This window comes from Loxodonta africana, chromosome 24, assembly GCF_030014295.1.
Source record: "Loxodonta africana isolate mLoxAfr1 chromosome 24, mLoxAfr1.hap2, whole genome shotgun sequence".
NCBI classification, from domain to species: Eukaryota; Metazoa; Chordata; class Mammalia; order Proboscidea; family Elephantidae; genus Loxodonta; species Loxodonta africana.
The window spans coordinates 48241579-48385236 of record NC_087365.1 but is presented as its reverse complement, the minus strand read 5'-3'; the positions used below and the strand labels follow the sequence as shown (position 1 = coordinate 48385236).

The following is a 143658-nucleotide window of genomic DNA, read 5'->3' as shown; positions in this document are numbered from 1 at the left end:
GTCGGGTCAGCTCCCGGCTCATGGCGACTCCATGCACAATGGAACGAAACACCGCCCAATCCTGCACCATCCCTGTGATCAGTTGTGGATCAAAGCACAGATCCACAGGGCTTTCATTAGCTGATTATTGGAAGTTGATCACTAGGCCTTTCTTCCTACTCTGTCTTAGTCTGGAGGCTCTGCTGAAACCTGCTCAGCATCATAGCAACGCACAAACGTCCACCAGCAGACAGGTGGTGGCTGGGAATGAGGTGCATCGAGCAGGAATCAAACCCAGGTCTCCTGCGTGGAAGGCAAGAATTCTACCACCAAACTACCATTGTCCCCATGCCTCTAGGGTAGGCACTTAAATACTTGTTGAGTCAAAAGGAAGGAAAGGAAAGAAGGAAAACAAACATGTATCGGGCACCTACTGGATACCCAACATAGCTTTACATGAGAGTCAACACTTATGAGGCACGCCCTGCATGTCAGGCCCTCTGTGTATTAATGCATTAAACTGCATGCCAGCACTCTAAGGTCATACTGTTATTAGTCCCTACCAAGCGGCTATCAGTTTGTCAAACTGTGGTGGCTTGCATGTTGCTGTGATGCTGGAAGCTTTGCCACCGGTATTTCAAATACCAGCAGGGTCACCCATGGTAGACAGGCTTCAGTGGAGCTTCCAGCCTAAGACGACAGACTAGGAAAAAGGAGCTGGCGGTCTACTTCTGGAAAAATTGGCCAGTGAAAAACCTTAGGAGTAACAGCGGAACACTGTCTGATATAGTGCAGAAAGATGAGCCCCTCGAGTTGGAAGGCACTCAAAATACGACTGGGGAAGGGCTGCCTCCTCAGAGTAGAGGCAACTTTAATGACGTGGACGGAGTCAGGCTTTTGGGACCTTCATTTGCTGGTGTAGCATGACTCAAAATGAGAAGTAACAGCTGCAAACATCCATTAATAATCGGAACGTGGAATGTATGAAGTATGAATCTAGGAAAATTGGAAGTCGTGAAAAATGAAATGGAACACATCAAGATCGGTATCGTACAGAGGAGGGAGAACAAACGGAAGGGAGGAAAAATAAGAAAGGGAGCAAAGCGGGAGGAAGAAAAGTCACCCTAGGCCTGTCTCCCAACCTGGGTTGCGCTCAGGTCTCTGCCAAGACCGTGTGGAATTTGGGGAGGCCTCTGCCTCCCAGAGAAGGGCCCATGGCATTTTGGAATCACGGTGCCATCCGCCCCGGCTTGGCTCCTCTCCGGCGATCCAATTACTAAATACAGCCGCATTCTTTAAAAATGTCTTTCCTCTTATGTAACGGCATGGTGACAAACGCCAGGCAGATGGTGCTGTGACAAGCTTTTTAGAAGTTGATTAGGAGTTCATCTTTCCAAATTAATGTATGGGCATTTAACCGAGCTGCGGCCGGCCACAAGGCCGGATCAAGAATCCAACCAGAGCAAATGGCTTGGCGGATTGGCCATGCTCCCTTTCTTCCCAGCCAGGGTTGGACGTGAAAGTTCTGGAATGCGAACTGCATAGGTCAGGCTGATTTGCGAGCAACAGCCAGGAGATGCTTGGTTTGGACAGAGGGAGAAGTGCCTCGGGCCTCCCAACAGCCCAAGAAGCTGGTACCTCCTCAATCTTTTTACCAAGACTTTTTTAAATCAGACTTTTACGTCATCGTCGAGAGAGGAGACGTCTCTCTCCCTCCTGGAGGGAAGCGGGTTAGTCACAAACTGTGTCAGATGCTGCCAGCGAGCTGCTTCAGCCCCCACCCTTCTTCCTTAGTGTTCAAGGATGAGATCATGGCATTTGGAGCCAATTATAGATGGAGAATGCTTAGGATGTGCAAAGAAACTGCCTCAGGGCCCGTCCCTCCCACCATCACAGGCTGTACCCTGAGGGGATGGGGTGGGACAGGAGGCTAGGAGTCCGGCCCCAAGTTTATCCCTGGGGTTTGTGAAGGCTCCACATTCCTAAGCCACAGCTTGCAACTGTCAAGCCAGGATGCTGGGCCGCTGCCTGAATGAAGTCAGTTAGCCTCAGAAGTTCAGAGCTGAATGAGCCCTTAGAGATCACCATTGTACAGATAGGGAAACTGAGGTTCAGAGGAGAAAGGGGGCTCGTTTAAGGTCACACAGTGATTTGGCAGTAAAGCCAGGCAGCTGGATGGTAGCTCCTTCACCTCCCATGAGGAGAATGCTGTGTCTGGGACCTGCCCAATCCTCGTTTCTGCTCTTCTGATACCAGTACCCTGAGTTTTCCTTGAGTGCCCCTTCCTGACTCTTGGCCCATGCGGTTCAAGTAGGACTGACCCTTCCCTTACTTCCAGGGATGAGTACCTGACCCAGCCCTGGCAATCAGAGCAGTCCACCCCTCACCCCTATCACAGTGATCAGTTTAGCGGTGAGCGTGTGAGATGACCCAGGCTGATAAGCAGCAGCCCCAGGTTTAGCTGAGACCACTGGAAAGGAGAAGTTCTCCTTCCCCTGGAGATGATCAACAGGGAGGAAGAAAGGCCAGTGCTGCTAACAGCCATCTATGCTACACAAGGTGCCTGCCTGAGAATGAAGCCAACAAAGAGGAAAACAGGGCCAATAGAAAGGGACCCAACAGCTTCAGCCTTTTAACCATACCTGAAGGCAGTTTCTCTTGGACATTTCAGTTACACGAGCCAAGAAATTTCCTTTGTTGCTCAAGTTGGTTGAGTTGGGTTCTGTCATTCATCCTCCAAAGGGCCCCGACTAATATAAAGATTTGGGGTCCTTAGATGTGGGGTGAGGCTCCAGGTCCATCACACTGTGTGCTCCCCGCCCCATCCCCAACACATTTCTGACCTTTTTTTAAGTATCGGCTGGATGGAAACACCCCTTCTTCCCCTCACTGGCATATTCCCTGACTCCTTGCACAAGCTCCAGCCACCTCTCCCCCAGCGGTAGTCCCCAAGGAATGTGTCCCATCTAGTGGTACCCAAGAGATGGCACTGTTTTCTGGGTACCAAACTGTTCCCATCACAGCCTCTGCCTTCCTGTTTCAAGAACCACAAGCAGTCGTCGTGGAGTCAGCTCTGACTCATGACAACCTCTATGCATATCAGGGTAGAACTGTGTTCCATGGGGTTTTCAACTGATTTTTTGGGCAGTAGATCGATCCCAGGCTTTTCTTCCAAGGCACCTCTGGGTGGACTTGAATCTCCAACCTGTCATTTAGCAGCTGAGCACGTTAACCGTTTACACCACCCAGAGACTCCGTTTCAGTTCAAATTCCAGCTCCACCGTGTCCTCACCAAGTGACCTTGGACAAGTCACTGACAAGACTTTCCTGAGCCTCACTTTCCTCTTTTGTAAATGGGGAAAAGATCTCCTACCCAACAGGATCACTGAAGGAATTAAAACAGGCACCGCTATTGAACAGGGGCTGAAAAAAAAGGAAGCTAAGAGGGACTCTAAGAGTATATAGGACCAAAAACCAAAAACTCAAACCTGTTGCCATCGAGTCAAATCCAACTCATAACAACCCTATAAGACAGAGTAAAACTGCCCTATAGGGTTTCCAAGGAGTGGATTTGAGCTGCCAACTTTTTGGTTAGCAGCCTTAGCTCTTAGCAGTATGCCACCAGGGTTTCTGTACATAGCACAGAGCCCAGCAATTCAGGTACTTACAATCCACTTGGGAAGACAGCGCCTACACTCATAAAATGATTTCCGAGTACGACGGCCTCCTGGGACCCACACGTTCGAGGGCAGCGCAGGAATGCTGCTCCCCCTTGCGGGCCTCCGGGTAGCCATGTATGCCTCTCTCCCCTCCTTCCAGCAACTCACCCAACCCAGCACACAGCAGGTGCTGCCCAAATGACCCTCTGAGTCATTCTCACTCCCAGAGAGCGGGAACAGACACTGATTCCCAGGAGCACCCAGAGGCCTGATTTAGGAAGGAGGATCAAGTAGCAGCAACATTTGGGCCAGTGCCTGCCCACTCCCAAGGACAACTGAAAGATAAGCCCCTCCTGCACCTCATTCTCAGAGTCCCTGCGTTTGAGGGGAAGCTGCGGATTGAGGTTCAAACCCACCCAGCAGCTCTACGGGAGAAAGACCTTTCGATTTGCTTCCATAAAGATTACAGCCAAGAAAACCCTCTGGAGTAGTTCTCCTGTGTCACATGGGGTCACCATGAGTTGGAATTGACTCAATGGCACCCAAAAACAACTTCTTAATTTCATGTTTGAACAAAGACACAGCAGGCTCTGCACTCAGCAACTTGGGTGGACACAAGACCTAGCCAAACTTGTTTGGCTTCCATTGTGTTTATTTTTCTGGTTGCCTTCTAATTATGGCAACTGGCCATTCACTTATTCATTCATTCACTCACTTATTCATTCAACAAATATTTATTAAGCATTATTGTGTGCCAGACACAGTCCTAGGTACTAGGAGCGCAGCAGGGAACAAGACAGACCAAAATCCCTGTCCTCGTGGAGCTGACGTTCTAGTTCAAATCCTGGCTCTGTCACTCACTAGCTGTGTGACTTTGGGCAAGTGACTTGACCTCTCTGTGCCTCGTTTCCTCACCTGTAAAATAGGGATAATAATTGTACCTAATCAGGATCCAGTGAGTCAATACATTTAAAGGGCCAGGACAGTGCTTGGCACACTGTTTACCAGGTGCCATCGAGTCAGTCCAACTCACGGCGACTCCCTGTGTGTCAGAGTAGAATAGTGCTCCACAGAGTTTCCAATGGCTGATTTTTCAGAAGTAGGTCACCAGGCCTTTCTTCTGAGGTGCCTTTGCAGTGCTTAATAAATGTTTGCTACTATTACTTGTTTTCATTTATAGCCATGATCAAACAGTCCCTTTTTAAACAAAGTATTTAAGTATATTCCTTTTAAAATATGTTTATCTAAGCTTTAAAAAGGGGGCGGGGTGGGGCGGGGGAGTGGAGAGTCAATTAAAAAAAGATTGTGTACAGGTAAGAAGGACCAGGCAGAAGCCATAAGGGTGTGTGTGTAGACAGGGAATTTAGGAAGTCCTGAACTAGAGGAAGATGTGGGTAAGGCTGCGACTCAGCTGGCACTATTTTTCACATAAGGACAAGGCTTGTTCCTTCAGTCTTGAAATTGCAGGCTTGTCCCCATCCCCCCATCCTGCGGGATCTCAAGCCCTGGAGGTTTCCCTGCCATCCAGGTGGCTTTGCAAGAGGGGTTCTGGGCAGTCTGAGGCCTGTGGTCGCTAGATGAAGACGAGGCTGTGGACGGCAGGGCAGGTGCAGTCCTGGAGCTGCCTGAGTCGCTCCCAGCTCCCTCTGCACTGGGCGTGGCCGGCTGCCTGCCACACCAACAGCTGGTTCCTGCAAGAGACAAGGCTGGCTCAGGTCACACAATTACTGTCCTGGGCTCCGGAGACATTTGTCCTCGTGAGCCCCTTCCTCCATGCAAAAAATACTTAAATTTATGTTTTACGACTGTATTGTATAAAGACAAAGGCTTGATTCATTATTATAACCAAACCGGCTGCTGTCAAGTCAATTCCAGCTCATAGTGACCCCATGTGTGTCAGAGTAGAACTGCACTTCATGGGATTGTCAAGGGCGATCTTTTGGAAATACATCACCAGGCCTTTCTTCCAAGGCTTTTCTCGGTGGACTCCAACCTCCAACCTTTTGGCTAGTAGCTGAGTACTTAACCATGTATACCACCCATGGACTCTGGATTCATTACTAAATAGTCGTTATGGTTATATCATTTTTCTTCTGATATAAAAAAGTTATAAAATATTTTTGTGAACCCTAGAACTGTGTGGGTACTGGGTCCTGTGCCTAATAGAGAAGGAGTCCCTGGACTGACCACAGGGCTGCCAACACTCAGAGGCCACCTGGGGCAATTCAGATGGCTCTCAGTGTCCCAGGGAAAGGGGGGTAGACAGCAAGGTGGTACTATCAACGCCCTTGCTGGGCAAACTCAGGCAAGTCGCTTGCCCTTTCTGTGCCCTCTTTTCCTCCCCTTTTGGGAGGAAACACAGTGGAGTGGTTAGAACCACAGGCTCTGGAATCAGCCAGGATTCGTGACCCAGCTCCTGGAAGCCTCAGTCTCCTGAGCTGGGAAACAGGGTTATCAATAGCCCTCACCTCTCTGAGGTGTTGGGAGGGTTATAGGGGATACTGTGTGCAAAGAAAATAAAAATAATAATGATGCTGGTGATGATGATGATGATAGCAACTAACCATTTCAGCCACAAGAAGGAGCCATCTACTGCTACAACACAACCACGTGGATGAAATTTGCAAACCTGATGTCAAGCAAAAGAAGCCAGATTCCAAAGGGCATATCCTGCATCATTTGGTTTATATAAAGTTGAAAAAAAAAAAAAAAAGCAAATGTATAGCATTTAGAGGTGCACACCGAGGTGAGCCAAGTTATAAGGAAAACTACAAAATAGATTGCTTTAAACATCGGTGGATCAAATTGACAACAGCACCTAGAAAGATTAGAAAGAAACCTCAGGGGGCAGTGAGTCTATGTTAATGGGAGAGGAAGACCTCAGAAAAGAAGGGTGAGAATGTTTGCACAACTCGAAGAATGTAATCAGTGTCACCGAATTGTACCTGTAGAAAGCGTCGAATTGGGATATGTTTTGCTGTATGTATCCTCAACAACAACAACAACCACATAAATATGATTTTTTTTTAAGTCAGTGGAAAAGGAGTGGCTGTAGTTAGAGGAGTACGTGTAAAGGGGCTGGGGGGCTGGCCAGGTTCTGTTTCTTAGAAGTAATGACTACCCAGGTGGGCCTCCTTTCCAAACACCTGTTAACCTGTTCATGTATGTTTTAGCCAGTTTTCTGTATGTAGAATTCAAATCTTTAAAAGATGTAAGATAATAACAATAATGAATACTGTGTGCCAGGTACCATTCTAAGCTTCTAAGCACCTGGCTCGTAATAGGTACTTCACAAACGACAGCTGTTCAGATCACTATTACTATTGCTATCATAGCATTTAAGTGGAGTGACTGTCTTTTGCCTCAGAAGGACTTGTGAGGCCTAGATAAATGAGAAACACACATATAAAGCACCTATTTGACACCCAGCACACAGTAGGTATGCAGCTAAAAGGCAGGTATTCTCTGCTCCTCCCCAAATCAGAGACACTTCTCCGACTAAATAACCCAAACCAAACCCATCGGTATCAAGTCGATTCTGACTTATAGCAATCCTATAGGACAGAGTAGAACTGCCCCATAGGGTTTCCAAGGAGCGGCTGCTGGATTCAAACTGCCAACATTTTAGTTAGCGGCCGAGCTCTTAACCACTGCACCGCCAGGGCTCCCTCAGGCTAAACAAACCCTCCTAAAATCCCCAACTGACAGGCTAATCCCTCTCCAGCCAGTGCCCTTTGCATGCCCACCCTTGCCAGCTGCCCACGGAAAGAATCCGGCTGCCAGCTCATCTTCCTCCTCTCTTTTATCCTCTGCTCTGCCCAGTCCTGCCTGGTGAGCTCATGCTCCAATTAGACCTTCTGGGAACCTGGCCCTGGGTGGGGTGGGAGCAGGGAGAGATGCTGCTCTCTGCTTTCCGCTCCTTTCCATCCTGGTGGAGGCAGGGATCTCCACAACTCCCATCTCAGCCTCACCACAGTGCCATATTTCTCATCCCAGGGTATTTCCATCCAAAAAGGAAAACTTCGGTTTAATCAGAGTCTTCGGGCAGGAAAGGCTCACCCAAAGATGGGTGGATAAACTTAGGCTCTAAGATGTGAACATCTAGCCCAAGGAATGAATATCTAATGGTGGGATCTCAGATCTAGGACGGGTAAGTGGGAGAGAGGTTGGAGGAGGGCAGGCAGAGATGACTTCCCTACAGTATAATAATATCTGTCATTTATTTGTTGGGCACCTACTATGTGCCATGTTCATCACATCTATTATGTCTCATTTTCACAAAGTAGGTACTGTATTATTGTACCTATTCTACAGCTTAGCCATGACAATAGGAGCACCCACTAAGCATCCAAGAAGGGCCAGGTGCTACGAAAGGGCTTGGAACCCTTCGTACAACTCTGTGCAGTGGGTCTACTAGGATCAGGTGGAGGGCTTACCCAGAGCACACAACTAGTAAGGAGAGGCAGGATTTGAACTCAAGCCTGTGTGGCCCCAATGCCTCTTGTCCCAGTACATCTGTCCCTAACACCCCACCTGGCATCTACATTCCCTGCATTAAGTTTGCAGTGAAAAGGGGCTGCTTAATTTTAAAAGAAAGGAAATTAACACCCTTGGAAATGGGAGAACTTCCTGGACAGACCCCAGAGACAGCCCTCGTTCCAACAATGTAATAATCCTTTGCACTACAAGCGCACTTTCGATGGGAGATAGTTTAAAATAGACTTAAGAGCTTGGCTCTGGCGTCTGAGTGGCTTAGGTTCAAATTCCATTTCTGCCACTTGCTAGATGCGTGACCTTGGGCTCCTCTTTGTACCTCATCTCATTCTCCTCATCTGAGAAGAGAGTATCCTAAAAGGACCCACTTTAGATTCTTGGAATAATTCAATGGTCTACTGTGTGTTAATGTGACCTCACTCCTGGCGCACTCTGCTCCAGCCGCAATGGTCTCCTTATTGTTCCTCAAATGGAGCAGGCACACTCCTACCTCAGGGCCTTTGCACTTACTGTTCCCACTGCCCAGAATGCCCTTCCCCCAGATACTCACATGGCACCTGCCCTCATTTCCTTCAGGATTCTGTTCAAATGTCACCTCCTTACTGTCACTTTCCTTGATCATGCTTTTAAAAATAACAATCCCCAGGACTGGCCCCTCACTCTGCTTTCTTTCCCTAGCACTAGTCTCCTGTCTGACAAATTATAGACTTACTTGTCTAAGGTCTGTCTTCTCACAGTAGAATGTTGGTCCCATAGGAGAAGGGACTACGTCTGCATTGTTCACTGCTGTATCTCCAGTACCCAAAACATAGCCCATACTCAGTAGTAAGTGCTCAGTAAGTATTTATCGAATGAATGATGAATAAATGGCTGTCAACAGCTTAGAATAATACCTGGCACATAGTAAGTACTCAATAAATGTTGTTGTTGTTGTGTACTGTCAAGTTGATTTTCGACTCCTAGTGACTCAATGTGACAGAAGAGAACTGCCCCATAGGGTTTTCTAGGCTGTAATCTTTACAGAAGCAGGTTGCCAGGTCTTTCTTTCATGGAGCCACTAGGTGGGTTCAAACCAGCCACCACCACTAGGTTAGCAGCCAAACTACTTAACTGTCGTGCCATTAGGCCACCTTCCATAAATGTTAACTGTTATTATAACTAGTACGCTAAGGGCTTTCAGTGACACCCTCCTCCTGTAAGACACAGTCTAGGGGGCTGATGTGATCCCAATCTGGGTTCAAATTCCATTGTGTGGCCTTGACTAAGTTGCACTATCTCTCTGAGCCTGTTTCCCCATCCATAAAATGAAGGTAACCAAACTTGGCTTTTAAGGGAATTTTGAAGATACATTGATAAACACCAGCTCCCTTTTTCGAGCACTTCCTGGCTGCCAGCACACTGTGCCAAGCCCTCAACTTGTACAATCACACTAACCCTTGCCTTACCCGCGGGAAGGTCCTCCTATTATCTGCATTTTCAGATGAGGAAACTGGAGTTCAGAGAGGTTAAGAGACTTGCCCAAGGTCACACAGCTGGAGGTGGCAGGAGCCGGCTCCTATCCCAGGCTAACTTCCTTGGGCATTGGGATCAGGACCCTGCTGACCCCACTCTGGCCAGGGAGCAGCAGCTGGCCCCTATGGCACCATCTCAGGCAGCAGAGAAGCCCCCAGGCTCAACAGTCACACTTCCCCACACCCAAGTCCCAATGCTCACCCTCCAGCCCCACCACCGTCCCCATAGCAGCGCTGGCTCCTGGTGTCCTGGGCTGGCCACTCGCACCTCACGCAGACCGTGTGGCCCTGGGTCAGATACCTCATCCACTGGGCGTGGGGTGCCCTCACCTGCCTGCAGCTCCCCGGGATGGGCCCCAACCGGAACTGGACACAGTACCTGCAGCCACACAGGGAGACACCACCCCAAGCACCATAAGCATTTATGAAGCACCTATGGTATACCCAGCCCTATGCAGGCTCAGGTTGGCAGAGTTTCCTCTTGATATAGAAACCTTCTGGGAGACCAGAACTAGTGCGTGGCTACCACTAACAGCCTTTCTGATCAGGGCCACAATAGATGGATCCCGATAAAACAGGAGAAAAATGTGGAACAGCACTCAAATTCTTAAAAAGTCCAGACTTACTGGACCGGTTGAGACTAGAGGACACACTGAGGCTATCACCCTGAGATACGCTTTAAACCTTAAACCAAAATTATTCCTTGAGGTCACCTTTTAGCTAAATAACAGATTGGCTCATAAAATAAAGAATATTACCCATAAGTAATCAGCTCCTTTAAAAAATCATCGATACGAGACCAAATGGTCAAAATTTACTCTAAAGCAAAGATGAGAAGGTAAGGAGGCAGGGAGACTAGAGTAATGGAAATGGTACAACCAGAATGGAGTATATGAGAATGATGACACATTGTGGATAATGCAACCAATACCAATGAATAATTTGTGTAGAAATTGTAAAATGGGAGCCTAATTTGCTGTGTAAACTATCACCTTAAACACAATAAAATATTATTTAAAAAAATAAAAAGAAACCTTTTGGGCAACCCAGTTCAGATCAATAGGTTGCATACAACACAAGACTCAGCTCCTGATTTTTAAGTCAACATGATTGAGGGCTTACTTAATCTACCAGGCCCTGTTCTAAGCACCTTATCCAACAGGCTATCTATTTGATTTCTCCTCTGTCTGCTCCACCAGAATGTCAACTCTACAAAGGCAGGAATTTTTGTTTATTTTGTTCACTGTTGCGTCCAACTCCTGGAGTAGTATTTGGCTCAACAAATATTTGTTGAATGAATCATTTTGGGCCAACGAAATAGGAAAACCCTGTGAGGCAGGTGTTGCCCTCAGTTTTCAGTTTAGAATACTGAGGATCAGAGAGATAACTTGCCCAAAGTCACACTAATAAGTTGTGGTGTCCAAACTGGAACCATCTAGACATACCAACAATCACGAAGGTGGTAAAGCACCGGGCAATGTTTCATTCTGAATACATAAGTTCGCTGTGAGTCAGTATCAATTCCACGGCAACAGCAACAACGCTGTGGTTGTTGGGTGCCATCAGGTTGATTCCAACACATAGCAACCCTATACGACAGAGTAGAACTGCCCCATAGGGTTTCCTAGGTTGTAATCTCTACAGGAGCAGATCTCCAGGTCTTTTCTCCCCCAGAGCAGATGATAGGTTTGAACTGCTGACCTTTTGATTAGCAGTTGAGCACTTAACCTTTGCATCACCAAGGCTCCTTCACAACAAAACTAGAAGAGCCTAAACTGACACTCATATCCACGTTGCCACATCTAACAAAAGATCTTCTTTTATAGAAAAGATCTACCGTGAGAATTACTGCAAAGGGAAGCTCCCCATTTCGGGTATCTGAAATAAGACTCAATTTACCAAAATTTTTACTCCTACCCAACTTTTTTCATGTGTAAAAACTTTTTCATGTGTAGCAATAAATGGCACCCCCTGCTGGAGAGGACACAGCTTGTCAAGGGCTCAGGGGTGACTGTGTAGGGCTGCTGCCCCCTGGTGGCTGAGGGCTCTAGGAGGCCGGAGGAGTAAACCCTTGCCTTCTGCCAGGGACAGCCCAAAGCCTGCTCCTAGCGCTTCCCTCTCTGAGATGCCCCCCAGAACTCTCAGGAATCTGGCTCTTACCAGACACCTGTGATAAATGGAAAGCATGTCTGCCCGACACACTTTCTCTCTCCCTCTTTGTGGTATCTTTGGTAAACTCTTGCCCTCACCCTATGCAGTCTTGAAGGGGCTGGTCACGTGCCAATCAGGGTGCCTCGTCTTGTACCACCACATCTGCCACAAGAGTGGATGGGTGATCAAAGTTAACCAATCCGAGTTCCCCACAGGGTCTCAGTGAGAATGATACACTGAGTCTGGGAGAGAAGATACCTTCTGCTGGAGTTGCTACCTGGGAGGAGGCAGGAGGGGCGGGGGCTGGTGACCATCTTGCCCACAGCAGGGAGAGAGCCTGCTTGAGAAGGAAGCCAATATATGAAGAGAGAGAGAGAGCGTGAGAGCAAGTCTGGACATAATTGGAGCTCTTGGATCCAGCCATGCTTAAAGTAATACTATTCCGAAACTTCCTTCCTAGTTATGTAAACCAATAAGCCTCCTTTTCACGTGAGCAAGTTTGAGCTGGGATTCTTTCCCTTGCAATCAAACGAATCCTAACTAACATAGCTCTCTTCTCCAGCTCCACTTCCACTGCCTTAGTTCAGACCTCGGTCTTTCAATTGATATTTATTAACTACCAGGGTCAGACACTGCCCTAGAAACTTGAACTTACCACCACTATCTTGCAACATACTTGTCTCCAGTCCCTACAATCCACGCTTCACAAGGTAGCAGGGCTGCCATCCTGGTCCAAACCACCTTCATCTCTTGCCTGGACCATAACTGTTGTCTCCTCCTCACTGGTCTCCCTGATTCTCCCCTTGCCTCTCTGCAATCCATTCTCCACATAGTATCCAGAGGGATCCTGTGGAAACCTAAGTTAGATCATGTCACTCCTCTGCTCAAAACCCTCCCATGACTCCCATTTTATGCAGAGAAAAGTGCCCAAGTTCTACAGCCCTCTGTGATCTCACCCTCACTATCTTTCTGACCTCATTTCCTACTCTCTCACTATCCCTGCACTCCAGCCACACTGGTCTTGCTGGTCTTTGAACATACCAGGTGTGCCCTGCCTCAGGATCTTTGCCCTTGCTGTTCCCTCTTCCAGATATGTTCTTCCCCAGATATTCTCCTCTTGATCTTAGTTCAAATTCTCAGTGAGGGTGTTCCTGGCACTCCTACCTTCTTCCCTGCTTTACTTTTATCCATAGCTCTTAGTACCATCTGACACGTTATTTACTTTTTGTCTGTCTCCTCCCACCAGAATGTCCACTCCATAAATTATTTTGCCTTTTTGTTTGTTTGTTCCTTGCAATAGCTCCAAGGCTTAGCACAGCGCCCGCCACATGATAGGCACTCAATAAACATTCAATCAATGAATGAACGAAGAAATGAAGACCAACTGATGAGGACTTCAAAATCCATGTTGATGAGTTTACAAAAGCAACATGGTAAGAAGTGGGGAACTATTGAAATAAGACAGAGACATCATGAAAGACATTTAGTCCAAGGAAGAATGGTCATAGATTCTAGGTTGCCTTAGGGTTCATTTGTTTCAACTTACCCTACTGTCTCCTGCTCCTTAGGTACACCTCGCTTTTTCCGCTCTTTCCCATATCTGCCCGTGGTTATCAGAGCTGGGACTGTAGAGCAAGGAGAAAACTAAATCAGGCAGCACAGTACCCAGGTTGTGGCACCACAGAGGAGCCAGGCCTGGGTATCTGCGGCACCAAGTCATTTATTTGAGAACCCCAAGGAGACGGCAGGATCTTAGAATTGGGTAGGCAGTCCTCATACCCTTTGTTCAGTATTGGAGGCGGAATCATATTTACCCCTGAGACACCAGGGCCTAGCACAGGGCCTGGTGTGTGCACAGTGAGTCTCAGTAAAAGCTCCTTGAGTGAATGAGTGATTTTGGTGAATGAATGAGTGGATAAGTAAAAAAGAATAGATAAAAGAGTCAGTAACTGGATGGATGGATGGACGGACGGATGGATGGATGGATGGATGATGGATGGATGGATGGAAGGAATAAATTATGGAAGAAAGGAAGGATGGAAGATGGGAGGATGGAAGACAGGAAGAACAGAGAGATGGGTAGATGAATGATAGATAAAAGAAATGATGAGTGGAAAGAAGGATGGATAAAGAGAAGACAGGTGGATGGATGAATAGATAAAAGAAATGGTATAGGATAAAAGAGTGGATGGATGGATGGATGGATGGATGGATGGATGGATGGATGGATGGATGGATGGATGGATGGATGGATGGATGGACGGCCAGATGGATAAATGGATGGATGGATGGATGGATGAAAAGATGAGAAGATGTAAGGATGGAAGAGAGGAGATACAGAGGGATGGTTAGATGGATTAATCAATTAATAAAATTATTTTGTTGGGCCAACTTTCAAGTCTTCCTTCCTAGAGCAAGCAGATTAGGAGAACACACAGGAGGAGACTTGACAGCCACAATTCACAAGAGTTAGGGGAAAACAAAGCCAAAGAAGTCCCCATCCCTCTCCACTCCCTGAGAGATCGAGTTGGATGAAACACCAGTGCTTAACTAATGCTGGTGACCTAGAGGACGGCCACACAGGGACATCCCAGGTACCTCCTCCTGGTGCTGCCATAGGGATTGAACCTATGGCAGCTGTAATACACTGTACACACAATCTCCTGTCTCTCCTCTCTTCCAGCAGCGATCCTGCTTCTTTTGATGCAGCCTAAAGCAGTGAGGAGAGACCCAGATAAATCCGGTTTCTGGTCCCGGCTTCCCCTCTTACAGCTGAGTGATTTTGGTCAAGTTACTGCACCTCCCTGAGCCTCAGTTTTCTCATCACAAAAATGGGGATAATATTAGTACCTACATCATAGAGTTGCCAGAATTAACTCAAATCATATATGCCCATTGGTTCATCAGTGGGCACATGACCCGTGTCAGCCAACGAGTGTTGTCCTAGGGCTTTTGCTAGAATTAAGAGGAAAGGGGCTACTTCTTCCTGGAAGCCTAGAGCTATCAAAGACCATTAGAGGAGGACACTCTGCCTGGCAATAAGGCCAACACAGAGAAAAGCAGAGCTGAGAGAGGGGGAGAGACACTTGGCAGCATTGTTTGAGCCCCTGGATCCAGCCATGCCTGAACGTATCCCCGGCAATTTTAGTTACATGAGCCAAGAAATTTTGCTCAGGTCAGTTTAAGTTGGGTGTCCCATCCCTTGCACTGACAAAAAGTCCTGATCAATTTACACAGAGAAATGAGTAGAGAGAGGACACTGAAACGCCCAGAGGAAGTCAGAACTTCTTAACTCATCCACAAGGTGAGGAGGGGAGACAGGGCAAAGGAAGGCAAAGTCCCACCCCAAACTCAGGCCCCTCCCAGGGATCATAGGGGCCCCGACAGTCCAGCCAGATTGCTCCCACTGACAGCCACTTGTGGCCACCCCCAGCTCACGCAAGGACTGTTGGCACTCCACTCCCTGGCGGCTCCAGTACTCCATACAGCCAGCCTGCTCTTCTAGCGGGGGACAGGGGGCACCACCATTCCTGGGCTCCTGCAGGATGTGCCTCTGGCGGACGCGGTAGGAGACCTGGCAGGGCTTGGCACAGCGACTCCAGTCACTCCACTCTGCCACCACGCAGGGTACCGCTGGAAGAGAAGGCGGCATCTCCAAGGGGGGCTTTACAAGGTCTGGCTCGCCGGTGGCCAGGTCTTCCCCACCTTTCCCACAAGCAAACCCCACTGACAACTAGAAATTGTGCAAATCTGAGCTCATGCCTTCCTTGAAAGTCTCCCTACAACTGTTTCTGCCTACCCAGGCTTAGAATTTCACATTTTATTTATCCAGTATCCACGGTGATTGTTGGGTTGTTTCTATTACTCCTTCCTCCAATAAACCCTTCCTAAGGAAGCACCTCTCTGTGCCTCAGTTTTCTCCCTTGTGAAATAGGAATAGGAACCGTGTCTACCACATTGGGTGGTCTCGGGGGGTCCACCAGCTATGACATATAAAGCATTTGTTCCTGGCACGTAGCAGGTGTTCAGTAAACACTGGCTGTTCCTCCTCTTCCGCAGAAAAAAATGAATGAATGAACTACAGCTACACCCACCAACAAACAGGAGCGGACAGAAGCTACTGTGAAAGGAGACATACATTCAGTGAGATACGATTTACACAGAGTTTTTAAACCTGCAAAGCAGCGCTACATAAACCCAAAACCAAACCCATGGCCATCGAGTCAATTCTGACTCATAGGAACCCTGTAGGACAGAGTAAACTACCCATAAGGTTTCCAAACTGTAAATCTTTACAGAAGCAGACTGCCACGTCTTTCTCCCGTGGAGCGGCTGGTGGGTTAGCAGCCAAGCACTTAACCACTGCACCACCAGGGCTCCTTACAGGACTATATACCAAACACATTGCTGTCGGGTCGATTTCGACTCATAGTGACCCTATAGGACAGGGGAGAACTGCCCCTTAAGGGTTTCCAAGGAGCAGCTAGTGGATTTTAACTGCCAACTTTTTGGTTAGCAGCCAAACTCTTTAACCACTGCACCATCAGGGCTCCGCAGTACTTTTTTTTCTTTTTTTTTTTTTTTTATAGTGTTTAGAAATTACAGGTATAGCAAAAATGTTGTTTTTAGGTGCCATCGAGATGATTTTCAACTGACAGCGACCCCATGTGATGGAATTGCACTGCCCACAGGGTTTTCTAGGCTCCAATCTTTATCAGATTACCAGGGCTTTCTCCTGCAGAACTGCTATTAAATATTAAATATATATTAAAATATACAAAATATTCATATACATAAAACACCAAAATATACATATTTCTTTCTTCAGAGGTAAACACTATTCTGAATCTGGCATTTATAATTGACAAGCATATATATGTATTATATGGAGCCCCGGTGGCTCAGTGGTTAAGAGCTCGGCTGCTAACCAGAAGGTTGCAGTTCGAATCCACCAGCCACTCCTTGGAAACCCTATGGGGCAGTTCTACTCGTTCTATAGGGTCACTATGAGTCAGAATCGACTCGACAGCAATGGGTTTGGTTTTGTATATGTATACATATCTATATACATGTCTATAAATATATATAGACATGTCCCCCCAACCCTCTCTCCCAGAAAGTGTGTCTAACACCAAGGCCCCCTTGCCCACTATCTTGAGTTCAGCCAGTATAGGTGGGGGACCGAGGAGAGATCACAGGGTGGGAAGAGCAAAAGGCCCAGGTGTTTATATCCCCACTCCCTCTGGCCCCCTCTGGTGGCTGTAGCCTACCAGTGGCTGCATTCCTCCTGACTAAAGGCCCTGCCAGTGGACCCTCAGCCATGGACCCTGCTGTCCCCATTTCCTTCTGCAGCCCTGGCCCCCTCTCTGTGAACGAGCCCTCAGTAAATCCTCTTCCATTAAAGCCTCCTGGGCTGCCACCTGTCACCTGCCAGGACCCCAGCTCCTGTGTGTGTTTGCACTATAGTCAACCCATTTCACAGATGAGACCACTGGGGCTTAAGAGGCAGTGTGCCTAAGTCGAACCAAGGTGTTGGAGTCTGACATACCTGCGTTCAAACCACAACCTCACAGGTGTGTTGCAATGACAAATGCAGACACTTGGCATGCTGTCAATACAACAGGGACCTTTATTCATTCATTCCACAAGTATGTAGGCCCTACTGGGTGCTGAGCACTGGGCTGGGTGCCGGGAACACAGATGAGCAAAGCAGAAAAAGCCCATGCCCTTGAGGTGCTGACATTCAGCAGCGGAAACAAACAATAAGCAATAAAGTGTAACTTTGAGAAAAAACAAAGCAGAATGAGAGTGGCAGGGTCAGGTGATAAGAAACTATTTTAGACAGTGGGGTCAGTGCCTCCATAATGAGTGACATTTGAGCAGAGACCTTAAGGAAGTGAGGGAGGGGGCTGTGTACATATCTGGCGGAAAGTGTTCCAGGCAGAGGGAAAGCCAGTGCAAAGGCCCTGAGGCAGGGTCAAGGTTGGCTATCGGAGGGACAACAAGGAGGCAGAATACCTACAAGGGAAAGTGGTAGGAGGTGACATCGGAAAGGGGGGGAGATATATCGTAGAGGGCTTTGATGGCCACTGTAAGGAATCTGAATTTTATTCGAACCATGAGGAAAAGCCATTGCCAAGTCTTGAGCAGAGGGTGTCATGCTCACATTTAATGTTTTAAAAGGAAGTCTCTGGCTGCTGTGTGGGGGTGAGGGTGGAAGCAGCAGACCAGCAAGACGGCTAATGTAGCTGGCCAGGCAAAACAGGGTTGTCAACAGTAGAACCTCCTAGAAAAAGGGAGATTTGCGCCACTGGATACGTTCACAGAGTGGCTGGACAACCTGGCAGGGAGACCACAGACGACATTCAGGCACTGGTGGGCAGCTAGACCAAGGGGCTCACCAATGCCCCATCATGATCCCCTGCCTTGTCTGCCAGGCAGGGACAGCCCTATGCAGAAATTAGAAATTTCTATCCATGTCGCCAGCATCGGTGAAGTCACCAAGCTGCATGTGCACAAGTCACCCCCAGGGAACTAACACCACCGCTCCCACAGGTCCAGGGACTCGAACTCTGTACACGGGTGTGCTTATCCACATCACGGCCACCTCCTCCAGTAGAACTTCAGCTCCGTGGAAGCAGGGTCCTCGTCTGTCTCTTTCTCTGCTGTAGCCCAGCACCAAGCACAGTGCCCGGCACAGAGGGACTCCCTGGTGGTGCAGTGGTCAGGAGTTCAGCTATTAAAGGAAAAGTCAGTAGTTCAAACCCACCAGACGCTCCACAGGAGAAAGATGTGGCAGTTTCGTAACGATTACATCTTTGGAAACCCTGTAGGAAAGTTCTACCCCGTCCTATAGGGTTGCTAGGAGTCAGAATCGACTCAACAGCAAGGGGTTTGAGTTTTGTTTTGTTTTATTTTTTTTTTTTAATATGAATACTGAATGAGGAAATCCGGCCTTAGAGACAACAAAGCAAATAGGGCCACGTGTTGGCATTTCAAAAGGCACCACCAGATGGCAGTGTTTCTCGAACTAACAGCCCTCCCCACCTTTTTCTGCGTAAGAACCAAAACCAAAACCAAACCCAGTGCGGTGGAGTCGATTCCGACTCATAGCGACCCCATAGGACAGAGTAGAACTGCCCCAAGGAGCGCCTGGCAGATTCGAACTGCGGACCCTTTGGTTGGCAGCCGTAGCACTTAACCACTACGCCACCAGGGTTTCCCTGAGTAAGCAAAGAGAGAGAAATTCTAGCTTATCAGAGAAGCAGAAGAGAGTTAAGGCTGCTCATCCAACCTTGGGGACCCAGATAATATCGTGCTAGCTGAAACTGCTGGAGCCAGACTGAATTTCCCACATCCTCTTGGAATGTTTCTGTTCCCACTAGGACATGCCCAGGCTTGCAGGGAAATGCCTTTCTGGACTCTCCAAACCCCACGTCCTCTCTGAGCCTCAGTGCCCATCCCCTTAACCATCCACCCTCCTGTCTACCAAAAGGATTTTTCTAGAACGCAGCTCTGACCTGCCACCTGAAATCCATGAGTGGTTCCCATCTCCTATTGCAGTGGGTCACAAACGGTCTTTTTTGATGGCGAATCCTGGAGACCCCCAACCCCAGTAGCTCAAAAGCTTAATTTTTCCTGCCAAGCATCTGCGGTCACTCATCTCCTCCTCCCCTATTTAATATCTCAGCGTGGTTTTACTTTGAGTTCCTGAAATTCCTGGTTTCTCACAGCTAGGAGTGGGCGACTGTCATTGCTGTCTGCCCAGTCTCCTTATGCCCAGGCTCTGGTAACAGTACCTCAGCTTTCTTTTGAGGGACCACCCATCCCCACTCGCAGTCCACATGGTTTGGGCTGGGCTGACCTCATCCTCTCATTCCTGGGGTGGAGCATGTGACCCAGACATAGCAAACTGGCATATTCCTTCTCCCTGGGCTCCGTGATTGTTTGGATACAGCCACAGCTGGGCCAATGAGAACCAACCCTAGGGCTCTGGCTGTACCAACTGGGAAAAGGATGCTCTCATTCCACTAGGTTGCTAAGCTGCTTGATTAATGCCAGTTTGGAACTACTGGAGACTATCTTTGTCACCATTTGGTTACAGCATGCCTGAGAAAGAAGTTAACACAAGCAGAGCTGAAACATGGAGATCGAGTCCTAATGACATCCTTGGAGACCCTGGATCCAGCCAAGCCTGAAGCTAAGATACCTGAGTTACCTGAGCAAAAAAAAAAAAAAAAAAAATTCCCTTAAATCAATTTGAGTTGTGTCACAACTCTACGAGTACTGACTAATACAATGAATACGTAAGTGAATAAATGGGGACATTGGTCCTTACAGGGTTGAATTAAGAATTAAAGAGTATAAAATATATGAAAACATTCAGTAAAGAACTTGAAAAACGTGAAGAAGTGATATCCATCTTTTTAGGCCTTGTTAGTCACTTCGGCCCCATTCTCTCCCTGCCTCCACTCCATACTCAACAATTATTTCCAAGCCTCATCCAAGCCCTAACTAAAATGATTTCCTTTACAACTACCTTGTCTCTCAAAAATAGACTATCAGCTTCAAGGGGACCAGAACCCCATCCTTGCTCCCAGCCCCTACTGCTGCTGAGCTGGGTGCACAGCAGGTGGCCATCACTTATAATCGAGCTGACCTTGGAAGATGTCCAGGGCTTTCACCTACAGGTTCAAATGCTCCCTCTCCTAACATGCTAACCCTTTCCTACCTTGAGCAACTATATACTGTAATATTGTGCTCTGGGGCCCAACTGCGAGGCTCAGATCCCAGATCCGCTACTTAATAGCTGTGCCACTGAAGCAGATCACTTAACCTCTCTGTGCCTCAGTTCCTCGTTTGTAAAATGGACATGATAACACCCTCTGTTCCACAAGGCTGTTAGGAGGCTTAAAGGAGACAATGTACTTACAGCACTTAAAACACAACCTCCCTGACAGTTATTGTTGTTAGCTGCTGTCAACGGGGCCCTGACTCATGGCGACCCCACGTACTATGGAACAAAACGATGTCTGGCCCTGCACCATCCTCATGACCAGTTTCGGATCAAATCTTCCTGAGCCATACGGATTTCACTGGCTGATTTTGGAAGCAGCACGCCAGGCCTTTCTTCCTAGTCTGTCTTGATCTGGAAGTTTCAGTGAAACCAGTCCAGCATCTTAAACCAAAACCCGTTGCTGTCGTGTCAATTCCAACTCATAGCAACCCTATAACCCAGACCCTATAGGACAGAGTAAAACTGCCCCACAGGGTTTCCAAGGAGCGGCTGGTGGATTCAAACTGCCAACCTTTGGTTAGCAGCCGAGCGCTTAACCACTGGGCCACCAGGGCTCCCATTCAGCATCATAGCAACACAAAACCCTCCACTGACAGACGGGGCGTGGCTGCGCGTGAGGCACATTGGTCAGGAATCGAAAATGTCTCCCTCGTGGAAGGCGAGAACTCTACCGCGGAACCACCGCTGCCCCCAAGTAGATGTTATTTTGTGCCCTCTATTCTCACTCATAGCAACCCTATAGGACAGAGTAGAACTGTTCCATAGGGTTTCCTAGGCTGTAATCTTTGTGGGAGAATATCACCAGATTTTTTCTCCCTTGAAGCGGCTGGCGCATTCAAACAGAACAGGTGACTTTTACCTTTTGGTTAGAGCCAGGCGCTTAACCACTGTACCACCAGGGCTCCTTAAGTACATGTTAGGTATTATTTAAAAAGAAACAAACAAACAAAAAAAGTCATCCTTGACGTCTCCCTCTACAACGACCAATTACTGAAGTCAGTCTTTATCCCCTAAATCGCTCACGAAATGTGCAGTTCTCTCCAGCTCTCCTTTCCTGGTCTCCACACTCCCTCCAGGCCCTGATCCCTTGGGAAGCAAAAAACGTGAAGTTTTCACTGATCCCTTCACACGACCCAGTGGCCCCAAAGGAGCAAATCAAATGGAGAAGCAAAGCTTTGAGGTCCTGGGCCCACCAGTGCTTTGTAGGGAGGAAAACATTGGGGAGCTGATAACCTCGTGTGACCCTGTGGCACAAGCGAACCCTGAGAAAGTATCACTCCTCCCTCTGCTGGCCTGGCTCCAGGGGCGCCCACTCCTGGCTGCAGCAGGGGAGCCCCATACCCGGAGGTAGACCTAACCAGGCTCTGCATATCCACCCCCCCCCACCACCCAAAGTAAACGGACAGGTACAAAAGGATCCCCGAGACAGTCCTTCTCTAGGGCTAATCTGGGGGAGTCTCATTTGCTATGATTTGGGGAGACACCACACCCGAAATTGCTTGTTCCTCTCACGGCTGCCTGAATTTCCACCATTAGCCACTCAAACTTGTGGGAAGCAGCAGTGAGCTAGAGGACTTGGGATCAGACCCCACTTTCACCATCTGCTGGTCCACTTTGGCGGGCCAACGCCCTCCCTCTCTGCGCCTCGCTTTTTTTAAAAAACATTCACACTTAACCCCCACGGCATTGTGAGAATATAATCAGGCTAGATGCGACACAAGCCCAGTTCCCGGGCAGAGAGGGTGACCAATAAATGTGACTTCCCTTCCACGTTGAACGTCTTTAAAATTGCCCTTTCTCATGAAGAACACCAAGGTCACACGATAACTATGAGCCCAAGAGACAGAAAGGGCCACATGAACCAGAGACTTACATCATCCTGAGACCAGAAGAACTAGATGGTGCCCGGACACAACCAATGACTGCCCTGACAGGGAGCACAACAGAGAACCCCTGAGGGAGCAGGAGAACAGTGGGATGCAGACCCCACATTCTCATAAAAAGACCAGACTTAATGGTCTGACTGAGACTAGAAGAATCTCGGCAGTCATGGTCCCCAAACCTGTTGGCCCAGGACAGGAACCGTTCCTGAAGACAACTCATCAGACATGGAAGGGACTGGACAATGGGTTGGAGAGAGATGCTGATGAAGAGTGAGCTACTTGTATCAGGTGGACACTTGAGACTGTGTTGGCATCTCCTGTCTGGAGGGGAGATAGGAGGGTAGAGAGGGTTAGAAACTGGCAAAAAGGTCAGGAAAGGAGAGACTGGAAGGAGGGAGCGGGCTGACTCATTAGGGGGAGAGTAAGTAGGAGTATGGAGTAAGGTGTATATAGGCTTATATGTGACAGACTGACTTGATTTGTAAACTTTCGCTTAAAGCGCAATAAAAATTATTTTTAAAAAAATAAATAAAAATTGCCCTTTCTCTCTTTTAAATGTAAACTCCAGAAGGAAGCCCCGCTGATGCCTCAGAATGGAAGGAGGGGTCCAATCTCCCCCCGTCAAAGGAAAGTTGGACCACATCCATTATACACAGTGACAGAATTCAGATTTTGATGGTGGAAATCGAGGTTTTTGTCTCTTTTGGTATGAAAATTGTACTCTTGAGATTTAAAAAAGAACCAAGTCCTGCCCACGGTGGCTCAACAAAAGCAGCATCTGATTTCAGAGCCTGGCTGATAAGCGCTCGCGGAGAGGCCGAAACCATTACCAGGAATGCTCGGGCTGGGTCTGTAGCCACAGCCAGCCCGAGGACCACACGAGGACGTTGCCTGCGTACAGATCAGCCCAGTCCCTCCGCCTCCCGACCCAGCCAGCCTAGATTTTATTGACCCCGCTCCCCGCTCCTCCAGTCTGTTAGCCTTCAGCTCCTAAGGCTTCTGGCGTCTCTCCACGCCCTCCACGCCAAGCCCCTTCCAGGCCTCGGCACTTCCCTCGGCTCTCGTCCCCCTGTCCGTTTGCCCGGTGACAACCCTCCCCCGCAATTTAGCGCCTGCGCCTCATCTTCCCTCTCAGTCCTCCACGCCCGACGCCTTCCCCCAACCAAATAAAATACCGGACGCCCAGAATTTCAGAAAAGCAATCAATAATTTATGAGTCCCAAACTCTAGGACATACTTATACTAAAATATATATATGTTATCTTAAATTCAAATTTAACTGGGTATCCGATATTTTTATTTGCTAAGTCTGGCAACCCTACTCCGAGTCCAAGAGCTCCCGCCTTCGCGCCCCTCCATGGTTCACCAGCCTGCCTTACCGCCCATGATGTCCAGGAGTCCTCCTTAGCGCCTGTCTCCTCCTCTCTCGCACCCCAGCAGGCCCCCAAGCGCCCATTTCCGTTCCGTCTCCTGCTCCCTGCACCTGTGCCTGCCTCGTGCGGCTCATCCACAAACTCCCACCCTCGCACCCTCTCCGAGTCCCGCAGGCAGTCCTTGCGCCCCCACCTTCTATACACCCCTCCTCTCTCCACGCGCCCCTCTCCATTCCGCCCTTCGAGTCCCGCGCGCAGTACTTGAGCCCGCTCCTCCCAACCACCCCTCCAATCTCCACCCGCCACCTCCATTCCGCCCTCTGAGGCTCGCGCGCCCGGTTGGTGGCCCGCGCACCTTCCTTCGCCCACACCTCCACAGCCCAAGCTTCCCCTTGGTGTCCTGCGCGTCTGTGTCCCTCCTTCGCGCGCCCCTATCCATATCCCCCAAGCCCAGTGCGCCCCTGTACTCCCTGTGCGCCCCTCCCCGCCTTCGGCTCGTGCGCCCCTTCCACGCTCAGAGCCTCTCAGTGCACGGCTTCCTCTCTCCCCCGCACCGCTTGGCCGCTGCTCTCCTACGCCCCGAGCGCCCCGCCGGGGCTTTTAGCTCCCCAGGCGCACCTGGACAGACCCGCGCGTAATCCGCGCAGCAGTCCCGCGCCGCGCCGCACGCCTGGTCGCAGAAGCAGCGCGGGGAGCCGCGGGCGGCGCAATTCGGGTCACGGCCTGGGCAGCAGCGGCCCAGCGCGGCGCAGCCCTGCCCGGGCGAGAGCGAGCCCGGAAGCCCCTGCGCCCAGGCTCCCACAGCCACCGCGGCCAGAGCAAGAGCCACGGGCAGAGTCGGCGCCGCGCCGCGAGGGGCCATAACCGGGATCAGTCTAGGACCCGGACACCAAGGGCACGGACCCTCCGTTGCCCGCCCCGCTGTGGGGCGGGGTATCTCGGCCCGACCCCTCCCTGGACCCACCTCCTACCTTTCGCCACGCTGATATACACCCCTCACCGTCCCATCCAAACTTTGCACAGCTTCGGTGTCAGTGAAATACCAAGATAACGATGATAATGGCCTCAACAACTTTGCAGAGTCTCCATTGCCCACAGGTGCCACGGAGATAAAGACGATACCAAGATCACCAGAGCAATATATTATAACAGATAATAATATGATAAACTAGTTGCCGGCTAGTTGATTCCAACTTGTGGCGATTCGCTGTGTTTCAAAGGAGAACTGCACTCCATTGGATTTTCAATGGCTGTGATCTTTCAGAAGCAGATAGCCAGGCCCTTCTTCCTCGGTGCCTCTGAGTAGATTCAAACTGCCGATTTTTTTGGCTAGTAGCCAACTTTTAACCATTTATCTACCCAGAACTTCTAACAATATAATAGTGTTATGGGTATTCTTGGTAATGTCGCTATTGTAAGAATAAATAGTGGCTGATAAAAGCAATAGCCGCTATTTATTTTTATAATTATAATAGGAACATTACCAAGAATAGCTATAATGTTATTAAAATAGTAACAATAACCATAAATATTGCCATGTAAGGAGATAGGAGCCAGGCTGTGTACCAGTCCCCTATATGTGTCTTCAGCGTTGCCCGAAGATAAATGCTTGGAGACACCTTCATTTTTGCCCACATTCCTACCACCTGATCATTATTTCCTTTCCTGAATATTTCTCTTTAAATGGATTCACTCTTTAAGCTTAGAATTAAAAAAAAAAAAAAACTATATCACTACCACAAATGGAAAGCCAGAAATGTTTTGTTTTGTTTTTAATAAATAGAATGGCAAGGAAGGAAGGACAGAAAGACAGAGGAGGTGCTAGAATGCTCTAATTCATTGCCATAAGTCAATTCCAACTCATAGTGACCCTATAGGACAGAGTAGAACTGTCCCATAGGGTTTCCAAGGCCCTAATCTTTATGGAAGCAGACTGCCACATCTTTTCTCCCTTGGAGTGTCTGGTGGGTTTGAACTGCCAATCTTTCAGTTAGCAGCAGAGCACTTAACCACTGTGCCACCAGGGCTCTTTGTAGAATGTTTTAAGTGAGCTAAATCCTCATGTACTGGCACAAAAATAAACATAATGTTAAAGATGATAAATCCACACATGGCCACTTGAGCACATTATTTAGCTCTGTGCAAGTAACAGCTAGAAGAAATAGTCACCAAGGCTAGAAGTGGTTGCCATGACAATTAAGGATATGAAAAGATGCTCAACCTCCTAATAAAACCAGTGGCTGTGGAGCTGACTTGACTCATAGCAACCTCATGTGTGTCAGATTAGAATTGTGCTCCATAGGATTTTCAATGGCTGATATTTCAGAAGTAGATTGCCAGGCCTTTCTTCCAAGGCACTTCTGGGTGGACTTGAACCTCTAACCTTTTGGTTAGCAGCCAAGCATGCTAACTGTCTACACCTCCCAGGGACTTCAAACCTACTAATAAAACATTTTAAATATAAAAGTACACTGAGATACCATTTCTTGCCAATTAGATAGCAAAAATCAATAAGACTGATCTTCATTTGAATAGAATTGGGGAGGATGTGGGGAAATGAGCACCTGAGTATGAAGCTGATGGACAAATACGGAAGCACACTCTCCTTGGGAGACAGTTTATCAATATCAAAATTACAAAAGCACTTCCCTTTTGACTCAAGAATTCTTACAGGTAGCAGCACACATGTTCAGAGGACGTAAGTGCAAGATTATTAGCCGCTTTACTGTAATACTAAAAGGCTAGTATCAATCTCAGTGTCCTTCAGTAGGGGCGGGTTAAATCCATTATGGTCCATCCCTGCAAGGATACTGTGCAGCTTCCTAAAATAATAAAGCATTTATTTATGTGCTGATATGAAAGACCTCCAAGACACATCATTGGTGGAAAAGCAAGGTACAGAACAGTATTTATAGCATGTGTCTCTTACGCTGGGTTTTCTAGAGAAGCAAAACCAGTGAAGCATATAGAGAGAGAGAGAGAGAGATTCATCTCAAGGAAATGGCTTACACGGTTGTAGAGGCTGACAAGTCCCATGTCCATGGGTCAGGCGTCAGTCTGGAGGCTTCTACTGACTCACATAGGTGCAGGGCAGACAAACTCAAGATTGGCAGGTCAGACTGCAGGCTACTGGTTCACAGGCTGCAGAAGCTGATGAATCCAAGATCAACAGGTAAGCTGCTAGCTCAAGTCGCAAGAAGCGGAGATCAGATGATGAAAAGCTGGGTGCAGAACCCAGAGCAAGAGCCTTGCTAGAGCATTCATTTATAAACTGCAGGCAGGCCACATCCCCCAAGGAAACTTCCTTTCAACTGATTGGCTCCTCATAGCAGATTTCATCATGGAGTGGATTACATCATTACATAACTGCTAAACTACATCATAACTGCCAAACCACTGAGAATCATGGGTCAGCCAAGTGGGCACACAACCTTAACCATTACAGCATGTTACCATTTCTGTTTTTTTGTTAATATTTATATTAGATGCTGGCACATGCGTAATATATATCTGGGAAGAGATGTAATAAATTGGTAGGAGTGGTTGCCTTTGGAGAGACGAGCCAGGTGGTGGAGATGGAGGAAGGGGACTTACTTTTCCGTTTACCTCTTAGCACCTTTGGAAACTATTACCATGTGTCTGTATCGCCTATTCAAATAAAAGTGAAATAATACTGTGATGGCTTCCGGTGGCGGCAGGGGTGGGGAGGGAGGCGGGGAAGATTGCTTTTAGTCTCGTTTGTAAGTATCACTTGTTTTACAAAATGTCTTAACTATCAAGAAAGAGGAAAGAAATAAGCAAAGAGAGAAAGGAAAAGCAAGATGAGGTCTCTACGGACATCAGGGTCAGGTGAGGGCAGGTAGCCTCTCCTAACCATGGCATGTTCCTGGAGCAACCCCTATAACAAGGCCCAGCAGCTCCTATAGTTTCCAGCAGCCTTTATCTAGTTTCTCTCTGTCCTGCCAGGTTGGAATCATCCAAGTAGCTAGTGACCCAGTTCCCAGAAATTCTCTCCTGCTGTCCTTTTGTAATGGCCCCGGGGGGCTGTGGGGCTCTTGGCAGATGCTACATCTGTGGGCACAAAGGGAAGCTTATTCTCCACTGAGCAGGGCGAGTAGGATCCATCAGACTGCCAAAAACTACCCAGCTGGGGTGGGGCATCCCTCTCTCCATGGGTCTGGGTCGAAGGGTGCTGTGCTGTGGCTGGAGGACAAGGGATTAGTCAGTCTCCCTTCTGTCTCGGTTATCTATTTCTGCATAATGAACGACTCCAAAACTTAGTGGTTTAAAACGATAATTTACTATTATCTCTCACGGTCCTGTGGGTTGACAGGGTTCAGCTTGGTGGTTCTTCCGTGGGGTCTCTCGTGTAGTTTGTGGTCAGAAAGCAGCTGAGGCTGAAGTCACCTGAAGGCTTTGTTGGGCTAGACATTCAAGATAGCACCTTCACTCATCTGTCTGATGCCTCAGCTGAGTTGCTTGGAACAACCTGGGACTGACTGGGCATCTTTTTCTCTCCATAGCCTCTCCATGTGGCTAGCTTGGGCTTCCTCAAATCATGGCAGTCTGAGTGGTCAGACTTCTGCAATGTCAACTGGCTTACCCCAGGGCAAGTGGGACCAAGGTGGAAGCTGCAAGGCTTCTTATGACTTAGCCTCAGAAGTCAGGCATATCATTTCTGCCATATTCTATTGGTTACACAGGGCCAGCCCAGAATGAAAGTAGGAGGGATGCATGGTTCTTGGGAGGCCTTGTTTGGAGGTCAACTACCACAATGTTTCTTGCCATTCAACTCTTTTTTCCCTTAGTTCTCCTCCTACCTCATCAGCCAGCCCTCCTTGTGCATCAACTTGGTTGGGCCGTGATTCTCAGTGGTTTGGCAGTTATGATGTAGTTTGGCAGTCATATGATGATCTGACGACTTCCATGATGAAATTTGATATGCTGGGATCACCTCCATTTTGGGATCTGCCATGAGTAGTCAATCAGTTGAAAGGAAGTTTCCTTGGGGTTGTGGCCTGTATCCAATATAGGTGGACTCTCTGGTAAGGCTCACCAGCTTTCGCTCACTCTGGATCCTGAAGCTGGCTCCTGTTCATTTGACCTCAAGTTCTTGAGACTTAAGCTGGCAGTTAACCTACCATCTTGCCTGTTGATTTTGGGATTCGTTGGTCTTCGCAGCCTGTGAGCAAGAGCCCTGCTGTCTGACCTGCGGATCTTGGGTTCACCAGCCCCTGTGGTTACGTGAATCAGGAGAAGCCTCCAGCCTGATCCACAGACTTGGGACATTCCAGCCTCTACAACTTCATGACTCATTTCCTTGATATAAATCTCTCTATACAGATATTTGTTAGGAGCCCTGGTATGGTTAAGAGCTACGGCTGCTAACCAAAAGCAGCAGTTTGAATCCACCAGTTGCTCCTTAACTCAATAGCAGTGAGTTTTTTGGTTTAGTAGTACCTCATTGTGATTTTCATTTCCATTTCCCAAATAACTAATGATAGTGAGTATCTTTTTATGTGCTTATTGGCCATTTGGATATTTTCTGAAGTGTCTGTTTAAATTTCATTGCCCTTTTTCTTATTAAATTGTTTTCTTGAGTTGTAAGAAAAAAAAATCCAAACTTGTGACTGTTGAGTCAATTCCAGCTCGTGGCAATCCCATGTGTTACAGAATAGAACTGCTCCACAGGATTATCTTGGCTGTAATCTTTATGGAAGCAGATTGCGAGGCCTTTCTTCTGTGGTGCTACCCAGTGGATTTGAACCACCAACCTTTAGGTTAGTAGTTCAGCACAAACCATTTGTGCCACCCATCTTTCAGTTGTAAGAGTTCTTTATATACGTGCTAAATGCAGCTAAGAAGGTGTCTTAGGCTGGGTTCTCCACAGAAGCAAAACCACTAACGCATATAAATATCTATATAAAACCCCATACCCATTGCCATCAGGTTGATTCCAACTCATAGTGACACTATAGGACAGAGTAGAGTTGCCCCCATAGGGTTTCCAAGGCTGTAATCTTTATGGAGGGAGACTGGCGTATCTTTCTCCCTCAGTGCAGCTGGTAGGTACAAACCACTGACCTTTCAGTTAGCAGCCAAGGACTTTACCACTGTGCCAGCAGGGCTCCTTGAGATACCTGTACATATCCATTATTAGCTAGAATTAAAAAGACTAATCATACTGTTATGGATTGAATTGTATCCCACAAAAATGCATGTCAACTTGTCTAGGCCATGATTCCCAGTATTGTGTGATTGTCCACCATTTGTGATCTGATGTGCTTTTCCTATGTGTTGTAAATCCCACCTTTATGATATTAATGAGGCAGTATTAGGGGTAGTTATGTTAATGAGTCAAGACTCAGTCTATGAGATTAGATTGTATCTTGTGTCACTCTTTTGAGATATAAAAGAGAGAAGCGAGCAGAGAAACAGGGGGACCTCATACGCCAAGAAAGTAGTGCCAGAATAAGACAGAGGTCCCCACGTTGTGGAAAATTCCACTGCCTCAAGCAGCTTGCTTGGCACACTCCACAGCTTTTCATTAACATCCTGGTTCCCTTTTCCTTCACTGCTGCCCAGAACTAGAGGAAACTGGTGGAAACCAGTTTAGGTGTCATGTTGATAATCTGGATAACCTTTTAGCTCATTAAGTGCCTCATACACAGTAACTTCCCCACCTCTTGGTGGAGTTTAACCGCCATTTTCCGAACATGTGATGCATGAAGTTACATGTAAACCCATTGCACCTGCGTAGTATGATTAAGAATGTTGCTGATGTAACTTGTATGAATTTCCTGCTTGTAAATCCCATAAAAGTAACCTTTCCTCTTGCCCTCACTGAGCAGTCTTGGGGGCAGCAGCCTCAACTGTTCCTTTCCTTGCCCAATGAAATAAAGGAACCTTTCTAATCTCCTACCTCAGTCTCTTGTTTATTGGCTGAGATGAGTCGCTCCAGGCAAAACCTGGGGTTTCCACCTGGCAACAAGGAGAAGAGCCTGTCCTTTGGACCCACAGTTCCTGTGCTGAGAAGCTCCTAAAGCAAGGGAAGATGGATGATGAGGACCTTCCTCCAGAGCTGACAGAGAGAGAAAGACTTCTTCTGGAGCTGGGGCCCTGAATTTGGACTTCCAGCCTACTAGTCTGTGAGAGACTAAACTTCTGTCTGTTAGACCCATCCACTTGTAGCATTTCTGTTACAGTAGCACTAGCTGACTAAGACTCATACCAAGTGTTGGCAAGGATGTGGTGCACATAGATTTCATATGCTGCTGATGGGAAGGCAAAACGTGGGACAACCACCTTGGAAAAGAGCTTGGCAGTTTCTTGAAAAGTTAAGCATGTACCTTGTGGTCAAAGTTAAACATGTATCATATGGAAATATGATATGACTCAGCCAATCCACTCCTAGATATTTACCCAAGGGAAACTGAAGTGTTTGTCCACCCAACAAGTTGTACAGAAATGTTCAGAATAGCTTTACTTGTAATCCCTAAAAACTGGAAACAATCTAAAAATTTCATCAACAGATGAATAGATAAATAAATAATGGACTATCCATACAATGGAATACTACTCAGCAATAAAAAGGAACAAATTATTGAGACCTGAATCACAGATGAATTTTAAAATCATGCCAAGTAGAAGATCTCAGGCAAAAAAGAGTATAGGCTGTGTAATTCCACTTACATACATTCTAGAAAAAATGCAAACAAATTTATCGTAATAGAAAGTAAGTTGGTGGAGGAAATGGAGGAAGGAAGGAGTTACAAAGAATCACGAGGAAATCTGAGGGATGATGGGTATGTTCACTAACTTAATTGAGGGAATGGTTTCATGGGTATATACACCTATTGAAAATGATCAGATTGTACACTTTAAGTGTATGCTGTGCCATCTACTTCAATTATTCTTCAATAAAGTTGGGTAAAAATTGAATCAAAAGAAGAAAAAAAAAAACGAAGACACATATTTGGGAGAATACGAACCCAACAGTTAACAATTGTTACCCTCAGAGAGTGGGACAGTTGACAACAGTTACCTTCAGAGAGCGGGAGTGGGGGACTTGTTTCCTTACACACAGCTTTCTAGTTTGAATTGTTTACGACAAAAATTACTTACAAGTTTAAATAAAAAATCAAAACAGTTTTTGCCTCCAAGCCTTGGCCTACTGCGAAGAAGATCTCTCACGTGACCTGAAACCAACCAACTTAACAAGGCCAAGAAGCAAGTCATTCTGCCAAACAAAGACACCTCCTGGACTTGAGCCAAAGGTTTCTGGGGGCAAATTGCCATCTGGAGACAATGAAAACTGTGCTCCCTCAGAACAGGGGCTTTATTTACACCTTATATCTACATTCTAGACCAGGCTGCATGTATGATTGCCCAGGAAGATAATGGAGTCATTAATCTCTGCCCAGCCTGGGCTCCTCCTGCCAACTTCCCAGTGGCGTAATTAAACCAGCAGGCACCTGCGCGTCAGCCTCCACAGTGTCTGCGGGACAGAGGAGCAGGGCATCTCTGGACACCACCATTCTCACCCTCTTTTCTACCTTGTTCCTCCCCCATTAATGTAAACTCACTGCCCTCTAAGGTTCCTATCTAATCTTTAAAGTTGATGTTGTCAATTTGAATCCAATAGATAGGGTCACCGTAAGTCAGAAGGCACTGGACAGCTATGGGGTTTTGGGTAGATAGTTCTTAAAAAGAGCATAATGCTCAAGGCAGGATTTTTAAATAGGTAAAACCAAACACTAGATTAAGATTTCAGGGGATACTTTTGGTATAAGGTTTAAAGATTATCTCAGGACAATAGTTTTGGGGGTTCACCCAGCCCCCGTGGCTCCAGAAAGACTGAATTCCATGAAAATTTGAAACTCGGTTCTGCATTTCTTCCCCCGCTCCTTTGATCAGGATTCTTCTGTAGACTCTTTGATCAAAATGTTCAGTAATGGCAGCCAGGCACCATCTACTTCTGGTCTCATGGCAAGGGAGGCATCTATCAGAGGTTTTGACTTCATTGATCTGAGATACAATCAGGATGTCAGCACTTTTTAATGTATAGCATACATTTGGTAGAGTGCATTGAGTACACGACCTTCAAATGGATAGCCTGATGGTTTTTACACACGTGTACACCCATGTGACCACCGCCCAGTTAAGGACATACAACATTTCCAACACCCCAGAAAGCTCCTTCGTGCCCTTTCAAGATAGGATGAACAACCATCCAGGTTTGCCTAGGACTGAGGGGTTTCCCGGGAAGATAGACTTTCAGTCCTGAAACCAAGAAAGTCCCAGGTAAACTGGGACAAGTTGGTCACCTTACTTCAAGATCTACTCTCCCTCCTCCACCCCCAGGTAACCACCATTCTAACTTCTAATCTAGCCCAGAGTTTTAAAAGTCCCTCAGGTGAGTCTGGATGTGCAGCCAGGGTTGACTCTAGGGTGTAATCAGAATCACCGGGAACTCAAAACAAACCCAACCCATTGCCATTGAGTCAATTCCGACACACAGTGACCCTATAAGGCAAAGTAGAACTGATCTATAGGGTTTCCAAGGCTGTAATCTTTACAGAAGCAGACTGCCACATTTTTTTCCCATCAGCTGGTGGGTTCGAACTGTTAACCTTTCAGTTAGCAGCCAAGCGGTTAATCACTGCACCACTAGGGCTCCTGAATAATCAAATTGCTAGGCCTCACCACCAAGAGTTTCTAATTCAGTAGGTCTGTCTTGGAGCCAAGGAGAGCCCTAGTGGCACAGTGGTTAAGGGCTCAGTTGCTAACCAAAAGGTCATTGATTGAAATCTACCAGCCCCTCCACAGGATAAAGATGTGGCAGTCGGCTTCCATAAAGATTTTAAAAAAGAATCAAACTTGTTGCTGTCGAGTGGATTCCAACTCATAGTTTTCCAACTCATAGCGACCCTATAGGACAGGGTAGAACTGCCCTACAGGGTTTCCAAGGAGCAGCTGGTGGATTTGAACTGCTGACCTTTTGGTCAGCAGCAAAGCTTTTAACCACTGTGCTACCAGGGCTCCCTGTAAAGGTTATAGCCTTGGAAACCCTCTGGGGCAAGGGGTTTGGTTTTTGGCGTCTTAGAGCCCAAGAATTTGCATAGCTAACAAGTTTTCCCAGTGATACTGATGCTGCTGATCCGCGTACCTCACTTGGAGAACTATGTCTAAGCCAATCACAGTAATTTCACTCCCCCTTTTTTTTTTTACTGGCTAGGCTTAAGCACATGAGGTATTTCTGGCCAATGAGATGTGAAGAGAAGGCTGCTGGGAGCTTCCGGAGCACCATTCCAGTAAAGTCTATTAAATGGTACCTTGGATTGCTCATGGGGCAGTTCTGTCTTGGGACAGGGTACCTGGAAATGATTTTTTCCACTGATAAAGAGGAACACGAGAGAGAATGTTCTCCTCTTTAAAATTCAGTCTTGTTTGGGTGTGTCCTCAAACTGTGGCCACCATCTTGTGACCTTGAGGTAACAAGCCTGAGGACAAAACAAGAACTGATCAGGATGGCAAAGAAGAAGGCGGGAGAAAACCTGGGTCCTTGAAGAAGTTGTTAAACTTCTGAATCAACCAACCTTCCTTGGAAATTTCTTTCCTTTTTGTTTAAGTCACATGTAATTGGGTTCTCTCTTTGTTGTTGGAAACATCTAACGCTCTGCTACTGAAAGTGTAGTCCAAGAACCAGCAGCATCAGCATCCTCTGGAAGCTTGAAGGGCAGAATCTCGGGCCCCACTTCAGACTCATTGAACCAGCATCTGCATTTTAACAAGATCCCCACTTTAAGGTCTGAGAAGCACTGCTCTAACCTATACAGCAGCCCACTGGCTTCGAATTTTCCAGCCCTTTCTGTGGGCCTCCTCCCCATCTCTTATAACTGCATGAAATCAGGTTATTACCAATAATCGTATGAAAAGATGCCATGGTCACTGGATACAGAAGCCCCCTAACCAATTTTCCTCTTCATCTGATTTGCCAGAACTAGGTCACATGCCTTAGCTGCAGAGGAGGCTGGGAAAGCAGTATCTGGCTTCATGTCTAGCTTCATCTCTCTTCAATATGGGAGATATGGTCTGCCAGAAAGGACATGGGTGGGAAAAAAACAGCTCTTGGGTAGGCAACCAGTAGTGTCTACCACAAACAAATAGTGTTAATGACCATTTTCAGAGGTGAAACAAGGCTCAGAGTGTGAAGTTGCTTGCCTAAGCTCAGACAGCTAGGAAGCACCTGTCACTTTTTAGGAACTTGACACATTTTTATAAAGGAGAGTGGTAGAGTCAGTTAGGTCCCAGGGTGATGCAAAGAGTATGTGCTCAACTACTAACCTAAAGTTTGGTGGTTCAAACCCACCCAGCAGCACAACCAAAGAAAGACCTGGTGATCTGCTTGTGTAAAGATTACAGCCAAGAAAGCCCTATGGAGCAGTTCCACTCTATAACACACGGGGTTGCCATGAGTTGGAATTGCCTTGACAGCAACTAGGTAGAGTCAGTGAGTGGCTGAGCTAGCTAGACTTTGAACCCAGATCCCCTGATATCCTATATGCTAAGCCACTTCCTTAAGCTGCCTTTCTGTTGCCTTTTATGTGTGTTTATATTTTCAAATAACAGGTTTTGTTTTTTTTTAAGGACAGAGCTAACTCAGTGGGCCGTAAAGTATTATGTGACTTCCCGTGTGGCAAAGCACAGTCAGAGAGAAAGATGGATGCCTGATACAACTGGAACTTTCCCAGCTGCTTTTGGACACCACCCTACCCAAAATGTATATGGCACCCTTAGACACACAGGTAAATGTTATTCTCACCATTTCCTTACAAATGTCTAGCTGGCTTCACTGATAAAAGTTTGAAGTTCAGGGCGGAACCGGGTACCTGACTTTCTGTTAATGGTTTACTTTCCAGCTCAATTTCCCTCACTGGCAGAAAGAGGCTGAGAAATTGGAGGCCCATAAGTTAGAGATGAGGAAAATTCCTCCTAAGCAAAGGAAACACGTTAAGTGTTTATAGAGAAATGTCTGCAGTTTAAAACTTTTACTTCACCTTAACTTGAGTCCAGGTCTAATAAGTATTGAACTGATGTTAGTTATGTGTGTCTGGGGCCCAAGTTCCATCAATGGGCAGGTTTATCAGCAACCAAAATAGAAAGTGTGACACAATTCTGTGTAGCTTTGAGGTGCAATGGATCACTTTTATGTGGCCTTTCTTGCCATGGTCTTATAACTTCCACCAAGTACTTCGGTGGGACTGTGCAAATAAGGTAATTGTGGCCCACCAACGGGACTGGTCAGTTTTGCCATCCTGCTAGGCTTAAAATGAGCCATCCCAGAGGCAGGAAGATCTCATCACCACCAGGGAAGAGGAGCCAAAAGCAGAGTGAGTGTTTTGGACACAGGATTCCTGCACTGAGAAGCTCCGGAACCAACACCGAAGGCAATGAGAAATGGTGGCAGAAAAGTGGTGGGAGGAGAGACTGGCAGGAGACAGCTCAGTAGGTTTCCCTGCCCTTGGAGAGGGAAATGTGAGTGTCTTCCAGCAGTAAGCTCACTGGCAGAGTAGGGTGCTTCCGGCCACTTGGTGGCGCTAGATTTGCTGGCCCACAGAGCTAGAACTGAGTGCCTTGGGGCCGAAGCTTACTAGTGGAGTGGGGTGCCTCGGACACTTATTGGCAGAGGTAAAACAACTTTGTGACACTTGCCCAAGCTGGGCAGAGGCCAAGGGCCAGGAAGAGGCATGCCTGCAGGCACAGCTGAGAAGAGGCTGTCCAGATGGAAGAACTGTATCCGGAGCATTCCTGAATCTGAACTGTAACCTCTTACTTCCCTAATAAACTCCATAACCGTATTGTCTGTGAGTTCTGTGTGGCCATTGCAATGAATTATCCAACCCAGCAGAGAAGTAGATAAGTGCTGTGGGAGGGACGGTTGGTGTCAGAATTGGTAAAGATGGCAGAGAGAGGAGGCGTGTCTGATCTCTCTACCTCATAGGAATCAGCCTTGGGCTGTTGATCTTGATTCTCCTTACCCTTTGTGAAGTTAAAGGATGTCAGACACCTCCTCCACACCATTTTTACAAGCTCCAACAAGCTCATTCCTATCTCACTGTTTCTGTTCCCACTCCCAGAATGCTCTTTCCTTTCGGATTTTCTTATGCCCAGCCACTTTTCATCCTTCGAGTCTTGGTTCATATGTCATCTCCTTGGAGAGGCCTCCCCTGAACATCATAGCCAAAGCTGTTTAGAGATTCAGGGTGAAAAATCACTGAAATAACTCAGTGTCCCTGTAGGGATGGTTTTCTTTAGCATCTTCTTTGGGTTAGGGGCATTTCGCCTTGCATCTGTTTTCTTCCTCCTCCGTATCAGGAGAGTTTTTAAGAGTTTAGCATTGTAGGGGATTTGACATCAGATTAAGTTTATTACTTGGAAAAATAATACAGGCTGAGCACTTTTCTCCAACCTATGTGGAAGCCTACCAACTGGCCAGCTTTTCTAGTGATAATCAGCAAATTAGGAGATTTTCACTTGGGAGACTTTCTCAACCTAGGACTCTATTTGCTTAATTTAAAAAAATCCATTGCCGTAGAGTCAATTTGGACTCATAGTGACCCTATAGGACAGAGTAGACCTGCCCCATAGAGTTTCCAAGGAGCACCTGTTGCATTCAAACTGCTGACCTTTTGGTGGGCAGTTGTAGTGCTTAACCACTATGCCATAGGGACTCAGTATATTGAAGAATATTTTAAAAGGGGAGGGGATGAAGAAAATAAAATACAATTATTTTAAGTGGATCTAAAAGATAGGGAAAGATCTCAAATTTTTCCACACTTTGCAGATTCAAAAAATAAATGCCCTTAGAGCAGCAGCCCATAGTTAAATGAACATAACATTAAGTTGCTTACTCCACTTGCTCTATTTTGCTAATCCCTTTGATGAGCATTAAAATTTGTCCAATTGACAGGCCTTTCTTGAGTATATTATTGAGCTTTTATGCCAGATATTTTCCACACTTCTTCTGTATAACGACCCCGCGAGGTATTGTTGTGAGTCCTATTTTACAGATTGAATTCTGTCACCCAAAAATACGTGTTGTAAATCCTAACCTCTATGCCCATGGTTATAATCCCCTTGGGGAAGGGGTTGTCTTTGTTATGTTAATGAGACAGGATTAGTGTAGGGTGTATCTTGAGTCAATCTCTTTTGAGGTATCAGAGATTAAAAGCAAGTGAGCAGGCAGAGATGGGGGAAGAGAGATGCCAAGCCACATCAAGATGGCCCAGGTGCAGAAGCTCAAAAGAGGCAAGGACTTTTCTCCAGAGCCAACAGAGTAAGAAAGCCTTTCCCTAGAGCTGGCACCCTGAATTCAGACTTCTAGCCTCCTAAAGTGTGAGAAAATAAATTTGTTTGTTAAAGTCACCCACTTGTGGTATTTCTGTTATAGCAGGACTAGATAACTAAGACTGGGGCATGGAGAGATAACATGATTTCCCAAGGTCACAAACCTGGGAAGTGATGTGTCTCAGGGTGCTGACCCACATGGACTTTGCATGTGTGTGTGTCGGGTGAGGGGCAGGAATGCGTGTCTAACTCAAACATGTATATACTTTCCCTTCATGGTGTCACTCTGGCTCCTGTGGGGTATGTGGCATCTTGTAAGACTTTTCCTAGCTAGAAAATCTGAACAGAGTTGTTTTTGTATTTTAATATTAGTTCTGTTTTCTTTTCTAAATTTTACGTATTTTCATAACAGGCATATGCTGCAGATTGAATTGTGTCCCCAAAATATATGTATTGTAAGCCTTAACCCGTATATCTGTGGTTAAAATCTCATTTGGGAATGGGTTCTCTTCATTTTGTTAATAAGAGAGTACTACCGAGGAGTGTGTCTTAAATCAATCTCTTCTGATATAAAAGCAGAAACGGGAAGAGAGATGCCAGGCCACATGAAGATCGCCCAGGAGCAGAAGTTCAAATAGACAAGGACCTTCCTCCAGAGCCGACAGAGAGAGAAAGCCTTCCCCTAGAGCCGGCACCTAAATTAGGACTTCTGGCCTTCTAAACTGTGAGAAAATAAATTTCTGTTTGTTAAAGCCACTCACTTGTGGTATTTTCATTAAAGCAGCACTAGATAAACTAAGATAGCATATATTATTTTCATATTCCAACACACTGAATGTTTTTATGGCCTCCCTGGCTGGCTATAAGAATCATCTTTTCTTTCTCCAATTTATTTTTTAATTATACAAGTACCACATCATTAGAGAAAGTTAGATAATACAGACGGCAAAAATGAAACTAAACTTTAAAATGACCCCCATATCCCATACACAGGAACATACATACATACAAACACAACACAGGTAGACAGTTAGATATATTGACTATTAAGAGTTATGTATCCAAATATCCAGATTTTGATCTTTTACCATCCCCCACTAAAAGAAGCCATGACTCCTTAGAGATATAGCTGATGCCAGGACTGGAGCAGGAATGGTACAACATCAGCCTGGGGCACTTTGATGTACCAGAAAAGAACAACTTAAAAAAGTTATTGTTAGTTGCTGTCAAGTGATCTTTGACTCATGGCGACTCCATGTACAGCAGAACAAAATGCTGCCTGGCCCATGCTATCCTCATGATCCCTGGTGTGCTCAGGTTCACTGTTGCAGCCCTTGTGTGTTTCCAGTGTCTTCCAACCTATTGGGGTCAGCTTCCAGCAATGTTTTGAACAATATCCTATTGTGATCCACAGAGTTTTTCATTGGCTAATTTCCAGAAGTGGATCATCAGACCCTTCTTAGTCTGTCTTAGTCTGGAAACTCTGCTGAAACCTGTCCACCATGGGTGACCCTGCTGGTATTTGAAATATCGGTGTCTTAGTCCTCTAGTGCTGCTATAACACAAATACCACAAGTGGACGGCTTTAACAAAGAGAAATTTATTTTCTCACAGTCTAGGAGGCTAGGAGTCCAATTCAGAGTGCCAGCTCCAGGGGAAGGCTTTCTCTTTCTGTCGGTTCTGGAGGAAGGACCTTGTCATCAATCTTACCTCGGTCTAGGAGCTTCTCAGTGCATGGACCCCAGGTCCAAAAGACATGCTCCCTTCCTGGTTCATTCTTGGTGCTGGGAGGTCCACCCTCCCTGCTCCCGACTCCACTCGCTTCTCTCTTTTATACCTTAAAAGAGATTGATTTAAGATATAGCCTAATCTTGTAGGTTGAGTCCAGCCTCATTAACATCATAGAGGTAGCATTTACAACACATAGGAAAATCATATCAGATGACAAAATGGTGAACAGTCACACAATACTGGGAATCATGGCCTGGCTAAGTTGACACACATTTTTGGGGGACACAATTCAATCCACAACACTGGGATACAAATAAAGCCAAGAAGGTTTGTTTCTGCCATAGTCAATAAAAAGAAAAGATAGTCACCTTCTAAACAGACCTGCAATTAATTAACATTGGAACCATGTGAGGGAGTGATCAGTGGACCAAACCAAACCCATTGCCATGGAGTCATTTCTGACTCATGGTGACCCTATGTATTACAGAGTAGAACTGAGCTCCGTAGGTTTTTCTTGGCTGTTATCTTTGTGGAAGCATATTGCCAGGTCTTTCTTCTGCAATGCTGCTAGGTGGGTTTGAACTGCCAGCCTTTAGGTTAGTGAAAAAATCAAACCAAACCCGTTGCTGCCGAGTCAATTCCAACTGATAGCAAACCTATAGGACAGAGTAGAGCTGCCCCATAGGGTTTCCAAGGAGTGCCTGGTGGATTTGAACTACCAACCTTTTGGTGAGCAGCCATAACTCTTAACAACTATGTCACCAGGGTTTCCTTAGGTTAGTACCAAAACCAAACCAAAGCCACTGCCATCGAGTCGATTCCGACTCATAGCAACCCTATAGGACAGAGTAGAACTGCCCCATAGAGTTTCCAAGGAGTGCCTGGCAGATTTGAACTGCTGACCTCTTGGTTAGCAACCGTAGCACTTAACCACTACGCCACTAGGGTTTCCCTTTGGTTAGTAGTGAAGAACAAATCATTTGCATCAACTGGGGGACCTAGATTCCTCCTTCTTCTCCATCCACCCTGCTAATTCCAGTACCAAACCCCCCCCCAAAATAGGCCCCTTGACATCGAGTCAATTCTGACTCATGGTGACCTTGTAAGACAGAGTAGGACTGCCCCATAGCATTTCCAAGGAGCAGGTGATAAACGCAAACTGCTGACCTTTTGGTTAGCTAAGTCCTCCTGCTCCTTCACCCATCGAGGCTTTAAAGCCAGTTGGGAAACAGACCTTCTGGAAATCTCACAAACCCCAATTTCCACCAGACAATCTTGGAGGAAAAATCCCAGTTGACAGAGGCTATGAAAGTTATTCAGAAGGTACACACCTAGGAGCTCCATCAAGACTGCGTCTTAGAAACAGACGCCATTGTCCCAAGCCAGGGTGCTCCTGAGAACAGTGCTGTTAGATGTAGCAGATAAAAATACAGAATGTCCAGTTAAATTTTAATTTCAGATAAATAACAAAAATTTTTTAGCATAAATATGCCCCCATGGACAAATACTACTTGTTATTTATCTGAAATTCAGATTTTACTGGCCTTCCTGTGTTTTATCTGGCAACGCTACCCAGGAGTGACAAAGGCCAAGCCGGAAGAGACAGTCTATTTACAAATGTCACAAATTGACAGAATCAGTTTTAAAACTTGAGAGATTTCACTCAACAATTCACATTTGTAGCTTTTCTTAAGAATGGGAAGTCCCCACCACACTGATAATAGCCACCCAATTATGAGAACATCCTGGGGACAGGAGGTGATGTGGAAAAGTGAAAAATTGATGGCTAATATGTTAAGGCGGAAGGACGCTGGGCAAATAAGTTTTTGACTTGTTTGTCACATGATGAGTCAGTCCAGTGGTCGCACAGTCAGCAGCCCATTCCTCAGGCCTGGGGAACGGACCTACTCAACGCTTCTGGGCTGCAGTCAACCCCAAAAATGCTGGCTGCAGCGTCTGAAAAGCTCGCTCATCTGCAAGGCGCCTGCGAGGCAGACTTCCTGCTATTGTAGCTCTAGGGTGGAGGCGTCTCGCCCAAGGCTGGAGAAATGTGTGCCTACAGCACCTCCTGCAGACACAGGGTGCAGCAGCGAGTCCTGAGAGGGACCCTACTTCCATCTTCCCTGCCAATTGTGCAGCCACAATTAGGAGAGAGGCAGGCAAAATCTAGGAGGAAGAGAAGAAAAAGAAAATTAAAGGAAACTAAAAACAGCGAGAATTTACTAAGGTCTTTCTGTGTTCCAAGCTGAGTTCTAAATATTCATTTACTCCCCATGAGGTACCCATTGCCGTTGAGTCAATCCCGACTCATAGCAACCCTATGACTCATTGCAACCCTATGAGGTAAAAAAAAAAAAAAAAAATTTTTTTTTTTGAAACCATTATATCACTATTTTCAAATAAAGACACTGAGGCTCAGAGAGATATAAATTACAACCTCAAAACCACATGGTTAGTAAGTGGGAGAACCAGGATTTGAAACCAAGAAATCTAATTCCAGAGCCCATGTTTGTTTTTTCAAATGTATTTTAATTATCACACAGTATAATTGATTTAAGGAGGCTTAGCCTAGGTAACCCTATGGGGCAGTTCTCTTCTGTTACACGAGGTCACTAGTATTCGAAAACTGACTTGATGGCACTTAATAACAACGAAATTGACATATTGTCTGTGTATGTGGTATACAGTTCTATGGATTTTAACATGTGTATAAATTGGTGTAACCACCAAAACACACCCCACAAAACTCCCTCGTGCCAGCCCTTTCACACCCACCCCAACCCATAATCCCAAACCACCACTATACTTTTGTCTTTTCAAGAATCACACAAATGGAATCATATGGTAAATGTAATCATACAATATGTAACCGTTTGAGACTGGCTTCTCTCAGCATAATGTAGAATTCATCCATATTGTTACACATATCAGTGGTCATTCCTTTTTAATCAGAGCCCATGATTTTTATCATCATGGTGATGATTTTGTTGTTAGTTGTTGTCAAATCAGCTCCAAATCATGGGGACCTTATACACAACAGAATTAAATGTTACCTGGTCCTGAACCATCTTAATGATCGTTGATATGTTTGAGTCCATTGTTGCAATTCATGTGTCAATCCATTTCACTGAGGATGAACAAGCTCAATATCACCAGTCAAGACAAAGCCAGGGGCTGGCTGCAGAACAATTGTTCATGTGCAAGTTCAACCTGAAGCTGAAGAAAATCAAAGCAATCCCCAAGGGCCAAGGTACAACCTTGAATACATTCCACCTGAATTTAGAGACCATATCAAAAATAGATTTGATGCACTGAACACTAATGACTGAAAACCAGAAGAAGTGCAGGAAGACACCAAGGACATCTGCCTTAGGCTGGGTTCTCTAGAGGAGCAAAACCAGTAAAGTGTATAAATATAAATAGATTTATATCAAGGAAATGGCTCACGTGGTTGTAGAGGCTGTAACCTCCCAAGTCAGTGGGTCAGGAAAGAGGCTTCTGATTCACATGGCCATACGGGCTGGCAAACCCAAGATTGGCAGGCCAGAGAGCAGGGCTGTTGCTCACAGGCTGTGAAGATCAACAAATCCCAAGATCAGCAGGCAAGACCACAAGTAAGCTGCTAGATCAAGTCCCAAGAAGTGGAGGTCAGACGAACAGGAGCCAGCTGCAGGATCCAGAATAAGTAAAAGTCCCGGAGTCCTGCCCAAACATCTACCCACACTTGATGAAGGCCACATGCCCAAGGAAACTCCCCTTCAACTCATTGGCTACTCACAGCAGATCCCATCATGGGGGTGATCACGTATCAAATCTCAACAGGGAAGTGATCACAACATTATATGCCTGCTAAAACATTGAGAAATATGGCCCAGCCAAGCTGACACACAATCTTAACCATCACAACATCATACATGAAGAAAGTGAAAGATCGTTAAAAAGACCGAATGGTGATGATAACAAATAATAATAATAATAACCTCTATTGAGAGCAGAACTGCCCCATTGGGTTTCCAAGGAGCGGCTGGTGGATTCAAACTGCTGACCTTTTGGTTAGCAGCCATGCTCTTAACCACTGCGCCATGAGGGACTCATGGTGATGATAACTATTTACTAACTACCCTGTGCCAAGTGCTACACATTATCTCATTTGCTTCTCACAGGAAGCCTAGAAGGAAGACAATGTAATTATGCCCATTTTACAGATGGAGCATCTGGAGGTAAGAGCTGGTAGAGTCACAAGCTGTATGCCAGGGGCCAGGACTAGAAAGACACCAAAGCCCAGGTGTTGGATCATTTGTAAGACTGCTCTGTTCTCAGTGAAGGGGGAAGTGAGTTGTAGGGGAGACAATACCACCTCCTGGCTAGAATTCTGGATGATGGCCTATGGATCTCATCTTTTCCCACAGCTTCCCAGAAATGCTTGTGATTTCATCCACACAGCTGGTGAGGGCCTGAAGCAAAACATAGAAATTAGGGGCAGAGTCTGGGTTTCAAATTTCAGCTCCTTCACATTCAAGGCATACAACCTCAAGAAAGCCGTTCGCTAAACCTCCCTGAGCCTGTTTTCACATCAATAAGATGGGGTCATAACTAACAGTGTTGGGGTACAGATTAAATGAGACAATAGTTTAGCACACTATCAGCGCATGGTGACCACTTCAGTGAACACATTTCCTTTTCTTCTTATGCTTCCCCACCTCAGACTTTCTCCCATCTCACTGTGGCAGAAAAACGTCTTTATTCACCAGTTACAAGCTGTGTTCCTACTATGGGCCAGGCCCTGGGCTAAGCACTTTACAGACATGTTGTTGTTGTTGTTAGGTGCCATGAAGTCAGTTCCGACTCATAGTGACCCCATGCACAACAGAACGAAACACTGCCCAGTTCTGCACCATCCTCACAATTGTTGCTATGCTTGATCCCATTGTTGCAGCCACTGTGTCAACCCATCTCCTTGAGGGCCTTCCTCTTTTACGCTGACCCTTTACCAAGCATGATGTCCTTCTCCAGGGACTGATGCCTCCTGATAACATGTCCAAAGTATGTGAGATGTAGTCTCGCCATCCTTGCTTCTAAAGAGCATTCTGGTTGTACTTTTCACAAGACAGATTTGTTCGTTCTTTTGTCAGTCCATGGTATATGCAATATTCGTCACCAACACCACAATTCAAAGGCACCAATTCTTCTTTGGTCTTCCTTATTCATCATCCAGCTTTCGCATGCATATGAGGCAATTGAAAACACCATGGCTTGGGCCAGGTGCACCTTAATCCTCAATGTAATTTCTTTGCTTTCCAGCACTTTAAAGAGGCCTTGTGCAGCAGATTTGCCCAATGCAATGTGTCTTGATTTCTTGACTACTGCTTCCATGGGTGTTGATCATGGATCCAAGTAAAATGAAATCCTTGACAACCTCAATCTTTTCTCTGTTTATCATGATGTTTCTTGGTCCATTTGTGAGGATTTTTATGTTTTCTTTATGTTGAGGTGTAATCCATACTGAAAGCTGTGGTCTTTGATCTTCATCAGTAAGTGCTTCAAGTCCTCTTCACTTTCAGCAAGCAAAGTTGTGTCATCTGTATAACGCAGGTTGTTAATGAGTCTTCCTCCAATCCTGATGCCCAGTTCTTCTTCACATAATCCAGCTTCTCCGATTATTTGCTCGGCATACAGATTGAATAGGTATGGTGAAAGGATACAACCCTGACATACACCTTTCCTGACTTTAAACCATGCAGTATTCCCTCGTTCTGTTTGAACGACTGCCTCTTGATCCATGTACGGATTCCTCACGAGCACAATTAAGTGTTCCGGAATTCCCATTCTCCTCAAAGTTATTTATAATTCATTATGATCCACTCAGTCAAATGCCTTTGCATAGTAAATAAAGCACAGATAAACATCTTTCTGGTATTCTCTGCTTTCAGCCAGGATCTGTCTGACATCAGCAATGATACCCCTGGTTCCAAGTCCTCTTCTAAATCCGGCTTGAATTTCTGGCAGTTCCTTGTCGATATACTGCTACAGCAAGTCTTGAATGATCTTCAGCAAAATTTTGCTTGCATATGATATTAACGATCTTGTTGGATAATTTCCGCGTTCGGTTGGGTCACCTTTCTTGCGAATAGGTATAAATATGCATCTCTTCCAGTTGGTTGGCCAGGTAGTTGTCTTACAAATTTCTTGGCATAGATGAGCGAGCACTTCCAGTGCTGCATCCATCTGTTGAAACATCTCATTTGGTATTCTTTTAATTCCCAGAGCCTTGTTTCTCACAAATGCCTTCAGCGCAGGTTGGACTTCTTCCTTCAGTACCGTCGGTTCCTGATCATATGTTACCTTCTGAAATGGTTGAACGTCGACCAATTCTTTTTGGTATTGTGACTCTGAGTATTGCTTCCATCTTCTTTTTTTTTTTTTAATTTACTTTCAGTGAAAGTTTACAAATCAAGTCAGTCTCTCATACAAAAATTTATATACACCTTGCTGTGTACTCCTAGTTGCTGTCCCCCAGTGAACGGCACACTGCTTCTCTCCACCCTGTATTCCTTGTATCCATTCATCCAGCTTTTGTCCCCCTCTGCCTTCTCATCTCCCCTCCGGACAGGAGCTGCCCACGTAGTCTCATGTGTCTACTTGAGCCAGAAAGCTCACTCCTCACCAGTATCATTTTCCTTCCATCTTCTTTTGATGCTTCCTTCATTGTTTAATATTTTCCCTGTAGAATCTTTCAGTATTATAACTCAAGGCTTGAATTTTTTTTTCAGTACTTTCAGCTTAAGAAACGCTGAGTGTGTTGTTCCCTTTTGGTTTTCTATTTTCAGGTGTTTGCACATATCATCATAATACTTTACGTTGTCTTCTGGAGCCTCCCTTTGAAATCTTCTGTTCAGCTCTTTTACTTCATCATTTTTTCCATTTGCTTTAGCTACTCGATGTTCAAGAGCAAGTTTCAGAGTCTCTTCTGACATCCATTTAGGTCTCTTCTTTCACTCCTGTCTTTTTAATGACCCCTTGCTTTCTTCATGTATGATGTCCTTGATGTCATTCCACAACTCATCTGGTTTTCAATCATTAGTGTTCAATGCATCAAATCTTTTTTTGAGATGGCCTCTAAATTCAGGTGGGATATACTCAGGATCATACTCTGGCTCTCGCGGACTTGTTCTGATTTTCTTCAGTTTCAACTTGAACTTGCATGTGAGTAACTGATAGTCTGATCCACAGTCAGCCCCTGGCTTTGTTCTGACTGGTGGTATTGAGCTTTTCCATCTTCTCTTTCCACAGATACAGTCGATATGATCCCTGTGTATTCCATCTGACAAGGTCCACTTGTATAGTCATTTATTTTGGTGGAAAAAGGTATTTGCAATGAAAAAGGCGTTGGTCTTGCAAAATTCAATCATGTGATCTTTGGCAATCATTTCTATCACCAAGGCTGTATTTTCCAACTACTGATTCTTGTTTCCAACTTTTGCATTCCAATCACCAATAATTATCAGTGCATCCTGATTGCATGTTTGATCAATTTCAGACTGCAGAAGTTAGTTAAAAATCTTCAACTTCTTCATCTTTGGCCTTGGTGGTTGGTATGTAAATTCCAATAATAGTTGTATTAACTAGTCTTCCCTGTAGGCATATAGATATTATCCTATCACTGACAGCGCTGTACTTCAGGATAGATCTTGAAATGTTCTTTTTGACGATGAATGCAACTCCTTTCCTCTTTGAGTTGTCTGTCATTCCCAACATAGTGGGCCATATGATTGTCCAACTCAGAATGACCAATACCAGTCCATTTCAGCTCACTAATGCCTAGTATATCAATCTTTATGCATTTCATTTTTGATGATTTCCAATTTTCCTAGATTAATACTTCATACATTCCAGGTTCTGATTATTAATGGATGTTTGCAGCTGTTTCTTCTCATGTTGAGTGGTGCCACATCAGCAAATATAGGTCCCAAAAGCTTGATTCCATCCATGTCATTAAGGTCGACTCTACTTTGAGGAGGCAGCTCTTCCCCACTCGTCTTTTGAGTGCATTCCAACCTGAGGTGCTTATCTTCCAGCACTGTATCAGACAATGTTCCACTGCTATTCATAAGGTTTTCACTGGCTATTCTTTTCTGAAGTAGACCGCCAGGTCCTTCTTCCTAGTCTGTCTTAGTCTAGAAGCTCAGCTGAACCTATCAGCCGTGGGTGACTCTGCTGGCAGTTGAATACCAGTGACATCGCTTCCAGTAACACACAAGCCCCCACAGTACGACAAACTGACAGACACATGGGGGCTTTATGGAATTCAGACATGGCTTTATTGAATTCACAACTCTTTAAGTAGGCATTGTTGGAAACCCCATTTCACAGACAAGGAAACTGAGGCTTAGAGAGGTGAAGTAATTTGCCCAAGGATGAGACTGAAGCATCAAATGTTTGGTGGGATTGTGGTGGGACTTGAAGGTAGGGTGGCAGTTTGCAGAAGATTTGAGCCTCCAAGGCTGTGATGGTTAAGATTGTGTGTCAACTTGGCTAGGCTATGATTCTCAGTGTTTTGGCAGTCATATAATGTTGTGATCAATTCTCTGTTGAGATTTGATACATGATCAGCCCTGTCTTAAGTCATCTAGTGCTGCTATAACAGAAATAACACAAGTGGATGGCTTTAACAAAGAGAAATTTATTTCTTCACAGTAAAGTAGGCTAAAAGTCCAAATTCAGGGCGTCTGCTCCAGGGCAATGCTTTCTCTGTCAGCCTTCTCAGCAAGCTTCCCCTGGACTAGAAGCTTCTCAGAGCAGGGACCCAGGTCTAAAGGATGCACTCTGCTCCCGGCACTGCTTTCTTGGTGGTATGAGGTCCCCCCCTTTCTGCTTCCTTCTTTCCTTTTTCTCTCTTCAGAGATAAAAGTGGTGCAGGCCACACCCCAGGGAAACTCCCTTCACATTGGATCAGGAATGTGACCTGGGTAAAGGTGTTACAATCCCACCCTAATCCTCTTTAACATAAAATTACAATCACAAAATGGAGGACAACCACACAATACTGGGAATCACGGCCTATCTAACCACGTTGATACATATTTTGGGGGGACACAATTCAATGCGTGACAACCCCTAGTTGAAGGGGAGTTTCCTTGGGTATGTGTCCTGCTTCGAGTGTGGATGCACATTCAGGCAGGGATCAGAGGCTTTTGCTCATTCTGGATCCTGCAGCTGGCTCCTGTTCATCTGATCTCTGGTTCTTGGGATTTGATCTAGCAGCTTACATGCGGTCTTGCCTGTTGATCTTGGGATCTGTTGATTCTCCCAGCCTGTGAGCAACAGCCCTGCTCTCTGGCCTGCCAATCTTGGGTCCGCCAGCCTCTGCGGCTACGTGAATCAGAAGGCTCCTTCCTGACTCTTGGACTTGTGACGTTATAGCCTCTACAACTGCGTGAGCCATTTCCTTGATATAAATCTCTCTATGTATATACTTATATGCTTTACTGGTTTTGCTTCTCTAGAGAACCTAGCCGAAGACAAAGGCCTACCATTGGCCCCGAAGCTCAGCGAAGTTTGGTCTTGGCAATGACAGCAAACCTGACAGACTCAGGTGGTTGGGAAATCTCTCGGGAGTTTCTTGGGCCCCTGGCTGGCAGCCATTTGGAGCCACTTCTTACCTCAGAGATGGCTCACCAAGGAAGTCCACCAAAAGTGCTTGAACTTTTTTTTGTTTTAGTTGTGGTAAAATATAAATCACAAAAACAATTGTCATTTTAACCAGTCTTAAATGTAGAATACATTCAAACTTTTAAAAGCTGGAAAGTGGCTCCTTCTACTATCCCTTAAACTTCATTTAAATAAGCCCATTGCCGTGGAGTCAATTCCAACTTATGGCAGCTGGTGGATTTGAACTGCCTACCTTTTGGTTAGCAGCCAAGCTCTCAGCCACTACGTCACCAGACCTCTACATGCTGCAAGTAAGCTGAGGGTTACAAACTCAAGTCAGTCTGACAGGGTTTGAGTTCTGGCTCTGCCATTTATCAGCTGTGTGACCTTAGGCAACTCACTTCACATCTGAGTCCTTGTTCCCTCAATTTACCCTCATACACACACTCCACCACTAGCCCCTGGCAACCACTATAGTTTTCTTTTAAAAAAATGTGAAATAAATGGAATCATACAATATGTAACTTTCTGAGACTGGCTTCTCTGAGCAAATTGGGTTAAAAATATTACATCCCTCTTAGAGTTGTTGGAAGAATAGATGGTTAATTATATGTAAAGAGCTATGATTAACACGTACCAAGGGCTCAATGGGGCAGTTCTACTCTGTCCTTTAGGGTCGCTGAGTCAGAATCGACTCGCCAGCACTGGGTTTAAGGGCTCAATAAGAAAACCCTGGTGGCGAAGGGGTTAAGTGCCACGGCTGCTAACCAAAAATCAGCAGTTTGAATTTACCAGGCGCTTCTTGGAAACTTTATGTCCTACACGGTTGCTATGAGTCGGAATAGGCTCCACGGCAACGGGTTTGGTTTTTAGTTTTTTTTAAAGGTTTGACAAATGTTAGCTATTGTTACTATTATTACTGCTACAGGGACCTTATTCTGTTTCTCCCTCTGCCAGCAATGTCAGCTCCCAAGCAGGCAAACATTTTCCTGTTTTGTTCACTAGTGTATCCCTAGTGCCAAGGCCCATAGTGAAAAACCAAAACCCATGGCTGTCGATTTCTACTCAGAGTAACCCTGTAGGACAGAGTAGAACTGCCCGGTAAGTTTTCCAAGTCTGTAATCTTTATGGAGGAAGAGCCCTGGTGGTTCAGTGGTTACGTTCTTGGCTGCTAACTGAAAGGTCAGGAGTTTGAACCCACCTGCTGCTCTGCAAAAGAAAGATGTGGCAGTCTGCTTCCATAAAAATTACAGCTTTGGAAACCCTATGGGGTAATTCTATCCTGTTCTACAGGGTCGACTATGAGTCAGAATTGACTCAACTGCAATAGGTTTGGTTTCGATTTTTTAATCTTTATGCAAGCAGACAGCCACATCTTTCTCCCATGGAGAGTCTGGTGAGTTCGAACCACCGACCTTTTGGTTAACAGCCAAGCACTTAACCACTGTGCCACCAGGGCTCTTTTGGCACATAGTAGATAATACTTACGGAATGAATTGTTGTATGAATACACTCTTTAAGAAACATTTTGTGGGCCCCAAGATGTGTCTTCAGGCTGACAATTTGTGCGTGATGTTCAAGGAATCAGTTGTCTTTTTGCTTTAGTCAACACCTGCTATGTGCGAGGTATAGCTCTAAAAACTGCAGCGGATGTAATGAATAGAAGACATTCCTGGCTGGAGTAGGAGTCAGCAAGTTGGAGAGCAAAAAGGAAGGGCATTGGTTTGTCAAACAGATCAGGGTTTATGACCTGATTCTGTCTCTTGTATGGAGCTGGGAACCACAGCTCTCCAAGCCTCAGTTTCCTTACTTGTACAAACAGACTAAGGATCCTGCTAGTTCTCCCCTCACAGGTCTGTGACAAGTAGCAAAAGTGTGTGTGTCAAGTGCTTCAGCAGTCCCGCCACAGTGTCTTGAGTGGCCTGCCATGTGCCATGCACTATGCCACATGCTGCAGAGGCAACCGCAGAACAGAGAAGTCAGAGTTGCTACCTGCATGGAGTCATAGGCTAATGGGGAGAGACAGATGATAAATACGCAGAAAGCAAATTAGCCTGCTGACCATCAGACTGGGGCCCTGGTGGCACAGTGATTGGCTGCGAACCAGAAGATTGGCAGTTGGAGTTGCTCCTTGGAAATCCTATGGGGCACTTCTACACTGTCCTATAGGGTTGTTATGAGTTGGAATTGACTCAATGGCAACAGTTTGGTTGGTTGGACCATCAGACCAGGAGCCCTGTGGCACAGTGGTTAAGCACTTGGCTGCTAACCAAAAGGTCAGTGGTTTGAACTTCATGAGATTACAGCCTTGGAAACCCTATAGGGCAGTTCTACTCTGTCCTACTGGGTCACTATGAGTCAGAACCGACTTGATGGCAACAGGTTTAGGTCATCAAATCAGGATGCTCTGAACAATATAAACATTCTAAGGAGGCATAGGAGGCCTGGAAAAATAATTTAACAACCCTTCTCCTAAGTGAGGAAATGCTGGTGGGGTAGTGGTTAAGAGCTACGGCTGCTAACCATAAAGGTCATCAGTTAGAACCCACCAGGAACTCCGTGGGAATCCTGTAGGGCAGTTCTACTTTGTCCTATATAACCTCTGAGTTGGAATCGACTGAATGGCAATGGGTTTGGGTTTTTGAGTCCTCCTAAGTCGATAGCACTGTTTTCTTTTTTTAAGTGATGGCTGCTTTCTAACCAATAACATTCCCAGGCCATTTCTATGGTCCCACCTCCAAAACACTACCGCCGCCTCCTCCTCACTGACAGTATCCAAACCCAAGTTGGTCCTTAATTCCTCTTTAGAGTCATCAAGGGTAACCCTAAACCCTATAAAAGTCCCTCTCCAGTGCCCCTCAAGGTTTGACCACAGGGGTGTCCCTGGCTAATGCACTAGAGTCTCAAGTTCTCTAGCTTCCTATTAATTCAGCCATACATGTTGGCTGGAGGTTGACAGGTAATGAGCATTTCCTCCCCAGCTCCATCCCTCTAGGTCACAGCTGCCTGACAGGCTCCCTCCCCTCACTTGGAGCCTCAGGGTGGTAAGAGAATTGCTGCTGCTAGCCTTGGGTTATTATACTAACCCCTTGGGGATTCCAGGCACTGACCACGCCCCTACAACCACTGTAACTAAATTCATATATCCTAATTTGGCAAGGCACATTTCCTCGCCGATACCCTGGAATACGCAATAGGTGCCCTGATGGCACAGGGCTAAGGGGGTTCAAACCCACCAGCCGCTCCACTGGACAAAGATGTGGCAATCTTTACAGCCTTGGAAACCCGATGGGGTAGTTCTACTCTGCCATATACATAAGGCTGCTGAGTCAGCAATGGGTTTCGGTTTTAACAGCCAAATCTACTTGGCTGTACCAGAAACTAGGGTAAGCATTTTATACAATACACCTTTAATCCTCACTGTCATTATCTCCATTCTGCCAAAGAAGCTGAAGTTCAAGGGTGAGATAATGTGCCCAAGGCCGCACAGCTGATATGGGGACCCACAATTCAAACCCAGCCAGTGATTGAACCAACGCTCCAACTTTTCTGCCTTTCTTAGGAGGGGGTAAAAATTTGGCCAAGATTCAGGAGCAGGAGAATTAATCTACTGCACCAACACGTGTTGTTAGGAACCAACTGCCTGATAGGGAATTTCCTTTCAATAAAACCTGGGATCAAGAATTACTCAAATGAAACTTGTAGATAACCAGTTCCGACTTGATACCCCTGTTCAAGGTTTTTCACCAACAGTTAGACCAAATACAAGAACACTGATTTAAAAGATTTTATTTTCTTTTTCCAAATCGGAAAACAAAGCTAGAAAGATCACAAAGACTTAAAAAAAAAAAAAGCACAGGTTTTTCAACTCTGGATATTGCTGAAGTTATGTACACAATCACCCTAGGATTCTGGTGCAGTCTGTTCCACCTCTCAGTAACACACAGGGTGTTTTTCAAAAGGCCTTGTATTCAAAATCCATGGTTGAGAAACTTACTAAAAATAAAACAAAAACGTGCATTAGCTAGTACTCCATTCTGGTGTAAAATGCTACTTGTTAGGGCAATGGGAGCATCTGTTTGAGACTTAGCTATTCAGAAAGAACTAGGTGGATGCACAAACAAGTAGCAGACTAAGGGAGCCAAGAGACTTCCAATCACTGAGACAAACCACCTACCATCTACAATCCAATACCTATGTTGTCTAAATTCTTAATCTCATTATTAAAACAAATCTTTACAGGAAACAGAAGCAATAGATCTAGAATGGGACCCACACTACCGGAAAACTTTAAAAGGTACACTATCTGCCAAAGCATACATAGTAACTAAAAATGTTCAATAAGCTTTTTTCCTTTCTTTATTCCTGAAAGACCTAGTAGTGCCGCCAGGGTAGTATCAGTCGTACCGAGAGGGGAGTCATTCTTAACCTCCTGCCTTATACCCAAGGTGGAACTGGGCCCTGAGGTTACTCCCAACTGGGCCTCTCTACCACTACCCTACTTAATTACCATTTCACTGAAGAAACCGCCACCTTGCAGAAAACTCACCTACTACAGAAGACAGACAAGCCGGGGGAAGACACCAGGCTGTGTCATCAACCCACTTCTTGCCCTGTGACACGTGCCTCCCGACCTGTACAAAGCAAACAGATAATTCCTTTGAGGGGGGGTGGTGTCAGGCTGTGGGGAGAACAAGCCAATACCTACTTAAAAAACAAGGATTTCATCCTTGGGGCCAATGCATCAGACAAAAAACTGGCTAGTAGTTAAGAGATCAACATGGTCGATCTGATGGGGAAAAAAGTTCTGTCATCAGCTGCAATGGCCAGAAACTAAGAAGCAACCCTGTGTTAACAACCAATATGAAACAGTTACTGTCCCTCCTCTCCCAAATCTTACTCGGGTGACAGAAACAAATGTGGGCATCACTTACCAAACCTTTTCCACACCAGGACTCCTCCTGGTCCATTCAGATTCCCGCCAGCAGCAAACCTAAGATGAAAACACAGAAAGATCAGCTCCTGCCAGCTACATCCCCAAGGGAGACAGGGCAGAGGAGCTGCTCAAACTGGCATATCAGACAGAAACTGGCTTAGAGAAGTTAGATCAACATGGTCGATCTGTCGGGGAAAAAAGTTCAGTCATCATATATGCCAGCAGGAAGCTTACAGCTTTGACAGCTGCCTCTAAAGGCAGGTATTTTATTTCAATATAGACACTGAAAGTGCCTTGAACGAAGAGTAAGATCTAGCTGGTCTGCGTCCACGTTTGCAAAGTTATTCAACATTTGAACATTTCTGTGCTGTGTCCTGTTGCTGGCACAACAAATACCTCTGGACCCCTATGAGAGGCCAGTGCAGCTGGGGAAAGTGACTTTCATAAAGATTAGGAAGATAAGAGATAACCACGTGCTCCCAAGAAATTCTGCCCTTTCGTGTCTCAACCCTGGACTCAAGGAAGTGAGAAAGTTATGCAGTTGGGAATTAGTTCGAGTGGCTAACTCAACAGAAAGTAGTTCTCATAAGAGAGCTGGAAAGTCCACACGTTATCCACCCACTTGGAAGTTTAAAGGCATAAGAAATCTATTTGCCCAGAAACACAAATGAGTGGAAGCCCAAATCGTGGTTTAAGGGGCACTGAACACCTTTTACAATTAAAAGATCATTTCACATCGAGCCATTAGTTCTCCTGAACCTCAGTTTCACCAATAAGCCTGGTCGTGAGAACTGCAATAAAGCATACAAAACACTTTAAGTACCTATTACCTAAGAGATGCTCAATTATTAAACCTTCCAATTTTTAATTTTTTCTAGCGAACTAAAAGTCCCCTCAACAGGCCAGTAGACAAATGCTTACCCCAGAGGTCAGGAGACCGAAGGCTGGAAAAGTCCGCACCGGGTGCCTTCGGTGGCCCAGCGGCGTCCCACTTCAACAGCCATCCTGCACGCTCCGGCCGCGCTAACCTGCGAACAATGGAAGGGCATGGATCACCATCTTCCCACGATCAGAAATAAACAGGGCCGGGCCGTTTGAGACTGGTATATCAGAACCAACTGGCAAGTGTTCAAAGACATCAGCATTGTCGATATGATGGGGAAAAAAGTCAAGTCATCACTTATACCAGCCTGGGGCACCTCGGGCCCGTACGTTAGCCGTGGGTTTTCCCAGCTCCAGCTTACCTTCCCCACGGCCCTAAGGCCTACCTAGCTCAGAGCCAGAGAAATCACAAGGAGGGGGCAACTACCATGGCCGCTGGAGGAACGGTGCAGAGACCGGAACGGAGAAAGAGGGCCACAGAAAACAACAGGGTCTACACTCACCACATACGGTAGCAAACCGGAGGTCCCGGGAGGGACCCACATCGGGTGGACCCGAACTACAGACACCACTGCCGGCAGCACCCCAAACGAGAAAGGAAGAGAGACGGCGTGGACCTCACTTATATAGCCACAGGAGGCTCTCGAGCCTGCGCACTGGCCTCGAGACGCTTCCCCTTCCCTTCGCGCCGCGCAGGGACCCCTGGGAGATGTAGTCTCCAAGTTGCCCGGCTCGAGGCGATCGGATGGTTGTCAAGGCCGCGTCTAGCCCCGCCCCCCTCCCCGTACACACTAGGCCACCGGGGTCGTCCGCTTCGCCGCCATGTCGCGCTTCGCACGCACCGAGGTGCCGGTCGGGGCCACCCCTCATCGGGGGCCGGCTGAGGCCTGCGACAGCTTTGGGCGCAGTTAGCCCGCCCCCCGCAGTCCCCGCCCCTCAGCCGAGCCGCCGGCCCCGCCGTCAGGGAAATCCGAGGCGACTCTGCGCGTCCTCCCGCCCCTGCCGGGCTGAGGGCGGGGCGCCCGGCCCAGGCCCGGCCCCTCGCTCACCGCCCCGCGGCCCCCTCCTTCCCCGGGCCGCCCGCCCGGCTCCTCGCCCCGCCCAGAGTGTGCCGGGAAAGGAAACCGAAAGCGTGCGGGGCCGGGCGGGGCCGCGGAGTTGCTTGGGCCAGAGCGAGCCGCCGGCGGCTGCGAGAGGACGCGCCGGAGCCGGTGAGTGGCCCCCGCTCCGCGCCCCGGCCCCGCACCTGCTCCTGTCCCGGCGCCGCGTCGGCCCGCCGCTGCCTGAGCCCCGGCGCCCCCTCACCTCCTCAGCATCCGGTCCTCTCTCCTCAGCACCCCAGCACCCCTTAGAGTCCCATCCCCTCCTCAGCGCCCAACACCTCCTTCAGCCCCTGCCACCGCCCCACAGCGCCCCCGTACCCTCACAGCGCCCCCGTACCCCCTCAGCGCCCCCGTACCCCCACAGCGCCCCCGTACCCCCTCAGCGCCCCCGTACCCCCTCAGCGCCCCGTACCCCCTCAGCGCCCCCGTACCGCCCACAGCGCCCCCGTACCGCCCACAGCGCCCCCGTACCCCCTCAGCGCCCCCGTACCCCCACAGCGCCCCCGTACCCCCTCAGCGCCCCCGTACCCCCACAGCGCCCCCGTACCCCCTCAGCGCCCCCGTACCCCCACAGCGCCCCCGTACCCCCTCAGCGCCCCCGTACCCTCACAGCGCCCGCCTTTCCCACACCTCCCTCAGCAACCGCATCACCTCCTCGGTGATCTCCATCATTTCCTCAGCACCTCTTCACTTCCACTGCCCTCAGCACCTGCACCGCTCCACTCAGTGCCCCCGTCACCCCTTAGCGCCTCATCCCCTTCTCATTGCCCGACGTTTTCATCCCGCACCTCCACCGCCGCTCCGTGCCCCCGCATCCCCCTCAGCGCCATCATCTCTTCAATCATCTCTTCAGTGTTCCCATCATTCCCTCATCACCTCCTTCACCTCCTCTGCCCTCGGCACCTCTATCGCCCCATCACCCCCTTCCATTGCCCCATTACCACATCTGCCTCTGACTTCATCATCAACTTCCCCTGTATCCCCTAGCCGTCTGTACCCTCACTTTCTGCCCCAGCCACCCTCCCTTATCGACCTTTGTCTTCAACTCCTGTCATCTCATTCATCCTCATCCTCAGCACCCAAGACTCCCCATACCTATTTCAGACACCCCCATTATTTCAGCAAGCCCCCCACCCTCTTCTTCTTGAGACCCTCAAACCCCTTAGCAATCTCCCATCTGCCCTGCTGCTCCCCGCTTCAGCCTTGTGATGCTACCTTCCTTTATGCCACCACCCAACCCTAGCTCTCCCTTTATCCCATAATATTTCCATCAGGACCCTTGTACTCTCTCAGGACCCTGGAGACTGCCCCTGGAAACCCAACTCTGGCCTTCTTGCTTCAACCTTTTTTTCATTCCACGCTGATAATTATCTTTTGCTGCTAATTCTGACCTGCATACCAGCTTATCCATCCCTGATTTTCTTCTCCTGCCCTTTGGCCCCAAGTCCCAAAGAAACTCACTTTAGTCTGCTTTTTTTTCATAGCATTTTCTGTTCCCATATCTTCCTCCCTTTCCTTGTCTTTTCTAACATTTCTTTTGTCTCAGAAAATTCCTGTTTTGTTTTGTTTTTTAACAAGAAGGAGAAGAAATTTTCTCTCAGGGAATTCTGGGGGGGGGGGGGGGGCGGGGGGACCAGAAAACTAAATATTGAATCTGAGCTATGAGAGCCGGGTTTGATAAGATGAGGGAAGAGACTTGCCAAAAATATTCCCAGCAGGAAGGAAAGGGACTCCCTTTCTGATGAGAATAAAAACTATTCCACCTACAATGCCAAATCTATTCAAAGTTTCCAACTATGAATATTAGAAAACTCAGCAAGGGGAACGGACTCAAGAGGCCTTTTGCTGAGTACTCTGAGTCACGCACTCTATTCCTAGCCCCAGCTCACGTGATATGTATAAATTAGATTGAAAGTTCCCTCAAAGGGGCATTCTTTTCCTCTTACAGGACCAGTGTCAAAAATCATCAAGATAGAAGAAAGAGAAGGAAAGAATTGCAGATTTCTAAGTAGTCCTGAGGAAACAGCACTCTGTCCATGCTAAGCATCCTGGTTACTGAAATGTGTAATTTCTTTTCTCTTGATGCAGTAGAGCAAAGAGCTTAATCAGTTGGCTGTGTTCCAAAGAGTACGTTAAGGGATTAACTGCTCACTAATTATTTATAGACTATTTTTTTTATAGAGTAGTATAAACTATTAACTGCTGTATAAGTGCTGGATGCGATGGCGAGTACATGGTTTTGGATTAACAAAAATGTACTCCTCTTTACCCTGGCAACAATATTTGTCTGCTTTATAGGAAAGGAAAATGAAACCTAGCAACTGATGAAGTAACTTGACTAAAGGCATAAACCAAACATTAATTATGAATGGGAGTTGATGACATTTCTTCTACCCCATGAAAGTGCAAGGATAAAAGGAAGGATAACCTTAAAATTATCTAAATTGTGGATGTAATGTTTTATATCATAATTGGGCATTGTTGTGGGTTGTGTCCCCAGAAATATGTATTGGAATCCTAAGCCCTACACCTGTGGATGTAATCGCATTTGGGAATAGGGTTTTCTTTGTTATGTTAATGAGGCCATATAAGTATCAGTATAGGGTGTGTCTTATACCTAATGACTTTTGAAATATGAAAAGAGCAGATTAAAAAGAGTGAAGCAAGCAAAAAGGGGAAAGATAGATGCCATGTAGAGATTGCCAAGGAACTGAGGAACAGAAGCTAAAAAAAACAAAGATTTTCCCCTAGAGCCTGTTTCCTGAATTTGGACTTCTAGCCTCCTAAACTGAGAAAATAAATGTCTGTTCATTAAAGCTACCCACTTGGGGTATTTCTGTTACAGTAGCACTAAAAAAACTAAGATAGGCATTCACAGAGCTGAGTACTTGTGCCCATCATTAAAATCTCCGTTTAACTCTTAGGTAACAAATTATTAAGATGTAGAGACAGTAAAATTGTCTCAATGCCATTTTGGGGTTTTTTTTTTTTTTTTTTAGATGGCTATGTTTCAAGAGCGCTGATAACTCTCAATCTGTCCAGATTTCCAGATAACTGAAAGTAACGTGAATGTGAAAAAATTCAGGTGACTCAGAAATGGAGAATAGAAGACCTTGGCCAGAGTCCAGGCCCAGGAATCCCCATAACAACCACAGAGGTGAGCAAGGTTTCACATCTAATGGAAAGAAAATTCTAATGATAACAGAAGGAAATTGGGTTCCCTGTGAATGAGCAGGACTGTCTAAGATTGCTTGCATGTCTCAAGAATGGCTTATTCCTTAGCTGCAGCATGAATGACTCTGAAGAATAGATAAAGCTGTCTCCTTTTCTTAAAAGATCTGATGAATGAGTACAGCTTATTTTAGCAGAAATAGAGATGGGGTGTCAGAAATGGAAACACCTACCTGGTCTAGAGCAGTGCTATCCAATAGAAATATAAGGCAAGCCAAAATGTAATTTTTAATTTTCTAGTAGCTTCATTTAAAAAAAATAGTGAAACTAATTTTTAAAATTCAGTACTAATTTAATTTTTTAACCTAGTATATCCCAAATATCAGTATTTTACAATTGAACATTTTAATTATTGTAATACTTTAATAATTTTAATAATATCTTTTACTTACTCTCAAATACTCAGAAATTACCATTTCAAGATTTCATCAGTGTAAAAAAAAAAGTTTAATGAGCTTTTTAACTTCTTGGTGCTAAGTCTTTGAAATCTGGTGTATATTTTACACATCTCAATTACAACTAGCAACATTTCAGGTGCTCGATCGCCACTTGTGGCCAGTGACTATGTATTAAACAGTTCAGGTCTAGAGTCTCAGTCACCAAGCAAAGTTAGTTCCACAAGCATCAGTCTACTGCAGTGATTGTTGTGTTTGCTCAGAACTTTCTGAAAAAAAGCGACCAAATGGGCTCCTGCTTTTCCCTGAATTTGCAGCGTGTCACCTGAGATTTAGCTGTGGAGCAAATAAGGAAGAACCATGGAATTTTATTTTATGAGCTGTGGGGACGTTGAAAATATGAGAAATGACACAATTTTGTATTCTACCAAGAAATCAAGTCTTCTAATAGATTAAAATATGAAAAGTAGAACTTTCTTAATGTAAAACAAGAAAAACACATAAATGGAGTTACCATTTGATGTCATGATATGGCACGATAATCTTGAAAATGTGCCTCTGAAGCTTTTCATAACATTTTTATCTAATTTTGTTTTTAAAATCTCTAAGTCATTCATCCAAGTTGGGTGAGTCAGTTCTGGAGGAAAGGAAAGTGAAAAAAACAGGATTTGGGGTATGTTGGCCATGGTCATTCATGAATGTGTGGCAGATCTGTAGAGGAAAACCAGTGTGGCTTCATCCACCGTGTGATTTTGGCTTTCCAGTTTGTGCTGGGTGTGGCCCCCCCTCCCCACCACTTCCTGCCTGATGGTTGGTAATAGATAAGTACCATGGGGATGAAATCAGGCCACAGAAAGGAACAGAACTTAGTTTCATTTTCCAGTTTTCTGAAACAAAACTTAACTTTCTTCTTTTTTTTTTTTTAGTAACAGTTTTGTACTTGTTGTTAGGTGCCTCAGAGTCCATTTCAGCTCATAGTTGACCCCTTGTGTCAGAGTAGGACTGCCCCATAGGATTTTCTTTGCTGTAATCTTTACAGGAGCAGATTGCCACATCTTTCCCCTGAGGAGCCACCGGTGAGTTCAAACTGGCAACCTTTCAGTTAGCAACCGAGCAGTTAATGGTTGCGCCATGAGGGCTCCTTAGAACAGTTTTAGGTGTACAGAAAAACTGCACAGAAAGTTTCTGTGTACTCTTTCTTCCCCCTGCTTACAGCTTCTCCTGTTAACATCTTGTGTTAATGGTGTATTTATTACAACTGAACTGACAGTGATACAATATTACTAGTCAAAGTCCATCGTTTGTCTAATACTCACTCTTTGTGTTAACAGTTCTGTGGGATTTGACAAATGCGTAATGCTACATATCCACCATTGAGTTTCATTTTTCAGTTTCCTCACTATTCAAAAACATCTTGGTTAAAAAAAAAAAAAACTCCACCTTCCCCTTTGCCATTTGAACTGCATTTGCTGATGCCAGGCAAAATTGAAGTAGCATTTTTCTTCATGATTTTATCCCACTTGATGTCTCTGTTGCCTGTGACATAATTGTTTAGTAGAACCAATGATCCTAGAAATCAATAGGGTATTCCCAATAGAAAATAACTACTAGTGCTATTAGTGATAACTAACATTTACTGAGTTTTTATGTGTCAGGTACTGTACTAAGCATTTTATAAACATTTAATCTTTACAGTAGCCCAGAAACTGAGGCTTAGAGATACTGTACAACTTGACCAAGGTTACACAGTGAGGAAGTGAGCAAACCTATATTTGAAGCAAGTATGCTTAGCCTTGAAACTCGTGTGTTGACTACTCTCTGACACTGGCAAGAGACTAGAAGCAATGAGCTCATCTTTTTGACCCTCTGAAACTTACGTCCCAGCCTGTAAAGATTAAATGAGATACTGTATTATTCATTCTGTAGCCTGCGTTAGGCACTCAACAGATATTTATTCCTTTTGCACCCTTTGAAATAGTATTTTCGTAATACATATAGCAACAATAATCATTTATCTTACACTTGGCAGAAACTTTTTCTTTCTCCAAAAACCTGAGCTCCTTTGTTGTTTTAGAAAATGAGTATGTTCATTGTTGTCCTATTGGGTTTCCCTTCTCCCTTGTTTTTTGTGCTTACCTAGTATTCATTGTGTTTAGGGCCTGTGGATGGAGAATTATCACAAAGAGCTAGAAATCAGACCAGTAACGCAGCAGCCGGCGTTCTTAGAAGAGGAGCCAACCAGCCTGAAAGGCATCCTAGGGCCAACAACCATCTTGTTGCTTGCCGGCAAAGGGAAGAGAGGTTTGCAGCCATGGGCAGAAACCCACATCAGGACAGGAGGAACCATGAGGGGCAGGCCGCTGATGAAGCTAGAGGCCAAAGACATGGTCAGGAGAATGACACCAGGCGGAGAGATGGCAACCAGGAGGTAAGGAACCGCAGACCACCATGGCCCAATGAAAACTTCCAGCAGTGGCGGGCCCCCTACCAGAAGCCTGCAGAACAGCCTCAGCAGGTGAAGAGACTGGGCTACAAGTTCCTAGAAAGTCTTCTGCAGAAAGACCCCTCTGAGGTGGTCATCACCCTTGCCACAAGTTTAGGTCTGGAGGAGCTCCTGTCTCATTCTTCCATGAAATCCGCCTTCGTTGAGCTCATCTGCCAGGTTCTTCGTAAGGCTTGCAGCTCCAAAATGGACCGCCAAAGCGTTCTCCACGTGCTGGGCGTGTTGAAGAATTCTGAATTCCTCAGAGTCTGTCTGCCTGCGTATGTGGTACGGATGATTACTGAACCCCTTCCCGACATTCGAAACCAGTATCCAGAACACATTAGCAACATAATCTCCCTCCTCCAGGACCTTGTAAGCGTCTTCCCTGCCAGCTCTGTGCAGGAAACTTCCATGCTTATTTCCCTCTTGCCGGCTTCTCTTAATGCCTTGAGAGCCTCTGGTGTTAACATAGAAGAAGAGACAGAAAAGAACCTGGAAAAGGTTCAGACCATCATTGAACATCTGCAGGAAAAGAGGCGAGAGGGCACTTTAAGAGTGGACACCTTTACTCTAGTGCAATCTGAGGCCGAAGACCATGTTGACAGCTATCGGACCATGCCCATTTACCCTACCTACAATGAAGTACACATGGATGAGAGACCCTTTCTTCGCCCCAATATCATCTCCGGAAAATATGACAGCACCGCTGTTTATTTGGATACTCACTTCCGACTTCTTCGAGAAGATTTTGTCAGACCCCTACGGGAAGGGATTCTGGAGCTTCTTCAGAGCTTTGAAGACCAGGGCCTGAGGAAGAGAAAGTTTGATGACATCCGAATCTACTTCGATACCAGGATTATCACCCCCATGTGTTCATCATTAGGCATTGTCTACAAGGTGAAGTTTGACACAAAACCACTGAAGTTTGTTCGCTGGCAGAATTCCAAGCGATTGCTCTATGGGTCCTTAGTGTGCATGTCCAAGGACAACTTTGAGACGTTTCTTTTTGCCACTGTGTCTAACCGGGAGCAAGAAGATCTCTGCCAAGGAATTGTCCAGCTCTGCTTCAACGAGCAGAGCCAACAGTTGCTAGCAGAGGTCAAGCCCTCTGACTCTTTCCTCATGGTGGAGACAACCGCGTACTTTGAGGCCTACAGACATGTCCTCGAGGGACTTCAGGAGGTCCAGGAGGAAGATGTCCCCTTCCAGAGAAACATTGTAGAGTGTGACTCTCATGTGAGGGAGCCAAGGTACTTGCTGGAAGGGGGCAGGTACGATTTCACCCCCTTGATAGAGAACCCCTCAGCCCCTGGGAAGTCTCTGAGGAACACCGAGGGCTTGAGACGTCCCAGGGTTAATGTCTTAGACCCCACTCAGTGGCCCTCAAAGGAAGCCCTGAAGCTGGATGACTCCCAGATGGAAGCCTTGCAGTTTGCGCTCACAAGGGAACTGGCTATTATTCAGGGACCTCCTGGAACAGGTAAGATAGATAATTTTTTAGAGCACTTGACATCTGCTTATGAGATAGACAGGGGAGGTTTGGCTCTAAGTTCCTAGAATGTCTTATTTAGAACTATTCCCCTGAGATGGGCATCAAACTTGTTTATGAAGTAGTGTCTTATGGTGATTTTCCTGTGGGCACCCACCGGCATACGTAATAATAGACTAAAATCATAAGGTTAGAAAAGATTGCTGGTGACCAAACTTAGGGAGGTAGCACTGTCTGGGAATGACTGTTTTACACACTTCACATACGCTGATTCACTGCATCCTCACAATGACCCTATGCATTAGAATCCGTTATTATACCCATTTTACGGATGAGAAAACTAAGGCAAAGAGATGTTAAATAATGTATTGAAGCTCACACAGATGGTAAGTGACAGGCCTAGGACTTGAACTCAGGTAGTCTGGCTCTAGAGTCCTGGCTCTTCTCTACCACACTGTACTTGCTTCTCATGGAAACACACATCTCTACCTCTTCATCCCCCATATGCCACTCTGTAATCCTGCTCTGGAGCAGTAACTGCTGTTAGCAGTTTGATGTGTGTCTTTCTAGATGTTCTCCAAGATTGACACTGATATACCTCAGTGTCTCTATGTGTACTTAGATATTTATGTGCATACGCATATGCTTTTTCTGCTTTTTAAAATAATAAAAATGGGATCGTGCTCTATATATTGGTCTATTTTTTTTTCACGTAATACTTGTTATGGATATCTTTACATTACAGTGACATTTACAAATACACCTCATTCTTTTTACTGTCCCTGCGTATACTATTCCAGAGTATGAATATACCAACTTTTTTTTTTTTTTTTTGGTATTATACACAGAGCTACAGTAAATATCCATATAGATGTGTGTATATCTTTGGGTACTCTGCCTATTATTATTTCTGTGATTTTTTTTCCTAATTATGGGGATTTACATTAATAGTTGTAATAAAACCTGTTACTGTAGAGTTGATTCCAACTCATACTGACCCTGTAGGACAGAGTGGAACTGCCGTAGGCACTGCCACATCTTTCCCATGGAGCAGCTGGTGGGTTCGAATCACCATACTTTCAGTTAGCAGCCAAGTGCTTGACTATGCCACCAGGACTCCTCCCTAACGGTTATGACAAGCCAAAAAGCCAAACCTACTGCCATCGTGTCAATTCCTATATGACAGAGTAGGACTGCCCTATAGGGTTTCCAAGGCTGTAAATCTTTATGGAAGCTGACTGCCACATCTTTCATCTGAGGAAGGGCTGATGAATTTGAACCTCCGTCTTTCAGTTAGCAGCTGAATGCTTAACTACTGCACCACCAGGGCTCCTTAATAGTTATAATAAACCAAACCCATTGTCCCTGAGTTGATTCCAACTCATAGCGACCCTATAGGACAGAGCAGAACCGCCCTATAGAGTTTCCAAGGAGCACCTGGTAGATTCAAACTGCTGACCTTTTGGCCGTAGCTCTTAACCACTACACCACCGCGGTTTCCAATAGTTATAATAAAAAAAACCCAAACCCATTGTTACAGAGTCAATTCTGACTCATAGCCATCTACAGGACAGAGTAGAACTGCCCCATAGAGTTTCCAAGGAGCGCCTGGTGGATTCAAACTGCTGATCTTTTTTTTTTAGCAGCCATAGCTCTTAACCACTATGCCACTAGGGTTTCCAGGAGTTATAATAAAAAAAATCACCCTTCCAAAAAGATATACCAATTTGTACTCCCACCAAAAATGAATTAGTTTTCCCATTTCCTTACATTGTTTTCAGCATTATAGGTTTTTAGCTTTTTCAGTTTTGCTGATCTGAGAAATTAAAAATTTTGGCTCATTATTAATTTTATGTTTTAATAAAAAATAGTTCATAATTTTAAAAAGAAGTCCTTGTCTTCCTCCTTCCCTTATCCCACTCAGTTTCCCTCACTAGAGCAAACAGTGTTGTCAGTTTCCTGTGTATCCTTCCAGAGATAAGCTATGAATATTAAGCAGGTACATACTTTCTTTTTTAACCCAATATGTTATAAACACTGTTACACACCTTTCTTTGCTTACTTATAACTTGGAGATCCATTCATATTGATATATAGTGTCTCATTCTTGTTTAGACTGCATATCATTCCATTCTATGGCTAGATCATAATCTATTGAAAGGCTCACTGCTACAAACAATATTTCAGTGAATAGCCTTGTTTGTGAATCATTTCGCACATGAACAGGATATATCTAGAAGAAAAATTCTTAAGAGAGCTATTGAGTCAAAGAATATGTGCATTTGTAGTTTTAATAAAAAAAAAAAAGTTTTAATAGGTAGTGCCAAATTGCCATCTGACAATGCATATATCACAGTAATTTAATTTGTATTTCTTTAATTAAAAATGAGATTAAAAAAGAAGAATGAGATTAAATATCCTTTCTTGCATTTATTAGGTATTTATATTTCTGCTGCTGTGGATTGTCTTTTTATATTCTTTGCCCATGTTTCTGTTGAATTGCTTCTCTCTGTTATTGATTTGTAGGAGCTGTTTGTATATTCAAGATCTGCATATTGTAAATAATTTTCCCTGTTACCACTTGAATTGGGACGCTTTAGCTCCAAGTATAGAAATATTTCAGGCTAGTTTAAGACACACATGTGTACACACATACACAGTTACTAGGGAAGGGCCTACCTGTGAGTATGTGGGGAGGTAGTAAAGGGGATCATTTTTGGAGTGAAATCCCAGTAAGTATCTACTCTAACGGGTAAATAGAAGGAAGCATTGGGGAGGGGATAGAGTAAATATTACAAAGATTCACCTTCCTATTGAAGTATCTTTATCCATCCAGCCCTCCAAACTAGAAACCTAGGAGCTACCCTTTTCTGTTTACTTTCCCCTATAGCCAAACTGTTACCAAGTCCCAATCAATTTTACCTTTGAAACATCTCCCATCTTCCTACTTATCTCTGCTGCTGGAGCCAAGCTTCAGTTCTCGCTCACCTAGAAGATGGCAAGAGCCTCCTGACCAGTCTACCCGCATTCCCTCTTGCCCACTCCTACTCACTTGTAACTTCCCCAGGGAAGTCTCTTCAGTTTCATCAGCAAGGCCAAAATCCCAGTTATATGGTTTCTTGGTACCATGTATTTCTTTGTTTCCACATTTACAATTTCACGTTTGTTTGTATGGTTAGTTATTCTTTCTCTTCTATAGGTTTTAAGATTCAGAAGGATAAGAACCTTGTCTGTTTTGCTCACTATTGTATCTCTAGCATCTAACCCAGTGCCTGCACTAGTAGACACTCAAAAAATATTATTTGAAGGAAAAAAAAGGAAGAAAGAAATTGTTACTTATCATGTTATGTTAAAATCTTCATTTTTGTTATATTGCTCCCTCACTCAACTTTGAAGTTTTTTGAGGACAGTGGCTACTTACTCAGCCTCACACAATGTAGGAATTTAGTGGTTTATAGACTTAATTAAGTGCCAATTATTAATGAACCTATAACTCTGACTCTAGTGCTGATTTCTGTAATAAACTTTTCCCTCCCATCACAAAGGCGAGTCTGCCGTGGTATATAAAAGCATTTCTAAAAGAATTTTCCACATGAAATTGGAAACAACCTATATGTCCATCAATAGGGAACCGACTAAAAAATACCTTACAGCTGTAAAACAAAAGAATTCTTTTTATTTACTGATAGAGAACCGCCTCCAAGATACATTAATTGAAAAAAAGCAAGATGTAAAACAGTGAAAATAGTCCACTATTATTCATATTACAAAAAAAACTTTGGCGGGCAGACCTAGAAAAAAATACATGTGCATACTTGTATGTGCTTAGAATGACTCTCTGGAAAATTACATAAGAAACTGGTACCATTTGGTGCTTTCGGGGAGAGGAACTGGGTGACAAGGGGACAGAAATGTGAGGGGGACTTTGTACAACATAGCCATTTGTACTTGGATTTGAAATCAGCTGAATGTACTACCTTTAAATTTTTAAAAACAATTGCTGTAAGTAATTACTCTTTTAGAAAGTATATTTTTAAACTCATTCTTTTTCTGTTTTCTAGGCAAAACCTATGTAGGTCTCAAAATTGTTCAGGCCCTTCTAACCAACGAGTCTGTTTGGCAAGTTAGCCGCCAGAAGTTTCCTATCTTGGTTGTGTGTTACACTAATCATGCTTTGGACCAGTTTCTGGAAGGTAATATCTATAGGCAAAATTGTTCTCTATCAAGATGTTCACAGTTGAACTTGAAACAGCACTGTCAGTAGCTTTTTCTGTTGCTCCTTGAATAAACTTCACAGTCTTTATCATGACCTTCCAGGCCAGATGTGATCTGCCCAGCCTAACTCTGAACCTCATCTCCTACCTCTTCCCTTGTCCTCCCTAACTCTACTTATGCTGGTTATCTTCAATTCCTTGAGCTCCTCTGGTTTCTCCTTCAGCTCCTGCTGTTCCCCCTGCCTGGAATGCATTTTTTTTCCCTATCCCCCTCCCTCCCTCTTGAGCCCATCCAGCCTAGCTGGCTCCAAGTCATTCTTCAGGTCTCACTTTAAAAAGAAGACTTCAGGTGGACTTTCCCTGCTGCCCCGAATAAGGTTAAGTCTCCTTTGGTACTTTTTTCTTTATAGGCTTAGCATATGTGTGATGGATTATTTTTATAATCAATTTTATGTGTCCCTACCCTAGACTATAAACACTGTGAGGGCTCGTCCTATTTCTTGCCGTATTCACAGATTCTGGCACATATTAGGCACTCAAAAAATACTAATTGCATGAATGAATGAATAAGTGTATGCTTTTCCTTCTGCTTAGAATATTTTTTCACTCTTCCTGTATCTTACTTTCACCTAGGTAAATATTTCTTATTCATAGAGTCTCAACTATTAAAAAAAAAAAAAACTCAAGAATTAGATCTCTACCCCACCGAGACTAGCATCATGTGCTTAAAATACTTAGTGCACTTATCACTGTTGTAATAAATTGTTTAATGAGTATTTTTTCTGCTAGACTAAGACATGAGAACAGATCAGGAACTGAGTCTGTGTTTTAACTGCCATAGCTCAGCACCTAGCACATGCCTGGCACATAATAATCAGTAAGTATCTGTAGGATGAATGAGAGATAGATAACTTCTACTGGATGTTTGCTTTGTGCCAAGCCCTGAAGCTAGGAGCTTTAAAGATACTATCTCATTTTCCATACGGTAGGGGGAACACTATAAGGAAGATATTTTTTAAAAAAACCAAACCCACTGCTGTTGAGTCAATCCCAACTCATAGCGACCCTGCAGACAGAGTAAAACTGCCCCATCGGGTTTTCAAGGCTGTAAATCTTTATGGAAGCAGACTGCCACATCTTTCTCCCAAGGAGCGGCTGGTGGGTTCGAATCACCAACCTTTCAGGTAGCAGACAAGTGCTTGAAACTGAGGCTTAGTTAAGTAAGTTTCCCCAGGTTATACAGCAATAAGTGGTGGAGCCAAGATTTGGGTCCCTGATTGTCTGATTCCAAAGTCTGTGCTCTTAAGCACTACACTTTATTGCTCTGCAGGTCACATCTTCTCTGGGGCCTTCTTGCTCATTAATGAGGTAAATTTCTTGTCAGCACCAGTTTGTCCCTAAGGGCAGTGTGGAAAGAGGTCCAGGGACCAGCTGAGACAAGATCCCAAACACACAGCCCCCCTCCTGAGAGAACTCAACATAGGTCCTCTCCGCTCTGCTATGCTTCACTTTGTTCCACAGGCATCTACAGCTGTCAAAAGACCAGCATCGTGAGGGTGGGTGGAAGGAGCAGCAGTGAAATCCTGAAGCAGTTCACCCTGAGGGAGCTGAGGAACAAGCGAGAATTCCGCCGTAGCCTCCCTATGCACCTCCGAAGGGCCTACATGAGTGTAAGTCCCAGCTTTGGACTGTCTGAGCTTTCTGGATTTGGAGGCTGCTCAAAGCTGTGAAGGACCCTCCTGATCAAAAGGAGGGAAAATACAGAACAGAATTTCTAATTCTCATGGACTCCAGACTCTCTGGAGCCATGGAGACTCTATAATCCCCCAGAACTCTTGCCCTGAGATAATTTTTTTTTTATTGTACTTTAAGTGCTTGAAGTGGAAGTTTGTAATACAAAAACTAATACACATCTGGCTGTGTACTCCTAGCTGCTCTTGCCCTAAGGAGACAACACACTCCTCGTCTCCACCCTGTATTGCCTGTGTCTTTTCAACCAGCTCCTGTCCCCCTCTGCCTTCTCATCTCACCTCTAGACAGGAGCTGCCCACATAGCCTCATGTATCTCCTTGAGCCAAAAAGCTCACTCCTCACCAGTATCATTTTCTGTCTTATAGTCCAGGCCAATCCGTGTCTGAAGAGTTGGCTTCAGGAATGGTTCCAGTCTTGGGCTAACAAAGCGCCCGGGGACCATGACCTCCAGGGTCCTTCTAATCTCAGTCAGACCATTAAGTCTGGTCTTTTTATGAGAATTTGAGGTCTGCATCCCTGTGTTCTTCTGCTCCATCAGGGATTCTTTGTTGCGTTCCCTGTCAGGGCAGTCATTGGTGGTAGGCGGGTACCACCTAGTTCTTTCAGTCTCAGGCTGATGTAGTCTCTGGTTTATGTGGCCCTGTCTCTTGGGCTCATCTTTACCTTAGTCTTTGGTGTTCTTCATTCTCCTCTGCTCCAGGTGGGCTGAGACCAATTGATGCATCTTAGATGGCCACTTGATAGTATTTAAGACACCAGACGCCGCGCACCAAAGTGGGATGCAGAACGTTTTCTTAATACATTTTGTTATGCCAGTTGACCTAGATGTCCCCTGAAACCATGGTTCCCAAACCCCCATCCCTGCTACTCTGGCCTTTGAGGTGTTTGGTTGTATTCAGGAAACTTCTTTGCTTTTGGTTTAGTTCAATTGTGCTGACCTCTATTGTACTGTGTGTTGTCTTTCCCTTCACCTAAAATAGTTCTTGTCTACTATTAGTGAATAGCCCCTCCCTTCCCACCCTCGTAACCATCAAAGAATATTTTCTTCTGTGTTTCAGCTATTTCTCGAGTTCTTATAATAGTGGTCTCATACAATATTTGTCCTTTTGCAGCTTACTAATTTCACTCAGCATAGTGCCTTCCAGATTCCTCCACGTTATGAGATGTTTCACGGATTCATCATTGTTCTTAATCGTTGTGTAGTGTTCCATTATGTGAATATACCATTATTTATCCATTCATCCATTGAGGGGCACCTTGGTTGCTTCCATCTTTTTCCTATAGTAAACAGTGCTGCAGTGAACTTGGGTGTGCATACATCTGTTTGTGTAAAGGCTTTTATTTCCCTAGGATATATTCCAAGGAGTGGAATTGCTGGATCGTATGGTAGTTCTATTTCTAGCTTTTTAAGGAAGCGCCAAATCAATTTCCAAAGTGGTCGTACCATTTTATATTCCCACCAGGAGTGTATATGTGTTCCAGTCGCCCTCAGATAATTTTTAAACCTTAAACTAAAATTATCCCCTGAAGTCTTCTTAAAACCAGATGATAGTTTAGCTTAACTAGTAAAGAATGCCTGCCTTGAGCATTATACTCTTTTAAGATCTATCTATATGGAATCAAATTGACAATGCAACTGGAAAGAATACATGGGAACCTTAGAGGGGCAGTGAGTTGATGTTAATGGAGGAGAAACAACTCCAAAAAGGAGGGTGAGAATGGTTCCGCAACTCAAAGAATGTAGTCAGTGTCACCGAATTATACATGTAGAAACTTGCATTGGTGTCTATCTTTGCTGTGTATGTTCTCAACAACAGCCAAAAAAAGGGAGAAGAAATTATTTAAAAAAAAAAAAAAAAAGCTATGAAGGACCCAAGTTCCTTCTAGCATTCCAATCATGGTGTGACCTTTGCCCTCATGATCCAAGATGGACAAAGAATGAAAGGCACACTGACCTACCCACCCTCCTGTCTCCACTAGGATCTTAAGCCTACTTTCCCCAAACCATGCACAGCACTTCTACTTATATCCCATTGACCAGAACTTAATCACAGAGCCAAGTCTAGCTCCAAGGGAGCCTGGGAAAACTTATCCTTTAGCTGGGTAGCAGTGTGCCCAACTAAAAGTCTGAGTTCCTATTACTAAGGAAAAAAGAGAACAGATAATTAAGAGGCTAGAAGTCTCTGCCATGGTGTCCTTGACATGTTTTTCTGTCGGATTCTTTTTCTTACTGTCTTTTAGACATTTTGGATGCTCATCTTTTGGTTTCAAGACCACGGTAATGTGCCTCAGGAAACTGATTTGTTGACTGGTCTATTTGTTGTTCTCTCTCCTTGCTGTTCCTGTCTTAGCTTTGGCTTTCCTCAAGGCAGGGACTGAGTTTGGGGGATGATGGATGTTTCCTCCTCATTTTTTTTCTCTGTTCCTTGCAGATCATAACGCAGATGAAGGAGTCAGAGCAAGAGCTACATGAAGGGGCCCAGTCCCTGGAGTGCACCATGCACGGCGTCCTACGGGAACAGTCCCTAGAGAAGTACATCTCTGTCCAGCACTGGAAAAGCCTGACGAATGGACCAGTACAGGTAGGGGTCAACCCTGGGAGCCACAAGCATCCCGCTTGCCCCCAACTGGAGCAGCAGAGTTTTAGCTCTTTGGTAATCTGATGCTGCCATTATGTGAAAAGTTCCCTTTCATAATGGGAGGCAGCAGAGTGTAGTGGTCAAAAACAAGACTCGGGAGCCAATCTGCTAGATTCGAATCCTGCTTAGCTTTTAATTTCTCTGTGCCTGTTTTCTCTTTTATCAAGTGGGCATAATAACAGCATTAAGTTGAACCATATAAAATTGCCAATATTTGTAAATTTGACTTGTAAAAACAGCAATTTCTTATGGATCAGCTTAATTCTTATCTCACAGGATTGTCACTAGAATAAACAATATTTCCAAACCTGTTAACATAATAAAATCATAACGAGAGGTTTGCTGTCAACAGATCTAGGTCATGTGGACTGACTGTGTGACTTGGGCTAATGTGATCCTCAGGCCCCTCAGTAGGGATAAATAATGCCTCCCTTTGAAAGCTCTTGTAAGAAGTACGTAATTGAGATGATCTCTATGAAGTAGCTGACCAGGAACACATGCAGTGGTAGCTTTATCGTCATTGGTTTGGTGATTTCAGGGACTGCAGACCAAAAGCCTAAAGGGGTTAATTCCGTCATGTAAGTGAGCAAAGCAGGCTAGATGTGAGACAGTAGGAAGTAGAGAGGACTCTGGCAAGCTGGAAAAGGGGTGGCAGCAATCTAGTTCGCACCATTTGTTGTCATTCAGGAACGTAGGTCCATTGTTGCCATAGCTCCTGATTTTGTCAAAACAGGCAGAAAGTTTTGGTTTTTTTTGAAGAAATACTGTGATTTTTAAAATTGAGCACAAGCCATAGTGAATGTTCCAATTGCCCAAGGGGCCCCAACCTCAACCTCTGAATTTTAAAGGAATTATTTTTTAATCCTTAGAGGAGACTGTGCCTTCACACTGGCTGCCAGGGAATTCTCATAACTGATGGTTCTTCCTTCCTCAGGATACTGAGTGGGTGAGCTTCCAGGGATGGAAACATTCCATGATGCTGGAGTGGCTGGGTCTAGGTGTCGGTTCTTTCACCCAAAGTATTGCTCCAGCAGGGCCTGAGATTACAGGTAAGGAGTGCACGTCTACCTACAATCACATCTTAAGGTAGAATATGGTAAAGACCAGAACAGCGAGACTTAAAAGTAATACCTGGAATATATTAAAGAGCTATGAATCAATAAGAGAAAGATAAATAACTTGGTAGGAAACCAGATAAAAGATTTTAACAGGCATATCACAAACAAGGGAATCCTAATGCCCAATAAACATAAAAAAGTGCTCATTAGAAATCAGGGAAATTAAATGGTGCCCGGCCACAACTGATGACTGCCCTGACAGGGAGCACAACAGAGAACCCCTGAGGGAGCAGGAGAACAGTGGGATGCAGACCCCAAATTCTCACAAAAAGACCAGACTTAATGGTCTGACTGAGACTAGAGGAATCCCGGCGGCCATGGTCCCCAGACCTTCTGTTGGCCCAGGGCAGGAACCATTCCCGAAGACAACTCATCAGACATGGAAGGGACTGGACAGTGGGTAGGAGAGAGATGCTGATGAAGAGTGAGCTACTTGTATCAGGTGGACACTTGAGACTGTGTTGGCATCTCCTGTCTGGAGGGGAGATGGGAGGGTAGAGAGGGTTAGAAACTGGCAAAATGTTCATGAAAGGAGAGACTGGAAGGAGGGAGTGGGCAGACTCAGTAGGGGGAGAGTAAGTGGGAGTATGTAGTAAGGTGTATATAAGCTTATATGTGACAGACTGACTTGATTTGTAAACTTTCACTTAAAGCACAATAAAAATTATTTAAAAAAAAAGAAATTAGGGAAATTAAAACAAAAATGAAATACAGTATTACACACCCACAAGATTGGCAAAAACGAAGAAGTTTGATATAATTGAGTGTTGATGCGAATGTGGTGTGATGGGAACTCTGATACACTGCTACTGGGGGTATAAATTGTCACAACCGCTTTACGATAGCAGAAAAACAGAAGGAACTCAAATGTTCATCAACATGTGTACAGGGGATGAATCAGTTATGGTCTGTTCAGAAAGCAAAATACTGTGCACCAGTGAAAATGAATTACAGCACATAGAGTAACACAGATGAACCTTAAAAGCGTGATGCTGACTAAAAGCAAGTCACAGAAAAATATGTGCATGATCCCATTTATATAGAGCTCAGAAATAGTCAAAATTAGATGATGTGTTGTTTAGAGGTATATATACAGCATATATGTAATAAATTTATTAAAAAAAAAAAACAAGGAAATGAGTAATACAAAATTCAGGTTCAAAGGGCCCACAAGGCTCTTTAAAGAAGCTGGTAATTATTTGCCTCTTGACTTAGATGGACGGTACCTGGATGTTCATTTTATATATTTTTATTACTCTTTAGGTTGCATATATACATTGTATACTTTTTGGTATGTATGTTTGCCATTAAGAAAAACCTCTTTTTAAAAAGGTATACGTGCATATAACCCACTGCCGTCGAGTCGATTCTGACACGTAGTGACCCCATAGAGTTTCTAAGACTATAAATCTCTATGGTAGCAGACTGCTACATCTTTCTCCTGCAGAGCCGCTAGGGGTTTCAAACCACCGACTTTTCAGTTAGCAGGCAGTTGCTTTAACCACTGTGCCACCAGGGTTTTCAGTCACCTCATGTGCATGTAAAAGCTGGACTTTGAATAAGGAAGACCAAAGAAGAATTGATGCCTTTGAATTATGATGTTGGCGAAGACTATTGAATATACCATGGACTGCCAAAAGAACAAACATATTTGTCTTGGAAGAAGTATAGTCAGAATGCTCCTTAGAAGCGAGGATAGTGAGACTTTGTCTCACATACTTTGGATATGTTATCAGGAGGGACCAGTCCCTGGAGAAGGACATCACGCTTGGTAGAGAGTCAGCAAAAAAGAGGAAGACCCTCAACGAGATGTATTGACACAGTGGCTGCAATGATGGGCTGAAGCATAACAACGATTATGAGGATGGCACAGGACCAGGCAGTGTTTCGTTGTGTTGTACACAGGGTCGCTATGAGCCAGAACCAACTCTACGGCACCTAACAACAACAACCTGAGTGTATGATATTAGAATTAAAAAATGTAACAAGAAAGTAAGAAACCTAAGTCTTCCTCCCTTCACTCGCATTCCTCCCAGTTTCCTTCCCTGGTGGTAAACACTTACACCTCTTGGGAATGTCTTCATGCATCTGAGTTCTTCCCCATCTTTTGGCTTCGAGAGTCGCCATCCTTGTCCTGCTTTCCTCTTTTAGCCCAGGCAGAAGGGGAGGAGGAGGAAGAAGGTGAAGAGGAGGCTTCACTGATCAATATTGCAGAGGAGGCCGATCTGATTCAAGCAGACCGGGTGATTGAGGAGGAAGAGGTGGTGAGGCCCCGGCAGAAGAAGAAAGAAGAGAATGGAGCAGACCAGGTGTTGGCGAAAATGCTTCTGGCCATGAGGCTAGACAACCGTGGCCAAGGGACAGCAGCTGGGCAGGAGCAAGCCACAGAAGAGTGGCAGGTAAACCCACTTCCTCATGGCCCCTGAAAGCCCTTATAGAATCGGAAACAGAAGGGCACCTATTAATGCCAGGTGGGTAGGGGCTAGACAGTTGGGAGACAGCCTTAAGAGTATCTATTTTGACCAGAACCTCAGCCCTTTGTTTGCCTCAACTTCTGTTACAGCATAGTCACCTCATCTTCACAATTTACTTAATGTAGCTCATTTGACAACCTAACCCTGGTGTAAGATAGGCCCAGTTCCCAGGGGTATAAAAATAATGACTCTCCAGAGGGTCCCTGGCAGGAAATGCCAACTTAGAAAGACAGGAAGCAGGTAGCCAAGTGCTTCTCTAGAACTTTTAGAAGAAAGCAGCACATGTGAGTCAGAGCAAACACTTCTGATCTCAGTGCTTGGTGCTTTCAGGGACGTTGTCTTCTTAACCCAAACTGTGTCTGTGAACATGCATTAAAATTTTAGAGGCTTAAGATAAAAGAGATGAAGCAGGCCCTACATTCAGGCTGCACAGAATCCAGCCTCACTGACACTGTGATCTGATACTTCTTTTAAAGACAGAATGGTTTGAATGCCAAGATGTCTGCATACAGACTTTTCCTCTGCTCCTTCCTTTGGTTGAGCCCAGTGGTCCTCAGAATTTACCATGCATTACTATGGCAGTAAAGGCTGGGTACTCAAAACAACATCTTCTGAACCCCACTGACAATTTAAGAGAATTTCAAAGGCAACTTGGACTAGGTGTAAATTTTATACCTGTCTGCTAGCTTTTGAATCTAATCTCCTGGTTCACTTCGACATCACTGTATGTGATGGAAGAAGTCGTGATCCCAGTTCCTGGAAGTATGAGTCACTGCATGTACAGCTGTAAATAGGCACCTCTGCCATGTGGCCTCAAAAGGGGTTTTGTTTGTTTTTGAGGCAAGGGAGATCTATAATATCGTGACATCCATCTCGCATGCCAATCCCTCTTGTTCTCAGACTCAGGGACAGAGCCAGGGGAGAGCACTTTCTCCTAAATGGTACATTTCAGCTGTTCATTAAAGGTACTGTGTTGACATGATGGCTTTAAGACTATCTAGCAGGCCCTGTGCCAAGGCCTGTGCTAGGCACCAGCAGCTAGGCACTGTTGTGCAGCATTCAACAAGACATTTGCCACCCCACCTTACTGTCGACACATGTGTTTTAGGAAAAAGAAACAGTATGGTCAAAAGCTGTTCAGTGCTACCTAGTGTCAGCATTACTCTAAATGCTTTCCATGTACTTCCTCCTTCCATTGATCCAGCACGCCTATGAAAAGGTGCTGTTATTATTCCTATTTTATGTAGGGGATGCTGAGGCACATAGAGGTTTAAGCAGCTTGCTGTAGGTCCCACAGCTAGTAAGAGGTAGAGTAGGGCTTTGAACCCAGGCTGACTGGCTCTGCAGGCATTGTTCTTAGCTGCTTTGCAATGGAAACATTTGTTGTGAGAGTGTGAGATACTCAGAGTTCATCAGAGGTGGCAGCCACCACCTCAAGTGTAGAATGAGGAGGCCCACCTCTGCTCAGACAGTGAACCTGGCTGGTGTTGATGTCTGCAGACCCAGCGCAGTCAGAAAAAGAAAATGAAGAAGAGAGTGAGGAATGAGCTTCTCAAACTGAACACCATGACCGAAGCCGAGGCCAATGAAATCCAGGACATTTGGGAGTTGGACCTGAATTCTCGATGGCAGCTTTATAGGTACTGTGCCCACCCAGCTAAACCCCAGCCAGCCCATGTGATCTCTCCAAGGGGGTCCTTTTCTGTTCCCAGAACAGCCTCTCCCACCGCATCCCCAGCCTTCAGCAACATTCACTAATTATTGATTGAGCACCACCGCTGAGCTGAGTTCTAGGAGTGCAGTCATAGGTAAAACAGACACTTGTACCAGACTTACTGGTCAGACAGATTATGGCCCCTGGACACCTTTCTAACCCAGAACTGAAGCTACTCCCAAAGTTCAGCTAAAGATGAGACAGGCCTATTAAACAAACAACACAGCGAGGAATGTGCTTCTTAGTTCAGTCAAGTATATGAGACTAAATGGGCAACACCTGTCCAAAAGACACAACAGGAAGGCAGAAAGGGACAGGAAAACTGAACAAATGGATACAGGGAACCTGGGGTGGAAAGGGGGAGAGTCCTGACACATTGCAGGGATCGCAACCAATGTCATAAAACAATTTATGTATAAATTTTTGAGTGAGGAACTAATTTGCATTGTAAATTCTCGCCTAAAGCACAATAAAATTAAAAAAAAAAAAAAAGATACTTGTTCTACCCTCATGGAGCTTAGAGGCTCTCCAGGTAGACAAATTAGTCAAATAATTCCCCAAATACAAAGTTACAAATGGGCATGAACACTGAAAAGAAAAACAAGCAAGGAATGCTAAGAACATTGACATGGGACCTGAACTGGTATCTAGGAAAGTGATATTGGAGTCAAAATCTGAAAGATGAGTAGGCAGTAAGGGCAGCAGGAAATGAGGAGCAGAAGAGTTGAAGGAGCCACATAGGCAGAGGGCCCCAGATGGGAGGGGGAAAGTGAAGACTGCCACTAGCATGGCTGTGGCAGGGAGAGAGAGAAACAATGGCTCAAGACCAAGTCAAGGAGGTGAGCAGGGGCCAGACCATGCAGGGCCTTGTCGGGCTGAGCTAAGGAGTGTGGATTTTATCTGAACAGTAGCAGGAAGCCACTGGAAGTTTCTACAGCAGAGAGTAACATGATCTGTTTTACCTGTAAAAAGAGCACACTAGGTGCTCTGTGGAGAATTAGGGTGGGGAGTCAGGGCAGGGAGTATTCATGAGAAATTGTCTGAAACTTTTGAAGTCCCTTACTGTCTTCCCAGCCGTTAAGACCTACTTATCCCACCCCCTTCTTTAGCTCCTGACCACTTAAATACATCTCTCCGCACATCTGTTTTGCTGGGCATTTTGTACTCTCAGTCCCGTACACCTGGGTTTCTCATCCCTTTCTCTCTGTGGCCTTTAAGCTCCCCAACAATCCACTTCACACATAGGGTACACTGAAGGGGGGTTCCTCCACCTTCTCAAAGAGCACGTGTCTCCCTCTCCCTGGTTGCTACCATTCTCCAGGCTGTGGCTACAGAGGTACCAGGCTGACACTCGCCGGAAAATCCTCAACTTCGAACGCCAGTACCGCACATCAGCAGAGAGAATGGCTGAGCTGAGGCTCCAGGAAGATCTACACATCCTTAAAGATGCCCAGGTCATAGGGATGACAACCACAGGTAAGAAAGTATGGGAAAATTCACCTGCTCCAGTGACTCACTCCTGGTGCCAGGCTCCTATCAGATTATCTGGGACAGATAAAGAGAAGCATCTGTAGCAGGCTAGAGGAAAATACCAGGAAAGTCTGTCGAAAGCATCCTGTATTTAGGGAATTGTTGGTGAAATTCACCCACTTGCTCCTGAGTTTGGAATCTCAACAGTCACCTACATGGGTATGATGGTCTGGAGGCCACCCAGCACTCACTCTCTCATTCAGTGGTCACCACAGCCCTGAATGAGTATGAGGACTAAATTGTCACCAACCCAGGTTTAGGGAAGGCACAAAAGGGGATTTCCAGAGGATCAGTGGCCTGCGGATCCTGTGTATCAGCTCAGAGGAGCCTCTCTCCTCTCCTGACTCCAGGTGCTGCCAAATACCGCCAGATCTTGCAGAAGGTGGAGCCCCGGATCGTCATTGTGGAGGAGGCTGCCGAAGTCCTTGAGGCCCACACCATTGCCACACTGAGCAAAGCTTGCCAGCACCTCATTCTGATTGGGGACCACCAGCAGGTAAAGCAAGAACCCCTGCTAGATGGGCTGGCCCTCTAGGGGATGGGAGCAGACAGGAAAACCCTTGCCTTTTTGCTTCAACAGTCCTCAAGTTTATTAGCGACTGACCTGTGATCCCTCTTACCCTCACCTCCCACATTCAACCTAAGAGCAGGTGCTATTAAATTTGGGGTATATTTTAGAGGTAGCACCGTTCGTTTCAGAAACTCTGGTCACGTAATGGTTAAGAGTTCGGCTGCTAACCAAAAGGTTGGCAGTTCGAGTCCACCAGGCGCTCCTTAGAAACCATATGGAACAGTTCTTCTCTGTTCTGTAGGGTCGCTATGAGTCAGGATCGAGTCAGTGCCAGCAGGGTTTGTTTTTTTCTGTCCCTCCACGGCTTTCCTAGCCCATTATAGTCTCTTAAGTGGACTATTGCAGCAGCATCCTCCCTCTCCCTGCTTCCACTTTTGGTACTCTCTAATCCGTTTCCTATAAAGGAGCGAAAGGGATTTTAAAAAACAGTAAGATCATGTCACTCCCTAGCTTAAAACACTCCTTTGGTGTTCTGTTGCACTTAATATTAACAATCAGGTTTCTTAAAGTAGCCTTCAAAAGCCAGTATGATCGAGTTTCAGCCTGCTTCTTTCACTTCCTCTCATCCCACCCTTTACTTTGCTCATGGGGTTCCTACCCCTTGTCAGCCCTGCTCCCTCTCATGGCTTGTTTTGGTTATTGTTAATTTTATTGTGGTAATATATGTGTAACGAAGTTTGCCATTTGAACCATTTTTAAGTGTACGATTCAGGGACACTAATTACCTTCACCATGTGTGCTGCCCTCATCACTCTCCGTGGATGACTAAATGTATACTTGGCTAAAAGTATGTTTTCAATAGAGAATGCTCAGCCATGTTTCTCTTCTCAGCTGCGCCCCAGTGCCAACGTGTATGATCTGGCCAAGAACTTCAACCTTGAGGTGTCTCTCTTTGAACGGCTAGTGAAAGTAAACATCCCCTTTGTCCGTCTGAATTACCAGGTGAGAAGCTGGGCCTCGATTATTACCAAATGCCTCAGAGAAGGCTCCTAGCTAAATGCCAGTAAGAGAGGTTTCATAAAAATAAAACTGGCTTAGTAATGAAATGACTATCAAACTTATTTTGTTTTCTCTTTGCTTTAAAAGATGACAAGATCAGCCTGTGTTAAGTTATTGTTGGTGGACAAAGAAGCTATTTAGATTTTGTTCTTTTTCCCTGTTATTCTTTTCAAATGTTACCTCCCCAGTTCTTCTACCAGCAACCTAGTCTTTAGAGAAATTGTCCATTTATCCCCTGCCTATGTTTCTAATGACATTCATGTCCTGTTTCAGCACCGCATGCGCCCTGAAATTGCCCGCCTTTTGACTCCCCACATTTACCAGGATCTGGAGAACCACCCCTCCGTTCTCAAGTATGAGGAGATTAACGTGAGTCTGCCCTACCTGATCTTTCTCTTGTGCTGTCAGCATCCCAGGAGGCTGTATTTTCCTCTGGATGGAAAAGGGCTTTCAGAAAAGAGGACAGCCAGCTTTTTAAAAACTGGCTTTTGACTCCTTGACTACTCCCAGATCTTTAACTGCATCTCTTTAACTGTGGCATATGCAGTTTCCTGGAACCAGAGGCTGAGGATCCAGAAGCATTTCTAAGATGTACCCTATTAAATGACTCCCTAAGTCTGCACAAAAATGAACTGTTGAGAAAGCTATCCTGAAATATAGACTATTCAGTGCCTAGGGTCTTAAAAGCTTGTAAGCAGCCATTTAAGATACTCTACTGGTTTCACCCCATTGGGAGCAAGGGAGAATGAAGAAAACCAAAGACACAAGAGGAAGATTAGTCCAAAGGACTAATGGACCACAACTACCACAGCCTCCACCAGACTGAGTTCAGCACAACCAGATGGTGCCTGGCTACAACCACCAACTGCTCTGACAGGGATCACAATAAAGGGTCCTGGGCAGAGCTGGAGAAAGACGTAGGACAAAATTCTAACTCACAAAAAAAGACCAGACTTACTGGCCTGACAGACTGGAGAAGCTGTGAGACTATGGCCCCCATATACGCTTCTAGCTCAGTAATGAAGTCACTCCTGAGATTCACCCTCAGCCAAAGATTAGACAGGCCCATAAAACAAAACAAGACTAAAGGGGTGCACCAGAACAGGGGCAAGGACTAGAAGGCAGGAGAGGACAGGAAAGCTGGTAATAGGGAGCCCAAGGTCAAGAAGGAAGAGTGTTGACATGTTGTGGGTTTGGTAACCAATGTCACAAAACAATATGTGTACTAATTGTTTAATGAGAAGCTAGTTTGTTCTGTAAACCCTCAACTGAAGTACAATGTAAAAAAAAAAAAAAGGAATTATGTTAAGAAAAAAAGATAAAAAGAAATACTCTTTCAGGTCCAAAAAAAAAAACTGGCTATCGATAGGAGGTATGATACGGAAAAGGAGCCCTAGTGGCATAATGGTTAATGTTCAGCTGCTAACCCAAAGGTGGGCAGTTCCAGCCTGCCATTCAATCTGTGGGAGAAAGATGTGACAGTTTGCTTCCCTAGAGATTTACAGCCTTGGAAACCCTATGGGGCAGTTCTGCTCTGTCCTATAGGGTCGCTATGAGTTGGAATCGACTCGATGACAGCAGATTTTTGTTTTTTTAAATAATATGGAAGTTGGGAATACAGAATCCTGGCTCTGCCACTTAATAGCTGTGTAACCTTTAGCAAATCGTGTGAGAATTCTGAGCCTCAGGGCCGTTTTCTGTAAAATGAGAATAACAGTTCCTATCTCATTATTTTGTTGTCTTGAAGGAGAATGTATGTAAAGCAGTTAGCACAGTGCAGTGCTCAATAGGTTAGCTCATCTGTTTTCACTGTTATCATCATCATAGAAAATCCCTAAGCTATCTCAGTTCTGTTCTGGGTGGTTATCTTAAATATTAATATCAGACAAGTATTTTGAAAACCATTTTGCTGTCTGTTATGGCCCCAAAATAAAGCACATAGTGACTCATTAACTTCAGAACTAATCATTGTGATGTGGAGTATACAGAAAGCACTCCCAAGGTCTGCCTCTGGTGCAGTCAACCTTGTCCTGTGTACAGGTGGCTGATGCACGTGAGGCTAGGAAGAAAAAAACTGCCGGCTGCCGTGAGTGGACCTTCTAACCTGTCACTTCTTTTCCTTTTCAGGGAGTCTCTTCCAACCTTTTCTTTGTAGAACACAACTTCCCTGAGCAGGAAATCCGAGAAGGCAGAAGCCACCAGAATCAGCATGAGGCTCACTTTGTGGTAGAGCTGTGCAAGTACTTCCTGTGCCAGGAATACTCGCCCTCCCAAATCACCATCCTCACCACCTACACCGGCCAGCTCTTCTGCCTGCGCAAACTCATGCCTGCCAAGACATTTGCTGGTGTCAAGGTCCATGTCGTGGATAAGTACCAAGGGGAAGAGAATGATATCATCCTCCTCTCTCTCGTGCGGAGCAACCAAGAAGGCAAGGTGGGATTTCTCCAGATCTCCAACCGCATCTGCGTGGCCTTATCCCGGGCCAAGAAGGGGATGTACTGCATCGGAAACATGCAGATGCTGGCCAAGGTGCCCTTGTGGAGCAAGATTATCCATACCCTTCGAGAGAACAATCAAATAGGCCCCGCACTCCGTTTGTGCTGCCAGAACCACCCTGATACCCACACTTTGGTGTCCAAAGCTTCTGACTTCCAGAAAGTGCCTGAAGGAGGCTGTAGCCTGCCCTGTGAGTTCCGGCTGAGCTGCGGGCACGTCTGCACCCGGGCCTGCCACCCCTATGACTCCTCGCACAAGGAGTTCCAGTGCATGAAGCCCTGCCAAAAGATAATCTGTGGAGATGGGCACCGGTGTCCCCTTGTTTGTTTCCAGCAGTGTCAGCCTTGTGAGGTGAAGGTGCCCAAAACCATTTCTCGGTGTGGCCATGAACAAATGGTCCCTTGTTCTGTGCCTGAGTCAGATTTCTGCTGCCAAGAGCCTTGCCCCAAATTCCTGACATGCGGGCATAGGTGCAGCCACCCATGTGGTGAGAAATGTGTGCAGTGGTGTTCAGAAATGGTCACCACGGAACTCAAATGTGGGCATAGTCAACAAGTGGAGTGTGCTCAGGTGGAGGCCATTAAGTATGGTCTGCCAGTCAAGTGCATCACAAAGTGTAGCACCATTTTGGACTGTGGGCATCCTTGCCTTGGCTCCTGCCACAGTTGTTTTGAAGGGCGCTTCCATGAACACTGTCAGCAACCCTGTGAGCGCCTGCTCATCTGCTCACACAAGTGCCAGGAGCCGTGCATCGGTGAATGCCCTCCCTGCCAGCGGACCTGCCAGAACCGCTGTGTCCACAGCCAATGCAAGAAGAAGTGTGGGGAGCTGTGCAGCCCCTGTGTGGAACCCTGTGTCTGGCGTTGCCAGCACTACCAATGTACCAAACTCTGCTCTGAGCCCTGTGACCGACCCCCATGCTATGTGCCTTGTACTAAGCTGCTACCCTGCGGCCACCCTTGCATTGGTTTGTGCGGGGAGCCGTGTCCCAAGAAGTGCCGTGTCTGTCACCAGGACGAGGTTACCCAGATCTTCTTTGGCTTTGAGGATGAGCCCGATGCCCGCTTTGTGCAGCTAGAAGACTGCAGCCACATCTTTGAGGTGCAAGGCCTGGACTGCTATATGAATGAGCAGAAAGACGATGAAGTTGCCATCAGACTGAAAGTCTGCCCTATCTGCCAGGTGCCTATCCGCAAAAACCTAAGGTATGGAACCAGCATCAAACAGAGGCTGGAGGAGATTGAAGTCATCAAGGAAAGGATCCAAGGCTCAGCAGAGGAAATCGCCACCAGCCAGGAACGACTTAAGGCCCTGTTGGAGAAGAAGAACCTCTTCTACCTCTGGCTTCCTGAAGAATTCCTGATGCTAAAGAAGAAGCTGGCCCAGAAAAATCTGTCAGTGAAGGGCCTAGGGCTTGTTGAGAACTGCATCAGCTTCTACGACCGCTTGGCTGGCCTGTGGGATTCCCTGAAAAGGGTGCATGTCTTAGAACAAAACAATGTGAGCTATCGACTAAACCAGGTTCATGAGTGGCTAGGAAAGAAGCGTCTGAGCTTTACCAGCCAGGAACTGGGTGACCTCCAAAGTGAAATCCAGAGGCTCACATTCCTGGTGAACCTCCTGACCCGCTGCAAGATGGCAGAGGGGAAGGTGAAAGGTAGTGTAGCAGAAGAGGTCTCCAGTGTCCGAAAGATCCTCATGAGCACATGTAAGTTCACCGAGGAGGATGAACAGCTTGTGCAGGAAAAGATGGAAGCTCTGAAAGCCAGCCTTCCCTGCTCTGGCCTGGGCATCTCAGAGGAAGAGCGAGTGCAGATTGTCAATGCCATGGGTTATCCTCGTGGCCACTGGTTCAAGTGCCCCAATGGCCACATCTACGTGATCAGCGATTGTGGGGGAGCCATGCAGAGGGGCACGTGTCCTGACTGTAAGGCGGTGATTGGCGGCATAAATCATACCCTGGAGAGGAGCAACCAGCTGGCTCCTGAGATGGATGGAGCCCAACATGCTGCTTGGTCTGAAACTGCCAACAACCTGATGAACTTTGAGGAGATCCAGAGGATGATATAGCACGATGGCATACCCACCGCTGCCTTTTGCCCTGGCCACTGTATGGCTAGGGGCCACTTTCTTAGGAAGGAACTGAAGTTTGTTTTTTATTATTGTCCACTTAATCTTAGCACCTGTTTAAGGATCCACTTTTAGGACTTGCCCATATTTGTTTCTAGATTTACCCCTGCGCTAGAGTAAGCACTTTACCTCCAGAACTGAGAGCAAAGTTAACAAATTTCTCCTATTTTTCCCTTCTGCAAGTGAGTGGACAGACTACCTGGGACATGTATGGCTTCCACCCAGGCTACCCAGTGGGATCTCTGGGTCATGATTTGTCAGATGTTTTTTCTGCCATGCTGCCAGGCAGTTTGAGTTAAACAGACTGATCCTCCTTGCCAGACCCTAACTTGCAGACTAAATTTCATTCTAATAAACAGGCCCAGGGGAGTTGTTTATGAACCATTAGCCTTTCAAGGAGCACAAGAATCCCTCCTGCCCAGTTCCTTGGGCACCCTTACTCCAGGAGACAGAGGCATGTAATCCCACCAAGACCTCACCAACCCTGACCCACTCACATGGTCACTGAGAGGGGAAGCGTGGCCCTCCCACATGTGGGGGCTTCTGCTGCAGGCCCAGGCTAACTAAGGAGTGATCCCTGGACTTTGACTTGCATTTTGGGACGGTGGGGGCTTTGCCCGCAGTGGGACAGTGTCAGTAGCAGGGCTGGTTTCCCTAGGCCCCGAATGAAACTAAACTCACATTTGGAACCAGAAGCCCCTCTCCAGAATGTGACCCCTCATCCCATCACCCTCTACTGCAGCTTTCACCTGGGCAGGGCGAACATGGCAGCAGCTTCTGCCCCGTACCAGAAGCCAGCCCCCAGGCCTCCCGCCCTTGTATGCATTCGTTCGTTCCCTCAGTCCAGTGTTCCCTCGAACACTTAGGCATCTCAGGTCCTTTCTAATGTTGGCGCGGGAAACCTCCCTTTCTTACATATGCACTTCCTTTTTTGTCTTTACTATGCACTTTAGCCTCTAAAGCCAATTAATAAAAACGATGACTGAGAAAATCACTGGTCTGCTTGTCCTCAACTGTTAAAAGCAGCTCAGGTGGCTTGGGGGCAGGGAAGGCACTGCCTGCAGTGAGACCATTTTATTCTATGGAGGTATATCGAGCTCTTAAAAAAACAAAAATGACAGTACATGGGTTTGCACTTGGCTTTTTCAGCCAACAGTCTGGCTTGGGGAACCTTCCATAAGGCACATGCAGACTAGGGCCTGGACCAGCCTCCATCCTGCAGGTGCGCTGTCATCCCCTCGAGGACTTCAGTGCGGCCTATAGGAGTGGCTTTGAACACACTCTTTACAGTATGTGCTACTGGGTAACTATTGTCATTTTTTAAACTGGGGTGGGAATTTTACATCACCCTGAAATTATATATGACATGAAGTAGTGTCCCTAAGAAGTGCACCATAGCTTTCATCTAATTCTCAAAGGGACCTGTGATTGAGAAAAGGATGAGGACCACTATTCTACATGGTAGAAGCTGTTTTTGCAACAAGGAGCTTACAGCATCAGAGCCCCTACTGCGGCCCTTGCGCACCCATCTCTGCAGCAGCACTTTGACAGCGCAGTGCTAAGAGCTCAGTATGAATTTCAAAAACCTGCATTCCCAGCTGTGCAACCTTGGAAGGTTACTCAGTCTTTCCAAGCCTCTGTTTTCTTATCTGCAAAATGGGAGAATAGTAGTACCTTCTTCATGGGAGTGTAGTGATTCGAATGAGAGTGCTGGGCACACAGAATGTCTAGCACACGACTGGTGCTCAGTAAGTGGTAGCTTTTATTTCCAGGACATCAGAGAACACCATTTAGCAAGAATGTCCTCACTCCACAGCTAGTTCGTCCACAAGCACAAAGATTGTCGACTTGTTCCACGTGAGAATGCCAAGCTAGCAGACTGGGGGTAGGGCTTCTTGTTGGGGAAGGACATACAGCCATGTCTATCCAATCAGACTGAATCCTTTCCCCCTCCTCAGAAATACTCTGCCGGTTCATATATTCTTCATGTGAAAGCTCATTAGCAAGAAGGGAGCCTTAGCTGATGGATGAAAATGCTGAGCAAAGAGCTATATGCCACCCCCGTTTTTTTTCAATGCACAAATGACACAGACTTCTTAACATTGCCAACAGTCTTTTTTTACAGATGGAGAAAAGACAGGCCAAGCCAGGATGACTTCCCACAGGGAAGGGATTTCAGGGCTGCCCCACCAACTTTCTCAGGTCACCACAGCTACTTCCTCCTCTTATACCTATTAAGAAAATCAGCAGAATTAAGACCAACCGCCAAGACTACAAAGAGGAAGAGACTCCTTTCCCAGAAAACATTTCTACTCCAACTCCAAACAGTCACAACCCCTGTCCTTCCAAAACTGCAAACATTACCTGGATTTAGATTTAAAGTTTCCTCCTCGCCTCTTGTGGGACAAGCCCAGCTTTTTCCTCTCTTCAAAGGAAGGGCTGCAAGAGAAGATGAGAAGCTGAAACAGGCAAACTGGGGGACAGACAGATGCCACCTCCCAACCACAGCCAGCTCCACCTGCACAGGGATGGACACTTTCAGGGCCTGGCCTGTACGCATTTCTACCTGGTAATGTGGGCCTGTGGAAGTCAGGGCTCAGCTTTAAAACAAAATGGAAGAGGTTCTTCCTTTTCCTGCATATAATAAAACTATTTGGGAAGCTTAGTCCCTCCCCATGTTCCCAAGAGCAAGCGAGGATTCTTTTATGTTTGGAGTTCTACAGGGCTGACCCTGAGATGTTAGCACTACCTCTCAGGGGAATGATGTATTTCCGAACCCGAAAATGTGCCAGTTCCCTCCAAGGCAGGAAGGCCTCAACACTGCCATGAGCAGCAGTACTAACACCTCCTCTCCTGTTCTCACCCTGGGCTCCGCAGAGGGTTGTGGGAGGAGGGAGAAAGAGGGCACATGAGCCCTTGAAATTACATACTATAAAGCTCTGTGTGCATGAGAATTAGGGGTGGCGAAAGAGGAAAAGGAGTCACAGCTTTCATCAAAATTCCAAAGGGTCCCACGAAGACTTAAAACCCTACCCAGCTCGATACTGTTTCAGGGCCTTCTTGCTAGTGTTGGTGAGCTCTTCGTCAAATACGGATTTCTTCGCCGGCCTCTGCTTCTTGGCTGTGCACAGAGAGAATGGGTTGGATATGGCCGTGTTTGGCCCAAGTTCCAAAATCCCCTTAAACTCAGGACAATGGCTCCAAGCTCAGTCGATGCTCTAGGGTGATGACTTACTTATTGACATGAAGGCAGTCATCAAATCTCAGCAGAGAAGTGATAAGGAATCAGAAGAACCAGGTGTTTGCAAGAATCCAAAATGGAATGGACCACTTAGACCAGAAATGGGCCAAAGGCTGTCTTAATTCTATCCTTACCCAACTCCTCCAAGTAGCAGTTAAGGACTTAGGCTCTGGAATCAAAAAGGCCAGGGTTCAAATCCTATTCTCCCCACTAACCATGGGGTCATTCTTTTATTGGAGCCAGTAAGAGAAGGACAGCTGTATACACTGTGCATAATTATTCAAAAAACGTGGGATGTTATCATCCCTCAAATTCTCTCCCTGACCACAAGCACAGGTTTCAGGGAGAACATTCCTATAAGCTCCTACAGGCTCCCTGACTACCTACTAGGGCCTCTGGCAGGCTCGTCCTCAGGCATTGCTCGGGCCCTCTTGGCCCTACGGCTCCTCTTGGCCAACCGCTCAGCGAACATCTGCGCCTTGAGAATTTCAAACTGGGATCTTTCCTCCGCCTGGGGAACAGGGTAAGATGTAAGGGCGGAAGAGGCCAGGTAGCCCCCAACCCCCCGCCACCGTGCAGGGACCAAACTCCAAAAGGAAGGCTGCTCACTGTCATTTCCCCCTTTTTCTTGGCATCCTTCATAAACTTCTTCCGTTTCTTCTTTCCTCTTAAGGCTAAGTCAAACTCCTGCAGAGCCTTGGCAACTGGGAGGAGAAGAGAGCATGAGATTTCAGGAACCATTTTATATTTATTTTAAAACATGCGATAAGAGGTGCACATAGACTGAAAGTGGTCATAAGGGCTTAAAATGAAAAGCGGGAATCACTTTGTCTTTGGTGGTCACTGCCGTCTCAATCAACAACATGCTTTTTCCACTATATCCCAATTAAGCCATCTGAGACAGTCATTATTCATCCACCTCCAGTTATCAAAAATGAGGATTTAGTCACTTATACTACCTCACAAGGAGCCCTGGTGGCCCAGTGGTTAAGCACTCAGCTGCTAACCAGAAGGTCAGAGGTTCAAACCCCCCAGCTACTCCACAGAAGAAAGATGTGGCCATCTGTTTCCATAAAGACGACAGATTTGGAAACCCTGTGGGGCAGTTCTACTCTGTCCTACATGGTCGGTATGAGCTGGAGTCGACTCGACTACTGCAATGGGTTTTATACTACCCGATGCCTTCCCACCAGTATAGTTATTATTCCTAACAGAAAAATTTAACATATATATACACAGTTATCATCAGATAAAGACAGTCTCTCTTGTTTTTTAACCATTTTATTTTTGTTGTTGAGATAAGGACAGTATTTCTTAACTGCCTGCTATACCCTCCATGGAGGGCAATTTTGCAATACCTAACAAAATTGCAAATACACACTCTCTGACTCAGCAATTTCACCTGTAGGAATTTATTGTGCAAGTCAGAGATACTTGCTTAACTGTGAGACGGCGTATTAGAGAAGTTTTTACTAAGTCGCTGTTCATAAACAATCTCAATGTCCCTCAACAGGGGACTAGTTAAATAAATTATGTCCTACCTATATGATGGAAAACCATGTAGCCATTGGGGGAAAGCAGCTATATATACGCGTATGTAAAATGATCTCAAAGTTATGAAGTTAAGTGAAAAAAATGTGTCCAACAACGTGAGCTCATTTGTATTAAAAAATGACGGCAGGAGAGAGAGAGAGGGAATTTGTATTAAATATCTCCTGACTTACTCTTCTCTTTCTTCCTCTCTTCTTTGGTCTGGAACCAGCTCCTCTCTGGCTCTTGGTTTTGGGCCTCCTTCCCCTTCTCTAGGAGCCGCTTTGCTGTGTTGATCTGTGGGACAACAAAAGGAGTCGGTGTGGCCACTACCTGCCATGAAACCTGCATCTGATAACAAATAACATGGCAGCAGCAGGAAGCCACTGCCTGCCAGGGCTTGGGGCTCTGATGATATGTTTGCCAGATGAAAGCTGTCAGAGGAGTGGAATGAATAGGGAGCAATGCAACGTGCTTCCTGAGACAGCACTGCAGGCGAGCGGCCTGCTCACAGCCTCACCTGGGCTTCCGACTGCTGGATCTCCTTCTCCTCAGCCTCCAGCTGCAGGACGGCATACACATCCTTCTCCATTTTCTCAATCTTGTCCCGAAATTTGAGGATGACATCTTGAGGGAAGAAAATAAAAAGGATTTAAAAATGAGGGTGAGAATGCGTCGAAAGTCAGAGTAGCAGGGATGGGGGTCTGGGGACCATGGTTTCAGGGGACTTCTAGGTCAACTGGCATAATTAAGAAAACATTCTACATCCCACTTTGGTGAGTGGCATCTGGGGTCTTAAATGCTAGCAAGCGGCCACCTAAGATGCATCAATTGGTCTCAACCCACCTGCACCAAAGGAGAATGAAGAACACCAAAGACACAAGGTAATTATGAGCCCAAGAGACCAAAAAGGCCATATAAATCAGAGACTACATCAGCCTGAGACCAGAAGAACTAGATGGTGCCCCGCTACAACCGATGAGAGCTGTGACAGGGAGCACAACTGAGAATCCCTGATGGAGCAGGAGAGCAGTGGGATGCAGACCTCAAATTTTTCTAAGAAGACCAGACTTAATGGTCTGACTGAGACGAGAAGGACCCTGGAGGTAGTAGTCCCCAGACCTTCTGTTAGCCCAAGACTGGAACCATTCCCAAAACCAACTCTTCAGACATGGATTGGACTGGACTATAAGACAGAAAATGATACTGGTGAGGAGTGAGCTGCTTGGCTCAAGTAGACACATGAGACTATGTGGGCAGCTCCTGTCTAGAGGGGAGATGAGAACACAAAGGGGGACAGAAGCTGGCTGAATGGACACGGGGAATACAGGGTAGAGGGAAGGAGTATGCTGTCTCATTAGGGGGAGTGCAACTAGGAGTACACAGCAAGGTGTATATAAATTTTTGTATGAGAGACTGACTTGATTTGTAAACTTTCACTTAAAGCACAGTAAAAAATAAATAAGGGTGAATGCTGGGTACCCACTGCCATTGAGTCAATTCTGACTCATAGCAATCCTATAGGACAGAGTAGAACCGCCCCATAGGGTTTCCAAGGCTGTAATCTTTGTGGAAGCAGGCTGCCACATCTTTCTCATAGGAGTGGCTTTTGGTTAGCAGCCAACCACTTACACCAGGGTTCCTTAAATGCTGTGTAGTGGATGAAAATTACATAGAGCTGTATTTACTAACATAGAAAACTTTATATGCGTGACTTCTCTATTTAATGCCCCACAAAGAATTCCTGTTGCTCTTGGAATAAATTCTAAACTTCTAAGAGTAGTCCCTGCCTACCTCTCTCATCTGTTTATTTCCCCATTGCTCATCACACCCTGGGCTCTCTGACCTGCCTTCTCTTTTATACACACAGTTTGCTCTTGCAGTGGGCACAGAAGAACAAAAAGAACGAAAGATACCCTAAGAGAATGAGACCTGACCTCCTCCCCATCCTGTACCCCCAACAACAGGAAAGGGTTAGCAGGGATTTTGCCCTAAGAAGAGACCTTTCCTTTCCAAAGGCTGGAAAAATAACTGAGTGCGGCAGTATTTACAGCTCTATCATTTATTTCCCTTTAGACAGGGAGATGGAAACAGGTGAGGTGAGACCTGCCTAAGAGCTGGGATACAAACCTGGCTCCTGACTACAAGGTATCTGCTCTCACCCACTACCCTCTAACCCATCCCCCCCGCATAGGTCTGATCCAGGGCCCTGCCCACCCACACAAACCACCCTGAGCCACTCCGATCACGGTGCTGCTCACCTTGAGGCAGGATCCGGGCCTTCACAGGGGCCTTGGCAGACTTCACAATCTCCTTCAGCATCTTCCGCTCCTCTTCTCCCACCAGAGACACCGAGCGCCCAGCCCTGCCGGCACGCGCTGTCCGTCCCACCCGGTGGACATAGTGCTTGACAGTGTTGGGCATCGTGAAGTTGATTACCTAGGAGGTCAAAATGGAGCATCAGTCAGACCTGGAAGAAGGGGCGGGGCGGGGGGGGGGAGCGCTGTGAAAGAAGGTAAAGAGGCTCCCACCAAAAGTTTAAGGAAGACAGGGCTCACTCACCGTTTTCACACCCTCAATGTCAAGTCCACGGGCTGCCACGTCTGTGGCCACTAAGATGTCAATCTGTTCATCCTTAAAGCGCCTAAAAACAGCCATAGATAGAGCTGCTCACCCCGATGCCCTACTCTGCAGGGGCCTGAGACAGCAGAGGGCTCAGTGGGTGCAGACTAGCACAGTGGGTGGATCCTACAAGGCAGCCCATCTGATACTCACACCCGCCCTTGCACAAACCATCAAGTACAGCAAACACAGCTTTGAGTATATAACCTTAAGCGGTAATTCTCACACATAATAAAGTTCGGTAACCACTAAGCTAGACTATCGGAAGCAGCACATGCAAATGTCTTAGCCTTTCTTTAAAAAACAACACTCAGTTCCCTTGATGAACGGGGTGGGTGGAGAGATCGGAAGGGCTCCTCCTTGCCTACTGGGTTCACTCCTTTCTGCTTTATTACAATGCCCCCCAAAACTGAGTCTCTCCGTTATTGTGAAGATTAAACAGGAAACCACGTGGAACAGGACAGCACAGGGTATGGTGAAGTAGATGCCCAGGCAATGGCTGCTGGCTCTAACTTTTGTTCTATCAGGCCAGGTGCATCCTCTGCTCTGGGAAAGCTCTCAGGTACAGACAACCAGCTCTGTCTTTCCAAGTGGAGTTTCCTGTTGTGGCCCCACTCTACAGCTCCCACACACAAGTCATGGAGCACAAGCATCGCCTTCTGTGAACCTACAAAGTCAGAGGTCTCGATGTATGGAAAACATGACCTGACAGGGCTTAATGTTTTTAAAGTGGGCAACTGAGGACTTGGCGTACCCTGCTCTAACATAGCTCTAACATAGTCCTCTGGTTCCTATTTTTCATTTGTCAAGCGAGGAGCGCCCTCTCCGGCCCTGCTGCGGAGCCTCACCGGAGGGCCTCCAGCCGCTGCGTCTGTGACAGGTTGCCGTGGAGCTCGCCCACCTGCAGCCCCATGAGGCCCAGGAGGATATGCATGCGGTGGGCCTGCTTCTTGGTCTGGGTGAAAAGCATCACGTGGTCGCTGAAGGTCCTCGTCAACAGAGCTGGCAGGGGGACAGGAGTGAGCAGGCAGCTGTCTCTGAGTCTCCTATGTGACTCCCATACCCTCCCCACCTGCTAGGTGCCAGGCGCTGTGCCTGGCACGGGAGACAGGCAAGGCCCCTGCCCCTGTGAAGTCATACTACAAGGCAGAGACTGAGGCCAGTGCCCAGGGGTGAGAAATACATGAGAGAGTGAAGGGAGGAGGGGGGTCACCCACAGGAAGATCTGGGGGAAGCTTCCAGGCAGAGGAAACAGCAAACGTAAAGGCCCCAAGTTTGGTGGGTTTGAGAAAGAAGGTAACCATGGCTGGACAGCAAGGCCCGAGGTGGGGAGGGCTATCACAGGAGTCTGGCGGGACCTGCTAGGGAGCTCGGATTTTAGCAGCGGAAGCCACTGGAAGGTTCTGAATAGGGAAGTAACAGAAGCAAATGTTCGCGTACATGCGATCACTTCAAGTGGCTTGTGTTGTGGTGGCGTTAGGCAGTGGGCAGAGTGGAAGCAGGTGAACGGTCAGGAGGCCCTTGCAGTGATCCAGGGACAGACAGGAGTGGCCTGGACTGAACAGCCAGAGGGGCAGGTGGTGGGAAGTGGCTGGGAGTTCAGCAGCACATAGAAAGTACTAGATGCTGGGAGGGAGGTGAGGTGAAGAGAGAGGAGGAAGGACTCGTGCAGAAAGCAGAGCAGCGGCGATGCCACTTACTAGGTCAGGAAGACTGGGAGGAGGTGGCACACGGAAAAAAACAGTGTGGACACCAGGAGGCCAGGGACTCGCCCACTCCCACTCCCAGCCTGACCCTCGGCTTCACCTGCCACAATGGCTTCCCGGTCCCCCTCCCGATTGGGCCGGATCCGGATGAACTCCTGCCGCAGGAAGGGAGCCACATCCGTGTTGCTGTTCACGAATATGCGGACAGGATTTTTCAAAGAGACCGAAGCCAGATCTTTCACCTGCCAAGCACAACGACAGAGATGGTCACCCCTCTGTGAGAAGCGGGGAAGAGGTGACACTGTGCTTGTACTCGTCCCGGACAACCGCCCTCAAGCCCAGCCCAGGCCCTCCAGACTGGCCTTCCATTCACAGCCCCAAGGGGAATCCTGCAGCCCACCTCATCCGTCATCGTGGCTGAGAAGAGCATGGTCTGGCGGTGGTGGGAGCACATTCGGATAATCTCCTTCATCTGCTCCTCAAAGTACTCATCCAGCATCCTGGCAGGCAGGGTGAGGAGGGAAACTGTAAACACGGACTGAGCTCTCTTCTGTCACAGTAGTGCAGAGATAGAAAGGACCAGACAGGCCTTTGTTTTGTGGTTGTTGCGAGTTACGTTTCAGTCTCGCATATTTTATTACTCTCATTACTATTGCTGGGGAGCAGTGGCGGCTCAGTGGTAGAACGCTTGCCTTCCATGCAGGAGACCCAGGTGTAATTCCCAGCCAGTGTACCCCAGGCACAGCCACCGCTTGTCTGTCAGTGGTGGCTTGCCTATTGCTGTGATGCTCAACAGGTTTCATCAGAGCTTCTGAATAAGACAAAGTAGGAAGAAAGGCCTGGCGATCTACTTCCAAAACAGCTGCCAAAGAAAACTGTCCAGATCACAACAGCTGATTCTCGTCGTGCGTGAGGTTTCTATGAGTCATGGGCCAACTCAAGAGCAGCTAACACCAACAACATCAATACTGCTATTATTATTTTAACTTTTCACCAAGAATTACCGTTATATCATATTGGCTTGATCTTTTTTTTTTTTCTGATTTACAAATAATTCAACATAACACTTCACCCCTAAGTATTTCAGCAAAATAAGAACAATGACCTACATGGCCAATGCCATTACCACACCCAGAAAATTTAACAGTGCTTGAATAATATCTAAAGTAAAGTCCCTATTCAAATGCCCCAACTGTGCCCAAAATGTCATCTGATAGCCATCACTTAATTTTTTAGTTCAGGAACCAAAGTTCATGCACTACATTTGGTTGTCATGTCTCTTTCCAAACCAAAATATCCAAACCCACTGCCATCGAGTCAATTCTGACTTAGCGACCCTATAGGACGGAGTAGAACTGCCCCACAGGGTTTCTAAGGCTATAATCTTTACAGAAGCAGGCTGTCACAACTTTCTCCTGCAAAGCAGCTGGTGAGTTTGAACAGCACTTAACCGCTGTGCCAAGGCTCTTTGGAAAAGTCTCCTCACTCCACCTTTTATTTTTTGGTCCTTCATGACACTGACACAGAAGAGCCCAGTCTGTTCCGTGGGACGCCTCACCAGCAGGACTTGCCTAGCCATGTCCTGGTGACTGGGCTCAGTCCAGTCCTGCTGGGAGGAAGTGGCGGGGTGCAGCTGACCGTGTGCGGCACCAGCCCTGCAACGGGAGCCCAGAGCATCCGTGTTCCAGCACCACCAAAGCGAGTCTGAGCAGCTGGTTAAGGTGGTGTCTGCCAGCTCTCTCTCTCTACCATGAAGGAACCTTTTTCTCTGGAAATAATCTGTAATCTGTGAGAGCAGAGTTTGATTCCAATTTTTCAGGTGGCCTATTCTTTCTGCATTTCACCCTCTAGGACAGGCTCCAGTCTAGGATCAGGTATGGCATTTAGTGGTCATGTCTCCTTAGGCTAAATCATTTCCACAGCCTCTCTTGGTCTTTTGAAGCACTGACATTTTCAGGACGGAGGCTAACGTCTGAGGGCAGGGCCTTTGGGGCCTGAGAGCATGTGGGGGCCCCCACCCTTCAGATGTACCTGTCAGCCTCATCCAAGATGAGCACCTCAATGCTGCTCAGGTGGAAAGAAAGGCAGTTGTGGAGGTGATCAATGAGCCGGCCCGGGGTGGCAATGAGGATGTCAGGCGCGGCCCGAAGAGCTGCTTCCTGAGACTTCACGTCCAGGCCACCTACAGAGAGGAAATCCCATGAGGCGGCCAGGTCAGTCACTCACCTGTGTTTCCTGTGCACCTGCCACCTGCCAGGTCCCATGCCCAAGGCGAAGGAAACAGCAGAGACTGGCAGAGTCCCTGCTTGCATGGATTATTCAATATACTGGGGAGTCATTATTTTATTATGATTGTGCTAACTGCCTATAGAGTTGTTATAAGTCGGCATCAACTGGATGGCAACAAGTTAGGTTGGGTTAAGTTCAAAAACAATAAAATAAAAATGATGACACAAAGGCCTTTAGAACAGAATGACTCCAACATTCAGGTGTTGAGAGAGGCAGCTGGAAAAACTGATGATGTCCTTGTACATGTGTACAAAAATCACCTCTGATTTCCAACTGCCTGAAGACGGTAAATGGAGCTCAGGCCTACTCTGACACACACGGGGTCACCATGAGTCGGCCGCTGGAACCAAGCGAAAAGGGTACAACGAAGGAGGTCAGATCACACAACCATACTTCACTGGCAAAACGATGCCCAAAACAGTCAATACTTGATTCACCACCAGGGTTTCCATCATGATTCATAGTAACCAGCAATTAGAACCTAATCCTTTTGGTATCAAGAAAAAAAAATAACATTTTCATAACTTTTTTTATTTTTCAAGGTTGCTTAAGCCCAATCAACCCCCTGCCCCCACTATCTGCTATTAAAACGTCATCCCAGGTTGTAAGTGGATGCAATCAATACGAGGGACCCTTCCTGACACTGGTTATCCTCAGAGAACAAGGCTTCCAGCAGGCAGCCCTTGGCAGGAAACTCACCCACAGCCAGGCAGGTGGTAATGCTGCAGAACTGGGCCAGCTGCTTGGTGACAGAGTGCACCTGGATGCCCAGCTCCCGGGTCGGAACCAGCACGAGCACACGGGTCACCGCAGCCTGGCGGGGTTTGTAGATCAGACGCTCCAGGACAGGCAGGGCAAAAGCAGCGGTTTTACCTGGAAGGCAGGGCAGCAACGAGCAATGAGAAGGGGTTGGCTCCTTCAAGCTTCAGGTGTTCGCCAGCACCGAGAACCTACATATCCAGTCAGGGAGAAATGAAGCAACTAACTGTTCACATTTTTTGGTGTTAAGAACATTAATTTGTTATATATAAGAATTTTTTTTTAAATATATAAACAGGTAAAATACAGTACAACAGGAGTATATACGTATGTAAAAATTCACACTAAAGGCTGAAGGGGAGACTGGATGGCACAAACAGTTAAGTGCTGACTACCAGCCGAAAGAGTGGTGGTTTGAATCCACTCAGAGGCACCTCGGAGGACAGGCCTGGTGGTCTGCTTTCCAAAAGTCATAGCCTTGAAAACCCTATGGAGCAGTTCTACTCTGCCCACAGGGAGTCGCCATGAGTCAGAAATGACTTGATGGCAACTAACAACAATGACAAGACAGAAAGTAATAAAAACTCACAAAAATAAAATCTACCAGGACACATATACAAAGGAGCACCACACCGCTGCCTTGTGTACTGGCAGGAAAAGATACCGAAGACATCTCAAGTGAAAAAAGCCTCACGCTGAACGGTGTGTGATTTGCTACCTTTTGTATAAAAAAAGAGGGAAGTATCTATGTACTTATTTGCATTTCAATTGAAACACATTTCTATTACATTTGCATTTGAAAAAACTCTGGAAGGGGGTGGAAATTGAAGAATTTTATTGCCTACCTTTCTAAAGTATTTGATTTCTGAGCCATGTACCTGCATTATCTATTCAGAAACAGACATTTTAAAAGAGGGAAAAAAAAAAGTAAAGAAACCTATCAACACAAGCCAGGATTCCTAAAACCCTGGTTTGTCATTTCTTCAAAATACAGAAGTGAGCCAGGCCTTCTCGACCTCTGAAAAGCTGTGCTTTCATCCACCTTTACTTTAGGATAAATTACTATAAATAGAATAACTCTTAATAACACTCTGCAGAGTTAGACTATGTATTCCCCAACTGCCTCCAAAAAGACTGAATCTTTTAACCTCCTGCCAGCACTGTGTGAATGAAATTCTTGATCCTTCACAAAAATGCAGAGGCATCAGTAAAACAAAACTGTCCTTGGCTTTAGAATGCAAAGAGGCACACACTTGGCCCCAACCGGCTTTGTGGTTTGAAAGAGACCAAGTGCAGTGACCAGTGACCCAGGCAGTACCGACCACACATACTGCTGTCATTTGTCATCTGTGGCCTGAAGAGACAGGACTGAGAATGGCTGAGCCATCCCATTCAGGTCCGTGTGAAAGCTGACTGCTGTGCCCTGTGGGAACAGGCTGACTTGCCCAGTTCCCCCTTCCTTTAAGCAAGGATTTGTAGTGGGCTGGCTTTTGGCTTTGTTTCCATCACTGCAATTTATGGACTGGACAGTTCAATCTGTGTTCCCCGCCCCCACCCCGTCCCCCTGGCAGCAGCCGGACAGGCTGCTAATCCCAGTCTCCCTTGAGCTGCCCCCAGCCCTGTCTCTTAGTTCTCCACATCTGGGATGGGCAATCCAGGCTGTGCTGGGTGCTGACTCTCCTCCCAGTCTCTCCCTCCACGAGTGGTCCCCCTTCCCTCCAATTCCCTCCAGCTACAGGCACAGGGAACAGAGAGGCAGAAACAAGCTAAAGTCTGTGAAGAGCTGCTATGAAGACAAAATGGGAACAGGTCAATTCGAAGTTCCCAGAATTTTCAAAAGCCAAAAAACCAAACCAGTTGCTGTCAATGAGATTCTGACTCATGGTGACCCTGTGTGTGGGGGGTAGAGCTGCACCCCACAGGGTTTTCAAGACTGTGACCTTTTGGAAGCAAATGGTCAGGCCTTTCTTCCAAGGTGTCTTTGGGTGGGTTTGAACCAACAACCTTTCCGTTAATAGTCGAGCACTTAACCATTTACACCACCCAGTGACCCCCCAAAATTTACAAAGGGTATTAAAACCATCAATTCAGTGAACTTCTGTGAACTCCTTAAATAGTTAAAAAAAAAATTAGCAAATTGGCCTTCTGGTATCATTCTGGGTTTGACTTCTTCTGCCCCCTTGAGTCCCTATCCTTTTACCTGTCCCAGTGGCTGCACAGGCACAGATGTCCTTCCCCAGCAGACCCACAGGTATACACGCCTTCTGGATTGGGGTGGGCTGCTTGAAGCCCATGGCTGTAATGGCCTGAAGTGAAAACACAGCGTCAGACAGGAGGGAGGGGGAGTCTCAGCACAAAACAGGGCAGGTTTCCAAACAAGTGGTCACTATACCAAGCCCTCCTAGTTATTCACTCAACAAACACTTATTGCGTGCCTACTATGTGCCAAGCACTGAGTTCTAGGCCCTGAGGATGTAGCAGCAAAGCAAAGAAGTAAAACCTGCCCTCATGAATCTTACAAAAATCTGGTAAAAAGACACAGATCAAAAAATACACGTATGTCAGATGGAGATAAATGTTCTGGAGGAAAACATGGCAGTTGAGGGGGATGGGGAGTGCAGAGGTAGAACAGCCTGGACTTCGATTTAAGTCAAGTCGTCAGGGAAGATCTCATGGAGCAAAAGGATGCTGACTATTGAGTAAAGCCTGAAGGAAGTGAAGTTTCTGGGAGAAAAGTGTTCTAGGCAGAGGGAACAGCAAGTGCAAAGGCCCTGAGGAAGAAGGATGCCTGACCTGTTTGAGGGTCAGCAAGGAGGCTATTGTGGCCAGAGCAGAATATGTGCTACTAAGTGACATCAGAGGGGATGCAAAGGGGCAGGCCCTTGTAGGCCAATGTAAGGGCTTTAACTTTTACCCCAAGGAAAACTGGGAGCCACCAGAGGGCTTGGAGAAGTGGAGGGACACGATGTAACTTTTTGTTCGAGAAGGCTGTCCAGCAGCTGCGTGAACAAAAGAGCTTAGAGAGGCAAGGAGAGAAGCGAAGTGCCCCATTAGGGAGCTACTACATTAATCCCACAGCTACCAAAAGAAGCCACTACCTTCAGAAGAGGTCGGGAAAGGTTCATGTCCTGGAATGAGAGGTTCTCATCATACTGAGATGCATCTTCAAAAAATCCTCCAGCTTCCTACACCACGAAACCAAAATCAGATAATGAGAACGCAGCACAAAGGGCCCAGGAAAACCAAATGGCCTTAAAGTCCTTTCAGGTTGCAAAAAACGAGCTGCACATGGTTTCCAAGCCCACACTAACCTGTCCTTTCTTCTTCTTCTTCTTCTTCTCCTTTACTTTGAGTGTATCTGTGGAGAAAAATACAGCCAGTAACCACAGCCCATACTTACTGAGCACTTACAATCTGCTAGGCACTGTCCTAGGGGCTTTACACGGATTAACTCACTGAAACCCCACAAGAACCCCATGAGGGGACTACTCTCATTAGCCTAAAAGAGAACCTAAAGAAAGAGTTCAACACAGCCAGGAGGGGAGCTTAAATACTAACTATGCAAACCCAAGAATTCCCACAAAGTAAAGGCAGACCCCTCCCACTTCTCTGTCCCTGACTCTGCAACATCCACCTGCTTTGGTGAGGATGTTCTCATCAGCGGAGGAATAATCAGTCTCTGAATCTTCAGCTTCTGGGCCTTCCTGATCTTTCCCTTCAATGTCTTCCTGCTCCTCCAGCTCAGAGGTTTTTATCGTGTCTTTCTCCTTCTCCAACTTCTGAGCCTCTGCTTCTTTCTCCTCCTCCAACTTCCCAGATTTGGCTTCTTTATCCTAGAAAAAAATAACAGTAAAGCAAGGGCAACTACACACTCAGGGAAACCAGAACCTAAGGCAAACAATATTGTGCTCTACAGTCTTGTTAGGATGATACGTGGACTCCTGGGCAATATTAACCCTCAGCACGCAGAGAAGCCTTCCTCTACCAGCCCCACCCCAACTCAGGCCCTAAAGAGAAATCGTGGGGTCGTCTGGAGAATAAAGCTCAGGACTTAAGGACAAAGAGAATAACTGCCTTCCTTTCTCACCTCTGTTTTCCTTTTCTTCCGAACTTTCTCAATCTTCTCATCTAATGTCGTGGCTGCTCGCTGCAGATAAAAATTAAGAGATAAAAAGAAACATTCATGTGGGAATGACACAAAGCAAGGTTTCTCGGAGGGTCTCAGATTTATATTAAATGCTAATATAAAAATGACTTGCTTGTTCTGGGATAGATTAACCAATTTGTGGATTATCCATGGCAAAACACTTATTAAATAAATGGTCTGTTTGTGAAAACAATTTAAATGAAAAGGAATCAATAAGAATTCCACATTTTAGAAGGTGTTTACTATTCACAACAATATAATTACCAAGAGATGCCATATTGTATCTGACTGCTACTTGGAAAAATCCTTTCCCTTGCCAATCGGGCATAACATAGCCTTTTAACTAAAATGTTGGAATCCGAACAAAATCACATAATGTTGCATAATGTTAAAACTTTAGAAAGGTTAAGTAAATGACCAAAAAAGTCCCTGCGTCGAGTCGATCCCAACTCATAGGGACCCTGTAGGACAGAGTAAAAGTGCCCCATAGGGTTTCCAAGGCTGTAAAATCTCATCAGGGCTTCTAATCACTTTGTTCTGGTTCAAACCCCTGCTGCGAACCTGCATCTCTAACGAGTTCCCAAGTGATGCTAATGCTGCTGGTTAGGGACCAATTCTAAAAACCACTAGTACAGCAGTGGCTCTCAAAATTTATCACACTTAAGAACCACCTGGTAATCTTGTTAAACTGTAGATTCTGATCTAGTGTTTATCTGGGGTGGAAATGCAAGTTCTCAGTAGGGGTTCGAACCAGAATAAAGTCTGACCTGGTTGAAAAAAGCCCTGGTAAATCAGAGCAGCTGGTGGGTTCAAACCGAGAACCTTTCTGTTAGCATCCAAGCGCTTAACCACTGCACCACCAGGGCTCACTCAAGCTGCCATCACACTTACCATAACTGCAATGAGCCGTGTAATTATCTAACTATTTTCTACCTTGCGATACCATAAGCTTCCTAGGACAGAGTCCATAATTACACCAGGTGCCTATACCAGGGTCTGGCAACGAAGATATTTGTCACATATGAGTCTGAAATTAATTTTCATTAAAACACAGAACAGGAGAACAAACAGTTCATAATGAATTTGTAAAAAAAAATTTCTTTGGCATTCTCTGATAAAATAACAAACAGGAAAAAAAAAAAAGAAAAATCTCAAGATGACCTTGAAAAGGCAATGCTCATTTATTTCAATCAGAACAAGATCCAACAGAGCCTTGACAACAGTGCTCCAAGCAGGCAACATTTCTCTTTGAAGCATTTGGAATGGAAAAGAAGTTTGATGCATCTTCTAGCTTGTTAATCAGATTCCAAGAAATACAAGGGATCTTAGCAAAGGAACAGATAACGATGACATTTATGGGCAGCTTTGGCTGTGCTGTGTGGGAACCAGGGACCCTGAACAATAATGCCACATGAGATTGCCTGGTGAAGTGACAGAGAATGACAATATCTGCAGGCTCTCAAAAACACGATTACCCAGGTGGCCTACTAGGCTGTCTTCTGTTGCTAGATAACAAACTGATATAAATCACAACTTCTAATATTCAAAACAAAGAGTGAATGCCTTAAAAAGAGACCAGTTTAACATAGCTCTGTCCAAGTCAAGCAATTAATGCAACATTTGGTGTTCCTAAACCATTGGGCTAGTATTATCGGATTTCCTCTAAGGCTTTTTTGCTTACATTTTAATATCCACAAAAGCAAGAAGGGCCTCTGAATATATACACGGAAGCAAGCGTGAGCTCACTTCCCAGGAAGATCGGTAATGGGCATTTTATAACTGATGGCATTTTATACTGAAAGAAATAAGACATTTTTAATACTTCTTAATGTCATCTGTACACCAATGAATGTATTTGTCGGTAAAGTCTGCAATAAATCCATTTTGCATCATTTTCTATTTAGCTTGGCTTTAATCAAGACTGTAGATTATTTGTGACTATCTGTCTCCACCTGTCAAACTACACCACACATTTCCAGAGGAGCCCCAGTATCTGCTAGATACAAGCAAATGAAAAAAGATAACGAGGTACAGGTTTGATGTTGAAGCCCGCCGCCCAACCTCAAAGCCCAAGGTCTGTCAGCCTCACCTTCTTCTTGAGCTGGCTCAAGACGTCAGCCATGGCCCAGCTGCCATCATACAACCCCTCCTTCTCAGTGAAGACAAAGTCAGGGTTGAAATCAGCACTTCGGTTCTTCTGCAAGGCTTTCTGCCTTCTGCCCAACACAATGGGTCCCTGTGAAGAGGGAGAGGCAGGGTGACTATCAAGACATGGGGGGAAAATTCTCGTAAAAAGACCAGACTTAATGGTCTGACTGAGACTAGAAGGACTCAGGAAGTTATGGTCCTCAGGCCTTCTGTTAGCCCAAGACAGGAGCCATTCCCAAAGCCAACCCTTCAGATAGGGATTGGACTGGACTATGGAATAGACAATGATACTGTTGAAGAATGAGCTTCTTGGATCAAGTAGACACATAAAACTATGTTGGCATCTTTTGTCTGGAGGGGAGATAAGAGAGCAGTGGGGGTCAGAAGCTGGCCGAATGGACACAAAAATAGAGAGTCAAGGGAAGGAGTGTGCTGTCTCATTAGGAGGAGAGCAATTCAGAGTATACAGCAAGGTATGTATAAGTTTTTGTATGAGAGACTGATTTGATTTATAAACTTTCAATTAAAGCACAATGAAAAAAAAAAAGATTACAACCAAGAAAACAAAACATTCTTGGCTGGCAGAAGGTAAAGAAGACCCTACACCAGTTTATGTTGGCTTCGTTCAAGGTCTGGATAAACCGAGAAAGAAGCAGGGAGACACAGTGGGGGTAGAGGAAGAAGGGCGGCAGGGAAAGTGGAGGCGCCAGTTTTGAAATGATCGTTTTATCATATTTGCTTTAGACCTTTTTTTAAATAATAGTTTTCCATTCAAGAAATTATCTATTGAGTACCAAATGTACATGAGACCTTAGGCTAGGCACTAGGGGTGACAGAATAATCTAGATCCAGTCCCTGCTCTCAATCTCAATAAGCTGAAACCCTAGCAGGCTAATTAATAAATAGTTATCATTTCTAGAGGGCTTACTGAGTATACTATTCTTAGTTATGTATCATACATGTATATCTGTTACATATGCACAGATATGTAATCTAAGTCTCACAATAACCCTGTGAGGTGCTGCCATTATCTCCCTTTATAGAGGGAAAAGTGAAACAAAAAAAGGGAAAGTATTTGGCCTAGGGTCACTACTTGATAAATGGTGAGATTCAAGCCCAGACACTTAGGTTCCAGGGCTCAAGCTCTTATCCACTGTTCTAACATGCCTCTGAACAGACAGATGAGTAAATAGAAATTTTCAATATTATATAAGCAGTACCACAGAGGGAAATTGAGTCATTTAATCATTTTGGGAGGGGGTGGAGATATCAAGAGAGGCTTCCAAGATGAAGTCATTTATTAAGTCTGATAGATGACTAGAAGCTTCTAGACAAAGCAGAGGAAAGAGTGTTCCAGGCAGAGGAACAGGAGAGAGAAAGGCTCAGAACAAAGAACATGCAGGCTTCTGAAAAGTGAAGTAATTGAGAATGGCTGGAATGTTGACAGTGAGGGAGGAAGTCTGAAAGATGAGACTAAAGAAGGAGAAAATGAGCAGATTGTGAAGGATCTTGAAAGCACCTGAAAGTAGGCTTTGACATTGGAGAGTTTTGAGTAAGAGAGGGCTCTAATACAGTTGTGCTATGAAAAGACCACTCTGGCTGCTAAGTGGAGGATACACTAGGGGGAGGCAAGAGAAAGATGGAGACCCTCTATGTTAAGACTGCAGGTGTCCAGGCTTGGACCAGAGTGGGAGCAGTGTGGATAGACAGAGGCTCACAAGCTAGCCTGCAGAGCACTGGAGGGCAGAGAGGAGGAAAAAGCTGTCAGGGACGGCTCCAAGGTTTCTGATGGTTTTTACCACAGCTGAGATGGGAACACAGGACAAGCAGTTTGCATGAGTGAGACCACAGGTCAGCTTTGGAGGAAGCTGAATTTGAAGAGGCCAAGGGATATCCAAGCAGAGGTGTCAGGAGGCAGGTAAGATCGCCAGGAGAGGGAACCGTCTGGACTGAATCTTTGACGGGCAAGCACTCTTCATGATAGTACATGATCCCTTGTCAACTGCCATACTCCTTAGGGTCCATAACCCCCTCACTCCAACATAAGCTTCAGGAGAGCGCGTCCTTGCCCATCTTGTCCATTGCTACATCCCAACGCTTAAACTTAAGCGCACACGTTAAGTTTTCAATAAAGATTGTCTTAACGAACGAACCCTGAGGTCAGGAAGCAGGCCTGCCTTCACCCTGGTTCTCTATTACACAGGGCACGGACAGAACAAAGAGTACTGGATTAAACATCAGTTCTGTGAATGGAAGCTGAGTACACCAAAGCGACAAGGAACGGCCCCCAGGAAGGCCCCCAGCCAAGGCGCGGAGGAAAAATTAGTGGCGAGCAAACTGAGGAAGATCTTGGGGTCCTGGCGGGACCCTTCTCGGGACACCTCCCGGCCTGGCAGGGGGCTGATGAGGAGCTGGGAGCAGGGGCCTGAGGAAGCAGCCAAGGAAACTTGAGAGATCGGAACCGGGACCCTGCCCTCGCCCCCGCCCAGCTCGTACCTCCTCCTCCTCGTCTCCGGAGTCAGACTCTGGCTCCAGCGGCACATCTTCATCTTCGCCTATGGTCCCAATTAAACCCAGCTCCTCGAACATGTTGCAGCAGCAGCCACTTCCGGAGGCGAGCGCGGCGTGCTGTCAGGTCCTTACTTTTCGGCAACCTCCTCGTCGTCACTGCGCATGTGCTAAGCATCACTTCCGTTTTCAGTAAGCCCTCTGCCACGCCACCCCCTCCACTGTAGAGTGCGCATGCGGCAAACTGGACGTGGTTTGGGGGTAATGAAATCAGGAGGGCGGGGCTTTGTTTTATAGAAGCAAATTCCATAGTCTTGGCGCTCAGAAAGCAACGAAAATCTAAGTAGGCCTGTTGATCAGCTCTGTGTTTATGCCCAAAAAAGTTGTGGAAGGAAATACAATAAAGGTTTAGCAATAGTCTGGGAGTGGTAGAATTATAAGTGATTTTTATTTTTCTCTAAGTTTTATCCACAATGAACATTTATTTTTGTAATTACAAAGAAAAAACATTAACAAAAATAAGGATAGCTAATCTTTATACACTGCTTTGTGCCAGGCACTGTGCCACGCCTTTACATGTGTTAACTAATTTAATCTTTAGCAACCCCGGATGGAAGTTACCATTACTGTCCCCATTTACAGATGGGGAGATTGAGGGTCAGAGAGATCCCAAGATCAGAGCCAGTTAATATCAGTGCTGGATTATAACCCAAGCAGTGGTCCCAGAGTCTTTAGGAAAGGTCTCAGAGCTCCAGAGGAACTTTTACTCCCATCTCCACTTGTGAAATCTTTTTTTGTTTTTTGTTAGTTGAGGTCCACTCTGCTCCTTATGTATAACAGAATAAAAAGTTGCCCGGTTCTGTGCCATCTTCATGATCGTTGGTATGTTTGAGTCCACTGTTGAGTGCCTTCCAACCCAGGAGGCTCATCTTCCAGCACTATATGGAAGTATATAATATTTCCTTGTGATCCATAAGATTTTCACTGGCTAATTGTTGGGAATTTCAGAACATTTAATTGTGCTCCTGAGGAACCTGTACATAGACAAGAGGGAGTCATTCGAACAGGACAAATGGATAGTGTGTGGTTTAAAGTCAAGAAAGGTATGTGTCAGGGTTGTATCCTTTCACCATAACTATTCAATCTATAATTGGTGGGTATTCAATCTATATGCTGAGCAAATAATCTGAGAACCTGAACTATATGAAGAATAGAGCGTCAGGATTAGAGGAAGACTTGTTAACAACCTGTGTTATACAGATGACACAACCTTGCTTGCTGAAAGTGAAGAGGACTTGAAGCACTTACTGATGCAGATCAAAGACCACAGCCTTCAGCATGGATTACACCTCAACATAAAGAAAACAAAAATCCTCACAACTGGTCCAATAAGGAACATCATGATAAATGGAGAAAAAACAGAAGTTGTAAAGGATTTCATTTTACTTGGATCCACCATCAACACCCATGAAAGCAGTAGTCAAGAAATCAAAAGACATGTTGCATTGGGCAACTCTACTGCAAAAGACCTCTTTACACTCCCAAGGTTCACTCTTCAGCCAAAGATTAGACTGGCCCATAAAACAAAACAAGTCTAAAAGGGCACACCAGCCCAAGGGCAAGGACTGGAAGACAAGAGGGAACAGAAAAGCTGGTAAAAGGGAACCCAAGGTCGAGAAGGAAGAGTGTTGACATGTCGTGGGGTTGTTAACCAACATCATAAAACAATGTGTGTACTGTTTCATGAGAAACTAGTTTGTTCCGTAAACCTTCATCTAAAGTACAATTAAAAAAAAAAAAGGCTTCTTTAAAGCATTAAAAGCAAAGATGGTCACCTTGAAGATTAAGGTGCACCTGACCCAATCCATGGTGTTTTCAATTGCCTCATACGCATGCAAAAACTGGATGATGAATATGGAAGACCAAAGAAGAATTGGCGCTTTTGAATCGTGGTGTTGGCGAAGAATATTGAATACACCATGGACTGCCAAAAGAACAAACAAATCCGTCTTGGACAAAGTACAACCAGCATGCTCCTTAGAAGCAAGGTTGTCGAGACTGCATCTCACATACCTGGGACATGTTATCAGGAGGAATCAGTCCCTGGAGAAGGACAACATGCCGGTAAAGTAGAGCAAAAAAGACGAAGACCCTTAATGAGATGTATTGACACAGTGGCTGCAACAATGGGCTCAAGCATAACAACGACTATGAGAAAAGCGCGGGACTGGGCAGCGTTTTGTTCTGTTGTACACAGGGCCACTGTGAGTCGGAACTGACTCGACAGCTCCTAACAACAATTTTTGGAAGTGGATCACCAGGCCTTTCTTCCTAGCCTGTCTTAGTCTGGAAGTTCCACTGAATCCTGTCAACCATGGGTAACCCCGCTGTTATTTGAAATACCAGTGACATAGCTTCCAGCAGCAGAGCAACATGAAAGACACCACAGTACTGACAAACTGAAAATCTTACTCACTCTTAAATCCAATTCATAATTACCGCCTCTAGGCAGCTTTCCCTAAACATCACTTCCTAGACATAAAGTGAATCCCATCCATACTCTGCTATCTATTATCTAGAACAAGGGTTTTTCACCTGAGGTTATTGGGTGGACTTCAGGGGGCCCGTTGTTGAAAGTCTGTCAACAATTTTGTGTGTATGTGCATTTGTCAATGGAGAGGTATACTTTCCATTAGGGATCTCTAGGTGAATAAATATTGGCTTAAGGAAAAGCACAGCAAAGTGTTAGGTATTCTTTGTTAGTGTTGCTGTTGTTGAGAATATACACAGCAGAACATAACCAATTCAACAATGTCTACATGTATAATTCAGTGACATTGACTACATTCTTCAAGTTCTGCAACCATTCTCACCCTCCTTTTCTGAGTTGTTCCTCACCCATTAATATAAACTCTCTACCCATTAGGTTTCCGATCTAATCTTGCTGTTGTCAATTTGATCCTGTATAGATAGATCTTAAAAGAGTGCAATGCTCAAGGCAGACATTCTTTACTAGTTAAGCTCAACTATTGTTTGGTTTTAAGAAGACTTCAGGGGATATTTTTGGTTTAAGGTTTAAAGATTATCTTAGGGTAATATTTCAGGGGTTCATCCACCCCCCATGGCTCCAGAAATGCTGGATCCCACTGAAATTTTAAATTTTGTTTTGCATTTTTTCCCTTTTGATTGGAATTCTTCTATAGAATCTTTTATCAGTGTGTTCAGTAATGGTAGCCAGGCACCATCCAGTTCTTCTGGCCTCATGGCAAAGGAGGCAGTTGTTTATGGAGGCAATTAGCCACTCATTCCATTTGCTCCTATTCCTGACTCTCCTTCCTCTGTTGCTCCAGATAAATAGAGACCAACTGTTGTACCTTGGATAGCCAGCAGCTTGCAAGCTTTTAAGACCCCAATCACTGCCCAACTAACTAAGAGGTAGAACAGAAGCAGTAAACATGGTATTGGGCCAATTAACTGGAATGTACCATGAAACCATGACCCTCAACCTCCAAACCAAGGAACCAAATCCGATGAGATGTTTGGTTGTGCATAAGCAATCTCAGCTGCTGCTTTTTTTTTCTTTGTCATTGTTATAAATATATCTGTCAATATACAATGTAACTTTTTACAGGTGTACAACTTTTGGGGAGCCCTGGTGGTTAAGAGCTCAGGCTGCTAACCAAAAAGTTCAGCAGTTCAAATCCACCAGCTGCTTCTTGGGTACCACATGGAGCAGTTCTGCTCTGACGTATAGAGTTGCTATGAGTCGAAATCGACTCGATGGCAATGGATTTGATTATTTGGTTTTGGTACAACTTATTGACAGCAATTACGTTAGTTGACTGTGCAACCCTACCCTTGAATCAATGTGGTTTTTCCATCACCATAAACTGAAACTTAATACTCCATAAGCAATAACCCCTTCCTTCCCCCTTTTCCCACCTCTAGTAACCACTAATAACCTTTGGTCTCTATACATTCTCCTGTTCTTGACTTTTTATAGAAGTGAATTCATTCAATATTTGTCTTTTTGTGGTTGACTTATTTCACTCCGCATATTGTCTTCAAGCTCTATCTATATAGTAGCGTGTTATCAAGACTTCATTTCTCCTACCGGCTGAGTAATATTCTATTGCACATATGTACCACATTTTCTTTATTGGTTCATCTGTTGATGGGCATTTAGATTGTTTCCAACTTTTGCCTATTGTGAATAGTGCTCAATGAACAAGTATCTTTCTGAGTCTCTGTTTTCAAGTTTTCTGGGTATATACCTAGCAGTGGAATTGCTGGATCATATGGTAGTTCTATTTTTAGTTTTTTGAGGAACCGCCATACTGTTTCCCACAGTGGCTATACCATTTTGCATTCCCACCAGCAGTAGATAAGGGTTCCAATTTCCTCACAGCCTCATAGACATTTTTTTTTCTGTTTTTCTTCCTTCCTTCCTTCCTCCCTCCCTCCCTCTCCCCTCCCTCCCTCCCTCCCTCCTTCCTTCCTTTCTTTCTTTCTCTTAGCCATCCTAAACCCCGTTATTGTAGAATCCATTCCAACTCATAGTGACCCTAAAGGACAGAGTTGAACTGCCATCCTAGTGGGAGTGAAATGGTATCTCACTGTGACCTTGATTTGCATCTCTCTGATGGCTAATGACCTTGAACATCTTTTCATGTGTTTGGTGGTCATTTGAATGTCTCTTTGATGAAATGTCTGTTGAAGTCTTTTGCTCAATTTATGATTGGGCAAATGATTGGGTTGTTTTTGTTGTTGTTAAATTGTCCAAGTTCTATATATATTTAGTTATTAGATTTTCATCAGATATGTGGTTTCCAAAGATATTCTCCCAGTCTGTAGCTTGTTTTTTCACATTTTTGATAAAGTCTTTTGATGAACTAAAGTTTTTAATTTTTATGAGGTCGCATTTATTTAGTTTGTCTTTTATTTGTGCTTCGTTATTTATTTGTTATTGTATTAGATAACCCATTATTAAAAGCTAGGCCCGACGGCATTGCCCCTGCATTTTCTTCTAAGAATTTTATGGTTTCAGTTTTCACATACAGGTCTTTAATCCATTTTAAATTTGTATTTTGTATGGTGTGAGGCATATGTCTTGTTTCATTTTTCTGCATGTGGAAATCCAATTTCCCAACACCATTTATTGAAGAGACTCTTCTTTTCCCATCGAATGGACTTAGCACCCTTGTCAAAAATCACTTGACCATAGATGTGTGGGTTTGTGCCCGGACTCTCAATTCTATTCCATTGATCTATAGTCTATTGTTATACCAGTACCAGGCTGTTGTGGTTCCTGCAGCTAAGTGTTAGGTATTCTTCATTCACAAGACTCCCCATCTGGAGCCAAAGTATGAAACTCACCACACCACAATTCCCATTAAAAGACATCTGAAACTAGTGTTGTGGTTCACCTCTGTTGCAAGCAGAAAGTGTTTATATGGAAAATGCTATGAAGGAGGATGGGTAGTTGGAGAAACATAATATGAATGGAAAACATGATGAAATGATGTACGAAGAGCTAAGGCAAATTTTAAAAACCACATCCACTCTCAGGAGGGTTTCCTGCAATGTTCCTCAGGAAATAAATCTTCCCTGGATATGCCACTTCCTCTATCAACCCTGTCCTGGCTCCTACCACCTAGAGATAAGATCTCTTCCTCCCCAGAATTGCCACAGTGATCCCCTTGTACTTGTTATGACACGAGGAATGTCTTCATCAGGTTGTGTGTAATTGACTCAATTCTGTTACCACCAGCCTGTGTTCCTTGAAGATGATGCATCTCCCTGAACCCCACCTGGTGCTCCATGGGCTTCAGTATCATTAAATATTTATTGTTGTTGTTTTTGTTATTAGTTGCCTTCACGTCAGCTTCAGCTCATGGTGACCCCACGCACAACAGAACAAAAGCGAAGCATTTTACTTCCCTTCCAATCTACAGGGCTCAGCTTTTAGTGCTGATATTCTTTTGTGATCCATAAGCCTTTCATTGGCTAATTTTCTGAAGTAGATCACCAGGCCTTTCTTCCTAGTCTGTCTTAGTCTAGAAACTCTGCCCAAAGCTATCCACCATGGGTGACCCTGCTGGTATTTGAAATACCGGTGGCATGGGTTCCAGCAAATCCAGGTTGCCTTCACACCTCAATTTCCCAGAATGATTGCAGTTGGTAAGATCTGGGTCAATGTGGAAGTCTTGAAAGCCTTGCCCAAGAATGAGCAAGTTACCTGAGATCCTTGGAGTTCCAAGGTGCTGTAAGCCTCTGAGATTTGCTTCACCTGCCTATCAAGTCCATCTTTCCTCTCACCTTTACCCCACCTTCTCACCCTGCCTGATTTTTTTCTTATTCCTCTCTAAACCAGAGTGAGAGGAACAAGCTGGAAAAGCTGAAAAAGACATCTTACTTTTCTGACATCAGCCCAGGACTGTAGCTGTGCTTAGGAGAACCATGTTTTCTTTTCCCCAGCAATTCAAAACAGACAGTTGCCAACTGATCTTACTCTCAGGGTCGAGGTCAATGTTTCTCAATAGTCTACAACAATATTCTACAACTGAACAGTGGCATCAAATCAAGATCAATTTATTAACATAAAACTTTCATAAATTACATAAATACCTATTGAGCTTCTACTTTGTGCCAGGCTATGTTCTGGATGCTGAGGATATTACTATCTCATTTCCCTCTCTCCTCCCCAGAGACAACTATTCTCATGAATTTGTTGCGTAGCCTTCCTGTTGGTGCTATTCTAACCTCCATTTTACAGATGAGGAAACTGAGGCACATGGAGATTAAGGAACTTGACCAAGGTTACATATTTGGTAGGTTGCAGAGTTAGTATAGACAAGATATTAAGTGAGATGAAGAAAAGAAGGCAGGGTGACAGGTGAGAAGAACTGAGGAGACGAATAAGTTCTAAAGCTGAGACCTGAAGTAGGAGGAAGAAGCAACAAGATGAAGATTTTTAGGAACAGTGAACAGCAAATGCAAAGGCAACAAAGTGGGAACAAACTTGGCGTGATTTAGGAACAGGAAGCAGGGCCTGATGTGAGACGGGAGCCAAGTGAGGACGGAGATGGAGGTCGGAAAAGAGGACAGAGAGCTCTGCAGGGTTCAGGTCATGATGGGCTTGTAAAGCCGGTAAGGAGCCTGGCTGTTCTTTTAAGTGTAGTGGGAAGTCATTGGAAGAAGGTCAGTTAGGAAGCTGTTGAGATCATTTAAGACAAAGATAACCGTGGCTTGGACTACTGTAGCAGCAAAGGAAACAGAAAGAAACAAAGTTGTCAATTAGGGATGTATTTTAGAAGTAGGCTGTGCTGATGGATTAGAAGAGAGAGACAGAGAGGCAAGAAGGATAACACCTAGATTTTTGGCTTAAGTGATTGCATGGTAAACTTTTTTTTAAAATGGTGAAGACTGAGGAAGCTAAGGACACCAGACCATCTGGCTAACACCTACTCAGCCTTCAAATCCAAGTTCCAAAGACAGGTAACCCAAGGTAAGATTCATCAGCATGACAGTTATACCTGCCTCTTTGAGATTTTCTTGGTCTTATCCTTGTCACCTATGTTGCCTTATGGTTGCAAAAGAGCTGCTGTACCTTCAAGCATTGTTATCAGCATTCTAGGCAGGAAGAAGGGCAGGAGGGTAAAAGGACAAAAGGCTGTGCCGGTCAAGCCTGTACTTTTTCTCAGAAAAGAGATTTCCCAAAAGACCCACCTGGAAGACGCTTGCCTACATCTCATAGGCCAGGACTATGTTGCCAGGATAACTAGAAGGTAGCCACAGAGAGGGAATTGTGGGTGGTGGTTGGATGAGCTGCCAAATCACCATTTGACAATAGGGATCAACTATCTCATGATGTAATTCAAATGTACTTAATGCCACATCTATTTACACCTCTGCTCCAGACACAGTCTTGCGAATGAAGAATATCTAACACTTTCTTGGGTGCTTTTCTTTAAACCAACATTTCTTTACCTACAGATCTCTAATGGCAGGTATACCATAAGATGCATACACAATTTACAGAAAGTAAATGAGAATGATTAAGTGTGGGATAATATTGGTACTCGCTTGATGAACTTAAAATGAAAAAATGCAGGTGATACTTCTAGCTCAGGGCCTGGCGCAAAGTTAGTTTCTAATTAATGAGCTAATATTATTCTTCTTTCAACAAATATTTGTTGATAATATGTACCACGTGCCGTTCCAAGAACTGGAAATACAACAGTGAACCAGATGGACAAGTTCTCCGATCTCATGAAAATTTTGAGAGACAGGAAATAACCGAGTAAACAAAGCTGTTTCAAATAGTGACAAATATTATTAAAAAAAAAAACTGAAATTGTTGTTAGTCGGCTCCAACTTATGGCAACCCCGTATGTGCAGAGTCGAACTGCTCCAAAGGAGTTTTTAAAACTTGTGACCTTCTGGAAACAGATTGCCAGGACTGTCTCCTGAAGTGTCACTGGGTGGGTTCAAACCGCCAACCCTTTGGCTAGTAGTGCAGTGCTTAGCCATTTGTGCCACCCTGGGACAGAGAAAGTATCAATCAGGACAAGCGGGGATTTGTGGTATTGGACTGGGACTGGTAGTATTATTGTGGACTCATGGTTTTCCATATATACACACCAAAAAAAAAAAAACATTGCTCTGCAGTTGATGCCTACTCATAGCAACCCTATAGGACAGAGCAGAACTGTCCCGCAGTGTTTCCGAGGCTGTCAATCTTGATGGAAGCAGACTGCCACATCTTTCTCTTGAGAATGGCTGGTGGGTTTGAACCGCCGATCTTTTGGTTAGCCACCGAACGCTTAACTGCATCACCAGGCCTCCTTATATACATACACAGAGAATTAAACATAGATATGAGTATATGTGTGTGTATGCGTGCACGTGCATGTGCGTGAATACACACATTCGGTGGCACGCTGAAGCTGGCTCGTGTCAGCTGACGAGACTCAATTGTGGACATCTCTTCCCAATGTTGTGTTCAGTGACATCATGTTGGTAGCTTGAAATCAGCCATGTTGGGGGTATTTACATCATGAAAATCAGCAATCACTACAAATCACGGCCTCCTTTCCCTACCCCCTCCACATCCGCTCCACAGAAGCTTGTTAAACCCATTTATCAGCACGCTACTGCATATATTCCCTAGCTCTGTCTACTGGGAGGGGCTGAGAATAGCGACTTTCAACAGCAACAAAGATGCCTAGCACCCAATCTTGGCTTTTAAAATACTTTCTACACTAAACTCAAGGAGCCCTGGCAGCGCAAAGGGTTAAGCCTTCCACCACTAACCAAGAGGTTGGCAGTTGGAACCCACCCAGTGGCTCCAAGGGAGAAAGGCTTAGCAATTTGTTTCCATAAAGATTACAGTCAAGAAATCCCTATGAGGCAGTTCTACTCTGTCATATGGTGTCACTATGCATCAAAATTGACTCAAGGGCAGCTAACAACAACAACACTAAAACCACCTCTGTGATTTTCCTGACAAAGATGCATAGCCTGAAACTAACCACAAGGAAATATCAGACAAACCCAAATTCTACAAAACTATTGACCGGTAATATTCAGTGCGATGGATTGTCACAGCAGCTGCAACAAAGGGCTCAAACACAGCAACAATTGTGAGGATCACACAGGAGGCCCAAGCAGTGTTTGGTTGTGTTGTACATAGGGTTGTTATGAGTCGGAACTGACTCAACGGCTCTTAACAACAATAACAATACTCAAAAGGAGCCCTGTGGTGCAATGGTTCAACACTCAGCGGCTAACTGAAAGGTCGGTGGTTTGAACTAACCCAGCAGCTCTGTGGGAGAAAAGACCTGGCAATTTGCTCCCTTAAAGATTACTTTATGGGGCCGTTCTACCCTGTCATGTAAAGTCACTGTGAGTCAGAATCAACTTGATGGCAGACAACAAGAACAATGAGGCAGAACAACTAAATGCAATGTATAATTCTGAACATAAGGATCTTTTTGTTATAAAAGACATTACTGGACCAATCGGAAAAACTTGAATGGGATCTGAGGATTAGATGATAGTTATGTATTTTATTAATTTTGTTTGTATCACAGAGAAGAAAGTCTCAGTTGTAGGAAATACACTATAAAGTGTATGAGGGTAATGAGATATTAAGTCAGCAATTTACTTGCAAATGGTTCAGAACAAAGAAAAAAAAAATGATTTGTACCATACCTACAACTTTTCTATAAGTTTGAGACTGTTTAAAAACATTCATATGCCAGTTTCCAAAGACAAGTTTTATACTTTCTCAATTAACTTACTATAACATTAATCTGTTCTTCACCTTATAGTCTTCTTTTATCTATGAAATGTGAATAACATTTACCATTTGTTTGGCCATAATTTTCTTTTACATTTGTAGTAACGTATGTAGAGAATCCTGTAAGTTATTGCATCACGTAGGGTTCTTTGATTATAAGCAACAGAAACCAGCCCTGGGTAATTCAAGCAGGAAGTGGAATTTATTGGGAAGACATGAGATACGTGGCAGGCTCTGTTGGAAACAGTTTCTCTGCTTAATAAACATGTGATGATCTTGGGCAAGTGACTTAACTACTCTGTGCCTCAGTTTTCTCACCCAGAAAATTACAGTATCTACCTGTCTTAGTTATTTAGTACTCCTTTAATAGAAATACCACAAATGGATGGCTTTAACAAAGAGAAATTTATTTCCTTACAGTAAAGTAGGCTAGATGTCCAAATTCAGGGTGTCAGCTCCACAAGAAGGCTCTCTCTCCCTGTCAGCTCTGGAGGAAGGTCCTTCTCATCGAACTTCCCCTGGACTAGGAGCTTCTCTGTGCAAGAACCCCAGGTCCAAAGGATGAGATTTGCTGCTGGCACTGCTTTCATGGTGGTAGGAGGTCCCCCTGTCTCTCTGCTGGCGTCTCTTTTTTACATACCAAAAGAAACAGTCCAATCTCGAAGATTGAGTCCTGCTTCCTCAATACAACTGCTGCCCATCCCCCCTCATTAACATCATACAGGCAGGGTTTACAACACATAAGAAACTCACATCAGATGACAAAATGGTGGACAATCACACAATAATGGAAATCATGACCCAGCCAAATTAATAACATACATTTTAAAGGACACAATTCAATCCATGACACTACATCATAGGATTGTTGTGAGGATTAAATTAATTAAAACATGTAAAGCTCTTAAAACAGTGTTAGTGTTCAATAAATATTATTTATTATGATTAACTCACTTACGCAAAGAGGCCAAAAATTGGCCAAAGCAGGATTTGAACCCAAGCCTGACACTAAAACCTGAGCTTCCACATGACAATCCTTTATCACAGCATTAACTGAACCATGATTCTCCCTCTTTTCTTCTAAATGTTCATGAAAACCAAAGGCTGTTCCTTCTCCCACCCCACTAGCAGTTTCTTCCTTTTGCCTCTCCTAAGGCTGATAAACAAGGCTGATAAACAAGAACTTGTCAAGCTGGCTGGTCCCTTCCAGAAGTCCAGTTCATGCCCACACCCTTCAAAAGCTTTTGCTTCACTGGTATGCTTTGTTTGCCTTGGGTAATGTTATTCTTTTAAGTATAGAGACATTTAACCTAAGTAATACTGTCCCTGGTCTTTGATCTAGGCGTGCAACAGCTGCAGCTATGATGTAACATGCTTGCTTCGTGTGATTTCTGTCTGCCTTGTGTCTCAGCATTATCCTTCTTTCCGATATTCGATGGCAAATATCAGGTCAACATCTGAAAGAGTAATGCAATTCCCTGGAAGGTGCTATGGATTAGTTTTTTTTTTCTTAAAAAAATGCTCGATTTATAGTTATTGTAAAAACACTACTAACAACAACAACAACAAAAAGACACTACTAACATAGGTTAATGATATAGCAATGAAAATATATAATATAAAACAGTGCTGTAAGAATAATAAAAAAAATTTTTTGAAAAAGACAAAACAGAACACCATACCCAACCATTTCAACCATACCACTGCTTTCATTTTCCAGTCTTCCTTCTAAATTTGCTCTACATGCATTCCTGTCTTTATATGATCAGTAAAAATGATTGCCACTAATTAAGTACTTTAAACTTGGCAAAATGCTTTCATATATTTCATTTTGAGCCCTGAAGAAGGCAGAAAAGGAGATGCCAGAGAAGTGGAATGAAAACTAGAAGAGAGAGGCATCCAGAAGCCCAGGGAAGTGAATATTTCTAGAAAGGAGTGATGGATCACGTCAAATGCTGCTGAAGAGATCAAGAAGAGCAAGTAAGCAAAAAGAGATCTGAAAATGTCCATTGGATTTAGTGACATGTTTTAGTAAAGTATATCAAACCTTTGAAGAACATGTCCTCTTTTTGAAGAGGTTTGACTGTGAAAAGGAAGAAAATGGGACAGAGCTGGAAGGCAAATGTGGCTAAGGGAGGGTTTTTTAATAATTTTATTTATTTTCAACACATTATTGTACTTTGGGTGAAAATTTACACAGCAAGTTAGTTTCCAATTCAATAATTCATACACAAATTGTTCCATGACATTGGCTGCTGTCTCCGCAATGTGTCATCACTCTTCGCATTTCCATCCTGCCTTCCCTGTTTCAATTCCTATGTTTCCCTGCCCCTCCTTGCCCTCTCATCTTTGCTTTTGGGCAAATATTGCCCATTTGGTCTCATATAGTTGATTGTTCCAAGGAGCAGCACATTCCTCACAGGTGTTATTTTTTATTTTATATAGGCCAATCTATGATTTGGTTGAAAAGTGACTTCCGGGAGTAGCTTCAGTCCCAGGTTAAAAGGGTATCTGTCTTAAGGTGGTAGTTTGGGGGGTTCCTCCAGTCTCTATCAGTCCAGTAAGCCTGATCTTTTTCATCAATTTGAGTTTTGTTCTACGTTTTTCTCCCATGCCAACCAGGTCCTTCTATTGTGTCCCTGGGTCAGCATGGTTGGTAGTGGTACCTAGAGGAGGCTGTGGTTCTTGTGGGCCATTAGGTCTGTGGACTAATTGCTTCCTTAAATCTTTGGTTTCCTTCACCCTCCTTTGCTCCAGGCAGGAAAAGACCAATAGTTGTATCTTAGATGGCCGCTCACAAGCTTTTAAGAACCCAGACTCTACTCACCAAACTAGGATGTAGAACATAGACTGTATGAAGTGTCGTGCCAATTTACCTAGATGTCCCTCAAGAGTATGGTCCTTAGCCTTCAAGCTCAGTAAGTCAGTGTCACGAGGTGTTTGGATATGTCTAAGAAGTTTCCATAACTATGCCCCTTATGTGCTCTATTATATGTATGGATATATACGCAGCATTAAAAAAAGTAATTAATTAATTAAAAAAATCCATTGCTGTCAAGTCGAATCTGATTCATACTGAGCCTACAGGACAGAGTAGAACCGCCCCATAGAGTTTCCAGGAGTGGCTGGTGGATTTGAACTGCTGACCTTTTGGTTAGTGGCCAGGCTCTTACCCGCTGTGCCACCAGGGCTCCATGCAGCATATACATATATGTATATACAAATGCCCACATCTATACCTATATATACACACACCCTCCCACACCTGTATAGCATAAGTATCTACCTATGTAACCAGTTACAAAATTTTGGTAATTATTACTGTTGTTGCAGAATGGTTTGTTATAGCCTTTACCATAGTTGTTCTTTATTCTTACGTACCTCTCAGTGTCTTCATTTATCTTGGTCATGTTGTACTGGCTTCCCCCATGTTGTGTATTGCCTTTCCCTTCACCAGAATTATCATGTGTCTACTATCTTGAAACCGATTTTCCCACTCTCCCCTTCCCGTCCCTGGAAACCATCAAATAATGTTGTTTTCTGTGTATAAACCAATTTTTAACATTTTATGAAAGTCGTCTCATACAATACAAGTCCTTTTGTGTCTTAGGCTGGGTTTTCTAGAGAATTAAAACTAGTAAAGCATATAAGAGATTTATATCAAGGAAATGACTCACATAATTGTAGAGACTGGTACATCCCAAGTCATCGGATCAGGATAGAGGCCTCTCCTGATTCACGTAGCTGCAGGGGCTGGTGAACCCAAGATCAGCAGGTCAGACGGCAGGGCTCTTGCTTGCAGGCTGTGAAGATCGAAGAATCCCAAGATTGCAAAGGCAAGGTGGCAAGTAAGCTGCTAGCTCACGTTCCAAAAATCGGAGGGCAGACAAACAGGAACCAGCTGCACGATCCAGAGTGAGCAAAAGCCCGCAAGCTTTGCCAGAGAGTCCACTTATATTTGATGCAGTCCACATCCCCAAGGAAATGCCTTTTCAACTGATTATTGCCTACTCACAGCAGATTCCATCGTGAAGGTGATCACGTTATATCAAGTCTCATTATGGAAGTGATCATATCATCATACGACTGCCAACTACATCATAACTGCCAAGCTACTGAGAATCATGGCCCAGCCAAGTTGACACACAACCTTAAGGGTCACATTTTGTAACTGGCTTACTTCACTCAGCATAATGTCCTTCAGATTAATCCATGTTATAAGATGTTTCACGGATTCATCACTATTCTTTATTGTTGTGTAGTATTCCATCGTATGTATGTATACATGCACCATATTTTATCCATTCATCCGTTGATGGGCACTTGGATTGTTTCCGTCTTTTTGCTATTGTGAATAATGCTACTATGAACATGGGTGTGCACATGTCTATTTGTGTACTGATCTTATTTCTCTAGGATATATACCTAGCAGTAGGGTTGCTGGATCATATAGTGTTTCCATTTCTAGCTTTTTGAGGAAGCATCACATCGTTTTTTATAGTGGTTGTACAATCCCGTCAGCAGCGGGTAAGAGTTTCAATCTACCCACAACCTCACCAGCATTTGTTGTTTTCTGTTTTTGTGATCAGTGTCATTTTTGCAGAGGTGTGATGGTATCTCACTGTAGTTTTGATTTGCACCTCCCTAAAAGCTAATGATCATGAGCATCTCTTCGTGTGATTGTGAGCCACCTGAATGCCTTCTTTGGTGTTCATATCCTTTGCCCATTTTTTTAATTGGATTGTCTTTTTGCTGTTGAGGTACTGAAGTTTTCTATATATTTTAAAGAAATATCAGATATGTCGTTGCCAATTTTTTTTTCAAAGTCTCTAGGTCCACTTTATACTTTTTTGGTGAAGTGTTTTGATGAAGGTCTTAGTCATCTGGTGCTGCTATAACAGAAATACCAGAAGTGGATGGCTTTAACAAAGAGAAATTTATTTTCTTACATCCTAGCAGGCTAGAAGTCCAAATTCAGGGCATCAGCTTCAGGGAAAGGCTTTCTCTCTCTGTCAGCTCTGGAGGAAGGTCCTTCTTGTCAACTTTCCCTTGGACTAGGAGCTTCTCTGCACAGGAACCCCAGGTCCAAAGGACAAGCTCTGCTTCCGATGTTTCTTTCTTGGTGGTATGAGGTCCCCAACACTCTGTTTGCTTCCCTTTCCTTTTTTCTCTTGTAAGATGAAAGGTGGTGCAGGCCACACCCCAGGGAAACTCCCTTTACATTGGAGCAGGGATATGACCTGAGCAAGGGTGTTATATCCCACCCTAATCCTCTTTAACCACAGAGATTATGATTTATAATACATAGGAAAATCACAAAATGGAAGACAACCACACAACCCTGGGAATCACGGCCAAAGACGACATATTTTGGGGGACACAATTCAATCCATGACAATGAGCATAAGTATTTAATTTTTAGGAGGTCTCAGTTATCTAGTTTATCTTCTGTTGTTCAGACATTTTTAGTTATGTTTGATAGTGTATTTATGCCATAAATTAAGACCCCTAGCTTTGTCACTATGTTGTCTTCCAGTAACTTTATAGTTTTAGGTTTAAAATTTAGGTCTTTGATCAATTTTGAGTTAGTTTTTGTATATGATGTGAGGTATGGATCCTGTTTCATTTTTCCGTAAATGGATGTCCAGGTTTGCCAGCACCAATGCTTAAAGAGGCTATCTCTTCTCCATTGTTCAGTTAAGTTAACAAAGCCAAACTGGAGTAGAGTAGGTTCAAATTCTAATCCCTCTTGAGTGATGTCTTAGCCATCTAGTGCTGCTCTAACAGTAATACCATAAGTGGATGGCTTTAACAAAGAGAAGTTTATTCTCTCACAATCTAGTAGGCTACAAGTCCAAATTCAGGATGTCAGCTCCAGGGGAAGGCTTTCTCTGCTGGTTCTGAAGGAAGGTGCTTGTCATCAGTCTTCTCTTGGTCTGGGAGCATCTCAACACAGGAACCTCAGATCCAAAGTACGCATTCTGCTCCTAGCACTGCTTTCTTGGTGGTATGAGGCCTCCATGTCTTTTTGCTTGCTTCTGACTTTTATATCTCAAAAGAGACTGGCTTAAGACACTGCCTAATCTTGTAGACCTCATCAATATAACTTCTGCTAATCCATTTCATTTCATCAAAGTGATAAGATTAACAACACATAGGGAAATCACATAAAATGTTGGGCAATCACACAATACTGGGACTCATGGCCCAGCTAAGTTAACAGATTTTTTTTTTTAATTTTTATTGTGCTTTAAGTGAAAGTTTACAAATCAAGTCAGTCTCTCACATAAAAACTTATACACACTTTGCTACATACTCCCAAATGCTCTCCCCCTAATGAGACAGCCCACTCCCTCCCTCTACTCTCTCTTTTCGTGTCCATTTCACCAGCTTCTAACCCCTTCTACCCTCTCATCTCCCCTCCAGGCAGGAGATGCCAACAGAGTCTCCAGTGTCCACCTGATCCAAGAAGCTCACTTCTCACCAGCATCTGTCTCCAACCCATTGTCCAGTCCAATCCCTGTCTGAAGAGTTGGCTTTGGGAATGGTTCCCGTACTCGGCCAACAGAAGGGCTGGGGGCCATGACCAGCGGGGTCCTTCTAGTCTCCGTCAGACCATTAAGTCTGGTCTTTTTATGAGAATTTGGGGTCTCCAATCCACTGCTCTCCTGCTCCCTCAAGGATTCTCTGTTGTGTTCCCTTTCAAGGCAGTCATCGGTTGTAGCTGGGTACCATCTAGCTCTTAAGTTGACAGATATTTTTGGGGGACACAATTCAATCTATGACAAGTGGTGCCTTATAAAAGAAAAGGACACATACGGGGGAAGACAGATATCATATGACAACAGAAGCAGGTGCATCTATAAGCAGTAAAGGAACACCAAGGATTGCTGGCAGCCACCAAGGAATAGGAGAGAGGCGTGGAACTGTCCCCTCTCAGAACTCTCGGAAGGAATTAACATGACTGAGATCCTGATTTGAACTTCTAGCCTCTAGAACTGTGAGAAAATAAATTTTTGTTCTTTAAACCTACCTACATTGTGGTATTTTGCTTTGACAGCCCTAGGAAACTAAGATAAATGCCTAGAAAAGAAAAGGAGTCATTGCTAGTGTAAGATTCACAAGAAGCTGAGGAGGAAATAGGATTGATTTAGATAGGAGAGACATTAACCACTTCTGTGGCAGCTGGAAGGAGAATATTGGTTCAGATGTAGGTGGGTTTTTGTTTTGTTTTGGGAAGGTGAAGGAGTTTTCCAATAGAGACCCTGGCAAATAGCTAGGGTTTTTATAGGCAAGTACAATAAGTGATAAAAATGATCAATGAGAATTTAGCGTATTGGAAAGAGTGTTCTTTAAATGATGGACCATAAAATCTTGCTGAATAAGGAGAAAGCTGATGGAAGGGGAGAAAATAGATGAGTAAATAGACTGAAGTTCTCATGAGATAGAAGAAGGGTCTTAATGAGTCATTAAATATTGTCATGGATTGAATTGTGTCCCCACCAAAATATCTGTCAACTTGGCTAGGCCATGATTCCCAGTATGTGTGATTGTCCACCATTTTGACATCTGATGTGATTTTCCAATGTATTTTAAATCCTACTTCTACGATGTTAATGAGGTGGAATTAGAGGTAGTTATGTTAATGAGGCAGGACTCAATCTACAAGATTAAATTGTGTCCTAAGCCAATCTCTTTTGATATATAAAACAGAGAAGTGAGCAGAGAGACAGGGGGAACCTCATACTACCAAGAAACAAGAGCCAGGAGAATAGCGCATCCTTTTTAGACCTAGGATCCCTACCCTGAGAAGCTCCTCAGGCAGGGAAGATTGATGATAAAGACCTTCCCTCAGAGCCCACAGAGAAAGAAAGCCTTTCCCTGGAGGTGGCACCTTGAATTCGGACTTCTAGCCTCCTAGGCTGTGAAAGATAAATTTCTATTTGTTACAGCAGTACTAGATAACTAAGACAAATACAGCAGTCAAAACAGTTGTGGCCAGAGTATAAAATGATAATAGATTTATTTTGATGTTAAGTCCTAGTATATGGCCATAAGTGTGGGTGACTGAGGTGTGATGAAGGAGAAGGTCACTGGTCATGTGATAGTCTTAGAACTGAATGACCAGGGTTTGGATTGGTTGTCCATCTGAACATTGAGGTCACCAGGATGATGAGTGAAGTGGAATTCTATGAGCCAGTAGCCAAAATGTGGTGGATGAAGGCAGCGAGGAGGGGGCAAAGTGAACATAGCTGAATGATCTCTCTCCTGAAATCCAGTCTCACATTCACAGCAGTCTACAAAACATCTCTACTTGGATGTCTAGTAGATATCTTCAACTTAACAATATGGCCAAGCTAGCAGCAGAGGTTCTAGAAAATGTAGTATTTTTTCTGAGCACATAATTACCCCAAAATAAAGTTGGGATTTTACTATAATAAAAAAATGAGAAACGAATTTTTTTAGGCCACAAACGGTCTCCACCCATGGAAGCAGCAGTCAAGAAATCAAAAGACTGTTCGTTGCATTGGGCAAATCTGCTGCAAAGGGCCTCTTTAAAGTGTTGAAAAGCAAAGATGTCACCTTGGGACTAAGGTGCACCTGACCCAAGCCATGGTATTTTTCAATTGCCTCATATTCATGTAAAAGCTGTAAAATGAATAATGGAGACCGAAGAAGGATTGACACCTTTGAATTGTGGTGTTGGCAAAGAATATTGAATATACTGCCAAAAGAGCCAACAAATCTATCTTAGAAGAAGTACAACCAGAATGCTCCTTAAAGGCAAGGACGGCGAGACTGCGTCTCACACATTTCGGACATGTTATCAGGAGGGATCAGTCCCTGGAAAAGGACATCATGCTTGGTAAAATAGAGGGTCAGTGAAAACAAGGAAGGCCCTCAATGAGATGGATTGGCACAGTGGCTGCAACAATGGGCTCAAGCATAACAACAATTGTGAGGATGGCACAGGACTGGGTATTGTTTCATTCTGCTGTGCATAGGGTCGCTATGAGTCAGAACCGAATTGATGGCACCTAACAACAACATTGTGTAACACTAATATTACCAGGTATTACAACAGTGGAAATTCAGGTAGCCTCAAAAATTAAGGGAAGTAACCAGAATATATAAACCAGAGCTCTTATAACTGAAAAACAATAAGACAAACAACCCAATTTTTAAAAAATGGGCAAAGGACTTGAATAGACATTCAAAGAAATATACAAATGGCCAATAAGCACATGAAATACTCAACATCATGAGTCATTAAACCACAACCAAACTTGTTGCCATGGAGTCGATTCCAACTCCTCATAGTGACCCTATAAGGAAATGGAGATCAAAACCACAATGAATACTACTTCACCCTCACTAGGATGGTTATTCTTTCAAAAAATGGAAAATAACAAGTGCTGATGAGGATGTGAAGAAATTGAAACCCTCATTCATTGCTGGTGGGGATGTAAAATGGTTCAACTGCTGTGGGAAATACTTTGGTGGCTCTTTAGAAAGTTAAACATAGAGCTACCATAAAAAAATATATATATATATATATATATATATATATATATATATGAACTATCAATTCCACCCCTAGGCATATACCCAAAGAATTTGAAAACAGGTATTCAAACAAATGCTTGTACACAAATGCTCATAGGAGTACTATTCACATTAGCCAAAAGGTGAAAACAACGTTCATCAGCAGAAGAATGAATAAACAAATTGTGGTATGTACATACAATGGAATATTATTCATCTATAAATGCTGTATTCATATATGCTACAACATGAGGGAACCTTGAGAACATTATACTAAGTGAATGAAGCCAGACGTAAAAAGTCACGTATTTTACTATTCCATTTATATGAAAAATCCAGCATAGGTAAACTCACAGAAATAGAAAGCAGATTGCTAGATGCCAGGTGCTGGGGGACGGGGAGAATGGCGAGTAACTGCTTAATGGGTGTCATAGATTGAATTGTGTCCCCCTAAAACATGTGTCAACTTGGCTAGGCCATGATTCCTACTATTGTGTGGTTGCCCTCCATTTTGTGATTTGATGTAATTTTTCTATGTGTTGCAAATCCTAATCTCTGCCTGTGGTTATTGAGGTAAGATAAGGTTATGTTAAAGAGGATTAGATTGGGTGCAACACCCTTACTCAGGTCACAGCCCTGATCCAATGTAAGAGGAGATTCCCTGGGATGTGTCCTGCATCACCTTTTATTTTACAAGAGATAAAGGGAGAAAGAGAGAAGCAACCAGAGAAAGGGGGACCTCCTACCACCAAGAAGAAAGAGCCAGAAGTGGAGCACATTCTTTGCACCCAGGGTTCCTGCTCTGAGAACCTCCTAGATCCAGAGGAAGATTGATGCCAAGACACTTGGAGATTTCCAAGGAATGCCAGGCCCACAGATATTGAAAGGAGAGAAGGACCTTCCCCCAGAGCTGACAGAGAGAGAAAGTCTTCCCCTGGAGTTGGGGCCTTGAATTTGGACTTCTAGCTTCCTAAACTATAAGAGAATAAATTTCTGCTTGTTAAAGCCATCCACGTGTGATATTTCTGTTACAGCAGCACTAGATAACTAAGACAGTGCGTACGGGCTTTTGTTTTGGAGTGATCAAAATGTTTTGGAACTAGGTAGAGGTAGCCGTTGTACAACAGTATAATGTACTAAATACCACTGAATTGTTTACTTAAAAATTATTAATTTTATGTTATGTGAATTTCACTTCAATAAAAAAAAAAAGAGAGTTGTGGTATTATGGATGATAGAAAAGTCATTCTACCATTTATTGAGATACAAGCAAACATTTTTAACCAAGGAAGCAATATGTGTGTTCCCACGGTCAACAGTAATTCAAACACAACATAAAGTGTAAGTACCAAATTCCTTTTCGGATATATAAATACAAGCCTATATTAAGATTTTTTGGATATATTAAGAAAACAATTGTGTGCTTTTTGTCAGTGCTAAAGTTTGAAAACTCAGTTATGTAGAATTTCCCCATATTTCTCTTCTACTGCCATAGAAAAAGAAAGAGACGGAGAAAAGGAAGGGAGGAAAAAAGGAAGAAAGGACGAAAGTGGGTTTTCCATCTAAGTGTAAAGTAACTAAAAAACACATTTTTTTTTTCCTGGTATGAAAAAGAAGAACTCCATGTTCTAAAGGACAGTGATTTTTAACCTAAAATTCTATACCCACGGCCATAGAGTCAATTCCGACTCATGGCAATCCCATAGGGTTTCTAAGGCTGTAAATTTCTACAGAAGCAGAGTGCCACATTTTTCCCCCACTGTGTGCAGGTGGATTCGAACCACTGACCTTTCAGTTAACAGTTGATTGCTTTAACCACTGCACCATGACAGCTCCTTTAAAATTCTTTACCCAGCCAAATTCTCCATGAAATGTGAGAATAGAATAAAGATATTTCAAGACATGCAAGGTCTTAAAATTTCTCTTTTACCTTACCAAAAGACTTTATCAAAAGAGAACCTACAGATTGGGAAGAAATCTTTGGAAATAATATATCTGATAAGGGTCTAATCACTAAAATACATAGAAAACTTCAACAACTCAACAACAAAAATATAAAAAACGGTGGGCAAAGGACATAAACAGACACTTCACCAAAGACGACATCAAACAACCAACAAACATGAAAAGATACTCGAGATCATTAGCTATTGTTGTTGTTGTTAGGTGCTATCCAGTGGGTTCCAACTTACAGTGACCCTACGTACAACAGAACAAAACACTGCCGGATCCTCCTGCACCATGCTCACAGTTGTTGTTATGTTTGAGCCCATTTTTGCAACCAATATGTCAATCCATCTTATTGAGGGTGTCATGGATTGAATTATGTCCTTCCAAAAAGGACATAATCAACTTGTGTATCAACTTGGCTGGGCCATGATTCCTGGTATTGTGTGACTTTTCTATATGTTGTAAGTCCTGCCCCCATGATGTTAATAAGGGAAGATGGGCAGTAGTTGTGTTAGTGAGGCAGGACTCAATCTATAAGATTGGATTGTGTCTTGAGACAATCTCTTGAGATATAAAAGACAGATGAGCAGAGAGACAGGGAGACCTCATACCACCAAGAAAGCAGTGCTGGGAGCAGAGCACGTCCTTTGGACCCAGGTCCCTGTGCCCAGAAGCTCCAAGTCCAAGGGAAGATTGATGAGAAAGCCTTCCACTGCAACTGATGCCCTGAGTTTGGATTTTTAGCTTACTTTACTCTGAGGGAATAAACTTCACTTCCTTAAAGCCAACCTCCTGTGGTATTTGTTATAGCAGCACTAGGTGACTAAGACAGAGGGTTTTCCCCTTTCCTTTTCACCTTTTTGCTGACCCTCTGCCTTACCAAGTATGATGTCCTTCTCCAGGGATTGGTCCTTCCTGATAACACGTCCAAAGTGTATGAGACAAAGTCTCGCCATCCTCACTTTTAAGGAGCATTCTGGCTGTACTTCTCCAAGAGAGACTTGCTTGTTCTTTTGGCAGTCCATGATCTATTCAATATTCTTCACCAACAACATAATACAAAGGCATCAATTCTTCTTTGGTCTTCCTCATTCGTTGCCCAGTACTGCACGCATATGAGGTGACTGACAATATCATGGCTTGGGTCAGGTACACCTTAGTCCTCAAAGTGGCATCTTTGCTTTTTGACACTTCAGAGAGGTCTTTTGTAGCAGATTTGCCCAGTACAATGCATCTTTTGATTTCTTGACTGCTGCTTCCATGGGTGTTGATTGTGGATCCAAGTAAAATGAAACCCTTGACTTCAGTCTTTTCTCCGTTTATCATGATGTTGCTTATCAGTCCAGTTGAGAGAATTTTTATTTTCCTTATGTGGAGGAGCAATCCATACTGAAAGCTGTAGTCTTTGATTTTCATCAGGAAGTGCTTCAAGTCCTCTTTGCTTTCAGCAAGCAAGGTTGTGTCATCTGCACATCTCAGATTGTTAATGAGTCTCTTCCAATCCTGACGCCACATTCTTCCTCATATTGTCTGGCTTCTATGATTATTTGTTCAGCATACAGATTGAGTAAGTATGGTAAAAGGATACAACCCTGATGCACACCTTTCCTGATTTTAAACCACACAGTACCTCCTTGTTCTGTTAGAATGACTGTCTCTTGGTCTAGGTACAGGTTCCTCATGAGCACAATAAAGTGTTTTGGGGTCCCCATTTGTCTTGGTCATCTAGCACTGCTACAACAGAAATAGCACAAGTGGATGGCTTTAGCAAACAGAAGTTTATTCTCTCACAGTCTAGGAGACTTGAAGTCCAAATTCAGAGTGCCAGCTTCAGGAGATTTTTCTCTCCATTGGCTCTGAAGGAAGGTCCTTGTCATCAATCTTCCCTTGGTCTAGGAGCTTTTCTGTGCAGGAACCTCGGGTTCAAAGGATGAGCTCTGCTCCTGGCAGTGCATTCTTGGTGGTATGAGGTCCCCCCCACTCTCTGCTCACTTCTCTTTCCTATTATCTCTTGTAAGATAAAGGTGATGCAGGGCACACCCCAGGGAAACTCATTTTACATTGGATCAGGGATGTGACCTGAGTAAGGGTGTTACATCCCACCCTAATCCTCTTTAACATAACCCGCTTTTGCCTCATTAACCACAGGCAGAGATTAGGGTTTACAACACATATACATCAATCACAAAATGGAGAACAACCACACAATACTGGGAATCATGGTCTGACCAAGTTGATACATATTTTTGGAGACCAAATTCAATCCATAACACCATCCTTTGAAATGGTATCCATAATTTGTTATGATCCACACAGTCAAATGCCTTTGCATAGTCAAAAAATCACCCAAGATCCATCTGATATCAGCAATGATATTCCTCATTCCACATCCTCTTCTGAATCCAGCTTGAATTTCTGGCAGTTCCCTCTTGAGGTACTGCTTCAACTATTTTGAATTATCTTCAGCAAAATTTTATTTGTGCATATTAATGCTATTGCTTGATAATATCTGCATTCTGTTGGATCACCTTTCTTTCGGATGGGCACATATATGGATCTCTTTCAGTTTTTTTCAGTCAGTTGGCCAGGTAGCTATCTTCCAGAATTCTTGGCATAGACAAGTGAGCACTTCAGTGCAGCTTGGACTGCTTTTTTCAATACCATCAGTTCTTGATCATATGCTACCTCCTGAAACAATGGAACGTCAACCAATTCATTTTGGTATAGTGACCCTGTATATTCCTTCCATATTCTTTTGATGCTTCCCGCATTTAGAGAGATGCAAATCAAAACTACAGTGAGATATCACCTCACCTGCAAAAATGGCACTGATCAAAAAAAACAGGAAACAGCAAATGCTGCCCAGGATGTGGGGAGATTGGAATTCTTATGCACTGCTGGTGGGATTGTAAAATGATACAACCACTATGGAAAATGGTATGGCACGTCTTTAAAAAGCTCAAAATAGAAATACATTATGATCCAGCAATCCCACTCCCAGCTATATACCCTAGAGATCTAATAGCAGTGTCCTGAATAGATATATGCACACCTAAGTTCATTGCAGCATTATTCACAATAGCAAAAAGATGGAAACAACCTAGTGCCCATCAACAGATGAATGGATAAACAAAATATGGTATATACATACAATGGAATACTACATGATGATAAAGAATAATGTTGAGTCCAGGAAATATTTTATAACACGGATGAATCTGGAGGACATTATGCTGAGTGAAATAAGTCAATCACAAAAGGACAAATATTGTGTGACAACACTTTTATAAAAAGACAAAAATAGGTATACATGTAGAAATCAACGTTCTTTGGTGGTTACCAGGGATGGGAAGAGGAGGAAGAGGGAATCACTCTCTAGACAGTAGATACTTGGTATTTTTGGTGATTGGAAAGGCAATACCAAACGTGGGTGAAGTGTGCACAACTTAACCAAGGTAAATGATGACAATAAGAAATACACAAGATTAAGGGTGGCGTAGTGGTTAAGTGCTACGGCTGCTAACCAAAGGGTCGGCAGTTCGAATCCACCAGGCACTCCTTGGAAACTCTATGGGGCAGTTCTACTCTGTCCTATAGGGTCGCTATGAGTTGGAATGGACTCGACGGCAAGGGGTTTGGTTTTTTTGTTTTTATGGGTAAATGCTATAACATATGCAATTTGGCAACAACAGCAGTAACAATGCAAAAATATGAGAGTGGTTATGTAGGTAGATAGATACGCATACATGTATAACAAAGAATATATGTTTATGTATGTGTGCATGTATAGGTGTGTACGTAGGCATAGATGGAGCCCTGGTGGTATGCAGTGGTTAAGAGCTTGGCTGCTAACCAAAAAGTCGGCAGCTCAAATCCACCAGGTGCTACTTGGAAACCCTATGAGGGAGTTCTACTCTATGTTATAGGGTTGCTGTGGGTCAGAATTAAAAAAAAAAAGCATAATATATACGTGTTTGCATGTGCTGCACTTATATTCATGTATACAATAAAGCACACGAGGAGGCAGAGCCATGGTTACCTTCCACCTCACAGGACTTGGTTTGAAGGCTTAGGACCATAGTCTTGTGGGACAACTCAGTCACTTGGGACAATATAAAGTTTATGTTCTAGATCCTAGAATGGTAAGTATCATCTGGGGTCTTAAAAGCTTGGGAGTGGCCATCTTAGATACAACTATCGGTCTCTGCTCATCTGGAACAAAAGAGAAATAAAGAAACTGAAGACACGATGAAGCATCTAGTCTACAGGACTAACTGCCTACGCGAAACATGGCCTCATCTATCCAAAGACCTGAAGAAGTAGATGGTACCTGGCTACCACTACCTACCTTTCTTCCCAGGGACACAATAGATGGTCCTGGATAGAATGAGAGAAAACTGTAGAACAAAACCCTAATTCTTATTTAAAAATAAAATTGAATTAAAAGGCCAGACGTACTAGATCAGCAGAGACTAGAGGAACCCCCTAAGATACCCCTTAAACTTTGAACTGAAACTAATCCTGGAGGTCACCTTTGGGCTAAATAACAGATGGCTCATAAAACAATATCGCTTGTGAGTCCTGTGCTCCTTAAAAAAAAAAAAAAAAACCTGTACATTTACCCTAAAGCATAGATGAGAAAGTTGGGGAGGGAGGAGGCTTAGGGAAGCTGGATTAATGGAAGTGGAACAACGGGAATGGATATATGGACAATGTTGAAACAATGCAGAAAATGTAACCAATGTCACTGAACGATATGTATAGAAATTGTTAAATGGGAACCTAATATGCTATGTAAACTTAAACAAAAACTCAATAGAAATTTTATATATATTTTTTATCTTTCATGTCCCTTTCTTAGGAAGTGAGTGGCACATGAGGGAGAAAAACATAGGAGAAAAACTCATGGAGTCCAGGAAACAGGAGATCAAGTCCAGGAAAAAAGCAAAGGGAAGTGCCAGTGCCGCAGCTGCCCAGCAGATCTAGAGAGGAATCAATTCCAGTCAGAGTAGAACAGAGAGCTACAGGGGTATGTTGCCAGGGCTGGGGGGGGGGGGGGGCGGTGCGGGGGGTGGGTGCGGTGGGGTGGGGTGGACTGGGATGGGGAAGAAGTTATAGACCACCTGATGTGGACCCTGGTGGCACAGTGGTTAAAGCACTCAGCTGCTAATCTGAAGGTCAGCAGTTCGAACCCACCAGCTACACCACGGGAGAAAGTGTGGCAGTCTGCTTCTGTAAAGATTTACAGCCTTGGAAACCCTATCGACCAGTTCTACTCCATCTGATACGGTCACTTTGAATCCAAATCAACTCAACAGCAATGGGTTTTTGGAATGCCTTTGAATCTATCGAGAGAAGATTTCTATTCCTGTCAGTGATTTTTTGGATCAACTGGTGATAAGTACATAGAAAACTAGGTGTAGCCCATGTGTTCAAGAGATGGACCCATGGGGTGTAAGTTTACTCTTTCTTTGGCCCTTTATATGTCCAAACGTTCTCTGTGAGCCAGTGCTTCCCCACATCCTTGAATTAAGTTTTGGGCAAACACTCTGGCTTTTTAAGTCACTCTTAGGTGATAAAATCCTCTCGGTCACTTTAACCCCAAACAGTCTCCATTCCATAACTTAAAAAATCCACATCTATATGTTAAGCTGAACCATGTGGAATTGCCATTTGTGTGGTCATAAGCAGTTGGATATTGTCAATTTCATTTGGTTCACTCTAATGAGAGTCCAAGCTTCCAAATTCATTTAAAGTTAAATCATCCATCACCCCTTCCCCTGCCCAGGCCTGCTTTGAACTGGCCACCTAAGGTAAGAAAGGGAAGCTTCATGAGCTTCTTTATTTCCCCATCCAGGCCTTCCACCACGCTCCTCCACTCACTGGCCTGGGATCTCATTAAAATCTTGATGAACAGAAATCTTAATGATGCAGCATCTTCCTAGCCATGATCATAGCTTGTATTTCTATTGGTTCAAAACCTTTTCTGTCTCCTTCTGTAGTATTTTAAACATTTTCTTCACATAGATTTTGTATATTTCTTGTAAAGTTGATTCCTAGGAATTTTCTGATTTTTCATAGCTTTTTAAATGAGGTCTCCTCAAGGGTTCGAACAAGTTCTTCCCGGTTCAATCACGACGGAGGAAGCAAAACTGGAACAGCCTTGAATTTTTTAAATTTGGGTGAACCAGAATGGTAACTAGAATGGGAAAAATTACAGGTCAAAGCCCTGTTAGAAACCTGATCTCCCTCTTAGAAAGCAAGGGTTGCACATGCATTGCATAGCAACCAAATCTCTTACCCCTCAGATTTTGAAGAAAATCAGAAACAGTGGTGCCCTACTCCAAGATGGCGGCCGAATGCGCCACTCTGAATGTGTGTATCTCTCCACAGTCCTGCCAATAATCCAGTCCCATGCATCGGGTTTCTGAAAGGGCTCACTATGCCCTTCTGAGACTTCTGAGTCTCCCATTCCAGGGCTTTGACCTGTAATTTTTCCCATTCTGGTTATTGTTTCAGATCACCCAAATTGTAAAAATTCAGGTGTGTTCCAGTTTTGCTTTGTCCCATTGAACAATTTCTACACCAGTTGTTCAGTGACATTGCTGACATTCTTCACAATGTGTGAACATTCTCATTATTTCCATTCTGGTTGTTCCATTTCCACTGATCTAGTTTCTCTGCCTTCTTACAGACTCATCTTTGTTTTAAAGTAATTGTCAACTGTTCGGTCTCATATAGGTGATTTTTTTAAAGGAACACAGTACTTATGGGTGACATCCATTATTTTGGGGGACAATTTGTTATTTAGCTACAAGATGATCTCAAGGGTTAGTTTTGGTTCAAGGTTTGAACAGTATCTCAGAGGAATAGTCTTAGGGAGTCCTCTAGTCTGAACTAGTCCAGCAGGGCTGGATTTTTGTTGGTTTTTAGGAATTTGAGGTTCTGTTCCACACTTTTCACCCATTCTATCAGGGTTCATCTGTTGTAGACCTGGGCAGAATGGTGAGTAGTGGTAGTCAGGTATCATCTAGTTCTTCTGGTCTCGGGGTAGGTGAGGCCATAGTTTGTGTAGACTATTTGTCCTGTAGACTAATTTCTTCTTTCAGCCTTTGGTTTCCTTCTTTCTCTTTTGTTCCAGATGAGTAGAGACCAATAGTTGTATCTTAGATGGCTGCTTACAAACGTTTATGACACAAGACATTACTTGCCAAACTAGGATGTAGAACATAACTTTATGAACTATACTATGCCAATTGACCGAGATGTCCTATGACACTATGATCCCTATCCTTGAAACCCAGAAAGCCAATACAGCAAGGTATTTGGTTATGTCTAAGAACTATCCGTGATTGTGCCCCCATGTGCCTTCTTATTTATATGAATATGTGTGCATACAGTCACATAGATACATATACATATGCATATACCTATGTACACACACATATATACATAATTGTAGTGCAATGGATCACTTTTGTATGGTCTTTCTAGCCATGGTCTTGTAACCAAATGATTGGGTGAGACTATGCAAATAAGGTGTTTGTGGCCCACCAAGGGGATTGAACAGCTTGCTAATAATGCAGATAAGGTGTGTGGCACTCTTGTGGGGTTGGGGCCATGCAAATAGGGTGTACAGAAACCTTTTGAGGGGATTAGTCAGTTTTGCCACCCTGGTAGGCTTAAAATGAGGCATCCCAGAGGTAGAGAAGGAGGAAATCATTACCATCAAGAAGAAGAGATGGGAGTGGAGTGTGTCCTTTGGACTCACAGTCCCTGCACTGAGAACCTCCTAGACCCAGGTGAGAGAGACAGAGAGCTGTAACACCGGAGATGGCACAAGATGGTGCCAAGAGGCAGCAGCAGAGAAATGGCAGCAGCAGAGCAAGGAGACTGGTGTGAGACAGCATAGTGGGCTTCTTGGCCCACAGAGCCAGGTAGTTACAGTGGGTGTGCCGACTCACAAAGCGACAGAGCTGAGTGCCCTCAGGCAGGAGGCTTCCTGGTGGAGTGAAGTGCCTCCGGGCACTCGGTGGAGGTAGGCTTGTAGATTCATGGAATGAGAGAGCTGGACCTGTTACTTCCCTAATAAACTCCTAAAAGTGAGTATGGTCAGCAAGTTCTAAGTGGCCATTGTAATGAATTATCGAACCCAACAGAGAAGTTGAGAAGGCTGTGGGGTGGACAGCTGATGTCAGAATTGGTAAAAAGGTTGGAGAGGGAAGGTATATCTGACTTCCACCTCATAGGACTAAGCCTTGGACTGTTGATCTTGATTCTCCTTTCCTCCTTGTGAAATTAAACGAGGAGGTCTGATGATGCCTCCATGCCATTCTTACAGTTGGTGTCAGAAGCAGGATTGGTTGCAGTGGTTCCAGACTCATGGAAGTATGGGGCTCAGGAAGAGAAAGAATGAAGGTGTGTGGGAAGTGAAACTTGGGATTCTTAGATGTTTGCTTTGGTTGTTTTTACCTGTAATGGCTGAAAGGAAAGTAAGACATGTTATGCTGCAGCTGGAGTGGCTTGGGGCAAAAGCCAGACTGGCTAATAGGGGGCCATGGCCTTCTAGTTCAACCTAGCCAGGGGCTCAAGGCCGTATTGTATATGAATGGGAAGACAGTCAAGGTGTGGAGAAACTAAGATAAACCTGGAATATTTTTAAAAGTGTTATGTATTTATTTGAATGTACTATGAATATTGAATGTTTCTCTTACCTAGTGTTGTGAAACAGACCTAAAAGTATGATGGAAATGAATATTGAGTATTACAGATTACAGAGAGCGTGTAATTCTGCCTTCAGCTGTGTATAGAGTAATTGGGAGCATAGGTCCAAAACCTGGGCCCTACTCAGAATCTTCCCAGTCGGGAAATTTGCTTTTGAAAAGACAGGCAGACCTACCCAGAACTGTTGGGAGAGCAGGAAATCTGCATTTGAAGGAAAGACCTGCAGAGAAAAAAAAAATGCTTGTTTTGCTTTTTGAATTTCAAGCAAATGGTTTGTCATTGGATGTATCAAGGCAAGAAAAGTCAGTGCCCATCAGAAGAACCCTCTTCCAGGACTTGAAGTTAAAGGGAGCTGGCAAGTAGACAGCCTAGTATGCTCACCTGAGGTGACCACCTGGGGCCACGAGGTAAGTGGAAGCAGTGGAGGCGCAGTAATGAAGAGATGGGCTAAGTTTGGATATGTTCCATTGATACCCGTTGACCTAGCCCTCAGAGGCTAGAGATGAAAGAGAGAGAGAGAGAAGGGGCTGGCTGGTCAGAAGTGCAGGGAGCTGCGTGGGCTCCGGAACGTATAGGTGGTGTCTGTTGGCGTAGGCCACAGTGGCTAGGACTGAACTGACCAGAACTCCACCAAACGAAGGGATGTTTGACATGGTGAGCTGGTACAGATTGCTGTAATTAGATGCCTTCCTCTGGATCGGACTTTGCTTATGAATACAGATGCTCAGATCCTAATCAGAACAGAAGATTCTTCACATCAAGGAATGTACTTGTCTCTTCAGAGTACTGCTTTGAGAGATGGGCAATTTATACATTGACTGTCCAAAATGCAAGAAGACAAAGGCATGAAGTGGCTGGCTTACATGCTTTCGTGGTGTGCTTAGACTTAAAATAATGGAATATTCTGATTGAATAGTTTCCTCTTTTACTGATAGGTCTGGGGAGGAGAAGGTAAGGGAAGATGCTGATAGGATTATATGATTCAGCTGTGAGTGTTGATTGTTAATAGGGTTCACTGTGATTGTAAAAACTGTAATTATGGAAGAGTGAACTAAAGAGGAGGCGCTGCTGGACTGGAGTACAGTGGCTGAACCTAAAGTCCCTTAAAGGTTTTGCTATGCTGATACTTCATAAGGCTCAGAGTAAGGAAATAATCTTCTGTCAGTTAAATTTTATCAGACACCAGAAAGGGTAGAACTGAAATGACTTTTAGAGAATCTGACCAAATCAGACAAGTATCTGCAGCAGACCTGAATAGCTGGTACCTGAATAACCTCACCCTGAGGGCTCTTTGCCCTACTGAAGGATTAATTGTTAATGACTGTTTTGGACTGGTAGAATGATCCAGAAGGAGAAGTTATACTCCAGGTATGAAAGAACCATGGCTAGAAAAGGCAAGGCGTGGCCTGAGGTGCAATGAATCACTTTTGTATGGCCTTTCTCACCATGATCTTGTAACTCCCGCCAAATGATTGGGCAGGGTTATGAAAATAAGGTGCTTGTGGCCCACCAAGGGCATTGAACAGCTTGATAAGAATGCAAATAAGGTGTATGGGATCCTATCAAGGGTATTGGTCAGATTTGCCATCCTGCTATGCCTAAAATGAGTCATCCCAGAGGTGGAAAGGGGGGACTTCACTACCACCAAGAATAAGAGATTGGAACAGAGCATGTCCTTAGACCTGAGGTCCCTGCACTCCAAACCTCCTAGACCCAGGAGACAGAGACAGAGAGCCGTAACACTGGAGACAGAGCAAGATGGCACCGAGAAGCAGTAGCAGAGAAATGGCAGCAGCAGAACCAGGAGACTGACGCAAGGCAGGACAGTGGGCTTCCCAGCCCATGAAGCAAGGTGATTACAGTGGGTGTGCTAACCCATGGAGTGAGACAGCTGAATGCCTTCAGGCAGGAAGCTTCCTGGTGCAGTGAGATACCTCCAGGCACATGTTGGCAGAGCTAGGCTTGCTGACCCTTGGAACCAGAGAGTTGAATGCCTTAGACTGAGGCTTACTGGTGGAGAGGGTTGCCTCTGGGCACTTATTGGTGAAGCTAAAGAGCTTTATAACACTTGCCTGAGCAGAGCAGAGGCTGGCCAGAGGGATTGAGAGCCAAGGGCCAGAGAGAGGCCTGCCTATAGGCACAGATGAGATGAAGCTGTCCTGATTGAAGAACTATATCCTGAATTGTAACTTGTACTTCTCTAATAAACTCTATAACTGTGCATATGGTCTGTGAGTTCTGTGTGGCCATTGCAAAGAATTATTGAACCCAGCAGAGAAGTAAAGAGTGCCGTGGGAGTGACGGCTAAAGTCAGAATTTGTAAAAAGGTTGGAGAGAGAAGGTATATCTGACCTCAGTCTCATAGGAATAAGCCTTGGGCTGTTGATTTTGATTCTCCCTGCCCGCCCTCCCCCCTCACCATGAAGTTAGACAAGGAGGTCTGAGGCTGCCACCACACCATTCTTACAACACCTCTACCCACATATGCCCATGTACATATAGACACTCACATATACTTTTTGGTTGTTTTTCTGTTGTTTCAAAATTATGTATACCATAGCAATTGCCAACAGGTCCTTTTTGTGCGTGTACTTCTTAGCGACATGATTTACCTTTGTCAAGCTGTGTATACCTCACCCTCATTTGTGATACCTTTCCCAGCACCAAAAATAACATGTGTCTACTATCTGGACAGTGAATCTTCCTTTCCCCACCCTCAGTCCCTAGTAACCACTGACAAACATTAGTTTCTCTATATTTACTTGTTCATGTCATTTCATAAGAGTGAGAACATATCAGGGGTGGATTATCCAATCGGCAAGTTAGGCATGGTGCTTACCTTGCTTACCAGAGAATCTGTAGTGAACAATTTCCCATTTTTTCATAGCAAAGATGTTGCCTCTAAGTATGGCTAGCATTTATCTCTCTCCCAACCCGACAGCACCTTCCTACAGAATTAAAGCCTCATTTCACATTTATAGTCCCTGACACTGATTACCCACTAAACAAGGTAAGCACAGGCTTACTTGTGCTTACTTATTAATCTGTTGTGACCAAAGATTTGGTGAAACTCATGTGAAATTGGTCACTATAAATTAGTAAGTAAGCACATGTAAGCCCGTGCTTACCTTGCTTATTGGGTAATCTTCCCCTGGAACATACAGTATTTGTTTTTTGTGACTGACCTATTTTGCTCAACATAATGTCCCTCAGGTTCATCCATATGTCAAGATGTTTTGGGAACTCATTTTTCTTTATCACTGAGTAGTATTCAATTGTATGTATATCACATTTTATTTTTCCACCTAACAGTTGTTTCTATCTTTTTGCTATTGTGAATTGTGCTGTGATAAACATAATTGTGCATATGTCTGTAAGTATCACTTTCATTAGATCCTTAGGGCATATACCTATGTCTTCATTATCTAGTGCTGCTGTAACAGAAATACTAGAAGTAGATAGCTTTATCAAACAGAAGTTTATTCTCTCACAGTTTAGGAGGCTAGAAGCTCAAATTTAGGGCACCAGCTCCAGGGGAAGGTTTTCTCTCTCTGTTGGCTCAGGGAGGGGAAGGTCCACGTCATCAACCTTCCCATAGGTCTAGGAGCTTCTCAGTGCAGGGGCCCCAAGCCTAAATCACACACTCCACTCTTGGTTTTTCTTTCTTGGTGGTGATGAGGTCCCTCTCCTCTCTGCTTGATTTCTTTCTTTTATATCTCAAAAGAGATTGACTCAAGATACCATCTAATCCTGTAGATTCAATCCTACCTCATTAACATAACTGCCTCTAATCTTGCCTCATTAACATCAGAGAGGTTGGGATTTACAAAAACCTTTTGCCATTGAATGCATTCTGACTCATAGTGACCCTATACAACAGAGTAGAACTGCCCCATAGGGTTTCCAAGGAGTGGCTGGTGGATTCAAACTGCCAACCTTTTGGTTAGCAGCCTAATGCTTAACCCACTGCGCCACCACCACCAGGATTTACAACACAAAGGATAATCACATCAGATCACAAAGTGGTGGACAACCACAAAGTACTGGGATCATGGCCTAGTCAAGTTGATACACATTTTTCAGCGACACAATTGAATCTTTAAGGAGTGGAGTTGCTGGGAGCCAATCACTTTTGAGATATAAAAAGAGAAGATTAGGCATAGACGCAAGCAAGCAAAATGGGGGAAGATGGATGCCATGTGGAGATCTCCAAAGAATGCCAAGAAGAATGTTACCAAAGTTAAGAATTTTCCTGCCCAATGGATAGAGAGAGCCTTCCCCTAGAGCTAACACCCTGAATTTGAACTTCTAACTTCCTAAAACTATGAGAAAATACATTTCTGCTCATCTAAGCTGCCCACCTGTGGCATTTCTGTGATAGCAACACTAGATAACTAAGATAGTGACCAAGGCAGCCTGGGTCCCTGTGCTTATAGAAGTTGACTTCCTTTTCCTAGCCAGATACTCAGCAAATAATTAATTAAATAATTATAAGAGTGCGAAGTCCTGCTAAGGTGCTATGAGAATGAGGCAGAGATAATTCATCAGGTGTTAGCATCCATTAACATCCACACCCAAGGCTTCAATTACCTGTCATATGCTATGGACTCATACCTTTGTCTCTGCAGTTCAGACTTCCCCTGAGCTTCAGACCTGCCTGCTTGCTGTTTCTACTTGGTGGTCTCCAGGGAACCTCAAACTCAAAATGTCTTTAAAAGCAACGAATCAACCAAAGAAAGAAAGAAAAAAAAAAAGACAACCTTATCTTCCAGAAATCTAGCAGTCATTATTTTAAAAGTTTATTTTATTGTGGTAAAAGACATATAACATAAAATTTATCATTTAATCATTTTAAGTGTACATTTCAGTGGGTTCAATTACATTCATAATGTTGTACAAATGTAACCATTGCCTATATCCAAAATTTTACATCACATCAAATAGAAAGTCTGTATCTATTAAGCAATAACTCTCTTCTCTCCTCCTCACCCCGCCCCAGATAGAATCTAATCTATTTTTTGTCACTATGAAACTTGCCTATTCTTGATATTTCATACAAGTGGAATCATACAATATTTGCTTTTTTTGTGACTGGCTTATTTCACATAGCATAATGTTTTCATGGTAACTTGTATTAAAATGTCATTCATTTTGTTTACCCGTCCATCTACTGCTGGAAACTGAGACCCTGGGGAGAGGCCCTGAGGCTACATGAAGACGGAGATGCCCAGCCAGACCTTAGGGGCTCCATCCCCCATTGTTCTAGCTCTAGGCACCGTCTGGTCTGATTGCAACTACAGAAGAGATCTCCCTCCAGTAGGAACTGCCTAGGCAAACCCTTTTGAAGTTCCCGAACCGCGAGAAAGAAAAAAATGATAGCTGTTCTGTTAAGCTACTAAATCTAGAGTTTGTTGTATTTGCTTCTTAGCAATAGTAACTGGAACCTGGACCACAGGGTTTTCCCCTGCTTGGCACACTTCCCACACCCCTTTTGCCTAGTTACCACTTATGTATCTGCAGTGCAATGGGTTTCTCTTATATATGACCTTTCTGGCCCTGAGTTTGTATTCTGCCAAAAGTGGTTGTTTGGGCTGCCGTCTGCCCTGCGATCAGTCTATTTTGTGCACCTTGTAGGGACTGGTTGATTTGCTATTCAAATACCTATTGCAGGCTATTCAAATAGTAGTTTGAAAATCCATCCAGTAGGATTGACTGACTTGTTTTCCACTGAGGGGATTGGTCAGTTTGTGGTCCTTCTGGGAGGGCCATGTCTTGAAATTGAAAAGGAATTTACTTAAATAAATGATCAACCCCACAGGGGTTTTTAGAGAGGCAAGGAAAGAGAAAGAGGATGGGGAAGCTTTCTAAAAGAGCTGTAATATGGTCAAGAGCCATAACACTGAAGATGGTGTGAAATGGTATGAGATTGCACCAAGCACAGCAACGCCAAGCAGCAATATGAGCAGTGGGAACCATGTGACCAACAAACTGCAGTGGTAAATGAGTTGGCCCACGGGTGGAACTGGGCGCCTCCAGGTAGGAGGTTGCCAGTGGAGCTGGGTACCCGTAAAGGGGAAGCAGGCACAGTCTAGGCAGGCCCCTGCAGGCAAATGCCTGAGCAGAGCAAATAGCATTGTAGGGGCCAGCTGGCCTCCTTTTGGCAGCGGCAGATACCCTGGCTGTACTCAGAGCTGTAACACTAAGGCCAAAAGAGACCCAGGCCTAAGGGCCAAAAGGAGGTGTCACGGATTGAATTGTGTCCCCCCCAAAATATGTGTCAACTTGGTTAGGCCATGATTCTCAATATTGTGTGGTTATCCTCCATTTTGTGATTGTAATTTTATGTTAAAGAGGATTAGGGTGAGATTGTAACACCCTTACCCAGGTTATATCCCTGATCCAATGTAAAGGGAGTTTCCCTGGGGTATGGCCTGCACCACCTTTTATCT

At 44.7% G+C, this 143658-nt stretch overlaps 3 protein-coding genes, 1 long non-coding RNA gene and 3 other non-coding genes across 12 annotated transcripts; 1 reads left to right on the top strand and 6 right to left on the bottom strand.

Annotated features, from left to right (window-relative positions):
* Positions 1-13260: 13260 nt before the first annotated feature.
* Positions 13261-24709, bottom strand: LOC100669284 (somatomedin-B and thrombospondin type-1 domain-containing protein-like). Its single transcript, XM_064276436.1, has 2 exons — positions 24466-24709; positions 13261-15427 (listed from the first exon to the last, which is right to left on the bottom strand). Exons 1-2 carry the CDS (start codon positions 24707-24709, stop codon positions 15024-15026), a joined length of 648 nt encoding a protein of 215 aa, XP_064132506.1. The 3' UTR covers positions 13261-15023.
* A 25080-nt stretch (positions 24710-49789) lies between these two features.
* Positions 49790-55784, bottom strand: LOC104846055 (uncharacterized). 2 transcript variants are annotated; one of them, XR_010319298.1, is made up of 3 exons: positions 54510-55784; positions 54125-54209; positions 49790-53571 (listed from the first exon to the last, which is right to left on the bottom strand). It is a non-coding gene; the product is annotated as an uncharacterized LOC104846055 (long non-coding RNA). The 2 variants fall into 2 exon arrangements; XR_010319297.1 differs by having other exon boundaries at positions 54125-55784.
* LOC111751158 (small nucleolar SNORD12/SNORD106) lies at positions 54311-54402 on the bottom strand. Its single transcript, XR_002786245.1, has one exon. It is a non-coding gene; the product is annotated as a small nucleolar SNORD12/SNORD106 (small nucleolar RNA).
* On the bottom strand, positions 54644-54734 carry LOC111751159 (small nucleolar SNORD12/SNORD106). The gene has a single exon (XR_002786246.1). It is a non-coding gene; the product is annotated as a small nucleolar SNORD12/SNORD106 (small nucleolar RNA).
* Positions 55611-55701, bottom strand: LOC111751160 (small nucleolar SNORD12/SNORD106). Its single transcript, XR_002786247.1, has one exon. It is a non-coding gene; the product is annotated as a small nucleolar SNORD12/SNORD106 (small nucleolar RNA).
* Positions 55785-56491: 707 nt separating the features above from the next.
* On the top strand, positions 56492-86727 carry ZNFX1 (zinc finger NFX1-type containing 1). Of its 5 annotated transcripts, none has more exons than XM_064276186.1 (14): positions 56492-56604; positions 59539-59653; positions 62279-64087; positions 68158-68289; positions 69832-69980; positions 72495-72644; positions 73636-73750; positions 75971-76218; positions 77794-77933; positions 79329-79483; positions 79888-80033; positions 80940-81050; positions 81381-81476; positions 83235-86727. In XM_064276186.1, the coding sequence occupies exons 2-14, from the start codon at positions 59593-59595 to the stop codon at positions 85674-85676; spliced, it is 5754 nt and encodes a 1917-aa protein (XP_064132256.1). In that variant the 5' UTR covers positions 56492-56604; positions 59539-59592; the 3' UTR covers positions 85677-86727. The 5 variants fall into 5 exon arrangements, with proteins under 5 accessions (XP_064132256.1, XP_064132255.1, XP_064132257.1 ...); XM_064276185.1 differs by having other exon boundaries at positions 56520-56604; positions 59496-59653; XM_003411760.4 differs by lacking the exon at positions 56492-56604 and adding an exon at positions 58494-58623.
* A 1102-nt stretch (positions 86728-87829) lies between these two features.
* On the bottom strand, positions 87830-106850 carry DDX27 (DEAD-box helicase 27). Its single transcript, XM_010591788.3, has 21 exons — positions 106675-106850; positions 104120-104266; positions 101971-102030; positions 101518-101716; positions 101195-101241; positions 100982-101068; positions 100084-100189; positions 97824-97997; positions 96867-97017; positions 95236-95335; positions 94936-95077; positions 93978-94131; positions 93070-93151; positions 92769-92946; positions 91028-91134; positions 90702-90804; positions 89587-89681; positions 89365-89488; positions 88770-88857; positions 88101-88175; positions 87830-87967 (listed from the first exon to the last, which is right to left on the bottom strand). The coding sequence occupies exons 1-21, from the start codon at positions 106765-106767 to the stop codon at positions 87949-87951; spliced, it is 2331 nt and encodes a 776-aa protein (XP_010590090.2). The 5' UTR covers positions 106768-106850; the 3' UTR covers positions 87830-87948.
* Between the last annotated feature and the right edge of the window lie 36808 nt (positions 106851-143658).

Coding starts and splice junctions, on each gene's coding strand:
- LOC100669284 (XM_064276436.1), bottom strand. CDS start 24,709: ATGGCCCCTCGCGGCGCGGCGCCGACTCTGCCCGTGGCTCTTGCTCTG. Junction 15,428..24,465: donor TTACGCGCGGGTCTGTCCAG/GTGCGCCTGGGG, acceptor CTTCTCTTCCAG/CGGTACCCTGCGTGGTGGCA.
- ZNFX1 (XM_064276186.1), top strand. CDS start 59,593: ATGGAGAATAGAAGACCTTGGCCAGAGTCCAGGCCCAGGAATCCCCAT. Junction 81,051..81,380: donor TTGTCCGTCTGAATTACCAG/GTGAGAAGCTGG, acceptor GTCCTGTTTCAG/CACCGCATGCGCCCTGAAAT. Junction 81,477..83,234: donor TCAAGTATGAGGAGATTAAC/GTGAGTCTGCCC, acceptor TTTCCTTTTCAG/GGAGTCTCTTCCAACCTTTT.
- DDX27 (XM_010591788.3), bottom strand. CDS start 106,767: ATGTTCGAGGAGCTGGGTTTAATTGGGACCATAGGCGAAGATGAAGAT. Junction 101,242..101,517: donor GAACATCCTCACCAAAGCAG/GTGGATGTTGCA, acceptor TTTTCTCCACAG/ATACACTCAAAGTAAAGGAG. Junction 93,152..93,977: donor CAGCGGCTGGAGGCCCTCCG/GTGAGGCTCCGC, acceptor GGCTGTTTTTAG/GCGCTTTAAGGATGAACAGA.